General features: G+C 44.0%; 11 protein-coding genes and 2 non-coding genes across 28 annotated transcripts in view; 6 read left to right on the top strand and 7 right to left on the bottom strand.

Moving 5' to 3' along the window:
* The window catches only part of LOC115205228 (GDNF family receptor alpha-4), a 110842-nt gene extending 88358 nt beyond the window's left edge, over window positions 1-22484 (bottom strand). For 4 of the 6 annotated variants that reach the window (XR_003880560.1, XR_003880561.1, XM_029770987.1 and 1 more), the window contains exons 1-7: window positions 22364-22484; window positions 12273-12554; window positions 11270-11347; window positions 10704-11055; window positions 10488-10597; window positions 10089-10223; window positions 9748-9884 (exon numbers count right to left, since the gene is read on the bottom strand). Coding sequence is in view for 4 of the 6 variants with exons in the window: in XM_029770987.1 (XP_029626847.1) it covers window positions 9748-9884; window positions 10089-10223; window positions 10488-10597; window positions 10704-11055; window positions 11270-11347; window positions 12273-12554; window positions 22364-22403 (1134 nt within the window). In the remaining 2 variants the exon portion in view is untranslated. Of the gene's footprint in view, window positions 1-5378; window positions 6749-9112; window positions 9679-9728; window positions 9885-10088; window positions 10224-10487; window positions 10598-10703; window positions 11056-11269; window positions 11348-12272; window positions 12555-22363 lie in introns of those variants that run through there. The other 2 variants (XM_029770984.1, XM_029770986.1) reach the window with 2 other exon arrangements.
* On the bottom strand, window positions 1015-3304 carry LOC115205229 (uncharacterized). Of its 5 annotated transcripts, none has more exons than XM_029770990.1 (3): window positions 2516-3304; window positions 2213-2416; window positions 1015-2176 (listed from the first exon to the last, which is right to left on the bottom strand). In XM_029770990.1, the coding sequence occupies exons 1-3, from the start codon at window positions 2738-2740 to the stop codon at window positions 1727-1729; spliced, it is 879 nt and encodes a 292-aa protein (XP_029626850.1). In that variant the 5' UTR covers window positions 2741-3304; the 3' UTR covers window positions 1015-1726. The 5 variants fall into 5 exon arrangements, with proteins under 5 accessions (XP_029626850.1, XP_029626851.1, XP_029626852.1 ...); XM_029770991.1 differs by having other exon boundaries at window positions 2234-2416; XM_029770992.1 differs by having other exon boundaries at window positions 1015-2275; window positions 2354-2416; window positions 2516-3303.
* A 16360-nt stretch (window positions 22485-38844) lies between the features above and the next one.
* On the bottom strand, window positions 38845-44151 carry hars (histidyl-tRNA synthetase). 2 transcript variants are annotated; one of them, XM_029770981.1, is made up of 14 exons: window positions 43995-44104; window positions 42624-43066; window positions 42443-42532; window positions 42168-42287; window positions 41964-42059; window positions 41664-41789; window positions 41416-41523; window positions 41165-41263; window positions 40897-40990; window positions 40689-40816; window positions 40088-40363; window positions 39847-39963; window positions 39545-39691; window positions 38845-39447 (listed from the first exon to the last, which is right to left on the bottom strand). In XM_029770981.1, the coding sequence occupies exons 2-14, from the start codon at window positions 42732-42734 to the stop codon at window positions 39388-39390; spliced, it is 1572 nt and encodes a 523-aa protein (XP_029626841.1). In that variant the 5' UTR covers window positions 42735-43066; window positions 43995-44104; the 3' UTR covers window positions 38845-39387. The 2 variants fall into 2 exon arrangements, with proteins under 2 accessions (XP_029626841.1, XP_029626842.1); XM_029770982.1 differs by lacking the exon at window positions 42624-43066 and having other exon boundaries at window positions 43995-44151.
* Window positions 44152-44402: 251 nt separating this feature from the next.
* Window positions 44403-44474, top strand: trnaa-ugc (transfer RNA alanine (anticodon UGC)). Its single transcript has one exon. It is a non-coding gene; the product is annotated as a tRNA-Ala (tRNA).
* Window positions 44475-49839: 5365 nt separating this feature from the next.
* LOC115205222 (matrix metalloproteinase-17) lies at window positions 49840-60254 on the top strand. 2 transcript variants are annotated; one of them, XM_029770976.1, is made up of 12 exons: window positions 49840-49946; window positions 54996-55369; window positions 55848-55980; window positions 56092-56245; window positions 56513-56621; window positions 56762-56939; window positions 57356-57532; window positions 57645-57741; window positions 57883-57956; window positions 58212-58361; window positions 58933-59199; window positions 59414-60254. In XM_029770976.1, exons 2-12 carry the CDS (start codon window positions 55205-55207, stop codon window positions 59776-59778), a joined length of 1869 nt encoding a protein of 622 aa, XP_029626836.1. In that variant the 5' UTR covers window positions 49840-49946; window positions 54996-55204; the 3' UTR covers window positions 59779-60254. The 2 variants fall into 2 exon arrangements, with proteins under 2 accessions (XP_029626836.1, XP_029626837.1); XM_029770977.1 differs by lacking the exon at window positions 49840-49946 and adding an exon at window positions 51277-51338.
* A 10771-nt stretch (window positions 60255-71025) lies between these two features.
* On the top strand, window positions 71026-72846 carry LOC115205230 (saxitoxin and tetrodotoxin-binding protein 1). The gene is made up of 6 exons (XM_029770994.1): window positions 71026-71251; window positions 71637-71779; window positions 71900-71967; window positions 72170-72295; window positions 72526-72630; window positions 72721-72846. Exons 1-6 carry the CDS (start codon window positions 71108-71110, stop codon window positions 72756-72758), a joined length of 624 nt encoding a protein of 207 aa, XP_029626854.1. The 5' UTR covers window positions 71026-71107; the 3' UTR covers window positions 72759-72846.
* A 4771-nt stretch (window positions 72847-77617) lies between these two features.
* Window positions 77618-94901, top strand: LOC115205224 (alpha-1,3-mannosyl-glycoprotein 4-beta-N-acetylglucosaminyltransferase B). Of its 2 annotated transcripts, XM_029770979.1 has the most exons (15): window positions 77620-77980; window positions 80308-80469; window positions 80850-80981; window positions 81311-81444; window positions 82433-82479; window positions 82605-82718; window positions 82833-82908; window positions 83058-83172; window positions 83682-83812; window positions 83977-84084; window positions 84177-84370; window positions 85425-85503; window positions 86440-86515; window positions 93354-93466; window positions 94132-94901. In XM_029770979.1, the coding sequence occupies exons 1-15, from the start codon at window positions 77896-77898 to the stop codon at window positions 94147-94149; spliced, it is 1584 nt and encodes a 527-aa protein (XP_029626839.1). In that variant the 5' UTR covers window positions 77620-77895; the 3' UTR covers window positions 94150-94901. The 2 variants fall into 2 exon arrangements, with proteins under 2 accessions (XP_029626840.1, XP_029626839.1); XM_029770980.1 differs by lacking the exons at window positions 93354-93466; window positions 94132-94901 and having other exon boundaries at window positions 77618-77980; window positions 85425-85535.
* Window positions 94902-97028: 2127 nt separating this feature from the next.
* Window positions 97029-109026, bottom strand: LOC115205236 (short coiled-coil protein B). 3 transcript variants are annotated; one of them, XM_029771004.1, is made up of 5 exons: window positions 108876-109026; window positions 101941-102000; window positions 98531-98602; window positions 98339-98419; window positions 97029-98251 (listed from the first exon to the last, which is right to left on the bottom strand). In XM_029771004.1, the coding sequence occupies exons 3-5, from the start codon at window positions 98547-98549 to the stop codon at window positions 98109-98111; spliced, it is 243 nt and encodes an 80-aa protein (XP_029626864.1). In that variant the 5' UTR covers window positions 98550-98602; window positions 101941-102000; window positions 108876-109026; the 3' UTR covers window positions 97029-98108. The 3 variants fall into 3 exon arrangements, with proteins under 3 accessions (XP_029626864.1, XP_029626865.1, XP_029626863.1); XM_029771005.1 differs by lacking the exon at window positions 101941-102000; XM_029771003.1 differs by lacking the exons at window positions 101941-102000; window positions 108876-109026 and adding an exon at window positions 100403-100630.
* Window positions 109027-113013: 3987 nt separating this feature from the next.
* On the bottom strand, window positions 113014-116313 carry rab33ba (RAB33B, member RAS oncogene family a). Its single transcript, XM_029770995.1, has 2 exons — window positions 115789-116313; window positions 113014-115408 (listed from the first exon to the last, which is right to left on the bottom strand). The coding sequence occupies exons 1-2, from the start codon at window positions 116017-116019 to the stop codon at window positions 114914-114916; spliced, it is 726 nt and encodes a 241-aa protein (XP_029626855.1). The 5' UTR covers window positions 116020-116313; the 3' UTR covers window positions 113014-114913.
* A 244-nt stretch (window positions 116314-116557) lies between these two features.
* Window positions 116558-123183, top strand: ugl (ureidoglycolate lyase). Its single transcript, XM_029770978.1, has 15 exons — window positions 116558-116700; window positions 117019-117147; window positions 117306-117524; window positions 117816-117906; window positions 118196-118272; window positions 118669-118779; window positions 118912-118971; window positions 119117-119273; window positions 119566-119764; window positions 121543-121621; window positions 121779-121871; window positions 121981-122053; window positions 122162-122229; window positions 122336-122466; window positions 122649-123183. The coding sequence occupies exons 1-15, from the start codon at window positions 116695-116697 to the stop codon at window positions 122818-122820; spliced, it is 1665 nt and encodes a 554-aa protein (XP_029626838.1). The 5' UTR covers window positions 116558-116694; the 3' UTR covers window positions 122821-123183.
* On the bottom strand, window positions 122998-133707 carry LOC115205216 (N-alpha-acetyltransferase 15, NatA auxiliary subunit). Its single transcript, XM_029770959.1, has 20 exons — window positions 133654-133707; window positions 131789-131873; window positions 131544-131648; window positions 130891-131048; window positions 130642-130776; window positions 130325-130478; window positions 130042-130161; window positions 129771-129866; window positions 129508-129614; window positions 129327-129399; window positions 129078-129247; window positions 128807-128959; window positions 128603-128731; window positions 128265-128478; window positions 125427-125620; window positions 125081-125189; window positions 124884-124982; window positions 124560-124703; window positions 124349-124446; window positions 122998-124191 (listed from the first exon to the last, which is right to left on the bottom strand). The coding sequence occupies exons 1-20, from the start codon at window positions 133705-133707 to the stop codon at window positions 123979-123981; spliced, it is 2610 nt and encodes an 869-aa protein (XP_029626819.1). The 3' UTR covers window positions 122998-123978.
* On the bottom strand, window positions 125262-125395 carry LOC115206903 (small nucleolar RNA SNORA18). The gene has a single exon (XR_003880883.1). It is a non-coding gene; the product is annotated as a small nucleolar RNA SNORA18 (small nucleolar RNA).
* ndufc1 (NADH:ubiquinone oxidoreductase subunit C1) lies at window positions 133271-136159 on the top strand. Of its 2 annotated transcripts, XR_003880563.1 has the most exons (5): window positions 133271-133288; window positions 134581-134692; window positions 135351-135454; window positions 135702-135777; window positions 135986-136159. XR_003880563.1 is itself a non-coding variant. In XM_029771007.1 (4 exons), exons 1-3 carry the CDS (start codon window positions 134647-134649, stop codon window positions 135759-135761), a joined length of 210 nt encoding a protein of 69 aa, XP_029626867.1. In that variant the 5' UTR covers window positions 134581-134646; the 3' UTR covers window positions 135762-135777; window positions 135986-136159. The 2 variants fall into 2 exon arrangements, 1 of the variants encoding a protein (XP_029626867.1); XM_029771007.1 differs by lacking the exon at window positions 133271-133288.
* Window positions 136160-139362: the final 3203 nt, after the last annotated feature.

Genomic DNA, 139362 nt, shown 5'->3' with positions numbered 1-139362 from the left:
TGTGTGCGGTTTAGCTGACAACGTCACCAATGTGGCCGGAAGGCGTGCGCTGTTATGATTCTGAGCCGTCGGATAGCGAGCAACAATGACAAGAAGCTGGCGTGTGGGGAATCATGTGGGACTCGTTTCAGCTACTTGCATCTTGTTATTGATACCACGTCTTGTTTTGAGGTGCTTTGACTGATGTCATGTCTATGCTAAAATGGCAAAAATTCACTCGCTAGCTGACTTACAACTGTAATAATGTATTTGAGAGACAACAAGTGCTCATTGTGCAAATGTATTTATGTTTTCAATAAACATTTGGAGACAAAATATAGTTTACATGTTGTCAACAGCCTAAGCCAACCCTGTCTGTTCTCACACGCCTCGGTTTTGTTGCTAAACAACCAACCCCTCAACGTGACCACAGTGTTCGGTAGTTCTGTAGTCGCTCTTCAATGATTTAATAATGCACTGGAGAATGTACGACTGAGGAGAACTGAGAAAAAGCCGAAATACATCGCAGTGATTTCATTAACCACACACTGACAACGGCCATTAAACCTGATGTAGTGTTTCAATCATCATCCTCATCATCATCACTGCCACTGCTTCAACACGGTATCGCCATGTCGGAACTAGGGCAGAGAATCGGCGCATGGGAAGTTCATCTTCAGGCCTTTTTTTTAATACGTGCTCATTAAATGCAGTCAACTGTTGATAGAGGCACATTGGATAAGTGCCATCTCTGTGTTATTCAAATGCATTTTCTAGACTTGCTCATGTACATGGTCTAGTACATGAGCATTCAACTCTGACCCCACGAGGTCCGCAATACTTCTGCTTTCCTCTTCTACCTGATAATTCATTGCAGTCCCTGGTTGGAGGGGAAGCATGAAAAAAGCAGCGGGGAACTGGCTTTGAGGTCCACATTTGAATTTGAGGGATCTAGTCAGTGCATTCACAACGGTTCCAAGCCACGCCACTTAAGGTCAACTGCACACTGAAGCAGGAAGAGAAAGTAAGAAAACGTAAGATCATATATTTTTTTATTATATTCATGTACACAGTAGAGGTGTGTGTCTGAACTGCAGAGAGAGGAAAAGCACATAACACAACCTGATCAAGAGAACACTGTGCAGGGTGTGTAGAGGAGGGGTCAGAACAGAACCTGTTCTGAGGGGTAGGGGGGGCGAAAGCTGGCCCTCTCCTGTGGTACACAGACATGCTTAAAGGGAGCAGGGTGAAGAGAATCAGTGTATTGGCATCACGGTTTGTTTTCGTACACCAGCAGAACAGTTCAGTGACCCCGAATGGTCTTTCCTGTCACTTTCCATTGTCCAATCGGCACATAGAAGATAGTAGGGGGAAAGTCTCGTAGCCTGACTAGAAAGAGAGATCGGTCCACTCAGCGTTGCAGCGTTCAGGAGAGCGAGAGAGCGAGGGAGAGAAAAAAAAGCGTTTCATCATCATATTGTTGCTGTGCAGAGTAGTCAGGCAGTTCAGTTCTGCCTGCTCATGAATGCGTGTCTCATTTGCAGTCCCAGCGTGCGTCCTCTCCCCCCCTGAATACCCATCAGCCCATTGGGCCAGCTACCTGCAGGAGGCACGGCCCACCGGGCGGAAAAATGCTAAAAAAGGGCTGCTTCACCTCTGGAGGTGCTGGGATAGAAAACATCTGATCATTATTCAGCACCATTTAGCATTATTTGGTGCTACAGCGAACAGAGGCAGAGACAAAGAATCACCACAGACAGACAGACAGACAGACAGACAGACAGACAGACAGACAGACAGACAGACAGACAGACAGACAGACAGACAGACAGACAGACAGACAGACAGACAGACAGACAGACAGACAGACAGTGCTGAGTACAGGCGCAGCAGGAAAACATTGTAACCATTGAGCATCCTCTGACCTGACAAGAGTCATCCCCATGTCCGAGACACGAACGGCCATGTCCGAGACACGAACGGCCATGTCCGAGACACGAACGGCCATGCCCGAGACACGAACGGCCATGCCCGAGACACGAACGGCCATGCCCGAGACACGAACGGCCATGCCCGAGACACGAACGGCCATGTCCGAGACACGAACGGCCATGTCCGAGACACGAACGGCCATGTCCGAGACACGAACGGCCATGTCCGAGACACGAACGGCCATGCCCGAGACACGAACGGCCATGTCCGAGACGGCCATGTCCGAGACACGAACGGCCATGCCCGAGACACGAACGGCCATGCCCGAGACACGAACGGCCATGTCCGAGACACGAACGGCCATGTCCGAGACACGAACAGCCATGTCCGAGACACGAACGGCCATGTCCGAGACGGCCATGTCCGAGACACGAACGGCCATGTCCGAGACACGAACGGCCATGTCCGAGACACGAACGGCCATGTCCGAGACACGAACGGCCATGTCCGAGACACGAACGGCCGTGCCCGAGACACGAACGGCCGTGCCCGAGACACGAACGGCCGTGTCCGAGACACGAACGGCCATGTCCGAGACGGCCATGTCCGAGACGGCCATGTCCGAGACACGAACGGCCATGTCCGAGACACGAACGGCCATGCCCGAGACACGAACGGCCATGTCCGAGACACGAACGGCCATGCCCGAGACACGAACGGCCATGCCCGAGACACGAACGGCCATGCCCGAGACACGAACGGCCATGCCCGAGACACGAACGGCCATGCCCGAGACACGAACGGCCATGTCCGAGACACGAACGGCCATGTCCGAGACACGAACGGCCCCACACTAAGTCATCCCGATGGCCGATATATACACTCAATACAACATGACATTGTTGGTGGTAATTACTGCGTGGATGCATAAATAAATAATGGCGTACACACCTGGCATTGACATTTTAATGAGTATGCAGTACAGTACTATCAATTAAAGATGGGTGATTATTGAAGATGAGAGGTGATTATGAATGTGAAAGCAGGACAGGACATGTATAGAGCATAGAAAACTGGTTGTTCACACACAGAAACACTTCACACAGAAACGCTTCACACAGAAACACTGAGCGTATGCATGAATACAATCAACGAATGCGTGTGTTACAGGTGTGGCGTTAAAGGAGGAGTTTAGGAAGGGTTGAGGTCAAATAAGCCTTTCTGCTTTTGTTTCTTTTGTTATTTGTTTAAACTATCAGAAACTCTAAGGATGCTGTTCTGTCATCCTCCACTGTGTGTCTGGCTGTGGCAGCAGGGCTGTGGCAGCAGAGCTGTGGCAGCAGGGCTGTGGCAGCAGAGCTGTGGCAGCTGAGCTGTGGCAGCAGGGCTGTGGCAGCAGAGCTGTGGCAGCTGAGCTGTGGCAGCAGGGCTGTGGCAGCAGAGCTGTGGCAGCTGAGCTGTGGCAGCAGGGCTGTGGCAGCAGAGCTGTGGCAGCTGAGCTGTGGCAGCAGGGCTGTGGCAGCAGAGCTGTGGCAGCTGAGCTGTGGCAGCAGGGCTGTGGCAGCAGGGCTGTGGCAGCAGGGCTGTGGCAGCAGAGCTGTGGCAGCTGAGCTGTGGCAGCAGGGCTGTGGCAGCAGAGCTGTGGCAGCTGAGCTGTGGCAGCAGGGCTGTGGCAGCAGAGCTGTGGCAGCTGAGCTGTGGCAGCAGGGCTGTGGCAGCAGGGCTGTGGCAGCAGAGCTGTGGCAGCAGAGCTGTGCTACAGTAGAGAGCTGATGCTTTAGGACCTAGGGAGTGTGAAATAGATCAAGAAGGGTAAGCCAAGCTAAAGCACTAATGCTGATATAAGCCTGCAGGCCATGTCAGCTCTCACTCTCTCTTCCTCTCTGTCTCTCATTCTCCCCCTCCGCTTTCCTCCCTTCATCTCTCCCTGTACATGTTTCTTACGGAGTGTGTGTTGTGTGTGTCATTCTAGTTCCTTGTGTGCCTTTCTGTTGGTGTTTTTTCTGGTTTCGGTTTTATTTCACCCTGACTGTCTCTCTGCAGTGAACAGTGTCACTAAGCCATGGTGCTGCTAACATTCCTGTGTCAGGCCAATGATGGATTAAAATGCTCAATTCCACGGCAATCAGACACCATTCAACTAATATTTAACTGAGTGTGTGTGTGTGTGTGTGTGTGTGTGTGTGTGTGTGTGTGTGTTTATGATAGAGCTGTAATACAAGCGAACAAGAACAGTCAAATAATCCCTTCAGCTACCCTCCTACTCTGTGTCAGTTGATTTAACGCATGGCTTCTCGACTTATTTATTTCAGCGATATTGATGTAAATGATTAGTATCCTTTTCTCCTCCCCTTCTCCCTCTCTCAATCTGTCTGTTGGCAGTGGCGAGGTGTCAGCAGACGACAAACGGCCCCAACAACAATTAAAAAATAACAACAGGCCTCGTAAAGACCCCACACAGGCCTGACAGGCACATCAATCTACCACCTATTCTCCTCCCTGCTCTCAATTAACCCCAGAAGGAGATCTGTGAGCGGCTAGCTGACCTTGGCATTAATGATGCTCATGTTCTACGGAATGGAAGCGTAGATCTTCAGGTAAGCATGTTCCCCTTTCCTTTAAAAAATAATGACTGATTGACAGACAATATGTGTAAGGGTCTGTTGTTCAGGTGGACAGTTGGTGTGTGTGTGGGGGGGGTTATAATTTGATATTAGTGCCTGGGGAGTGATGCAAGATGCATACTGCAGACCTACCGCCACAACCCCCCCCCCCCCCACCCCTCCTTTCTTTGTCCACCACCATCTCCAACCCCTCCGGATGGAAGTTAATTTTACACGTTCCCCAGAAATAGAGGAGACAAAAAAAAAACATTAGTGTCAGCAAAAGATTTATAAGACAGAGGAAATATAGGGCCAGCGATTCTCTACGGTATGTTTGCGCTCGAGGGTCTCTCTCTCTCTGTCTGGTTCACTCTTTTTCTCTCCCCCTCTATCGCTCCTCACCAACGATTTTTTCCCCCCCAGAGCTCACCAGAATATAAAGGGCTCAATTCAATCTAACCCGCATTGCAGTATTAACGCAGTAGCTTTTTCCAATGATCAAATTAACTGACAGATTGATCTTGTGTACTGTATAAAAACCCACAACTACTACCAGGGCGACCCCTCTCACAGGTATGCTTTCACTTTTCAGAATTAGAAGTGTTTAGGCACAGGATGAATATTGTGAACATAAAACACTGGTGGGTTTGAATGAATTCCAGCCAAAGAGTTCACACCAGATCATATTATCTCAACTAAAACAAGTAAAAAGTGCAGAGGAAATGGACGATACACCAGAAACTCACTCCCTCTTTATCCCTTGTCTTCTATCGCTCTCTGTTTCTTTCTCTCTCTCTCTCTGTTTCCTTCTCTCTCCCTCTCTGTCTCATTCTCTCTCTCTCTGTGTCTCCTTCTTTCTCTCTCTCTCTCTCTCTCTCTCTCTCTCTGTTTCCTTCTCTCTCCTTCTCTGCCTGCGAGTGTCAACCCCAGATGGGCGTCTACACCTACTGAGAAGATATTAGATTTTTTATTACTCATATTGTTTCAGTTTTTTGATGATGCTGTTTTATTTGTATTTCTGCAGCTGTTTTTTCTCCCAGGCCTGTGCTGAGTCATTTAGACACAGATAGAGCAATAAACCAAAAGTGCTTGCATTATGAACACCTGCTCTTTGCATGACAGACTGACCAGGTGAATCCAGGTGAAAGCAATGATCCCTTATTGATGTCACTTGTTAAATCCACTTCAAACAGTGTAGATGAAGGGGAGGAGACAGGTTAAAGAAGGATTTCTACACCTTGAAACAATAGAGACATGGATTGTGTATGTGTGCCATTCAGAGGGTGAATGGGCAAGACAAAAGATGTAAGTGCCTTTGAACAGGGTATGGTAGTAGGTGCGAGGCGCACCGGTTTGTGCCAAGAACTGCAACGCTGCTGTGTTTTTCATGCTCAACGGTTTCCTATGTATATCAAGAATGGTTCACCACCCAAAGGACATCAAGCCAACTTGATATAACTGTGGGAAGCACAGGAATCAACATGGGCCAGCATCCCTGTGGAACGCTTTCGACACCTTGTAGAGTCCATGCCCCGACGAACTGAGGCTGTTCTGAGGGCAACTAAATATTAGGAAGGTGTTCCTAGTGTTTGGTATACTCAGTGTACATTCCTTCCTAACACTGACTGTAAGCACTTCTCCATCATTGGAGAGTACAGAGCTATGAATGGACAGAGTGAAGCTTGGATATACTAAAGCGCCATCGGACTCATGGTAACCTGTCACATGTCTTCACCAAAGGAGGAAATTACTCACATATCAGATATCAAGTCACTCAGTTTAACCCCCCTCTGTCACTGTGGAGTTGGTTCACCTCTATTTCACAAAAAGTCTCCATCGGGCAAAACCATCACCTGACAGTGGGAGGTGAAGCAATAAAAAGAAAACAGACTGTACAAGACCGTCTCAAAAGGAAGAGAGAAGGAAGGAAGCAATAAACACTAGAGGTCCTTTATCTTCTCTTATTTTCTCCCTCCTCTCTCTCTCTGTGCCTTTCTCAGTCTCTGTGTCTGTGTGCAAGGGCCCCTCCCTCCTTACCCCCAGCTCAGAGAGGCAGACAGTAGCAGAAGGAGCAGCAGCAGGGAGGGAGGGGGGGCTGAGGACAGACGGGGGGACACCCCCCCACCCCCAGAACCCAGATTGGACACCGTGGCCTTCTCAGCATAGAGAGGGATCACGTCAAACTGCCCCCCCTCCTCCTCTTCCTCATCCTCCTCTTCCTCACTCTGCTCCACCTGAGATAGAGAGAGATATATATATATTGTTAGAGGAGAGGAAGAGAGAATGAGATGAGGGATGAGTGAGGAGAAGAGAGGGGGAGAGAGAGAGAGAGAGCGAGAGCGAGAGAGAGAGTGAGAGAGAGAGAGTGAATGGAGCGAGGGATTACAATGTAGAACACTGAGACGAGGGAGAGAGAGCGAGAGCAAAGAGGGGAGAGAGAGAGTGAAGGAGGACGGTGTAGGAGGAAGGATTAGGGGAGAGAGAGGAAAGGAGAGAGAGAGGGATAGACAGATGGGCATGCATAAATTAATACTGATGAAGTTTGATTGATGCACTGCCTCTTGCGAACACCTTCATCTAATCCTCTCAGAGAGAGAGAGATGGGGGAGGGAAGGAGAGAAAGAGAGAGAGAGATTAAGAGATGTAGAAACAGTGAGGGAGAGAGAGAATTGAAGAGAGGGAAAGAGAGGGAAAGAGAGACAGACAGCCAATGAGAGAAAGAGAGGGATAAAAGAGAGAGAGATAAAGGAAAAGAGAGAGAGGGAGAGCGATAGAGAGAGAGAGAGAGAGAGAGAGAGAAAGAGAGAGAGAGAGAAGAGAAAGAGAGTATTGGAGTCCCCTTGGTCTAGCTCGCAGATCAGATAATCTCTAGCTGGGTTGAGCATGCGGGGAGCAGAGGAGACAAAAAGCGCTTCACTGTCACTCTGCTCAATGGACAAGACAGGGTTTAGCAGTCAGCCACCAGCGGTCACTCCTGTGGTCAATGGTCATTCCAGCAACCTGTTGTCACTACATTGGTCAATGGTCAGAGTGCTAGAGGTGTGTACTAGGTTGAACATTCTGTACTTGATGGTTAGCGTTCAGTCAGGTGGTCAGTGTCTAATCGAACGGTCAGTCAGTGGTCAGTCCATCTGTTTGTGGTCAAGCTGGCAGTGGTCAGTCCATCTGTTTGTGGTCAAGCTGGCATTGGTCAGTGCGGGGTCATGCTGGCCTGGAAGTGGTCAGTGCTGGGTGGAGTGGTATTTTACTTTGCTTTATTTGATTGCCAGTTGTGTGATTAGTGTTTGGAGGAGCAATGCATGTTTCTGAGTGATGGTAATTCAGCTAAAGCGGTGGGTCGTTCAAAGTGTTGAGTAATGTTGAATAGTGTTCAGTAATGTAAGGTAGTATTGGGTAGTGTTGAGTAATGTTAGGTGGTATTGGGTAATGTCAAGTTATGTGAGGTAATATTTGGTAATGTTGTGTAGAGTTGAGTATTATTAGGCAGTACTGGGTAATGTCGAGTAATGTTAGGTAGTACTGGGTAATGTTAGGTGGTATTGGATAATGTCAGGTTATGTTAGTTAATATTGTGTAAGGTTCGGTAATGTAGAGTTGAGTAATGTTCGGTAGTATTGAGTAATGTTAAGTAGTATTGGGTAATGTTGACTAATATTAGGTAGTATTGGGTAATGTTGACTAATATTAGGTAGTATTGGGCCATGTTGACTAATATTAGGTAGTATTGGGTAATGTTGACTAATATTAGGTAGTATTGGGCAATGTTGAGTAATGCTAGGTAAATTGGGTAATGTTGACTAATATTAGGTATTATTGGGTAATGTTGAGTAATATTAGGTAGTATTGCTGGTAGGTGGGGTTATATCCTGCCTGTTTGGCCCTGTCCTGGGGTATCGTCGGACGGGGCTACAGTGTCTCCCGACCCCTCCCGTCTCAGCCTCCAGTATTTATGCTGCAGTAGTTTATGTGTCGGGGGGCTAGGGTCAGTCTGTTATATCTGGAGTATTTCTCCTGTCTTATCCAGTGTCCTGTGTGAATTTAAGCATGTTCTCTCTAATTCTCTCTCTCTTTCTCTCTTTCTCTCTTTCTCTCTTTCTCTCTTTCTCTCTCTCTCTCTCTCTCTCTCTCTCTCTCTCTCTCTCTCTGAGGACCTGAGCCCTAGGACCATGCCTCAGGACTACCTGGCCTGATGACTCCTTGATGTCCCCAGTCCACCTGGCCGTGCTGCTGCTCCAGTTTCAACTGTTCTGCCTGCGGCTATGGAACCCAGACCTGCTGTTTTCAACTCTCTAGAGACAGCAGGAGTGATAGAGATACTCTGAATGATCGGCTATGAAAAGCCAACTGACATTTACTCCTGAGGTGCTGACCTGTTGAACCCTCGACAACAACTGTGCTTATTATTATTTGACCCTGCTGGTCATCTATGAACATTTGAACATCTTGGCCATGTTCTCTTATAATCTCCACCTGGCACAGCCGGAAGAGGACTGGCCACCGCTCATAGCCTGGTTCCTCTCTAGGTTTCTTCCTAGGTTCTGGCATTTCTTGGGAATTTTTCCTAGCCACTGTGCTACTACACCTGCATTGCTTGCTATTTGGGGTTTTAGGCTGGATTTCTGTGCAGCACTAAATACATTTGATTGAAATTTGATATTGCGCAATGTTAAGCAATGTTAGGTAGCATTGGGTAATGTCGAGTAATGTTAGGTAGTATTGAGTAATGTTAGGTCATATTAAGTAATGTTAGCTAGTACTGGGTAATGTTGAGTAATGTTAGGTAGTATTGGGTAATGTGGAGTAATGCTAAGTAGTATTGGTTAATGTTGAGTAATATTAGGTAATGTTGAGTAATGTTAGGTAGTATTGGGTATGTTGAGTATTATTATGTACTATTAGGTAATGTTGAGTAATGTTAGATAGTATTTGGTAATGTTGAGTAATGTTAAATAGTATTGGGTAATGTTGAGTAATGTTAGGTAGTATTGGGTAATGTTGAGTAATGTTAGGTATTATTGGGTAATGCTGAGTAATATTTGGTAATGTTGATAAATGTTAGGTAGTATTGGGTAATGTTGAGAAATGTTAATTAGTATTGGGTAATGTTGAGTATTATTACGTAGTATTGGGTAATATTGAGTAATGTTAGGTAGTATTGGGTAATGTTGAGTAATATTTGGTAATGTTGATAAATGTTAGGTAGTATTGGGTAATGTTGAGTAGTAGTACTCACAGCGTTGTTGCTGAGCTCATCCTGGGCGTTGTTGCTGAGCTTGTTCTGCTGGTCCAGGGGGGAGGGGCGAGGGGAAGGGGGAAGAAGGCTCTCCACTGGTCGAGGGGGGGAGCTGCCCATGGTACTTATGGAGTTCTCTGTGAGACGGACAGATAGACACATTACATTCCATATTGTGTGTGTGTGTGCATGTTCACATGCGTGCATGAGAGCGAGTGTAGCTGACCATGTGACAGTTTGATGGACTGAAGTGTCAAGTAGTAAACTAATTGCCTGCCGTATGGAAATTGCATTGATTGGTTAGATGGTTAATTGACAGTTAGGTGGATGTATAGACTCACCCAGACAGGCATTATTGGTGAACATGTTCTGGATCTTCAGGCACTCCTTCCATTGGTTGCCACTGCCCTCACAATTGCACCACAGGGCCACGTCCATAGTGCTGTTGCTAAGGTAGTTGGGGGTCATGATGGTGCCTGGAGGAGGGGGTCAAAGGTTACAGAGGTCAACTCCTACTGCAAAAGGTCAAGTCCTACCGCTGGCCATCTGACGCCCCACTCACCCACCCCTGACATGACCCGATAACACCCTCTTGTCATCTTTATCTAGTGATCCACCCAAATCGATATCCTAGAATACTCTTTATACTCTCCGTCTCTCTCCTCCCTCATCTCACCCCTCTCCATCCTTCCTATATCTGCATCCCTCGTTCTCCTATAGCCTCAGCTCATCTCTCTTACCGATGAGTCCGGCGTAGGATTTGAGGCACACTGTTCCACTATCTCTGAAACAGCCAGATGGGGAATGGCCGGAGGACTGGCAGTTATGCTGGAAATCAGCCAGTCTGGACCTGAGACAGACACAGACACACACACACACACACGTACACATATGAAAATGTGAGCGCTTATAAGACACAAATGTGTTTACGTGTGTGTACATGTTGTGTGTCTGACCTGCAGAGTTGGTCCCTCCTGCAGGAGCTCTGCAGATGCATACAGTTGGGCTGTTCCCCGTCTCTCTCCTGGTAGGAACAGGAAGGGACGATGGTCTTCCTGCGTCTCTCCCCACACAGTTTGTCAGTACAGGGGCAGAACAGCAACCCCAGGCTGTACTCCCCCGGGACGCGCTCCAGGAAGCGCCGCAGCGCCCGGTGGCACTTCTGCCTGTTGCAGTGGTCCGAGCCTGGGACGCGCTTAGTGCAGGCCAGGACGTACTCAGACCTCAGGGACCCGCATTTCTCATACAGACCACAGTCCTGGGCTGCCTTCAGACACGCGTTCTGTCCATCTAGAGGAAGAGAGGAGGCTGAGAGAGAGAGGGGAATGGGCAAGGATAGAGAGGAGGAGAGATATAGAGAGGAAGAGGGGAGCGAGGGAGATAGAAAGAGGAGAGAAAGTAGACATCTGGTCACTTGAGGGCTGTGTAGATGAGTTGATTGATTGGGTTTTCTAATGTATTGATATATTGAACAGGAGTGCCTGAGGGTTTTAATGTAATGGGGGATTGTGTCGTTGGCTACCTGCTGCCACTATGGAGGCCATGTGAGACATTTCCACTGGAGAGTCATCATAGGGAGACGCCTCCAAGTCCTCATAACCTACATGATCACAGAGGAGAACATCACATCACAACCTCATCACAACAACATCGGAGACGACGTCATATCACAACCCAACCCCATGATATCACATCGTAACCTAACCTTGACACGCAGGAGAGATCAACACATAATCTATGCATCCCTAATCGCATCATAATCTCCCAACACCACAGGAGAGAGAATCACAAGATAACGGAACACGCAGGGAAACATCACATTATAACAGGGACTCGAATCAGACAACCACCATTTCATTATATTCACACAGCTTCTGCCAACATCATAATAACACCTACTCTAAAATCTATCATGGATATATTTACCTAATAATAGGCATGTTGTTCCAGATATGAAATAATTACATGGGTATGGGTACAACCTAAATATACATATTTTATTCTGTTCATATGTAAATCCCGGTCATTATTTTTCATAATGACATGGTAGGGGAGAGCACTCTCTCTGTTGTGTTAGAGTAGTGTGTAATTACCATATGCATGGTGACTAACAGGGCATGGGGAATAACTCCATTAGCTGTCATTCAACCTCATCGATGTGCGGACGGAATGACACCCTATTCCCTACGTAGTGCACTACTTTTGACCAGAGCCCATAGGGAATAGGGTGCCCACTATGTAGGGAATAGAGTGCCATTTAGGACGCAGACAGATGAGTGGCCGTGCTCTGACAGTAGTGGCATCACACGGTGGCTGTAGGGACGGGTCACAGAGGACGGCTAAGGGTCCAACCTAGTCGTGGCCAAATGGTGAGTCAAGAACCAGTGGTGCTAGAAGTCTATACTGAATCCTTACTTCTACAAGCTAGTAAACAAACTTAGACATTTCTGTCACACACACACACACACACACACAAACACACACTTTTCCCTTTTTCAAACACGCTCACACGTACACACACTCACTCTGCAGGATCCTGACACTCCAGTAGACTCGAAGGCAGTGCTCCTCTCTGCGTGCGCCGCGCTGACACTTGCAGGCCAACAGGGGGAGGTAGTGCAGGGCGCTCAAGGCCTCCAGGCACTCTATCCTGGCCTTGCTCCCCGGCGGAGCCACCTCCTCCTCGGACACACAGTACCGCAAGGTGCTGTACAGCTCCTTACACTGGGGATCTGCTTCACACCCACTCTCTGCCTCCACACAGTCCATAATGCCCGGGGGGAGGGGCCGCAAGGAGGTGACCACATCTAGAGGGGGGAGACAGAGAGGGGAAGGGGAGGGGAGAATGGTCAGCCATCTCTACATTCAAAGACTCAATCATGAACACTCTTACTGACACTTGTGGCTGCTTCACGTGATGCGTTGTCTCTACCTTCTTGCCCTTTGTCATGTTGTGTTGCTACCATGTTGTTGTCATGTGTTGCTACCATGTTGTGTTGTTGTCTTAGGTCTCTCTTTATGTAGTGTTGTGGTGTCTCTCTTGTCGTGATGTGTGTTTTGTCCATTCTTTTTATTTTTAATCCCAGCCCCCGTCCCCGCAGGAGGCCTTTTGCCTTTTGGTAGGCCGTCATTGTAAATAAGAATTTGTTCTTAAATTACTTGCCTAGTTAAATAAAGGTTAAATAAACAAATTTAAATCACTCTGTGCTACAATGTATTTGTCTTTGGGATGAATGCACTGACACTGAATAGGAAAAGCCAGTACTGTCCTCGTATATATTTAATTTGCTTGGACGTGAAGGAATTTTCATTGAGTGAATCCAAATGTATTGGGATGAGTTATCCATATTGTGTGGAGAAAAGCCAGAGCTTACACAGCACGAGGATTCATATTTGGGAAATACCTCATACTTTACCCCCAAAAATGTTCTGCATTATATTTTTGGCTGCTCTCCACTTTTATTTGTAAACCAAAAGCAAAATGCTCCCTTGGTAAAACTCAACTAAAGCACAGACCTACACACACACACACACACACACACGCCCTGAGAGAGACCCTTTTACGTCTGGCTTATGCTGTGGGGGAGACTGAAGGGCGGAGCCTATCATTACTACAAAACACAACACCACACATCCACAGGAGGGGGTAGAGCAATCTGTCTGTGACACACGCACACTAGATGAATGAAGTGGTTGAGAGAGCAAAAAGAGATTAATATTCAACAGAGCAGCAAATGTAAATCGAATATAATGAGTTTCATGAAATAGACTAGCCGAGACTCTAGGCACAGCATAGATCAACGGGAGAATGCAAATTGACTAAATAAAGTACAGTGAGGTGCATGTACGCTTAAACACCAGAGCACCAACTACAAAAACAAATGACCCATGTCACTTAAAAACCTGGAAGCTCATCAGACTTCCCCGTAAACTAGTCACGCGTTGCCATAGATACACCAGGCAAATCACTCACTGTCACATGACGTCACATTGACCTCATCACCTTTCAAAAGGAGAAGCTGAGAGGGCCAGTATGTATGTGGTTTATAAGACATTATAAATGCTCATACACATGTTTACAGCCAAGTTATAAAGCATTACACCTATAAGGTTTACGTAAAGTGATACCATTTTACTTGTAAATGATCCTGGGACAGTTCTGATGAGTTGTTCATCAGGGATAGGTCACGGATTGGGAGAGCTGGCTCTAGATCAGTGGTTATGGGTGCAGTGCAGTGCTATCCCAGAGTTCAGTTTAAGGAGCAGTGAGGTGTGATGTCATGCAGTCCCCATGGGTACAGCAGAATGGGCATATGACAGAGTTCCAGTGAAGACACACACATACACACCAAATCTCCCAGCCAAGGAGACAAAATCCGTACACACCATCTGTTGGTCCTGTGTTTGAGATTCCAAATCCTAGTTCTCAACAAAACAAACATACGACCCCTAGACTGCCCTAGTCTCTCTCTCTCAATTCAATTCAATTCAATTTAAGGGCTTTATTGGCATGGGAAACGTCTACATTGCCAAAGCATGTGAAATAGATAATAAACAAAAGTGAAATAAACCATAAAAAATGTACAGTAAACATTACACTTACAAAAGTTCCAAAAGAATAAAGACATTTCAAATGTCATATATATATATATATATATATATATATATATATATATATATATATAGTGTTGTAGTTAAAGTACGAAAGGGAAAATAAATAAACATAAATATAGGTTGTATTTACAATGGTGTTGGTTCTTCACTGGTTGCCCTTTTCTTGTGGCAACAGGTCACAAATCTTGCTGCTGTGATGGCACATTGTGGTATTTCACCCAATTGATATGGGAGTTGATCAAAATGTGATTTTTTTAAAATTCTTTGTGGGTCTGTGTAATTTGAGGGAAATATGTGTCTCTATCATGGTCGTACATTTGGCAGGAGGTTAGGAAGTGGAGCTCAGTTTCCACCTCATTTTGTGGGCAGTGTGCACATAGCCTGTCTTCTTTTGAGAGCCAGGTCTGCCTTCGGCGGCCTTTCTCAATATCAAGGCTATGCTCACTGACTCTGTACATAGTCAAAGATTTCCTTAATTTTGGGTCAGTCACAGTGGTCTCTCTCTCTCTCAAACCCCTTGAAACATACGACTAATAAAACTTCAAACATGAAACACCCACACAGACCTTGGCTTTCCCTGTCCCTATCTGAACACACAATCCATATTCCAAACAAAATGTTTTATCAACCCTATCATCACATCTGTACACTATGTATACAGTGCATTTGGAAAGTATTCAGACCCCTTCACTTTTTCCACATTTTGTTACGTTACAGCCTTATTCTAAAATGGATCAAATAATACCCCATGATAACAAAGCAAAAATAGGTTTTTAGAATTGTTTGCAAATGTATTACAAATAAAAAACAGAAATACCTTATTTACATAAGTATTCAGACCCTTTGCTATGAGACTCGAAATTGAGCTCAGGTGTATCCTGTTTCCATTGATCATCCTTGAGCTGTTTCTACAACATGATTGGAGTCCACCTGTGGTAAATTCAATTGATTGGACATGATTTGGAAAGGAACACACCTGTCTATATAAGGTCCCACAGTTGACAGTGCATGTCAGAGCAAAAACCAAGACATGAAGTTGAAGGAATTGTCTGAAGAGCTCCGAGAAAGGATTGTGTCAAGGCACAGATCTGGGGAAGGATACCAACAAATTTCTGAAGGTCCCCAAGAACACAGTGGCCTCCATCATTCTTAAATGGAAGAAGTTTGGAACCACCAAGACTCTTCCTAGAGCTGGCCGCCATGCCAAACTGAGTAATCGGGGGAGAAGGGCCTTGGTCAAGGAGGTGATCAAGAACCCGATGGTCACCCTGACAGAGCTCCAGAGTATCTCTGTGGAGATGGGAGAACCTTACAGAAGGACAACCATCTGTGCAGCACTCCACCTATAAGGCCTTTATTGTAGAGTGGCCAGACGGAAGCCACTCCTCAGTAAAAGGCACATGAAAGGTGGCTTGGTGTTTGCCAAAAGGCACCTAAAGGACTCTCAGACCATAATAAACAAGATTCTCTGGTCTGATGAAACCAAGATTGAACTCTTTGGCCTGAATGCCAAGTGTCACATCTGGAGGAAACCTGGCACCTTCCCTACAGTCAAGCATGGTGGTAGCAGCATCATGCTGTGGGGATTTTTTCAGCTGCAGGGACTGGGAGACTAGTCAGGATTGAGGGAAAGATGAACGGAGCAAAGTACAGGGAGATCCTTCATGAAAACCTGCTCCAGAGCGCTCAGAGCGAAGGTTCACCTTCCAACAGGACAACGACCCTAAGCACCCAGCCAAGACAACACAGGAGTGGCTTTAAGTCTCTGAATGTCCTTGAGTGGCCCAGCCAGCGCCCGGACTTGAACCCGATCGAACATCTCTGGAAAGACCTGAAAATAGCTGTGCAGCGATGCTTCCCATCCAACCTGACAGAACTTGAGAAGATTAAATTAACAGGTGTGCCTTGTTAAAAATAAATTTGTGGAATTTCTTTCCTTCTTAATGCGTTTGAGCCAATCAGTTGTGTTGTAACAAGGTGGAGGGGTATACAGAAGATAGCCCTATTTGGTAAAAGACCAAGTCCATATTATGGCAAGAACAGCTCAAATAGGCAAAGAGAAACAACAGTCCATCATTACTTTAAGAAACAAAGGTCAGTCAATCCGGAAAATGTGAAGAACAAGAACTGTTCTTATAGGCACTTTAGTATTGCCCGCCTAATCTCAGGAGTTGATAGGCTTGAAGTCATAAACAGCGCTGTGCATCAAACAATGCTAAGAGCTGCTGGCAAATGCAGTAAAGTGCTGTTTGAATGAATGCTTACGAGGCTAATGCTGCCTACCACCGCTCAGTCAGACTGCTCTATCAAATATCAAATCATAGACTTAATTATAATATAATAAACACAGAAATACGAGCCTTTGGTCATTAATATGGTCAAATCCGGAAACTATAATTTCGAAAACAAAACCATTATTATTTCAGTGAAATACGGAACCGCTCCGTATTTTATCGAACGGGTGGCATCCCTAAGTCTAAATATTGCTGTTACATTGCACAACCTTCAATGTTATGTCATAATTATGTAAAATTCTGGCAAATTAGTTTGCAACGAGCCAGGCGGCCCAAACTGTTGCATATACCCTGACTCTGCTTGCACTGAACGCAAGAGAAGTGACACAATTTCCCTAGTTAATATTGCCTGCTAACATGAATTTCTTTTAACTAAATATGCTGGTTTAAAAAAAATATACTTCTGTGTATTGATTTTAAGAAAGGCATTGATGTTTATGGTTAGGTACATTTGTGCAACAATTGTGCTTTTTCGCGAATGCGCTTTTGTTAAATCATCACCTGTTTGGCGAAGTTGAAGTAGGCTGTGATTTGATGATAAATTAACAGGCACCGCATTGATTATATGCATCGCAGGACAAGCTAGTTAACCTAGTAATATCATCAACCATGTGTAGTTAACTAGTGATTATGTGAAGATTGATAGTTTTTTATAAGATAAGTTTAATGCTAGCAAGCAACTTACCTTGTCTCCTTGCAGCCACAAGGTCCTTTTGATGCTGCACTCGCGTAACAGGTGGTCAGCCTGCCACGCAGGCCATGCCGATTAATCGGTTGACCTCCAAAAGAAACCACTACTAAAGGACACCAATAAGAAGGAGAGACTTGCAATGGCCAAGAAACACAAGCAATGGACATCAGACAGGTGAAAATGTGTCCTTTGGTCTGGAGTCCAAATTGGAGATTTTTGATTCCAACCGCCGTGTCTTCGTGAGACGCGTTGTAGGTGAACGGATGATCTCCGCATGTGTATTTCCCACCGTAAAGCATGGAGGAGGAGGTGTTATGCTGTGGGGGTGCTTTGATGGTGCCACTGTCTGTGATTTATTAAGAATTCAAGGCATACTTAACCAGCATGGCTACCACAGCATTCTGTAACGATACGCAATTCCATCTGGTTTGGGCTTAGTGGGACTATCATTTGTTTTTCAACAGGACAATGACCCAACACACCTCCAGGCCGTGTAAGAGCTATTTTACCAAGAAGGAGAGTGATGGAGTGCTGCATCAGATGACCTGCCCCGGACCTCAACCAAATTGAGATGGTTTGGGATGAGTCGGACTGCAGAGTGAACAAAAAGCAGCCAAAAAGTGCTCAACATATGTGGGAACTCCTTCAAGACTGTTGGAAAAGCATTCCAGGTGAAGATGGTTGAGAGAATGCCAAGAGTGTTCAAAGCTGTCATCAAGGCAAAGGGTGGCTATTTGAAGAATGTCAAATATAAAATATATTTTGATTTGTTTAACACTTCTTTGGTTACTACACTATTTTGTACTACATGTGTTATTTCATAGTTGTGATGTCTTCGCTATTATTCTACAATGTACAAAATAGTACAAATAAAGATAAACCCTTGAATTAGTAGGTGTTCTAAAACGTTTGACTGGTAGTGTATATACATTTGTAAAAACTTCTAAAAACCTGTTTTTGTTTTGTCATTATGAGGTATTGTGTGGAAATTGATAAGGAAAAAATAAACTTCATCCATTTATTTTCCAATTAAGAACAAATTATTATTTTCAATGACGGCCTAGGAACAGTGGGTTAACTGCCTTGTTCAGGGGCAGAACAACAGATTTGTACCTTGTCAACTCGGGGATTTGAACTTGCAACCTTTCGGTTACTAGCCCAACGCTCTAACCACTAAGGCTGTAATGTAACAAAATGTTGAAAAGTCCAGGGGTCTGAATACTTTCCGAATACACTGTACCTTGTCATTTTTCATGCATGTTCTTTTCTTTCCCTTGCCGTCATCCCTCTTCATGAGGAAATCATAATGGAGTTTACAGTTCCCTCTAGGTTGCTCCAAATGATTTCAATCATTTTCTGATTTGAACGAAACCATTCATACATGTTTTCCCATGGTGGAAGTAGTCAGCAAGTGACTCTTTGGACCTGATTGCCAAAACATTCAGGAGATAGAGGTGCTCAAAGTTGACCCATTTTGCATACCCCCACCATACCTACCATGAGACGTCTCCACCACTGAAAAAGATAAACTGTTTAGTTTGATATCATTTGAAAGCTTAAAAACAGGTTTGTCAAACTATTCTAGGATTTCTTGAAAAAACATTTGAATGAAAAAAAATGTCATTTTTTAAATCTTGAATGTAAATTATCTAAAAACGCGTAAACGGCACTATTTTTTTTTCATTTTCAGAAATGTTGTACTGTAGACCCTATTTTACATAATCTGAGGTGTTTGTGTTGTGCCCAACATTGGTTGAGACACTGCATAGTATTGAATACAGGGTGGGTGTCATTTCAATCATAGAAATGGAACTCATAGAACGGACCTATCCCTTCAGACCCCTGCAATTTAGCTGGTACACCACTGACATTTAAATTGAATTGAAACTTTAACTTCCGACTACTACCAGAAACATGTCCACCGGTCCACCCACTGTTGAAAGTCAACTTGGGAATGTTTATTCTATTATCTATAGTTCTGTGATTTCAATAGGTTTCCTACGGAAGATTGATAGTTTAATTTACAACAATGGATATTCAAATCAACATTCTATGATGTTTGGAACTCCAACCATCCATGTGGTACCATATGAAAGTTGAAATTTCAGTATTATTGTCACGTCCTGACCAGTGAAAAGGGTCATTTGCCATAGTAGAATGGTCAGGGCGTGGCAGGGGGGTTGTTTTGTGTGTTTTGGGGTTTTTTGGTTCTAGGGGAATTTGTTCTAGTTTTCTATTTCTGTTTCGTTTTCCATGTTTGGCCGAGTATGGTTTCCAATCAGAGGCAGGTGTCTTTCGTTGTCTCTGATTGGAAGCCATACTTAGGAAGCCTGTTTTCCTTTGGGTTTTGTGGGTGGTTATTTTCTGTTTAGTTGTTGTTACCTGACGGAACTGTTGGTGGTTTGTTATTTTGTTATTGAAGTGTTTTCATTAAAAGTAAGAATGAGCACTCAACACGCTGCGCCTTGGTCTGTTCACTACGACGCTTGTGACAATTATTCACATTTTAGTACATTATTAGCCAAAATATGACACCCATGCAGTATTCGGGGTGGGGTGGCAGGTAGCCTAGCGGTTAGAGTGTTGGACTAATAACCGAAATGTTAAAGATCAAATCCCTGAGCTGACAAGGTAAAAATATGTTGTTCTGCCCATGAACAAGGCAGTTAACCCACTGTTCCTAGGCTGTCATTGAAAATAAGAATTTGTTCTTAACTGACTTGGCCAGTTAAATAAAGGTAAAATTTAAAAAAAATTCTATATGATAAACTGGGTGGTTCCAGCCTTAAATGCTGATTGGCTGACAGCTGTGGTATGACAACAATTTATTGTTACTGCTCTAATTACAAAGGTAACCAGTTTATAATAGCAATAAGGCACCTCGGGATCTTGTGATATATGGCCAATATACCACGGCTAAGGGTAGGGTCCAGGCACTCTGCGTTGCATCGTGGGTAAGAACAGCTCTTTGCCATGGACTATTTGCATTGTGCCCCCCCCAACCCCTCTTTTACGCTGCTGCTACTCTCTGTTTATCATATATGCATAGTCACTTTAACTATACATTCATGTACATACTACCTCAATTATCCCAACTAGCCGATGCCCCCGCATCTACATCTACATGTACATACTACCTCAATCAGCCTGACTAACCGGTGCCTGTATATTGCCTCAATACTGTTATAGACTCGCTATTGTACATAGCCTCGCCACTGTTTTTTTCACTGTCTTTTTACTGTTTGTACTTATCTATTGTTCAACTAATACCTATTTTTAAATAAAAAATTGCACTGTTGGTTAGGGCCTGTAAGTAAGCATTTCACTGTAAGGTCTACACCTGTTGTATTGGGTGCATGTGACAAATAAACTTTGATTAGATTTGATATTGGCCATATATCATACCCCCTCGGGCCTTATTGCCTAAGTAAGCTGTGTCTCAACCAATGACGGGCTCAACACAAAAACAATTCAGATGACGTAAAATACAATCTGAGCTACAACATATCTGAACATTATTATTTTTTTATTTACACGTTTGTAGATAACTGACTTTAAAGCTTAAAAAAATATTGTTTTTATGAAGATTTTATATTTATTTTTATAAATCATAAAGCAATTTGACAACCCTGTTTCTAAGCTTTCAAATTATATCAAACTGAACCGTTAATCTTTTTCAGTGATGAAAACATGGTATGGTGGGGTATGCAAAATGGGTCAACTTTGAGCACCTCTATCTCCTGAATGTGTTGGTATTCAGGTTCAAAAAGTAACTTTCTGACCACTTCCACCATGGGCAAACATGTATGGAAGGTTCAAATCAAAAGGGGTGCAGTGAGAAAGTGATTAAAATCATATGGAACCTCTTTTTGACCTTTTCCAAAGCGCTGCTGTTCAAACCCCGGCCTCCCGCTATGCGGTAAAATCCCCTCCGACGGAGATATCAGGTGGGCGGGAGTCTAGACCTAACACACTTTGGAACACCTGTCACCAGAGTGTGTGACACGAGATGGGCGCGCGCCCTGGGAGGCTGTCAACACATAGTGCGCGACCCCGCCGTGTGGCGCCCAGTCCCGGTGTCTGTCTCCGCGGCTATTCAAACACACCTGGACGCGCATCTGGCCACAAGCACCTGCGTGCCGATAAGACGTCAACCACGATTCCGCTGTTTGCACACCGGTGTCGGTTGAATGCGCTTCCTCATTGAACAACAACTTTACAATGTATTCTGATGCGCGGTTGGAGGTGAGGTGAATTTGTATTAAGATTTTTTTTAAATCGAAAGAGACCTGTAAACCAAAAAGGTGTTCGCTTTAATCAAAACACGCTCACTCGGGACGAGGGAGAAAAAGACACCGCGCTGATATACGATGCGACCCTTGGGACCCTTGTCGACTAGGCCTACACCAGCACCTCAAACACACAATAATTAACTCGGCTAATAAATAAAACTGTCGATCCGTGGGGGAATTATGCATGCAGCCTATGCCTCAGGCGGCAGCAACTCACAGAGTATCCAAAAATAGTGGTTGTACATGAGATCATCAACCTTTGTCCAAAGTCTGGAATGGAAATGTCTTAAGTATTTTCATTAATCAGATCACAAAGTTTAAATTCAAGTCGTTTCCATTTGTTTCCTAAAGTCTCTAATTTCATCAACTATTCCTGCTGTCATAAAGGTTTTATTAAGAGCAGCCTAGATTCAAGGAATACATTCCTTGCATACATTTACATTTATTTGGAAAATTAGAAGCCATGCCATTGTCAAGCCAAAGCTCACTGAAAACGCGCATTTGAGCCATGAATGTAAAAGGTTAAATCAAAGAATTGGCGCTGTGGGCAATTATCCTTATTACGTCTTCAGACTTTAAATACGATATTAGTAAGGTGTCATGATTGCCTATACAATCATATTGCTAAAAAAGTCATTTTAAGGCTAGTTAATAGGCTAGATATAGCCTGAATGACTGACGACAAAAAATGGATGTAACACCATGGATACCTTCCTGCATCTTACCTTGTATGAAGATGCTGAGCAGTATTCCGAGGAACAACATCTCCGTTATGGGGCGGGAAGAGGCACCGGGACACGGAAAGGGAGATGGAATTTGGACTTTGTGCGTTTGCTCAGCCACGGCTCTATTCGCCCGCACACCGACGCGCGTCACTCCGCTCAACGTTACATCCAGCGGGAGTCACGCTCCACGGTTCTGGGTACGTGTTGCAGGTGTATAGTCCTGTATAACGATTAATTCCTTAGATTACACTGGTCGAGAAGACAGCTAAAATAGTTTGACTGTCACCACCGCCAAAGTGCGCAGCGTGTAGCGCGTGCTCCAATAGACTGAACACAATTAACAAATACTCCCAAATACAGCTGTGGAACATCAGGTTACTCTGCATCCATAGATAGAAAAATGTTCTCTAATTTTGACATTAATGCCATTTCTCTCTCCGCAGTGGCACTAGAGGAGCCCGTCTACATGCTGCCTGAGACGTTGGGAGACCATGAGGATGACAGATGCAGTGCAGTTGGGTTATTAACCGGCGGTCCCTCCTCCTCGCGCTCGTCCGTTCACTGTGCGACAGTGGGTTAAATGCCATACACAGCTGCGTCCTGATGATTGGCTCAGAAGAAGAAGTTCTCAGATGCGGCGACGGGGGACATATAGTAAGGGATGTACCAAGCTATATTAAGTCTGGACATATTCGAGTTTCCTCATAGTTTCAAACTAAAGAGGATTTCATGGACGTTTGTATTTCATGTAGCCTACCGTATTACAACAGCCATGTCTGAATGCAGGTCCCCTCATCCTCGGACTGATGACATGATGCCCTGGTGTGTTTACTCATGTTGGGTCAATGAAACTCTGGTCATCCATGTAAATATTGACCTTTGGACTTTCCTGTCAACACCTCTCACTGTTGTGAAAGATTTTGGCTAGTGCACAGGCTATGCTATCATGGCCCCAGATCTGTCTGTGGCTTGCCAACTCAATTGCTTATTGTCAAGCCAAACGCTCCCTTTATATTGACTGACAAACTTTTCCATTCTGTATATTCTGTTGCTGCCATGCAATGCCATTCTACAGTCTATTCTGTTCTATTCTATTCTATTGAGGGGGTGAGTGTTGAAGTGGATGTGTAGCCTAATGTGCAAGTGGAGAAGAGGCTCGGGGAGGTTTATGGCTGGGCAGCCATAAATAATCATGACAGAAGCGATGAGAGGAAGATCATGAGTCTTTAAATTATTCACGCAATTTCATAATTGGCAAACTCACTGGCTTGAGAACTGTGTAGTTTACGAGCTGGAATCTGCATGCTAATGAAGCCAACCTGTCAGGATGTCACTGATTAAAAGACAATGGAACAAGAAAACAATTGGGATGCTTACAAAAAACATTAGCCGACTGTGTTAGGCCTACTGGTTTCTTGTACAACGATGTTCAGAATATTCAACTTCAAATTTTTAGACCGATGAGAGAGAAACACAACCTATATGACTTATGCTGTTGCTGGTATTCGCAATCCGGTATTCACTGCTTGTTTGCTATTTTCAACCTCAAATTGCCAACAGCAATCATCAGTGGGGTCATTTTAATGTTGACACACACAGACATCCACACGTTATGGCCTTGTCCAGTCAAATGACAGGCCTTTGTGTTGTCACCGCAGAGGTCGTATAACCCTACAGCCTGCTGGGTAATCACCAGGACCGATCCATTCAGCTAATCAGGGAAGAGATCCTGGACAATACTATGACAACACCGTGACAACACAATAGAACAGCTTCATCACCATCTGGCTGGAACTACTGTTCCACCTTCCTTCCTTCTCTCTCTCGTCTCAACTACCTCTCTCCCTCTCTCTATTCTCTCTTCGACCACCCTTACCAAGGTTTCCAAACCGTTTCTCCCATACTCAACCTTCTCTGTTTTCCCCGGTTCTCTCTCACACTAGTCCTGCTAAAACTGCTGTCTACTACAATAATATCATACTGTACACTAATACCATTATCCTAAATCAGACCAGATTTATAGACTTATCTTTTCATTAATGTGCACTATGCCTGTGCGTCAACATCCATTTGAAAAGGGGAAGAGACATGACCCACTGGCACAAACGTCAATTCAACGTCTGTTCCATGTTGGTTCAATGTAATTTTATTGAACTGACGTGGAAACAACGTTGATTCAACCAGTTTGTGCCCAGTAGGGAGGAGAGCAGGGTGAATATCCACACAGGCACGTAATACCCAGATATTGTTACAAAATCTCACAAACAATTTCACACGCAATTTCTCTCACTCGCTCTCCCGTTTTATATTATTTTTAGTTCCACTTGATATGGCAAATGACAAAACAATCAAAGGCAGTGAGACGGTAGTTTACCAGCTCACAGCACCAGGAAGACAAAACAAACAAGACATTCAGTGAAATCTACACGATACAGGGGAAAGTGGATGCTGAAGGCATTCATCTGAAATGTGTCTTCCTCTCTGTGATTGATTGATAGATTTTTTTTTGACAGTTTAAAACGTGACAGGGATCCTATAGACTTATTTCCATTGTGGTCCCCAAATTCCACGGTCCCCCCCAAAAAAATGCCTTTGAATGGGGTATGGTAGTAGGTGCCAGGAGCACTGCAATGCTGCTGGGGTTTTCAAGAGCAACAGTTTCCTATGTGTATCAAGAATGGTCCACCACCCACTGGACATCCAGCCAACTTGACATAACTGTGGGAAGCATTGGAGTCAACATAGGCTGCATCTCTGTGGAACGCTTTCAACACCTTGTAGAGTCCATGCCCCAACGAATTGAGGCTGTTCTGAAGGCAAAAAAATCCTTCCTTAACCTGTCTCCTCCCCTTCATCTACACTGATTGAAGTGGATTTAACAGGTGACATTAATAAGGGATCATAGCTTTCACCTGGATTTACCTGGTCAGTCTATGTAATGGAAAAAGCAGGTGTTCCTAATGTTTTGTACACTCAGTGTATAAAAAGGTGTTCTTACCAGATAGACTCTTAACTTTAAAATGTTACATTTCAGAGTCTCTGGTGTTGTATCAGTGGACATCTCTAAATAAATAAATAAATACAAGTAAATAATTCAATAGGTACCTTGGGGCTGAGTCAATAATAATGGACCAAACCAAGTTGAATTAACTTACCCTTTTCTCTACAGAATGCGCAACCTCCAGATGAGTACGAGGGGGAGTTTCTCACCAGCTTGTTTTGGTTGGTTTGTAGCTTATTCTTTCAATGTTTGGGGCTGCTGGTAAACCATGATGTGCACACATAAAGTTACACTGAACTAGCACACCTGTCAGTCTTTAGGGTCGGCATAGAGCAGGCCGATTTCATATCGTCACTGTACATTTACATCTTAGTCATTTAGCTGACACATATCCAGAGTCACTTACAGTTAGTGCATTCATCTTAAGATAGCTAAGTGGGACAACCACATATCACAGTCATAGTAAGTAAGTATTTTTCCTCAATAAAGTATATATTTTTTGGTGTGTGGGGGGAGGGGGTGTGGTGAGAAGGGTTGCGAGGGGAGGTGTTGTGGGATTATTTAAGATACTCGTTGAAGAGGTTGGGTTTCAGGTGTTTTTTTGGAAGATGGGCAGGGACTCTGCTGTCCTAGCTTCAGGGGGAAGCTGGTTCCACCATTAGGGTGCCAGGACAGAGAAGAGCTTGGACTGGGCTGAGCGGGTGCTGCCCTCCCTTAGGGGTGGGAGGACCAAGAGACCAGAGGTGGTAGAACGGAGTGCTCGGGTTGGGGTGTAGGGTTTGAGCATAGCCTGAAGGTAGGGAAGGGCAGTTCCTCTTGCTGCTCCATAGGCAAGTACCATGATCTTGTATTGGATGCGAGCTATGACTGGAAACCAGTGGAGTGTGTGGAGGAGTGGGGTGACATGGGAGAACTTAGGAACATTGAACACTAGGCAAGCTGCAGCGTTATGGATAAGTTGCAGGGGTTTGATGGCACAAGCGGGGAGCCCAGGCAACAGCGAGTTGCAGTAGTCCAGACGGGAGATGACAAGTGCCTGGATTAGGACCTGCACCACTTCTTGTGTGAGGTAGGGTCGTATGTTGTAGAGCATGAACCTGCAGGAGCGAGTCACTGCTTTGATGTTTGCAGAGAACAACAGGGTGTTATCCAGGGTCACGCCAAGGTTCTTTGCACTCTGGGAGGGTGACACCGTGGAGTTGTCAACTGTAATGGAGAGGTCATTGAGTGGGCAGGCCTTCACCGGGAGGAAGAGCAGCTCCGTCTAGTCGAGGTTGAGATGGTGGGCCGACATCCAAGCTGAGATATCTGCCAGGCACGCAGAGATACGTATCACCACCTGGGTGTCTGAAGGGGGGAAAAAGAAAAGTAGTTGAGTGTCATCTGAATAGCAATGAGGAGAGACCATGTGATGATATGACAGAGCCGAGTGACTTGGTGTATAGAGAGAAAAGGAGAAGTCCTACAACCGAGCCCTGGGAAACACCAGTAGTGAGAGTATGTGGTACAGACACAGAACCTCTCCACGTCACCTGGTAGGGGCGGCCTGTCAGGTAGGATGTAATACAACAGTGTGCAGAGCCTGAGATGCCCAGTCCTGAGAGGGTGGAGAGGAGGATCTGATCGTCGAAGGCAGTGGATAGATCTAGGAGGATGAGAATAGAAGATAGAGATTTAGCTTTGGCAGTGTGGAGAGCCTCCGTGCCACAGAGAAGAGCAGTCTCGATTAAGTGACCCATCTTGAAGCCTGACTGATTAGGGTCAAGAAGATCGTTCTGAGAGAGACAGTGAGAAAGTTGTTCAGAGACAGCATGATCAAGTGTTTTGGAAAGAAAAGAAAGGGATACCGGTCTGTAGTTTTGGATGTCAGAGGAGTCGAGTGTTGGTTTCTTGAGGAGGGGAGCACCTCGGGCCATTTTGAAGTCAGAGGGATGAGTTGATGAGGGAATTGAGGAATGGGAGAAGGTCTCCAGAGATGGTCTGGAGAAGTGAGGAGGGGATGGGGTCGAGTGGGCAAGTTGTCAGCGGCCGGACCTCACTAGTCGCAGCATTTCAACTGGAGAGAGAGGGGGAAAAGAGGTCAAGGCGTAGGGTAGTTCTGTGTGAAAGGGAGGAGAGTAGGGTTGAAGAGGCAGAATCAGGAGAAAGGAGGGCGAAGTATATAGCAGAAAGGAGAGACGATAGGATAGAAGAGGAGAGAGTAGTGGAAGAGAGAGAGCGAAGATTGCAACGGCGCGTGACCATCTGTGTAGGGGCTGAGTGCTTAAGGTTGGAGGAAAGGGGGACAGAAAAAGAAACAAAGTAGTGATCAGAGACCTGGAGGGAGGTTGAAGTGAGATTATTAGGCGAACATCCTCTAGTAAAGATGAGGTCAAGCGTATTGCCTGCTTTGTGAGTGGGAGGGGACTGGGAAAGGGTGACGCCAAAAGAGGCAAGGAGGGGAAAGAGAGAGTTGGAAAGGAATCAAAGGCAGACGTCGGGAGGTTGAAGTCGCCAAGTACGAAGAGCGGTGAGCCACCGTCAGGAAATGAGCTTATCAATGTGTCAAGTAATTGTGGAACTCTTGAAGGGAACCTGGTGGGAAATAGATGACAACAATGTTAAGCTTGAGTGGAGAAGTAAAAGTGAAAGCATGGAATTCAAATGAGGAGATGGGCAGGTGCAAGAGGGAGAAAAGAGAACATTTCCACTTAGGAGAAATGAGTAGCCCTGTGCCACCACTGTGACGACCAGATGCTCTCAGACTATGAGAGAAAACATCGTCAGATGAAGAAGAAGAGAGCATCTGGAGTTGTAGTACCATGTCTCCATAGAAAGAGAAGTGGGCTAAGAATGCTCCCCTGCGGGACCCCACAGCTTATCCCCTTTCCACTAGAAAGTTTACCATTAAATCCACCATTTGGTCTCTACCCGTTAAATAGGATTCAACCAAGTTAATTGTCCTGCTGTTAAAACCAAGGGCTTTTTACTTGTAGAGAATCTGCCTTCTGCAGATCCAGCATTACCATTCCACAGAAATGTCCCCTTTCTCCTGATGAAGTCCGTTAAAACAATAGACGTGTCAGTAGAAAGTCATGCTATTAGCACATTCATAAAGACCTATAGACGAGTTGGTTGTTTTGCAACAAAACCGACACATGCGGAAAACAGATGGGGTTGGCTTAGATTGTTGACAATGTGTAAACAATATTTAATCTCCAATGTTTATTGAAAACATAAATAAATGTGTACAATGAGGACTTGTTGTCTCTCAAATAGATCGTTACAGTTGTTGGCTGTTCCACGCTCTCCGCAGCCGATGTGAGTAAGACCTTTAAACAGGTCAACATTCACAAGGCCGCAGGACCAGATGGATTACCAGGACCTGTACTCCGAGCATGCGCTGATCAACTGGCAAGTGTCTTCACTGACATTTTCAACCTCTCACTGTCTGAGTCTAATACCAACATGTTTCAAGCAAGACCACCATAGTCCCTGTGCCCAAGAACACTAAGATAACCTGCCTAAATGACTACCGAGCCGTAGCAGTCACATCTGTAGCCATGAAGTGCTTTGAAAGGTTGGTCATGGCTCACATCAACACCATTTTCCCAGAAACCCTAAACCCACTCCTATTTGCATACCGCCCCAACAGATCCACAGATGATGCAGTCTCTATTGCACTCCACACTGCCCTTTCCCACCTGGACAAAAGGAGCACCTATGTGAGAATGCTATTCATTGACTACAGCTCAGCGTTCAACACCCTAGTGCCCTCAAAGCTCATCACTAAGCTAAGGACCCTGGGACTAAACACCTCCCTCTGCAACTGAATCCTGGACTTCCTGACTGGCCGCCACCAGGTGGTAAGGGTAGGTAACAACACATCCGCCACGCTGATCCTCAACACGGGAGCCCCTCAGGGGTGCGTGCTCAGTCCCCTCCTATACTCCCTGTTTACTCATGACTGCATGGCCAGGCACGACTCCAACACCATCATTAAGTTTGCCGATGACAAAACAGTGGTAGGCCTGACCACCAACAACGACAAGACAGCCTATAGGGAGGAGGACAGAGACCTGACCATGTGGTGCAAGGACAACAACCTCTCCCTCAACGCAATCAAGACAAATGAGATGATTGTGGACTACAGGAAAAGGAGGATTGAGCATGCCCCCCATTCTCATCGACGAGGCTGTAGTGGAGCAGGTTGAGAGCTTCAAGTTCCTTGGCGTCCATATCACCAACAAATGAACATGGTCCAAGCACACCAAGACAGTAGTTAAGAGGGCGTGACAAAACCTATTCCCCCTCAGGAGACTGAAAAGATTTGGCATTGGTCCTCAGAAGGTTCTACAGCTGCACCATCGAGAGCATCCTGATGGGTTGCATCACTGCCTGGTATGGCAACTGCTTGGCCTCCAACCGCAAGGCACTACAGAGGATAGTGCGTACGGCCCAGTACATCACCAGGGCCAAGCTTCCTGCCATCCAGGACCTCTATAGCAGGCGGTGCCAGAGGAAGGCCCTAAAAATTGTGAAAGACTCCAGCCACCCTAGTCATAGTCTGTTCTCTCTGCTACCGCATGGCAAGCGGTACCGGAGGGCCAAGTCTAGGTCCAAGAGGCTTATAAACAGCTTCTACCCCCTGGGTAGCTGGGTAGCCATTTGATTAGATGTTCAGGAGTCTTGTGGCTTACAAGACTCCTGAACATCTAATCAAATGGCCACCCAGACTATTTGCATTGCCCCCCCCCACGATGCTGCTACTCTCTGTTATTATTTATGCAAAGTCACTTTAACTCTACCTACATGTACATATTACCTCAATTACCGCAACTAACTGGTGGGCAACTAACCGGTGGCCCCGCACATTGACTCTGTACCGGTACCCCATGCCGTCCCTAGGAGGGGTGCGTCACTTGAGTGAGTTGAGTCACTGACGTGGTCTTCCTGTCAGGGTTGACCCCCCCTTTAGATTTGTGCCGTGGGGGAGATCTTCGTGGGCTATACTCGGCCTTGTCTCAGGATAGTAAGTTGGTGATTGAAGATATCCCTCTAGTGGTGTGGGGGCTGTGCTTTGGCAAAGTGGGTGGGGTTATATCCTGCCTGTTTGGCCCTGTCTGGGGGTATCGTCGGACGGGTCCACAGTGTCTCCCGACCCCTCCTGTCTCAGCCTCCAGTATTATGCTGCAATAGTTTGTGTCGGGGGGCTAGGGTCAGTCTTTATATCTGGAGTATTTCTCCTGTCTTATCTGGAGTCCTGTGTGAATTTAAGTATTCTTTCTCTCTCCCTCTCATCTCTGAGGACCTAAGCCCTAGGACCATGCCTCAGGCCTACCTAGCCTGATGACTCCTTGCTGTCCCCAGTCCACCTAGTCGTGCTGCTGCTCCAATTTCAACTGTTCTGCCTGCGGCTATGGAACCCTGACCTGTTCACCGGACGTGCTACCTTGTCCCAGGCCTTCTGTTTTCAACTCTTTAGAGACAGCAGGAGCGGTAGAGATACTCTGAATGATCGGCTATGAAAAGCCAACTGACATTTACTCCTGAGGTGCTGACCTGTTGCACCCTCTAAAACCACTGTGATTATTATTATTTGACCATGCTGGTCATCTATGAACATCTGAACATCTTGGCCATGTTCTGTTATAATCTCCACCCAGCACAGCCAGAAGAGGATTGGCCACCCCTCATAGCCTGGTTCCTCTCTAGGTTTCTTCCTAGGTTCCGGCCTTTCTAGGGAGTTTTTCCTAGCCGTGCTTCTACACCTGCATTGCTTGCTGTTTGGGGTTTTAGGCTGGGTTTCTGTACATCAGCTGATGTAAGAAGGGCTTTATAAATACATTTGATTGATTGATTTCTCCCATTATTCTCTGCAGATCCTCTCAAGCTCTATCAGGTTGGATGGGAAGCATCGCTGTATAGCTATTTTCAAGTATCTCCAGAGGTGTTCGATCGGGTTTAAGTCCGGGATCTGGCTAGGCCACTCAAGGACATTCAGAGACTTGTCCCGAAGCCACTCCTGCATTGTCTTAGCTGTGTACTTAGGGTCGTTGTCCTGTTGTCCCAGTCTGAGGTCCTGAGCGCTCTGGAGCAGGTTTACATCAAGGATCTCTCTGTACTTTGCTCCGTTCATCTTTCCCTTGATCCTGACTAGTCTCCCAGTCCCTGCTGCTGAAAAACATCCCCACAGCATGATGCTACCACCACCATGCTTCACCGTAGGGATGGTGCCAGGTTTCCTCCAGACGTGACGCTTGGCATTCAGGCCAAATCTTGGTCTCAATCAGACCAGAGAATCTTGTTTCTCATGGTCTGGAAGTCCTTTAGGTGCCTTTTTGCAAACTCCAAGCGGGCTATCATGTGTCTTTTACTGAGGAGTGGCTTCCATCTGGCCACTCTACCATAACGGCCTGATTGGTGGAGTGCTGCAGAGACGGTTGTCCTTGTGAATGGTTCTCCCATCTCCACTGTGGAACTCCATCGGTTTCTTGGTCACCTCCCTGACCAGGGCCTTTCTCTCCAAATTGCTCAGTTTGGCCAGGCGGCCAGCTCTAGAAAGAGTCTTGGTGGTTCCAAACTTTTTCCATTTTTAGAATGATGGAAGCCACTGTGTTCTTGGGGACCTTCAATGCTGCAGACATTTGTTGTTACCCTTCCCCAGATCTGTGCCTCGATACAATCCTGTCTCGGAGCTCCACGGACAATTCCTTCGACCTCATGGCTTGGTTTTTGCTCTGACATAAACTGTCAACTGTGGGACCTTGTATAGACAGTGGTGTGTTTTTCTAAATCATGTCCAATCAATTAAATTTACCACGGCTGGACTCCAATCAAATTGTAGAAACATCTCAAAGATGATAAATGGAAACAGGATGCACATGAGCTCAATTTCGAGTCTCGTACCAAAGCGTCTGAATACTTATGTAAATAAGGTATTTCTGTTTTTTATTTGTAATAAATGTACAAAAATTGCTAAAAACATGTTTTCGATTTGTCATTATGGGGTATTGTGTGTAGATTGATGAGGAAAAAATGTATATCATACATTTTAGAATAAGGCTGAAACGTAACAAAATGTGGAAAAAGTTGGCACTGAAGGCACTGTACACAACGACACACCCACAAACACATCAAATGATGCCAGCAGCATACCACCCTGCATCCCCACTGCTGGCTTGTCCTGGCTAAATTTACCAATCTGGCCCTCATACCATCATGGTCACCTAATCATGCCCAGATTCCAATTGGCTCATTCATCACCCCTCCTCTCCCCTGTAACCATTTCCCTGGTCATTGCTGTAAATGAGAATGTGTTCTCAGTCAACTTCCCTGGTGAAATAAATAAACATACAAATGTATGCAAAAAGTTTCCATGTAGGTTTAGTTGAAAATCTCCTTTCTATTACAGTCACACTGGGATGGTCATGTCAAATTAAAGCTCAGTTCTACTGCCTCAACACACGCTGCTCCACACACTTCCTTATTAAACATCTGCTGGTGGCTGTGTTTTAATGTTGTCACAGTACATAGACACGTCTCTCCTGGTGAGTGACTGCTCGGCTCCACGCGTATCACTATCAGGAGCATCAGGGGGCGGGGGTTGGGAGGTAGGGAGGGAGGGAGAGAAGGAGAGCAAACACATCCCTTTGAGAAAGAGCCTCCAGAGCTAATATTGACCAGCACGCTCAACTACACACAGCAATACAAATTAGCTACAGTACTGACCCCTGCACAAAGGACACATGTTATCACCTCGTTGAATTAGGCCCGTCTGCCACTGATCAGCAGTGCCCAGACACACATCTACTGGGAGGGAGGGAGAGAGAGAGAGAGGGAGGGAGAGAGACCGAGAGATTTTTCACAACTGGGAAAGATGGAAACCTAGTCAGTTACACAACTGGATGCATTCAACTGAAATGTGTCTTCCGCATTTCACCCTCTTAATAAGAGAGGTGCGGGGGATGCCTTAAATCGACATCCACGTCATCAGAGCCCAGGGAGCAGTTGTTGTCAGGGGTTAATTGCCTTGCACAAGGGCAGAACGGCAGACTTTTCCACCAGGGATTCAAATCAACAGTGCTTTGCTTACTGGCCCAACTGAGCGACACGCACGCGCGTACACACACGCACGCACGTACATACACGCGCGCACACACACCATAAAAAACATGACAGAACACAGTAAAGCCTACTTTTAAATATAACTGAATCTAGTAATGTGGCTCTATACACAGGTGCCATAAAAACAACACATTTTATTGACCAACAAGTGTCTTCTTTTTCACATTATCTACAGTTATTTTCAAGAAAAACCAACTCCCAAACATACTGCATAAATAAAATGCTGATACATATTCTGATAAATGCTGCCGAGTTCACCGTTTGAAAAATACATGAACAAAGTCCTGAGTAAGAAAAAGCCCTGCTAGCCTTCAGCAATTCAGAAGCCAACATCAAGGTCCTTCTCATAACCAAGCATATACACTGAGTGTACAAAATATTAGGAACACCGTTCGCCCTCAGAACAGCCTCAATTCGTCAGGGCATGGACTCTACAAGGTGTTGAAAGCGTTCCACAGGGATGTTGATTCCAATGCTTCCCACAGTTGTGTCAAGTTGGCTGGATGTCGTTTGGGATGGTAGACCATTCTTGATACACACGGGAAACTGTTGAGCGTGAAAAACCCAGCGGCGTTGCAGTTCTTGACAAACTGGTGCGCCGGGCTCCTAAGACCATACCCCGTTTAATGCACTTCAATATTATTTCTGGCCCATTCACCCTCTGAATGGCACACACATCCATGTCTCAACTGTCTCAAGGTTTAAAAATAATTCTTTAACCTGTCTCCTCCCCTTCATCTACACTGATTGAAGTGGATTTAACAAGTGACATCAATAAGGGATCATAGCTTTCAACTGGATTCACCTGGTCAGTCTATGTCATGGAAAGAGCAGGTATTCCTAAAGTTTTCTACACAGTGTATGCTGCTGATGTCGAAACTCACACACTCAGATTATTAAAGTCTGTTTCAAAGTCTTGAAGACTTGTTGGGAGTTGTGTAACGGCAGATGCAGGGTGACAGGAAACAGATTGACGCTGCCCAGGGCACGCCCTCAGGTTAGACTGGGGAAAGAGATCACTCCCTGTCCCTGATGTTTAGGTGAGAGAGGCGGGGACACAGCTGTGTGTGTGTGTGTGTGTGTGTGTGTGTGTGTGTGTGTGTGTGTGTGTGTGTGTGTGTGTGTGTGTGTGAGAGAGAGTGAGAGAGAGAGCACCCCAAGGCCCTACGGCTCAGAATCTGCTGTCGCTATGCAGCTGACACTTCTTAGCAACAGAGTGACACAGTCTCAGAGATTAATTTGACTCTGTACTGGAGTAGATATTCTGGAAACTTCACCTCTATTTAAAATGTACCTCCTAGTTTTTAAAATGAAGAGATGTAAAAGCTGAAAATTACCCAAAGGCAGCAGCATAAAATAGCAGAAGCCAACTCAGTTTGAAATAATTTTTCAATTACGAAGGCATTATATTTCTTCACCAACACAGTTGCTAACAACGTCACAGTAATAAAACGTACTTTCAATGGGAAGACTGTCCCCTGTGGCTCCCTGCTACTGTCATGTACCATATCTGTCTCCTAACCAAGGCCAATGTGGCAGGCAGCAGTTATGCTACCAATGATGTAACAACTTACAGCACAAAATAATCTAGTTGGTTTTGTATAGACTAATAAACACATTTACTAGTGACACAGTGCCGTGTAACCACTCAATGGCCGTGTGCTGTTGTGTGTAATGGGGGTGTGTGTTCCTTTGCCGCACACGTCAACACTTTATATTGCACAGTCACGGAAAGGCACACAGACACGCACAGGATGGTGTAGAGAGAAGGAAGGAAACCTTCAAACAAGCACACAGGGGGAAACTCATTCATCTATATCCACCTCAGCATCAAGTCCAAAAGCGATGGTCAATAAAAATGTTCAGGACCTTGATGTAAATCTTATTAGCTTGAAACAGGGCTCTTATCTGGCCAGTCTAGATACAGTAATTCACTTTGTTTCATAGAGACACTTCAGATAAAGCACTCTACTGGGAACAGTCTAAGAGGAAACAGTGTCCCCCTCTCTCTCTCTCCAACTTTCCATCTCTCCTTTTTTTGGCAGAGGGAAATTAACAAGCTGCTCCGAAAGCCATTATCAGAAAGCCATAAAAGTCATCCGAAGGTGCAGTGCACCCCTGCAAAGACATGGCCAAACTACTCCACAGTAGTCAATTCTCCAAACACAGTTTACCCACCACCCTCACTGTGTTGTTTTGGATCCAGACAGACAGCCCCTGCTATCACACAGTGGATCACAGAGCAGATTCAAAGCCCATTCTTATTCCCCTCAGCCTCAAATGAACACATCTAATTACCAACGGTAACACACACACACACACACCAGCACCACGACACAGACCACCCACCCGACCCAACCACCCACCCGACCCAACCACCCTCACACGGTTGGTCTTTAAAACATGTTTTATAGGATGTATGTGTTACACACACACAGAGACAGAGACAGAGATAGACAGAGAGACAGAGAGAGAGAAGACCTTGATGTGCAGATGTGAGGGAGAATGGCTAACAGCGGGAATGAAACACTCCTTTTATGCCAGACTCAGAGACGTCCGTAGTGACGCCTGGCTGCGTCACACTACAAAGCAAAACCACCCCAAACAGTCAAGCAATTCTAACCCCGTGTCCCCATTAAACCACGTCCAGCCGCATATACACTACAAAATACTACAACATCCCATACTCCCTCCCTTCAGGTAACCCCATTACATGCCATACAGGTGAGTACCAACACAACTGTTTGGGGGGGAACACCATTGCGCACATGCCACTGGTGTGAAATAGCTAGCTAGTTAGTGTCACTTGCTCTGAGACCTTGGAGTAGTTGTTTCCCTTGCTCTGCAGGGGCGGTGTGTGCAGGGGGTCCCTGGGTCGAGGGAAGGAAGCAATACTGTTATATTGGTGCCGTGACCTGGTTCACTCAGTTGGGCTCTACTCAGCAGCTAGGGTTGCTATAGAGGAGGTGGTCAAAGGGGGGTGGTGAGTGTAACCGGTGTGAAATGGCTAGCTAGTTAGCATCACTTGCTCTGAGACCTTGGAGTAATTGTTTCCCTTGCTCTGCAGGGGACCATGACTTCTGTGGAGCGATAGGTACAGATGCTTCATGGGTGACTGTTGTCGATTTGTGTAGAGGGTCCCTGGTTTGAGCCCTGGTTGAGGGATGAATACAATACTGTTACACACAACCCAGAAACACTGGCAGCGCGCAGACTATGTGTTTGACGATGTGCTGAGAAGCTCAAGATCCTATTGAGAGTTTGATGATGATGACTATAAGTCTACTTACAACAGACCTGGTGAGATGCTGACATCTTGTGAGAGAACAGTGTAGTTGCATCCCTCCAAATAAGGGACCACAGTCATCCTTTTAGAATCCTGTTTCCCTTTATACATTTTTCATTCAAAGATTAAAATGATACAGCTCTGAAATAACGCAGGTTGAAGGACGCACCTGTTAGAAATTCACCTAGGCCTACCTCTCGGACCCGGTGCAGTTAAAATACTTGAGGTTTCTTCTCCAGATGATTTTCAACATTTGTCTTGCTGCAACTGGCCTTTCCGTCACCATGAATGTATTGTCAGTCGCCCTGGCCTTCAAACTTGAGCAACTTTACAACCTTTTGCCCACTCCCCCGACAACATCAGTGACGTAAACGCTTTTTACCTGATGGCTCGGTATATCTCCGTTGTACCTCACTAATCAATAGGAAATAGGAATCTGCAATTGAAGGCTAATGTTACTTTTTCAAGAGTTGGGATGATGGAGGACCGCTCAAGCCAGGTAAACTAAAATTACTTATACCATTATTGTTTTTAAGCATTGTTGATTGACATAACGTGCCATGCACGTGTTTCTGAAGCAGTTCACTAGTTTTGCTGGCATTCGTGTAATATGATGCACGCACACTGGACAATGCTGTGCAATGCCTTTTGCACATGAATGTTTCTTTTTTCACCGAAAACAAGTGCCCATACACTTCAACATCCTTAAATTACTTATTTGTCAGCATCACCCAAAGTGTCTCTGTTTATATTATGAAGGGTGCAAAATGTTTGGAACTTTTTTTCGATTCTCTAGGCCTGTTTGCAAAAGCAGCTAATTGGCTGGTGTATTGGCTAGTCTATTGATCTGCAAGACGCACATGTCTTTCATCAAATAGTGATGGCATTCAGTGTTTTTTTTTGGTGAGCCGGCAGGCCCATTAGGCTCTCAAACGGCTCTTCGTTTTAAACACTTAAATTGAACTAGAACCATCATTTTTAGAACCAATCTCCAATGATCAGAGTACACACCGCTTTCTGTTAGCATCTCGTTTACATTTGAAATGCTCGCATCTTTCCTTTAATCATTTCCCCCCCTCTGCCTGTCCTCTCCCTATTTCTGCAGCCGGTAAGAAGCGCTTCAGACTGGCCATCATTGTGAAGTGGTAGTCCACTGCTAGGCCCAAGCACGACAAGCCTTCCAGACCCCCCACCTCTCCCTGCCGCTAACTCCATGCTGCCCCCGCGTTCTGCCTGGCTGTGGGGGGGCCTCTCCCATGGTGCACGCTGCTCCTGTTTCCACCAGGGGGATGTCTAAGGTGCCTCCTGTGGACGCAGCAGCTCTGCTCCAGGGTGTGTGTGTGAGGTGTACGGGCGGGGTAAGCTCCTCAACGACCTGCAGTACCGCCACATGGGGCCTGACGGGTTCCTGTGCTTCAGCTACCAGGTGTGTGTGTCGGGGCTGGCCACACCCTTCACCGGGATGGTGCAGACTCTGCCCGGCCCCAACCCTGGAGCTATACAGGAGGCTCGCAGAGCTACAGCCCAGCAGGTCCTCAGCGCCCTGTATCACCCTGATCCCTGAGGCACAGAGCCGCTACTCGTACTTCACATTTTAATTGTGAAAATACTTTTTTTGCACTCCTTTATATGTAGTAAATCGTGAGTAGATGCGTGATTTTACTTTTGCCTGTTTCTAATTTGAATAAAACTATTTGTAATAAATGTCAGTTGTTTGGCTGTCTAATATGGAGTTCAGGGTGGTAGGTATTATACATCTGAAATATTCCCCATGGATTCCACAAATGTACATTTGAGGTCTTTTCACAAGGACCGGGTGTAACCCTTGTAGTATTAGGGAATGCTGTTGGTGGTTGGGAGCATCCTGGAGAGGCAGCAAGACTAGGATTACATCTGTCAACAATGAACACTCAACAGTTTGATAGTTCAGCTGAACAAATGTACATTTAGTAAGTATTTACATACTGCATCTTTTCAGGATGCCGCAAAGCACTTAACAGCACTCCCTTTTAGTAAAACACAGGAAGAATTCACAGGGGGTAAATGTTCTATATTGTTTTGGGAATATCCAACACTGCCGACTGTGTAGCATTTGTTTCAGTGATTTATTGCAGGCCAATGTTTTTACTATTGTAATTTGACAGTTTCTAGTTTTAGTTATTCAAGTAGGTTTTCCAAAAACACAACAGGCCACATTAAATTGTAACCTGCTGTTGGATACACCTGTTGTAAATCAATCTCTTAAGGTGGAGGTAAATATCGTTTATTGGTATGCTGATAGGACAGGCATTAGCATTTTTCCTATATAGGCAGATTAACCTTTAGGGATAAGACTAATACAGTGACTATTGCAATGTTATCCATGTCATACTATTGTCTTATGTGCATCAAAGTTCCTCATCATTGAGGGTACGCAGGTGTCTGGGTAGTCGGCATGAAACCACCGCCTTTTGAGACCACTAATATGCAAGGCCTGGACAAGTGAAACTATTGGGCAATCTTCTGCAGTTGAGACTTGATGTCTTGGTTGGCATGTTGAGGGCTTTGGGTGGTCAGCGGTGAGACCTGTGGTAAACAACTTCTTGAGCCAATCGGATGATGAGGCGGGGTGTTGTCAGGCAAAACCACGACTTAGACGTCTGAGGTCCTTCTCTTGATCTCCTCCACTAGTTCGGCTCTGGACACGTCAATCTGAGAAAAAAAACAGAAACGTGGTGTTTTAGTCAAGAGAGTGTGTGTGTGTGTGTGTTTAACTGACAGAGATGCTGTGCGTGTATGAGAATCTCACCTCCTCTCGGCTGTGGACCGTTCGGAGCTTCACCACCCCGTCCTTGAGCTCCTGCTCCCCTATGATCGCCACCAGGGGGATCCCAGAGTCCTCACAGTGCTGCAGCTGGCTCAGCAGCTTGGGGTTCTTCTTATACATCACCTCTGCCTGACAACACACACACAGTTATATAAAAGGTTCCTCTTATGAATAGCCACAGCCCACACTCAGCCGTTTCACCAGTGGAAATCAACTCTACACAGGCACCATCTCTGACTCACTGTGGCATTAATCTCAGATCGAACACACACACACACACATACCTTAATCCCCGCATTCCAGAGTTCAGCGGTCAGTCGGAGTCTCTCCTCCAGAAGGTTTTTCTGTGCCGAGGCCACCATGACTTGAGTCTCTGTGGTTCGCACCTTCTCCGCCGACGCCTGGGGAGCCCGACCCCAACACACCAGTCAGCCACACACAGAGTTTCTCTCTTGACACATTTATGAACAGACCAGCCTGTGGGGAGAACTGGCTGTTTGATAACGCCCCGTCCCCCTTCCTTACCTCAGCCTTCTGCTCCATGATGGAGAAGACCCTCTCGATGCCGATGCTGACCCCCACACACGGCACCTTCCTGCCCTTGGGGTCGAACATGCCCACCAGGCCGTCGTAGCGCCCGCCGCCTGCAACGCTGCCCACGCTCACACCTTCCTCAGCCTTCTCGCCCGCCCCGTTCTGGGTTGCCGCCACTGGGACCGGGCCGGTCTGGGTCAGAATGGCCTCATAAATCACACCTGTGTAGTAATCCAACCCACGGGCCAGACTCAGGTCAAACACCACCTGGGAGAGGGGGAAGAGAGGGAAGAAAAAAAAGGAAAAAAAAGGAGGGAGGGAGGGAGAGGACAGATTAAAAGGAGACAGTAGGAAGGAACACGAGGCGAGGGATTTGGAAAAAAGGACTGCATCCTCAGACTTATTTCAGCTGATCATATCATGACATCTATCTATATAACCCCTGACCCCCCCCCCCCAAAAAAAAACTATTACTGTTCATTGAGAACTAAATGCCTCTACGGAGTAGACTGTTGATGGACAGATTTCTATAAACTCATTACCTGTCATATCACCTTGGTCACCAGATAACCTGTCACCTCTGACCCCTCACCTTGTCTGTAACCTGGAAGAGCTGCAGGTAGCTGAAGAGCTGCTTCATGTCTGTGAGGCCGGCACACGCCTGCTTGCTCTGTGACATCTTAGCATCCTGCAGCAGGCGCTCAGCTAGGTCCATCCCCCCTGGAACACACACCAGTCACAGACAGGGTCAGACCAGGGGAAAGGTCAAAGGTCAGTCTGTGTGTGTGACCTGTCCTCACCCTGCAAGCTGACATACTGTCCGATCTGATCGGCTGCTTCCTCAGACAGACCCTTCTCCTTCACCATTTCACTCCTCACATCCTCCCAAGACATCTGGAGAGAAGAGCAGGGAGCAGCATAGAAAGGGTGGAGAAAATAAGTGAGAAATGTTATATTTAGTGTTACCTATATTTACTTGGTTTGCATATTAAAACATTGTTCATGTTTACCGTTTAGCATTCCATTTCCTTAACCACACAAGGTTTGGGTTGGGTGCAGCGGGTTTACCTTGTCCAGTTTGTCCACTGTGGAGCAGATGGTGCGGAACTTGTCATCCGGAACTCCACACACCGCAAACATTCCGTCTAGAATACGTCTGTCGTTCACCTGCACAGAGAGGATATTACGGTGGGGGGGGGGGGGGGGGGGGGGGGGGAGTTAGGACGAGTATGGCCACACATACAGACCTTTCGTGTATTCCTTGCTTCATATTGCGTCACAGGATGTTTTACCATGGGTGCTGTGTGTCTCTGACCTACCTTGATGCGGAAGTCTCCCAGCTCCAGCTCACTCAGGATCTCGTGGACGATCTTCAGGCACTCGGCGTCTGGGATCATGGGGTCGTACTGGCCTGCAATGTCAAAATCCTGGGGGGCGGAGAAACACACACTTAGCAAGAAAATGGGTCATGCGTATCCACAAACAGTTGGATGTAGCAGAAAGCAAAAATGATTCCAGTGTCATGGCTGATGTGGACGGTCGAACCAGGGTTCGCTCTGACGCTTACACACTGATAGAACTCCCTGTAGCGGCCGCGGGTCATGGCGGGGTTGTCACGGCGATAGACCTTGGCAATGTGGTAGCGCTTGATGTTGGTGACCTTGTTCATGGCCAGGTAACGGGCGAAAGGCACCTGGGAGGGGGTGGGGTCAAGGACTAGTAGACACCTGATTGGCTCCTAACCTTGTTAAAATCCACCAGTCGGTTTGCTTTCGAGGCATGACCATGAAAAACATTGGAAATTAACTGACCAGCTTGCAGGCTAGCCCACTTAGCAATGTACGCATCAGGACTAATACAAGGATACAGTAAGATCATATCTAAGGGACAGCAGCTCTCCTCCTTGGTCCTTCAGGTCGTAGATGAGCTTAGAATCCTCACCATACTTTCCTGTCAACGTTTCCTACAAATTGTCAACATAAGCACAAAATCCTGATTTATTACAAATCCACTGGCTAGTTTCCAACTTTCTATTCATTGTCAACAGTGTGTGTGTGTGTCTCCCACACACCTTCAGCTCAAAGACGGGTGTGTCGATGTTCTCGGCTCCGTGGCGTTTAAAACAGCTGATGATGGTGTTGAAGACTTTCTCTCTGATGGCCATCTGCTTAGGGTTATAGTCCCTGGTTCCCTGAGAGAGATGGAAGGAGAGAAAGAGTGCATAAGCAAGACATCTGCTGATTTGGATTTTCAATAAAAGACAAGTAGTAAACATGTTATGCAGCAAGTTCTCTTCATGATCACCTGCTGCCTGTGAGATGCACTCTCTATGGTGGCAGTATTTACCTTTGCAGTCTTGAGCGTGAATTGGTGTCTGCCTTCATCTCCTCCAAGCTGAGTCTTCAGCTCTAGCAGTTTGGCCACTTCCTCATCAATCTAGGAAAGAAAGACACAAACACAGTTCAATGTTCCTCAGGACCTTGGAACAGATCCTCCCCCATCCCACCCTCCAGAGTCAGTGTCCTACCTGAGACACAGTCATCCCAGTGATGGTGCGTAGAGAGCGGGCACAAAATCCAGACCGACGGCCCACCAACCCCGCACAAAGACGCAGGGACGCCATACCCAGGTTAATCATCCCAGCAGGGGAAAGCAAAACAAAATCAAATGGAAAAAATAAATAAAAATGGCCGTTCAGGAGTGCAGCATCAGAGAAGCAATACAGTCCAATGGCAAAGTTCACCAAGCCATGTTGTCCAATAACCACAGTCCGTGAATGCCAGGTGACGGCAGGGTTATCCAATCCAAATGCAGTATTATCCAGGAATATCCAGTCGGAGTGTTTGGATTCCAAATGGTGACGTGTGAGGTAGAGGAAGTAGATGACGGACGGAGATGAAGGTATGACCCCAGCAGGGTTGTTGGCATCGAGCAGGAAGAACAGGAGAAAAGTGGTGAGCAACCCTATCACTAGGGAGACGGGCGGGCATGACGCATCATCACAACATGGAGGACAAAACATGAGGCAGGGGTCAATCAAACCAACCAGCCTATCACAGCCCAGAATCAAACCAACCGGCCTATCAAAGCCCAGAGACATGGGTGGGGGTGGGACGTCACTGACCCCTGGAATCAGAACTAAAACTACCCCTAGACCAGACAAGCATTGGGCCATGTTCAGTACGCACGGAGGAAACGGTGTGCTTTTAACACCACCCAGAACTACCTCTGGACCAGACAAGCACATGGTCTTGTTCAGGAGGCACAAACCAGGATAATATTTTTTTAAACTGTGTGTCCTACTGAACAAAACCCTGGCCTGGTGCTGGAGGAAGATCTGAAGACTCAGTGAGATCCCGCCCCCTCCTGACTGACTGACTCACACACACACACACACACACACACACACACACAAACAAACACACAAACGTAAATGAAAACGCATACAGATCATCTCTATCCTCACCTGTGTAGTTAGTTAAAGGTGGGGAGAGACTGTCTGGGAAGCTCAACATTCAGCCATTAAAAGGAACCATGAATTTACACAATGAATGACCAGCCCATGCAGTGACATCTATCCTAATGGGATTGCATCAGTTTGGATTGATAACTAGCTTCTACTAGCTGTATAATTTGAAGCACTATTATTAACTAACGTGCATAAGAAAAATAGCATTCATGATTTACTTTGTAATAGCCATGAAACTCCACTTCTAATTGAACTGACTAGATAATTAATCTGACCGTGAGCCGGCAAGGCCCGTATTTTAGCATGAGTAGCCAGCTAACGCTAGCTTCGTTCATGACATATGTAGCACGCGTGTCTGTTCATCCCATCCCCGTCCCGCTATACGTACAACCTTTTGGAACATCGTCGTGCTAGGCGTTGAATACTGACCTGTTCTTTGCTTGCTTTTTCTGCCTTTAGTTTCCGCACGACTTCTCCTTGTGTTTTAATCGCCTCTTGTATCTGTGCTTTGTCGGCCATGGTGTTGCATCTAATGCCAGAGACTAGAAGACTATGCTAACGCTTCCTCAAAGACCGGAAGCCGAGAACCCGAGGATATACCTCCACGTACCGCACGGTGGCAGTAGATTGGTGTTTAACAGAGCGACGCGAGATGTACATGCCAGATACAGTGTAACAATCGTGTTTAGCAGAAAGACATTGAAATGAACAAAGGTTCCGCACAACAGAAAGTTGCAAGTAGTTTCACACTTCTACACTATCAACTTTTTTTGGACTAAATTTGATATCTCAGAATTCACAGTATCTATAGGGTGCATTTCTACGTTGATCTCAGTAGGGGATGTAGCTCAGTGGTAGAGCGCATGCTTTGCATGTATGAGGCCCCGGGTTCAATCCCCGGCATCTCCACTCCTTTTGACCAAGATCTGTTTTCTGGCAACTACTTTACAATCAAATAACAATGCCTATCTCATCAACAACAAAGAATAATATGTAGAGCGTTCATTTATAAGAAGAGCTTTAGTTTTTTTAATGATTTGATGACCACCATGCCCCCAATTTGTTGATGCATTCATTTTTGGGATTTTGTAAAATAATTTGGCAGTATTATTTGTAATCTATGTTCTCAGTGACCCAAGTCAAGTCAAGAAAAACTTAAATATAAATGGCATTGATTTAACTTAATAACATAATTCATTTATTAAGTGATAGAGGATTTGTGAATAAATGTCAACAGACATTCTGACGCTGAATAGTCAGCTTTCTGCAGTGCTCACTGAGAATGCTTTGATGTGAAACTTGATGTACTTTATTGTTTATAATGTCTCTCTGAAGGCATGAACATGCCTGCTAGTGGTTAGGTTACGCTTGTAATGTGTAGTTTGTCGGTAATAGTATACCCCATTTTAGCCTAACACAAACACACACACACACAAACACAGTTTCAAGTTTTAATGTCACATGCACAAGTACAGTGAAATGTCTTTCTTGCAAGATCTAACCCCAACAATGCAGTAATCAATAACAATGTAGAAGTAAAAATAACAAAATATAACAAAAACACAGGAGATATAAAACTAAGAAATGAGAAGAACAGGAATAAGTAAGTAAACATACTATATACAGCTTATCGGGAGGAGGTCAGAGACCTGGCCGTGTGGTGCCAGGACAACAACCTCTCCCTCAATGTGATCAAGACAAAGGAGATGATTGTGGACTACAGGAAAAAGAGGCCTGAGCACGCCCCATTCTCATCGACGGGGATGCAGTGGAGCAGGTTGAGAGCTTCAAGTTCCTTGGTGTCCACATCACCAACAAACTAACATAGTCCAAGCACACCAAGACAGTTGTGAAGAGGGCACGACAAAACCTATTCCCCCTCAGGAGACTGAAAATATTTGGCATGGGTCCTCAGATCCTCAAAAGGTTCTACAGCTGCACCATCGAGAGCATCCTGACGGGTTGCATCACTGCCTGGTATGGCAACTGCTCGGCCTCCGACCGCAAGGCACTACAGTGGGTAGTGCGAACAGCCCAGTACATCACTGGGGCCAAGCTTCCTGCCATCCAGGACCTCTATACCAGGCGGTGTCAGAGGAAGGCCCTACAAATTGTGAAAGACTCCAGCCACCCTAGTCATAGACTGTTCTCTCTGCTACCGCACAGCAAGCAGTACCGGAGCGCCAAGTCTAGGTCCAAGAGGCTTCTACCCAGCCTATTTGCATTGCTCCCCCCTCCCCTCTCCACACCACTGCCACTCTCTGCTGTCATCAAATCAAATCAAATGTATTTATATAGCCATTCGTACATCAGCTGAAATCTCAAAGTGCTATACAGAAACCCAGCCTAAAACCCCAAACAGCAAGCAATGCATGTGAAAGAAGCACGGTGGCTAGGAAAAACTCCCTAGGAAAAACTCCCTAGAAAGGCCAAAAACCTAGGAAGAAACCTAGAGAGGAACCAGGCTATGAGGGGTGGCCAGTCCTCTTCTGGCTGTGCCGGGTGGATATTATAACAGAACATGGTCAAGATGTTAAAATGTTCATAAATTACCAGCATGGTCAAATAATAATAATCATAGTAGTTGTCGAGGGTGCAACAAGCACGTCCGGTGAACAGGTCAGGGTTCCATAGCCGCAGGCAGAACAGTTGAAACTGGAGCAGCAGCATGGCCAGGTGGACTGGGGACAGCAAGGAGTCATCATGCCAGGTAGTCCTGAGGCATGGTCCTAGGGCCTGGTTCCTCTCTAGCATTTCAACTCTAGCATCTAGCAGTCAACTCTAGCATCTAGCAGTCAACTCTAGCATCTAGCAGTCAACTCTAGCATCTAGCAGTCAACTCTAGCACTTCAACTCTAGCATCTAGCAGTCAACTCTAGCATTTCAACTCTAGCATCTAGCAGTCAACTCTAGCATTTCAACTCTAGCATCTAGCAGTCAACTCTAGCACTTCAACTCTAGCATCTAGCAGTCAACTCTAGCATTTCAACTCTAGCATCTAGCAGTCAACTCTAGCATTTCAACTCTAGCATCTAGCAGTCAACTCTAGCATTTCAACTCTAGCATCTAGCAGTCAACTCTAGCATTTCAACTCTAGCATCTAGCAGTCAACTCTAGCATCTAGCAGTCAACTCTAGCATCTAGCAGTCAACTCTAGCATTTCAACTCTAGCATCTAGCAGTCAACTCTAGCATTTCAACTCTAGCATCTAGCAGTCAACTCTAGCATTTCAACTCTAGCATCTAGCAGTCAACTCTAGCATCTAGCAGTCAACTCTAGCATCTAGCAGTCAACTCTAGCATCTAGCAGTCAACTCTAGCATCTAGCAGTCAACTCTAGCATCTGGCAGTTAACTCTAGCATCTGGAAGTCAACTCTAGCATCTGGCAGTCAACTCTAGCATTTCAACTCTAGCAGTCATCTGTGCAACATCAGAGGTTAATGCTTCCCTAACTAGACATCTAGTTAACATGGGAAAGATAGAGGCACAATAGGGACACTGTGGACTACAAAAAATGTACAGACTCCATTCACCCAAGTCATAGACTGTTCTCTCTGCTACCGCACGGCAAGCGGTACGGCAGCGCCAAGTCTTTGGTCCAAAAGGCTCCTTAACAGCTTCTACCCCCCAAGCCATAAGACGGCTGAACAATTAATCAAATGGCCACCCGGTCTATTTACATTCACGGTAAGGTACCTGTTGTATTCGGAGCATGTGACAAATACAATTTGATTTGATTTGAATACCCAGCTAACAGCAGGCCTACAGTCACAGTATGGCTCGGCATTCTCCTCCAAGTGATGTTCCTTATGGAGTTGGCCTCACTTGATGTCAGTTACTGTAAGTCTAATGACAGTTGTCCTAGAGAGGATGCCAGTCTGTTTCAGCACTGAAATGCCTGCCATATTAGTTTTAGTTTAACTAAAGATTATCTACAGTGAAAAATGTAAAATTATCAGATAGTGTCAGTTGATGATCTGGTCATTTCAACAACCTTCCCTGTTCTTGTCATTCGAGCAGACTGGCATCAGGCAATGAACACCCTTCCCACTGGGCACACTGGTTGAATCAAAGTTGTTTCCATGTCAGTTCAGTGAAATGACGTTGAACCAACGTGGAATAGACGTTGAATGGATGTCTGTGCCCAGTGGGTTCCTTCTAGGAGTATGTGACAGGACAATTAACCCAGTAAGAACTCTTCTATCCTTAATGTTGCAGAGTGTAAAAAAAAACAGGACATCTGAAAGATGTCAGTTGTGAGGAACGCCACATGCTGAGTGAACAACAAAGACCCCATGCAATGTAGAGTTCCTAAAAAAGTGGCTCAGTTGCCTAGGGAACCACAAGTTCAGCCACACAATTGGGGCATTCGCAGATTCCCAGACACACAAGCCCATTCACATATTCAAGCCTATACCCCCTTCCCTGCTTCAGGAGTACAAAATACAGCCTCCATGCGTTAACCATCCCCCCCCCCTCCCAGCACATCACCTTTGACCCTGCCCAACCACCACATACATTCATGTGGGTTGGCCCCGTCGTCAAGACAACAGGGGAAACTATTTTCTATTTTCTCCATCTAGTTGGCAGCCAACTATAGATTCAAGGAATTTGAAAATAGTCAATCGTGTTAAACCACAGCTGCGAACAGGTTTTTGATGTCCCAATACCTTGGCATTGAGTATATGAATTGACATATAAAACAACAATTGACACATCAATCCATTTGTTTCAATGTAAGCTATTGGCATTATAGCAAAATGGCATTATACTGGGAAAGATGGGTTAATCTGTGGACATTGGAGGGTTGGAGTTAAGATCTGAGTGAATGGAGGATTGGCTGCTGTGGGTGAAAATCCAGCACTTGAAAGAGGAAATGAGGAATATATGTATAAGTATTTAACTACAGGTACCGTAGTTGTGAGCGAAATAGCTGTAAGTAGCAGTAGAAGCTTACTCCAAATTAGGGTAGGCATTCTAGGGTAGGAGGAAAAAGCCTAGAGAAAAGAAAAATATCACAGAGAAATGGGGTCACTTGGCGAGGTTGTGGTGAGTTGAGGTTCAGCGTGAGGGCTTTAAATGAGAAAAGTGGTGGTGCTAATGTTGCCATTAGGTATTTTATCCCTTTTTTGTCTCTGCTTTGACAGGTCCTGGTTTAAGATTAGGGGCAGATCAGGGGATCCATTTTTTTTGTAAAAACAGGGAGTCCTTAACGTCCTTTTCCAATCAAACCTTTCCCCCGAGAGAGAGAGCATGGAGGAGGAGAAAGAGGGATGTATCTATACTGATGCATCTGGAAAAGCATCAGTTCTCTCTCTCCTTTCTCCCTCTCTCTCTCTGTCGATATAAAGTTTCAACAGGTGGTGATATAGTTATCCTGCATTGTCGCTCAAATCTTATTATTTTTGTCTCTGTATCTCTTTCTGTCTCCTCTGTTTGGGGTGGCAGGTAGCCTAGAGGTTAGAGCGTTGGGCCAGCTAACCGAAGGGTTGCGGAATCAAATCCCTGAGCTGACAATATAAAAATCTGTCGTTCTGCCCCTGAACAAGGCAGTTAACCCACTGTTCCCTGGTAGGCTGTCATTGTAAATAAGACTTTGTTCTTAACTGACTTGCCTAGTTAAATAAAAATTTGGTAATTGGCTTTCTTAGTCAGAATTCTTTCCAGAAGGAGGTCAGTAGAATAAAATAATACCCCTGCAGACAGAAAGAGAGTGGGAGCGAGAGAGAGAGAAATAGAGACAGTTAGCGAGTGAGATCTGTTCAAATCTTTATCTTACATTTTTTAAATCCTTTCGTTAAGAGGATTTAATCAAAATCTTACTAACCTCCCTCCTTACTACACAGAGTCAAACGTGGACACACTCACACACACAGAGACACAAACAAGCACACTATATGTGCTGTCTCACTCTCACTAATTCCACAGAGAGAATCTTTAGTTACACATCAAATGTATTTTTATACGCCGTGCCAAACACGTTTCTGAGCCTAATTGTTTATTTAAAAAACATGGATTAATTGAAAATGTGGTTTTCATATTGAATGTGTTACAGGTTACATACAGTATGCAGTACACATATATATACTGTGTATATATATTACAATTAATTAGGAGTTGGAAAGGATTGATAGCCCATATGTGTGGTTTGAGCGACACACACACAGTGATTTGTTTTAGTGGTAGTATTGAGGAGGCTATTGTGAGAGCTCAGCAACATGGGGGGGGGGGGGGGGGGGGGGGGGGGGGGGGGTATAGAGTTTGAGGGAGGGAAGGCGGAGTGATTGAGTTAGAGGTTGGGAAAGGGACACATCTGTTCAGAGTGAGTGAGAGGAGAGAGCGAGAGACAGAGAGAGTTCGAAGTCAGGGACGAAGAGTAAGGTAAGCTTTGGATAAACTGCACCTTTTATCAATTTTTGTCTAACTGTCAATCATGAGAATCAACTTGTATGCAGTAAAAAGGAATGTTTGCACTTTGTTTCCAGTATTGGTATACAGATGCATTGTAGTAGCTATTAAATATAATATATTATTAATTTGCAGCTCTCTTACAGTATGCTTTTTAGCTAACGCGTTTCTTTGCCATATTGTCTGACAGAGGGTGTTAGAACCATTTGTGCGTGATGAGTGCTTTAGAACGCCAACATGCACTGAACCAGATGGCGGGCCCAAGTCAAGAGTGCGTGTTTGGAACCCAGCATAATTAAAGAATCCCTTCATTAACACCCACTAGCACTTTCATTACTCAACCACCACATGCCACCCTTCACCCATCTTACTGTACACCTTTCTTTCTTTCTTTCTGTAGCCTGCTTCTCTCTCCCCTTTACTCTCTCCTTTTCTCCTTGAAAGGGAGGAGGCACCACTTGTCTTTTATTTCCTCTCTTTCTCCTTCTATCTGTCCCTTGAGAAAAGACCTGAACCCCCATTCCACTTTAATCCCATTACTTTACAACTGTCCTCCATGATCCCTCTATCCTTTCATCCATCCTTCCATCCCTCCCTTTTTGCCCCCCCCTTCTTTAACTAAATGACACGCGCTAATTTAATTAAACCACCACATCCTTCTCAGCCCCCCTTACTCCCACCTCCAGCCCCCCTTACTCCCACCTCCAGCCCACACGCACTTTCCCTCTTTGAACTAAAATCTTATTGTACACACCCTTCCATATCCATACGCCCCTCCCTTATTTACTTCATGCAAATGTTCTTCCATCTCCTGATTAGATATTTCTTGGTTCGTCTCCTATTGAACATGCCTACATGTCCTGACCATCTTCATCGACATTTTCCTTCATCCTTATTTTCAGTATGAATATAATATTGTATCTCTGCATTATATACATATTATTTCAAATGTCTCAATGATAAAGAGGTAGATTTACTCACTTTTATGCTGAGTTAAAACGAGGCTATACAGCAGAGGCGTCAGTTGGGTCGCCATATCCTAGCTAGCTCAAAACCAAAAATGTAAAGTAGGCCAAAAAAATTAAGTAGACTCAAATCATTCCAATCCCGGTTAAAACCTAACAGCTGTTTGGGGTATTCCAAGGCTGGTTTTAGGACCATGTGGAGCGTCGCTCGGAGAGCAGCTGCCAGTTTGCGCCCTTTTCTCTCACTTTTAGAAAGCAGAGACGGTGCCAGTTTCCTTTGCCAGTCCGCGGTTTAGGCAGTGCGCCGATTGCTTTGAATTTAATGTCAGCATTTGAACTCGGCCGTGTAAACCTCGTTGTAATCTGATAGCCAGGGGTTAATTGCATTGGGAATCGGAAGGTGAGGGCGCCCTCCTTTTTGGTGACCTTTGGAAACCAAAAGCTATTTTATTGCTATTAAAATGCTGTGATATCTTTGGGCCTAATTGATATTTAGATTAATTTGCCCAGTAGGCTAGTGCAATTGTTGGTATGAAAAACCCCCACAACTGAACAACTTTCTATTTAGAGCATTTCTCCAAAATACATGTCCTGTTTTTGGCTTCAAAGACAATAACAATTGTAGGCTACGAAACATGTACATTGTCATACAGTGACAGAATGATAATTGAGATCATGCAAATTAATAATGATTTAGTTGTAGGCCTACTTCTTCATCATCCTCTGCCTGCATCCCTAACCCCTACCTGTAGCCTACCTGCCTCTGGTATAATGCATTTCCACCTCTCACTCAATGAAATCACATATTCTTACAGATCAATCTTGCTGGCAAAACGTCATTAAATAGTTTTAAGTTATTTAGTGTGGATGTAGTTTTTTATATTTTTATAATAACCACCCAGATAGTGCAATTACTGCGTAGGCAACGTAATAATATCAGTCAAGCTGGCCCATGGAAAGATGCCGCCCCTTCGTTGCAATCAATATTCCCCGAGCCGCCTTGTTGATACAGAATGTTTCAGTATTCTCCGAGCCGCCTTGTTGATACAATGTCAAAATATTCGCAGAATGTTTCCCTTCTCTGGTGAATAATGCAAAAATGAGCTGGGCGCACACATGAGGAACATTTCTGAATGCAGCGCAACGAGACAATGTTAGTGAGAGGGGCACGAGACAATGACACTGTCATGGTACACTGTAGCCCTATGCGCTGTTCCGCAAGGGTGGCTTCATATAGCCTATGACGTGCTGACTTGGTCAGCACATGTGGATTGCCAATTTACAATTGATCCTACCATTTCTAAAGATTTGCGTGCCAGTTGTGAATTTCACATTTTTATTAACTTGTATTTAATCAGGGAAGCCCAATTGAGGCCAGGGTCTCCTTTTCAATATACGCACTGTAGGCTACCTAACTGTGACCAAAACATTTCTAACGGCCCCACAAACGAAATAATTATATACACTACATATACAAAAGTATATGGACACCCCTTCAAATTAGTGAATTCGGCTATTTCAGCCACACCGTTGCTGACAGGTGTATAAAATCGAGCACACCGCCATGCAATCTCCATAGACAAACATTGGCAATAAACTGGTCGTACTGAAGAGCTCAGTGTCTTTCAACGTGGCACCGTCATAGGATGCCACCTTTCCAACAAGTCAGTTTGTCAAATGTCTACCCTGCTAAAGCTGCCCTTGTCAACTGTAAGTGCTGTTATCGTGAAGTGGAAACGTCTAGGAGCAACAATGGCTCAGCTGCAAAGTGGTAGGCCACACAAGCTCACAGAACGGGACCGCCGAGTGCTGAAGCCCGTAAAAATCGTCTGTCCTCAGTTGCAAAACACTCACTACCAAGTCCCAAACTGCCTCTGGAAGCAACGTCAGCACATAACGGAGCTTCATAAAATGTGTTTCCATGGCCGAGCAGCCGCACACAAACCTAAGAAAACCAATGCGCAATGCCAAGCGTTGGCTGGAGTGGTGTAAAGCTCACCGCCATTGGACTCTGGAGCAGTGAAAACGCGTTCTCTGGAGTGATGAATCGCACTTCACCATTTAGCAGTCCGACGGACAAATCTGGGTTTGGCGGATGCCAGGAAAACACTATCTGCCCAAATGCAGAGTGCCAACTGTAAAGTTTGGTGGAGGAGGAATAATGGTCTGGAGCTGTTTTTCATGGTTCGGGCTAGGGCCCTTAGTTCCAGTGAAGGGAAATCTTAACACTACAGCATACAATGACATTCTAGACGATTCTGTGCTTCCAACGTTGTGGCAAAAGTTTGGGGAAGGCCCTTTCTGCTTCAGAATAACAATGCCCCCGTGCACAAAGTGAGATCCATACAGAAATGGTTTGTCGAGATCAGTGTGGAAGAACTTGACTGGCCTGCACAGAGCCCTGACCTCAACCCAATCGAACACCTCTGGGATGAATTGGAACAATGACTGAGAGCCAGGCCTACTCGACCAACATCAGTGCCCGACCTCACTAATGCTCTTGTGGCTGAATGGAAGCGAGTCCCCGCAGCAATGTTCCAACATCTACTGGAAAGCCTTCCCAGAAGAGTGGAGGCTGTTATAGCTGCAAAGGGGGGACCAACTCCATTTTAATGCCCATGAGCAGGTGTCCACATACTTTTGGTCATGTAGTGTATATTGATATATATACTGTATATATATCCTGAACCAACACATATATCGTTGTTTTGGGGGGTGCGGTTCAAGGAGGGTGATTATTTAAGATTTTATTTTTATATTTATTTCACCTTTATTTAACCACGTAGGCTAGTTGAGAACAAGTTCTCATTTACAATTGCGACCTGGCCAAGATAAAGCAAAGCAGTGCAACACAAACAACAACACAGAGTTACACATGGAATAAACAAACATACAGTCAATAACACAATAGAGAGAAAAAGTCTATATACAGTGTGTGTAAATGAGGTAAGATAAGGGAAGTAAGGCAATAAATAGGCCATAGTGGCAAAATAATTACAATTTAGCAATTAATCACTGGAGTGATAGATGTGCAGAAGATGAATGTGCAAGTAGAGATACTGGGGTGCAAAGAAGCAAAAAAATAATAACAGTATGGGGATGAGGTAGTTGGATGGGCTATTTACAGATGGGCTATGTACAGGTGCAGTGATCTGTGAGCTGCTCTGACAGCTGATGCTTAAAGTTAGTGAGGGTGATATGGGTCTCCAGCTTCAGTGATTTTTGCGATTCGTTCCAGTCATTGGCAGCAGAGAACTGGAAGGAAAGGCGGCCAAAGTAGGAATTGGCTCTGGCGTTGACCAGTGAATTATATCTGCTGGAGTGTGTGCTACGGATGGGTGCTGCTATGGTGACCAGTGAGCTGAGATAAGGCGGGGCTTTACCTATCAAAGACTTATAGATGACCTGGAGCCAGTGGGTTTGGCGACGAATATGAAGCGAGGGCCAGCCAACGAGCATACAGGTCGCAGTGGTGGGTAGTATATGGGGCTTTGGTGACAAAACGGATGGCACTGTGATAGACTGCATCCAATTTGCTGAGTAAAGTGTTGGAGGCTATTTTGTAAATGACATCACCGAAGTCAAGGATCGGCAGGATAGTCCGTTTTACGAGGGTATGTTTGGCAGCATGAGTGAAGGATGCTTTGTTGCAAAAAAAGATACTCTTTGAAGAGGTACGGTTTCCGGTGTTTTCAGAAGATGGGCAGGGACTCTGCTGTCCTAGCTTCAGGTGGAAGCTGGCTCCACCATTGGGGTGCCAGGAAAGAGAAAAGCTTGGACTGGCCTGAGCGGGAGCTGCCCTCCCGTAGTGGTGGGAGGGCCAAGAGACCAGAGGTGGCACAACGGACTGCTCGGGTTGGGGTGTAGGGTTTGAGCATAGCTTGAAGGTAGGCAGGGGCAGTTCTTCTTGCATGTTTGAAATATTTGTGCCATATGGTGCAAAGCCAAGCTTCGTAGTCATTTAAAGCCTTTAACATAAACTGTGTCAATGTTTTCTTTGGCAACAACAGCATAAAACCAACAATGTAAACCGGTGGCTTCTCCCTCCCATTTCCAGAACGTTTGACTGGTTTCACGAGCAGTGGCAAAAAGTTCAGAGAGGTCCTGTCACGGCATACCTTCACTCTTCACCGTCAACCCGACCATGAAGGACGGATGACACCTCGTAGACCTTGACCAGTCGCATGGCTGAACTGACCTGAGGCGATAAATGTTCACTCCAACTTTGTTTCCCGAGTTTGATTGGAATATGTGAACGCCAGCAGGATGAAGGCAGCGGCGTGGGGTTTTCTCCTCCTGTACGTGTGCGAGCGCATGCAAACCGTGTCCATGGCCGGGGTCCAAGGCTCAGCAGTTGCCCCGACGGACACAACAGCTTCCACATGCTCTGCTCCTGTTACCCCCACGGACGACGAGACCACTGGACTGGTGGTGAGGGACAATGCAGAGGCGTATAGGTCTTTCACAAGGAGGTTTTTATTATTCATGCTGAATGGATTATTTATTTCAGCAAGTTGTCATTTACGATGGCCTAGTGAAAATAGTCAAAGTGAATAGAGAAAATAGTGAATATCAAATCCACGAGCAAAGGTGATACATCACATGCCTTGATGAGCAAGCTTAACTGGGCTCACGTGCATATGGTCATGTACCTTCACAGGATTGGTCTATTGAGATATTGAGTTAGACACTTCATTTGAGACACTTTGAAGAGCTGTCGAGTCAACCCCTGCTTTTTACTTATCTGATTTCCACTTAACCTGTGATTTCTCTTTACCCACTCAAAACCACCACCTCTGCTGCTCATGACGTTGTCACATTGTCACAATGAACCCACGACTCGGTAGTTTACAACTGAGTCCTACCTACATGATGCTTCTCAATGCAATACTTCGGTGTCTTGTCCCAGGATTGGCTGACGAGGTATGGCTACCTCCCGCCCTCGGACCCCGCCACTGGACAGCTACAAGCCTGGACAGCTGTCACTCATGCTGTTAGCGCCATGCAAAGGTTTGCAGGCCTAGAGGAGACAGGAGTTGCAGGTGAGAAAATAAAAAAGAGGGTTGGGGAAATTAGGGTGATTGTATCCATCCTCTGTGGTTCTCTCTCTCCTTCTCTTTCTCTCTCTCTCTCTCTCTGTCCTCCTGTCTAAGATGAGGAGACGCTGGCTCTGATGCGAGCCCCGCGATGTTCACTGCCAGACAAAGGGGAGGAGCCCAAACCACTGGCCAATCAGCTCCAGGAGGGGCAGGGCCTGAGGAGAAAGAGGGCTGTGACCACATGGACACGAAGGAACATCAACTGGAGGTTCATTAGACTTCTGCTCATCATCCCTCCAACATACCCTCTTATTCATCAACTTATCACTCGATCGTTAACTTATCCCTCAATTGTCATCCCTACAGCTCTCTCATCCTCCCTAGAACTCCCTAGTAATGCTTCTCTCATTTTCTCTCTCTCTCTCTCTCTCTCTCTCTCTCTCTCTCTCTTTCTCTCTCTCTTTCTCTCTCTCTCTCTCTCTCTCTCTCTCTCCCTCCCTCGCTCTCTTTCTTTCTCTCAAATAAATGTCCCTAGGTTGCGTTCATACCCCACCTCCTCCTCCCTCTCCCGCGAGACGATTCGCTCTCTGGTGTTCTATGCCCTGAGGGTGTGGGCGGAGCCAACCCCGCTGGAGTTCCACGAGGTCAGTCTCTTTCCCTAGACGTTCCTTTTTGTGATAGTTGAATACAAAGATTACCCCTCTTGCACTCTCTTTGTCTCTCTCTCTCTCTCTCTCTCTCTCCCCCCCCCTCTGACCTCACTGCCTGTTTCTCCCGTTGCCAGGTGGGAGGTCCAGAAGGGGCGGATCTGCAGGTGGACTTCCTCCACGGTTTCCATGGGGACGGCTACCCCTTCGATGGTGCAGGAGGAGCTGTTGGCCACGCCTTCTTCCCCTCTGACCTCGCCAGAGCGGGCGGTGTACACCTAGATGCCGAGGAGGAGTGGGTGTTCCGCCAGCCAGGTGAGTGACAGCCAGAAGACCCAGAGACAGCAAAAAGAGCTACTGGGGGTTCAAGAGCCCAATACCAAACCAAACACTAGCCCTTACCCCTAGGAACCAAACACTAGCCCTTACCCCTAGGAACCAAACACTAGCCCTTACCCCTAGGAACTTCCTGTTGATCTGAAAGTTAAAGCAAGTATTTGCGTTACTGTGATAGTTCTGTGCAGCCCTCTGGTAAGCTAGGTAGAATTTATGGTCAATTCTCCACTGTTTAATCGTCCTGAGGTTTACAATAGTAAGGGGTTCAATTTGGAAAATATTATTGACACACATTTGTGGAATATTATGGACACAGACAAGACACTGCTAACATTAACCCCCTAAACTGAAACTCTACACCTCCCCACCTCCCCACAACCATCGCCCCTCCCCAGCCTCTGAGGGAACAGACTTGTTCACCGTGCTGGTGCATGAATTTGGCCACGCCCTGGGTTTGTCCCACTCGTCTGCCAGGCGCTCTGTGATGAGACCTTACTACCAGGGCCCCGTAGGAGACCCTCTAAACTACCGCCTGGGCCCCAACGACCTGGAGCTCATCACCAGGCTCTATGGTCAGTCTGTGTGTGTGTGTGTGTGTGTGTGTGTATTATCACTTGTCCACTTAGTGTGGGTGTGTGTCCTCCTGTTGTTGTACTGAGTTCTGAAAGGAAGGTGTGTTGACAGGTAATAGAAATCAACTCATGGTCACAGACGTTCCTCGGTTGGTTCCTGAACCTCAGCTGCAGCATCGCGACGGACCCGGACACCGACACAGGCACAGGTACTGACACACTACAGACACAGGTACTGACAGGTTAACAAAAGTGGATAAGGGGCAGCCATTCAACCAATACCTATCTCCTCCATCTCTACGTCTCTCCCTCCCTCTCATCCTCTCTGTTGCTCTCTCCTTCTCTTTCAGCCATTCTGTAGACCGCTGTAACACTAGCTTTGATGCAGTAGCCAAGATTAGGGGAGAGACGTTCTTCTTTAAAGGTGAGTGTGGTGTAGGTAGGCTCCCTATTGGTTGGACTATTACCCCTAGCATCCTGTTTTAAACTACGGACATGATCGCCCCCTGGTGGAGGTATCCACAACTGTATTGAACTCTTTGTATTGAACTCCTCTCTCTCACCTCACCTCACATCTCTTTATCTGTATCTGTCCTTCACCCAATACGCCCCTCTCTATTACTACTCTGACTATCCTGCCTTATTCCTCTCTATTCCCCCCCGCCCCCCTCTCTGGCAGGGCTGAGTATTTGGAGGGTCAGTACTGGGGGGCTGGTGTCGGGCCGGGGGGCCTCGGTGAGGAGGCTGTGGGGGGGTCTGCCTCCTAACCTGCCCCCCCTGCAGGCTGTGTTGGAGAGACACTCAGACCACGCCATCATATTCATCGCTGGTAGGTAACCTCTGACTCCAGTCACCCCACAAACAATGATGTTGGAAAATGCTGTGAAATTGTGAAAACTATAAGGCAATTTTTATTGTAAGAGCTGTTTGAAAAAAAACGCCTGAAATTTCTGCCTGTTTTGGTGGGATGGAGTTTTGGCCTGCCTGGTGACATCATCATGTGGTAAATTAGTTAATAGACCAATAAGAAAGACAGTTCCAATACTCTCTACCAATAACAGCTCATTTTCAGTTTTCCCCTCCCCTCTCCCAGACAGTCGTAGCAAAATTCTTGCTTGAGAAATTTCTCTTTGCTATGAAGCTATTTTTGTTTCTTTTTGACCATTTTAATTTAAAACAATCACAGTAATTGTTACCCAGAAATTATCTGATATTGAGATAAAAACGCTGCATTGGACCTTTAACAACAGAGGAGAATTAAGTGTTATTCAACAGACTAAACTATGCTCTTGATTCTAGTTTCTCTCTCCACCCGCAATCATATACCCTTGTGAATTAATTATAAACCAGACACAACCTTGAGGACACTCTTCATTGCCTCTTTCCATTTTGTTTTGTAGATTCCCAGTTTTGGCTGTTCAATGACCTCTCTCTCCAGGAGGGCTACCCCCGCCCCCTCTCAGCTCTGAGGAAATGGGGAGAGACAGAAGGAAAGGGAGGAGGAGAGGAAGAAGAGGTGGAGCAGGGCCTGATGTTGGATCCAAAGGAAGGACCAGTGTGGGGGGAGATTGGAGAGGGGGAAGCCGGAGGAGGAGAGGAAGAGGAGAGTAACACCTGGGCTGACCTTATCAGAGGAGGAGTGAATGGGATTACCACTGAGAGAGACGGTGAGAGAGCGAGGAAGAAATAGAGGGAGAAAGAGAGAAAGTGTATGAGAGAGAAAGTGAGTGAGAGAGAGATGAACGAGAACAGACTGAGATTCTATGAGAGTGACAATATGAAAGATTATATGTGTGAGAGACACCACACGTAATGTACAATACATGTGTGAGTCTGTTTATATCAACATACATTAAGTCCCCTCCTATATCACTTCCTCAGGCTCCGTCTACCTCTTCAAAGGAGATTCCTATTGGAAGTTCCCCTACCCAGGCTCTGCCCCGGAGGCAGGATATCCCCGATCCCTGGCCGCCGATTGGTTGGACTGCCCTCACCCCTCCGCACCTGTCCTAGACGACCTATCGCTCTCTCTTCCTCCCCCTACTGGACGACAGGAGCTCCGCGAGAGAGGGAGAGAAGAGAGGGGAGGCCAGAGGAAGGGCCTGGACAGACGCATGGACATAGACAGAGAGGGACTGCAGAACTGGCCATGCACTTGCTTGAATGGAGCAACAGGAGGCAGCACGAGTGTGACATCGTTCATAAGTGCCCTGCTATTGACTCTCTTCCCACTGATAACTGTGTGATGTTGGGCTACGTCCCAATATTCTACGATGGCCTCCCCCCTCTCACCCCCTTCTATCGCATGGCTACGTCCCATAACTACAATGGCCTACTCCTCTCACCCCCATTCATTCCCTTGGCAAGCCAGAGGTTGTGGCTGCCGTTGTCAATGGTGCTAGGCCCTTTCTCACCTTCCTCTATGACAAAGTTTTCCATTCACCCTTACAATCCATTCTACATACCTACACTTAGGGCTGTGGTATAGGGGTTACGGGTTAGGGTTTAGGGAAAGTTGGGAATTTTGGACACAACCAAGTCCCTCCACACTGAAGGAGGAATGTTTGTCCTGGAAATTGGATATTTCAGCAGAATCTGTCTCTGTCTATCTGTGAAATGTATCCCTTTGCACCTTGTTTTACAGCCAACGCTCAATGATTGTGTAATTTTGGCCAATTTCAGAAAATGTTATCTAACGAAATAAAATTAAACATTGTCTTCAGTGTGCAGATGTCTAATTTATATTTGATACTAAAAGCAATAAAAGTAAGTCAATGTTTGGTTTATAGTTCACCGTCAAAACATGTCTCTTGGGGTGTTGCCCTATAGAGCCCCTGACCAAACCAAACAAACTATAAATAATTGATAGTTGTAGAGTGCCAATGGTTTAATCATGATGTCACTGCACCCTAGAGTTCAACCACATGTTAATTGACCTTGGGGATCAGTAGGAGCCTAGGCCCCACAGGCTGATTTGGGTAACTTCGGTATTGCGTAACATGGGGAGAAACATTCTCTTGAAACACACAAGTCTTACCTCAGTATACATTGAAGGTGTTTCAGCTCATTGACAACCAACGCTTCCTTCTTGCTAAGACTTACTTCTCTGCAGACTCAGTTTATCTTGATTTACACAATGCGTGTCCTCTACGTGGCCCTCCCCTTTCCTCTGTTGTCTGTGGGAACAGCAGCACCGGCCCCAGAGGATTGTGGACATCTGGTCAAAGCGCTTGCACCGGAAGACCAGCATACTGTGAGAACATCACCTACAGTTGAAGTCAGAAGTTTACATACACCCTAGCCAAATACATTTAAACTCAGTTTTTCAAGTTTCCTGACATTTAATCCTAGTAAAAATTCCCTGTCTTAGGTCAGTTAGGATCACCACTTTATTTTAAGAATGTGAAATGTCAGAATAATACTAGAGAGAATGATTTATTTAAGCTTTTATTTCTTTCATCACATTCCCACTGGGTCAGAAGTTTACATACAATCAATTAGTATTTGGTAGCATTGCCTTTAAACTTGGGTCAAACATTTCCAGTAGCCTTCCACAAGCTTCCCACAATAAGTTGGGTGATTTTTGGCCCATTCCTCCTGACAGAGCTGATGTAACGGAGTCAGGTTTGTAGGCCTCCTTACTCACACATGCTTTTTACATTTTGGTCATTTAGCAGATGCTCTTATCCAGAGCAACTTACAGTAGTGAATGCACACATTTCATACATTTTTTCTCCGTACTGGTCCCCTGTGGGAATTGAACCCACAACCCTGGTGTTGCAAACACCATGCGCTACCAACTGAGCTACACAGGACTTCACTTTTTCAGTTTTGCCAACAAATTTTCTATAGGATTGAGGTCAGGGCTTTGTGATGGCCACTCCAACACCTTGACTTTGTTGTCCTTAAAACCTCTTAGCGCATGGATCCCGTTACCGGGATCAAAATCGACAACATCCTGTGAAGCTGAAGTGAGACAAATTCAAATGACAAAATTGTAATATTAAACATTCATGAACATACAAGTGTCCTACATCATTTAAAAGCTTAACTTCTTGTTAATCCAACCGCGTTGTCAGATTTCAAAAAGGCTTTACGGCGAAAGCATACCATGTGATTATCTGAGGACAGCGCCCCACACCAAAATACTTTTCCAAACCAGCACAGGCGTCACAAAAGTAACAAATAGCGATAAAGTAAATCACTTACCTTTGAAGATCTTCCTCTGTTTGCAATCCCAAGGGTCCCAGCTAATGGTCGTTTTGTTCAATAAAGTCCTTCTTTATATCCCATAAATGTCAGTTTAGTTGGTGCACTTGATTCAGTAATCCACTCGTTCAACATGCATACAAACAAATCCAAAAGATTACCAGTAAAGTTCGTCCAAACAAGTGAAATGATGTTTCTAATTAATCCTCAGGCACTCTAATATCTAAATAAACGATGAAATTTAAGACGGAGAATAGTATGTTCAATAGGGAAGATAAATAACGAAGAGCGCGCACCTCATTCACGTGCGCAACAAGACTACATTTCTAATGAGAGACACCTTGGAAAAACTACAACTACTCGCTCATTTTCAAAAAACAAGCCTGAAACTCTTTCTAAAGACTGTTGACATCTAGTGGAAACCATAGGAACTGCAATCTGGGAGCGGTTTATTTGTGTATCCCATAGACAAGCATTGAAATGGACCGTGACCTCAAAAAAACATTTTCCGGATGGATTTTCCTTGGGTTTTTGCCTGCCATATCAGTTCTGTTATACTCACAGACATTATTGTAACAGTTTTGGAAACTTCAGAGTGTTTCCTATCCAATGCTACCAATTATATGCATATCCTAGCTTCTGGGCCTGAGTAACAGGCAGTTTACTTTGGGCACGTCATTCATCCAAACTTCCGAACACTGCCCCCTAGCCCTAAGATGTGTCCTTAAGCCATTTTGCCACAACCTGAGAAGTATGCTTGGGGTCATTGTCCATTTGGAAGACGCATTTGCGACCAAGCTTTAACTACCTGACTGATGTCTTGAGATGTTGCTTCAAAATATCCACATAATTTTCCTTCTCATGATGCCATCTATTTTGTGAAGTGCACCAGTCCCTCCTGCAGCAAAGCACACCCACACCATGATGCTGCCACCCCCATGCTTCGCGGTTGGGATGGTGTTCTTCGGCTTGCAAGCTTCCCCCTTTTTCCTCCAAACATAACAATGGTCATTATGGCCAAACAGTTCTATTTCTGTTTCATAAGACCAGAGGACATTTCTACAAAAAGTACGATCTTTGTCCCCATGTGCAGTTGCAAACCGTAGTCTGGCTTTTTTATGGCGGTTTTGGAGCAGTGGCTTCCTCCTTGCTGAGCGGCCTTTCAGGTTATGTCGATATAGGACTCGTTTTACTGTGGATATAGATACTTTTGCACCTGTTTCTTCCAGCATCTTCACAAGGTCCTTTGCTGTTGTTCTGGGATTGATTTGTACTTTTCGCACCAAAGTACGTTCATCTCTAGGAGACAGAACGCGTCTCCTTCCTGAGTGGTATGACAGCTGCGTGGTCCCATGGTACATGGTCCCATTTTTTCTGAGGTCAAGGGCTGATTTCTTTTGACTTTCCCATGATGTCAAGCAAAGAGGCACTGAGTTTGAAGGTAGGTCTTGAAATACAGCCACAGGCACACCTCTAATTGACTCTAATTATGTCAATTAGCCTATCAGAAGCTTCTAAAGCCATGAAATCCTTTTTGGGAATTTTCCAAGCTGTTTTAAGGCACAGTCTGACCCACTGGAATTGTGATACAGTGAATTATAAGTGAAATAATCTGTCTGTAAACAATTGTTGGAAAAATGACTTGTGTCATGTACAAAGTAGATGTCCTAACTGACTTGCCAAAACTATAGTTTGTTAATAAGAAATTTGTTCAGTGGTTGAAAAACGAGTTTTAATGACTCCAACCTCAGTGTATGTAAACTTCCGACTTCAACTGTATATCTATAGAGTGGGCCTAAGCCATAGTGGTGTTGTGGTATGTTAGAAATAGTGATGATTTCCAATTTGCAAACTGAATCTAAAGGAGTTTAAAGGCATTTGACTCCAACTTATAGACAGTGTTTATAGGCAGAATACAACCTCTGCCCTCAGGCATTATGATCACCATACAAATAGAAATGTATGAAATGAAATGACAGACCAATACATTTCACCACAGATCTTTGGGAAGTGGGTCTTCATCAAGGGTTTCCTGGACCATGAGATGTTCAATGCGATACTGAGAAAGACTAACAGCTCCTGGATTGAATTCTTTCCCAGTTCACACAACAAGATAGTCCTTCTCCTCCAGGGAAACTTGATGTCCGTTTATAGTAACTCTCTATAGCTTGTTTCCAATCCCTTGTGTAATGTATTGTTAGACACAGTGGCTATGTGAAGAGACATTCAGCTCTCAGATAAGCCGATTAAAGTGTATCTATCTAATGATCATCTCATTTTCTTCTGACAATGATGGAAAACGGCTCAACTCCTCTGTCAACATCCTAAACCATATTTCAGATAGAAAAGATGCTGTTAAATTACTCTGAGAGTTACTGTGTGTTTTCTTACATAGAGAATAATGTGACTTCCACGGGACATTTACTGCAAACCTGCCCTGACTGTCTCGTCATGCACAGCAGTAGCACCATATCTGATCTCTCTATATCTTTGGTAGGTGTGTGTGCGCACATGTACTATTGAGACCTCTCTAATGGCTAAATATTACCCAAACATTTACCCAAAACCTTTTGAAAGCCAGGAACCCAAGTCAATCAAGTCATGGAATCAACAAGTTTATTTTCCTCTTTCCAGGGAAGACCAGGACACTGCCAGAGTCAGAGCTGAAGCATTTCTGGAAAGCAGCAGAATGACTCCAGTATCCTCAGCCTGTACAGTATTCATTATTTACCCTAACCTTAACCTACTCAACAACAGGGACACCAGGCAGCATTTAGTATTGATTTCGAAAAGTTGAAAAGTTTGTGCTTCTTTTGAAATGCATCCTCATCCATTAATACAGGCAGACAGGCAGGCAGGCAGGCAGACAGACAGACAGACAGACAGACAGACAGACAGACAGACAGACAGACAGACAGACAGACAGACAGACAGAAAGACAGACAGACAGACAGACAGACAGACAGACAGACAGACAGACAGACAGACAGACAGACAGACAGACAGACAGACAGACAGACAGACAGACAGACAGACAGACAGACAGACAGACAGACAGACAGACAGACAGACAGACAGACAGACAGACAGACAGACAGACAGGAAGACAGTAGTTTGTACACGGTGAGGTTGTTCATTAGAAAATGGGATTCACATTAAGGCCAAATACAAAGCTACATTTCCATGCATAACCTTGTACTATGGCCCATCACCGAAACCAAACACACAGAAGACAACAGCTCTAGGATTGAATAAACACCAAAATGCATTAATCATTATCAAAGCTACCAAAGCATTTCTGAGTTCCTGAACATCGTCACGGTACCCATGGTGGAATCCATAGCCCCAGAGTCACCTCTATTCAACTTAAAGGGGAATAACGGCAAATTTCGAAAATGTGTCTATGTTCCTAAACCTGTCTGACTCGTTGTTGGACTTTCTGTCAAAGTGCGTACCTCTCTCATTCAGGGAGAGCGAGGTAGAGCTAGAGCGCAAGCTACAGTATGTCACAGAGCTATTCAGCCCCCCACTCACTGCAGCGCTAGATAGAACTTTGTGGAATAAGGAAATCTATGAAGAATATCAACATTCTGTCACAGTAGGGGCAGACTGGGACAAGAATTCGGCCTTGGCATTTTATCCACACCAGCCCACATTACAGCGTGTGCCACCAACAGTGGAGGCTGCTGAAGGGTGGACGGCTCATAATAATGGCCAGAGCGGAGCAAATGGAATGACATCAAACACCTGGAAACCATGTGTTTGATGTATTTGATACCATTCCACTGATTCCGCTCCAGTCACTACCACGAGCCCTTTCTCCCCAATTAAGGTGCCACCAAACTCCTGTGGCCGCCAACTCACCCCCATCCCGCACCATGATTATTTTTTTTTAATAGAGATGAATTACATACATCTTTATGTGCACTAACTAGGCTAATTAATTTGGGGTTAAACACCTGAGGAAGTGGAAAAACATGAACTAGATCGCTAACTCTAAATCTACTACCCACTGCTATTAGCCATGTATTCATCCAAGGGTAAATGTAACGTCCTAAAAAAAACGTGGCAGTTGTAGGCTCCTACCCATGAAACCTATAGGCCTATGCCCTCGCAAAGGCTGGTGCGCATTTCACACACGCCGCTCCATATCTCAAAATAGTTGCTATTAAGCTGAATACTGAGAGTTGAGAAATAAAAATTATACCTACAGAAAGCTCAAGTTTCAAGTTTTATTTATGTACAGGATACACACGGTATACACTGTCTAACGAAATGGTTACTTGCAGGTTCCTTCTCGACAATGCAACAACAATAAGAAATAATAAAAGATAAGAATATAAACATAAAGTAAATGGCTCAGTAGAATAGAATAAACATTTTAGCATAATTTAGGAAGGCACAATTTATAGTCCAATATTTACACCTGTATTAGAGAAAGGGGGATTGGTGAGCAATTTTGTAAATCGTGCAGTATTAGTAATACTTAATAAGAGTGTGGTAGCAGCAATTGTGATGTGTGTGTAGCTACAATATATATATGTGTGTGGGTGTGTGTGTGCGTGAGTGGGCGAGTGCATGTGTACTACAGTGTGGAGAGTCAGTTCAAGTGGTCAGTCCAGTTCAAGAGTTCAGCAGTCTGATGGCTTGTAGATAAAAACTGTTTCTGAACCTGTTGGTATCAGACCTCATGCTCCTATATCGTCTGCTCAACTCTCTTTGACAGGGACAAGGGGACGAAGCTTTGAAAGGTGTATTTTTCCCACATTTGCATTTTTAAATATTATAATTGTTTTTCTTCTCACGAGCGCATTGGGGCGAGAAGAGTGGCTTGCTTATTACAGCAGTAGGCTCCAGCGAAACAGGCACAGGGGGCAGGGCACTCACTTTCATTACAGGAATCATAAGGATAGTACACTTTACTGTTTGACCAAATCATGGTTTTAGCCACCCAAAAAATCTGAAGTTTTGAGTGAGGTGACAATGTCGAATGTGTTCTTTCAATGTTTATAAGCACCCTTTCCGTTTCTTACGATCCATGATCTTGGCTGTCTAACTGAAGACAGAGTCGGATTGGGTGTCTTTGCTGATGTTTGACTTTGAATGTGTGTTTGTGTGACATCAGCTGATTTTGACCATCTCTCTCTCTCCTTCCCTCTCTCTCTCTCTACTACACCTGCTGTCTCGACCTCCAAATGCTCGACTATGAAAAGCCAACTGACATTTACTCCAGAGGTGCTGACCTGTTGCACCCTCTATAACCACTGTGATTATTATTTATTATTATTAATCTATGAACGTTTGAACATGTTGAAGAACGATCTGGGCTTAATGGATATGTACTGTTATAATCTCCACCCAGCACATCCAGAAGAGGACTGGCCACCCCTCATTGCCTGGTTCCTCTCTAGGTTTCTTCCTAGGTTCCTGCCTTTCTAGTGAGTTTTCCCTAGCCACCGTGCTTCTACATCTGCATTGCTTGCTGTTTGGGGTTTTAGGCTGGGTTTCTATATAAGCACTTTGTGACACCTGCTGATGTAAAAAGGGCTTTATAAATACATTTGGGGCCAACCGTTGCCCACTGATCAGCTAAAGGCTCGTTATAGATTAGAAAAACACAGAAATTGCCCAAAAATCTTAACAGCCACCATGTCATGTCATGTCACTATTTCATTATTTTTCAACCAGCCCATCCAAGTAAAAATGGTCCACCCCATCTGGCATTTGCCAGAATTGCCAGATGGCCAATCCACCCCTGTGTCACAGCGAAAATACTAAATTCGTGAAGTCCAAGCGATTGTGAGATATGGCAATTAATTTGTGATAAATACATTTGTGATAAATTTGAGTTGTGGGTTCACCATTTACCTGAGATCTCTGCCAAGCAAGGAGGAAAGAGGCTGACTTAATCCTGCCATCCACTTTTATCATGCAACACAACTGGACATAATTTCACCTGCCCATCAACATTGTCCGTCTTCCCTCCCTGACTGTAGGCTACATCCCTCATTGAAAACAAAAACAAAAAAGACAACAAAAAAATATAGAAATGTTTCCAAATGTATACATCCCTCGTTGCATGGTGTGATCAGACATTGCGGCAAAATATACCCACTAAAATGTGAGGGAAAGACTAGTAAATGCAACATAACGGCCACTTCATTGGATGACACATATGGGCTAAACTTTTAATTTATGTAACGAATGTTTCATTAGAATGTAACTTGGCTACATTAGCCAGCTGACAGCGATGTCACATCCTGATATGTTTCACCTGTCCTTGTGCTTGTCTCCACCCCCTCCAGGTGTTTTTTAAAAAGTATTCTTATAGTCTGTTTGCATCAAATACCTTACTCCTTGAAAGTCATGTATTGATGAATGATAACTGCAGTCAACCGCCATATCATGGAATAGCCCAAAGTTTAGAAAGACAAAAGGCTGACTCCTGGAATTATTTTATTTGGATGGTTGACATGACAAAGGTAGATGGATATTTAAGCGATATGGCACGAGGGGGTGTGGTACATGGCCAATATGCCATGGCTAAGGGGTGTACTTAGGCACAATGCATCGCGGAGTCTGATGCATCGCGGAGTGCCTGGACACACCCCTTAGCCGTGGTATATTGGCCATGTACTACAAACCCCAAAGGTGCTTTATTGCTATTATAAACTGGTTACCAATGTAATTAGAGCAGTAAAAATAAATGTATTTTCATACCCGTGGTATACGATCTGATATACCACAGCTGTCAGCCAATCAGCATTCAGCGCTCGAACCACCGAGTTGATCATTTCTTATAAAATATGGGTGAAACTTTGCTTCACTATACAGTTCTCGAGCTCGTTATGTGTGTTGCTTCGCGCATCGGACTCGGGCCTGGGTGGACTCGCGCCAGGTGAAAATCTTAGCCTAATGCGCAATATTATCGAAAATTCAAACAAAATACACCAGCGACATCATTTAGGAGATTAAGGTTGTGAGTGTAACAGTCCCTCTCTCAGCCCCAACCTGGGCTCGAACCAGGGACCCTTGCACACATCAACAACTGACACCCACGAAGCATCGTTACCCATCGCGCCACAAAAGCCGCGGCCCTTGCAATGCAAGGGGAACAACCACTTCATGTCTCAGAGCGAGTGACATCACCACCGCTAACTAACTAGCCATTTCACATCGGTTACATGAGCACAGTTTTTCCGATCAGATCGACAATTATATTCTAGTGTATTCGTGTGGCTACGATGCCATCATTAGAGCACAGCATGTTCTGCTTGGTTTCCAGAGCATTGAAAGAGAGACATGAAATAGGCTACTACGGAGGTCTGATGACATTGGCGAAAATCTGATATCAACTTTGGAGGGGACAATTACATGAAATTTTCTTAAGAGCAATTCCTGAGGGGGACACCAAAAGTAGTGCTGTAACACATAGCCTACATTGTAATATGGTAAATGTATATTGAGGAACCAAAGAAATAAGGTGTTTGCCGTACTCCTAACTAACGGTACCCAAAACTACACAACTAATCACAACAGCAATACCATTGCCTTTAACAAATCTTAGTTCAGTCACCAGTTTAAGTTGAGAGTGGGGGTATCCATGGCATTTTCCAATTATGTTCCTATTTTACAAGTCAAAAAAATTGAGAACCTTTCATAATGTTGCCAAACAAAGACTCAACAAACTTACCTGAGACTCCCTGTCTCTGCCAGTCTGTCCCTGCATATCTGTCCCCAACTCTGCTGTCTGTGTGCCATCTGTTGCCTGCTCTGCCTAATGACATCATTGTGAAACATTTCCATTAGAATTTCATTTCTTTCTTATGAACATTTTATCAACTATTGAGATATTAGGCTACTAGGGTTCTTACTATGCGTTTTGGTGTATTGAAAAATACTCTGATGTCCATCTTTTATTTTTCTGCCATTTTTCTACCTGGCTGGCTGGCTGGCTACACACACAGTGTGTAGGTTATTTACAGTAGGAGAAGGGCTTCTATCATCTTCAATCATTCTATTTGGGCTTCGATCTAAAAGGTAGCTAGCAAATGTGAAACGGATTAAAATGACAAGAGTTGACAGCTGTATGAGTTCACCATTTACACAACATATGCTGCAACCTTTTGTAATTTTAATAGTTTGTTTCATATTGGCTGGCTTCCAACAATAGCTGAATTTGCAAAGCTAGCGAGCACCAATTCAGTTTCAGTGGTGTTTGCTATAATCTTTGCTCCCCGGGTTAAATAAAGGTGAAATAAAATAAATAAATAAATAAAAGTTCACTTGCAATTTCGCTTTTGCAACGAGACCATTAAATATATTTAAGACAATGGTAGAAGAGAGTGTAGTTCTGTTCAGTTTGTATTTCAGTTTATCGCTAACCTTATCACAGGGACTTTGAAGCACTAACTTACATCATCTGCATGCTGATTCCATCTTTGACAACGCCACATAAATGGAATAGGTACTAGCTAGGTTAATAGTTAATATTTGCGCGCTAGCTCTGCATATTCAGCTAGTGTGTGTGCGCGATTGACTGGATTAACCTCACGTCAGTTACGTAGCAAGCTAAGGAACTGGCAGTGGATCAAACCATTGTGAGGCAAAGGGTGGGGGGGTTGCAATCTTTTGAAACTTAAAAAATTATTAATATTATTTAAATTACATAGTTATGTTTCAGTGATATATTGGGGGGGACAAATCATATTTTTCCCAGGATGGGGGGGTCGTGTCCCCCTCGTCCCCTCCGGGATTTCCGCCCCTGTCTGATGATGCGTCTGACAATAGTGAAAGTTGTGTGTTGTGTTGGGTGATGCGCTAAAGTCTGAGGTAGACTAGTTTGAAACCTGCCGGTGTGTTGTGTTTATGAGGAGCCTCCTCGTGTGTGTTGTTGCATGAGCTGGCTGATGTTTCCTCTACAAGCAGAGATCTCAGAAAAGGTAAAACTGTGAAACCGCGACCAAATGTATCACATAAAATGTGTTAGCTATGTCTCACAATGGGGTGTTTTTGCTGTGTCAATGTTTATATCTTTCATACATTTGCATTATTCCACACAATTCTATATGTGGGGGACCTCGTAACCCTGTGACATACTGTAGCTCGCTCTCCCTGCGTAAGAGGTGCGCACTTTGACAGACAGTCCAAGAACAAGTCAGAGGGGTTTAGGAACATAGACACGGTTTAGAAATGTGCCGTTATTCCCCTTTAACGGCACTACCCTGGTCAAAGGTAGTGCTCTATATAGGGAATTTCGGACGCAAACCGGATCACCCTGGGACCCACTCAGGACAAAGTCAAACCACAGGCTGTAGCTATATTAGAGAGTGGTTCTGTGGCTCCGATAAGATTCCAGTTTCCACCATGTGTGTTGAGTACTACTACGGAGTGGCTCTCCTGGCTCTGCTGGCAGTGAGCAGGGTGACCGCGGCACCGACGACTGAGCCACCGACTGAGGAGGACTGTGGTAAACTGGTCAAACCACTCCCTGCCGACAAGTTCAATACGGTGGGTTTCAGGCCTATACTTTTTTTAAGGAGTGGGAATTGATATTTTCTGATTTGATTGAACGCATACTGAGAGAGGATGCAAGGGGAAAGATAGAGGTTGTGTCAAAGGGCAGTAGGAGAGATTCATATCTATGCTGACACTGTAGACATGGATGCCAGAAGCTGCAGCACTCACACTAGACTACCCATGACTCTTGCCATCACTTTGATCTTGCACATTGTTTATAGTCACTTTACTTAAAGCTGGCAGGTATGATGCTGTATTAGTTATTATAAACATCTATGAGCCTTTATGTGTTTATATCAGGCTTATAATATGCGATGTCTATGTAGCAAGTTCTCAACTGAAAAAGTGAATGCCAGTGTAATGTATTTCCCTACAGGTCTTTGGTGAATGGATTCTCATCGAGGCGTTTTCAGATGATGAAGGTTATGCCGAAAAACTGAAAATGGGAAAAAGCTCCAAGGTGGAACTACGAGCAACATCAAGCGACAAGAGTGTGCTTTTCAAACAGGGAAACATGATGTGAGTGGCTCCTTACTCTACTGCGTTGTCATAGGTTTGATGAACACATCTGGACCACCGACAGTTATGAGATATGAGGCAATCTCTGAATCTAATAGGACATATCCTCTTATCTTCCAGTGACGACACCTGTGTTAATTACTCCATAATGAATATGTCCATTGTAGAGAACACCATACAGCGGTTAAGTAAGTCAAATCCGTACTTTTCCCTTTCGAGTGTTAGTGGTGTGTGAGAGCTGAAATACTGTACTGTAGCTAAATATGTAGCTATCCCAGACCAGACGTGAACTGGCTGCTTCAATTCATCCTATGCTAATAGAAGATGATCAAATAGAAATAATGCTGAGAGTGACTTTTTTTTATTTTTTTTTATTTTTTTTACATATAGAGGATAATGGAATTTCCAAGGCACACTTCCTGCAAGCCTGCCCTGACTGTCTCGTCATGCACTTCAGTAACACCATTACAGTAGCAGGAGTGCCCATCCGAATGGTCCGATCTTTCTATATCTTTGGTAGGTGTGTGTGTGTGTGTGTGTGTGTGTGTGTGTGTGTGTGTGTGTGTGTGTGTGTGTGTGTGTGTGTGTGTGTGTGTGTGTGTGTGTGTGTGTGTGTGTGTGTGTTTGTACTTTTGAGTAGGTGGTTGTGTGGGTAAAGTGGGAGTGGGGTGTTTGTGGGTGTCTACCTTTGTCCGAATTTACCCGATTGCTGTGTTTAAAAAGCCATTTTATTTTCCCTTTTCCAGGAAAGACTGGCAAACTGCACGAATCAGAGCTGGAGCCAATCAGAAAACAAGCCGAGTGCCTCAAGTTCCCACAGCCTGCACAGTTCATCTATGATGGCGTTGCAGGTACAATGTCTACAGATGAAATAACGTCGCAACATTGACATTGTGATCCAAATCTAAATCTTTCTTTCCTTCAATGTCTTCTCTCTGCAGAGTTTTGCCCCGAGACAAAGAAGAGTGAGACTAAATAAAACTAAGAGCTGGAATATGGAAAACTGGAGATATAATCATGTTCACAGGAGATATTGTTAGGAGAGAAATAAAACTGACTGAAATATTTTGCTCGTTTTTTTTTTTACTATTAATGGTGAAATCTGCGCTGTTATGGATTGTGTCTCACTCACTCTGCCTCAAACATTGGTATAACTGCCTGTCACTCATTTGACACAAGATCTAGCAGAGAATCAGCCTGTTTGTATTAAGCCTGTGTTTCTTACCAGCTTTCATTCATAACCTATTGACATTTCTATGTTTTTGTCTGTAGTACCTCGCTATATTAAATATCACATCAATTGTGTTGAAAAAGGAACCACACTGGAATAAAAAAAACACGCAGTTCCAAAAATGCCCATTAGGTGGGTTTCAAAACACAGCAGAGTAGGTGAGCAGAGGAGCGTGTCCAATTTGACTGGAGCGTGGAGCGAGCTGGCCTTCTCGCCAGCTCCAATTTCGCTCCAGTAGCGCTCACTTCATGAGCTCAGGGCATGCCCGCCCCAGCATGCATTTGTGGTCTACTTGTGTGCTGCTATAGCCCCTTGCTTTAGCTACTGTCATCTAGTATGCTAAATATTTTCAGAAAGAAATTATAAAACACACAGGTCAAAAATCAAGGTGACTTACCAAGATGAGGAGGACCAAGAGCAAGAGAGGGACTGCGATCATGTAGTGTCCACAACTAAATATTCATTGTGGAATCTGAAAAGACAGGTATCCCGAAAGCATGATGGTGTACTTACTAAGTGCACATGCTAACAGAAAGGAACAATACGGGTAGCTAAGTCTGTCATTGTAGCAAAGTATTTGTAAACTAAAAATCAGGAAAATGTCACACGTCCTGAGTTGTAGACTAGCCAGGGGTTGTCGTCATATGTCACCCTATGTTATGAAGAGATAAGGAAGTGACTGACTGACAGACAGAGAGGACAGACAGACGGAGAGGACAGACAAACAGTAGGTTGTTCACAAGAATATTGGATTTACATTAAGACCAAGTCCAAAGTTAAATGTATGTGCATCCGAGGAGGCTGGTGGCAGGAGCTATAGGAGGACGGGCTCATTGTAATGGCTGGAATGGAATAAATGGAACACATCAAATACATCAAACATATGGAAACCACATGTTTGATTATGTTCTATTTATTCTATTCCAGCCATTACAATGAGCCCACCCTGCTATAGCACCTATAAACCAGCCTCCTCTTGTACTATGACATACAACCAAAACCAAACACACAGCAAAGTAGCTTTGATGATGATTGAGATATTTCATGTTTATTTAATCCTAGAGCTTCAAGAACACTGTCCTTGTGAGTTCAGTTCCTATGGTTGTAGCCTCAGACCCAGGACTTCCTGAAATGGCAATGGTACCTATTTCCTATTACCGGTGGTGTAAAGTATTTAAGTAAAACTACTTTAAAGTACTACTTAAGTAGTTTTTTGGGGTATCTGTACTTTACTATTTATATTGTTTACTACTTTTACTTTTACTCCACTACATTCTTAAAGAAAATAATGTACTTTGTACTCCTTACATTTGCCCTGACACCCAAAAGTACTCGTTACATTGTAAATGCTTAGCAGGACAAGAAAATGGTCTAATTCACGCAATTATCAAGAGAACATCCCTGGTCCACTGCCTCTGATCTGGCAGACTCACTAAACACAAATGCTTTGTTTGTAAATTATGACTGACTGTTGAAGTGTGTCCTTGGCTGTACCTTTTTCCATATTTTGTTACGTTACAGCCTTATTCTAAAATGGATTAAATAAAAAAAAATCCATCCCACAATGACAAAGTAAAAACAAGTTCTTAGAAATGTTTGCACATTTATTAAAATAAAAAAAACAGAAATACCTTATTTACATAAATATTCAGACCCTTTGCTATGAGACTCGAAATTGAGCTCATGTGCATCCTGTTTCCATTGATCCTCCTTGAGATGTTTCTACAACTTGGAGTCCACCTGTGGTAAATTAAATTGATTGGACATGATTTGGAAAGGCACACACCTTTCTACATAAGGTCCCACAGTTGACAGTGCATGTCAGAACAAAAACCAAGACATGAAGTCAAAGGAATTGTCCGTAGAGACAGGAGGCACAGATCTGGGGAAGGGTACCAAAAAATATCTGCAGCATTTGAAGGTCCCCAAGAACACAGTGGCCTCCATCATTCTTAAATGGAAGAAGTTTGGAACCACCTTGACTCTTCCTAGAGCTGGCTGGCAGCCCAAACTCAGCAATCGGGGGAGAAGGGCCTTGATCAGGGAGGTGACCGAGAACCCGATGGTCACTCTGACAGAGCTCTATACAGTTCCTCTGTGGAGATGGGAGAAACTTCCAGAAGGACAACCATCTCTGCAGCACTCCACCAATCAGACCTTTATGGTAGAGTGACCAGACGGAAGCCACTCCTCAGTAAAAGGCACATGACAGCCCGCTTGGAGTTTGCCAAAAAGGCACCAAAAGACTCTCAGACCTTGAGAAAAACCTGGCACCATCCCTACGGTGAAGCATGGTGGTGGCAGCATCATGCTGTGGGAATGTTTTTCAGAGGCAGGGACTGAGAGACTAGTTAGGATCGAGGCAAAGGTGAATTGAGCAAAGTACAGAGAGATCCTTGATGAAAACCTGCTCCAGAGCGTTCAGGACCTCAAACTGGGGTGAAGGTTTACCATCCAAAAGGACAACGACCCTAAGCACACAGCCAAGACAACGCAGGAGTGGCTTTGGGACAAGTCTCTGTTTTTGCTTGCCATTATGGGGTATTGTGTGTTGATTGGTGAGAAAAAAAATCTATTTAATCAATTTTAGAAAAAGGCTGTAACCTAACTGTCAGGTGCGTCGTAAAAGCTAGACCAAGGCGCAGCGGGTATCATTCTCATCTTCTTTATTTATTATAAGAGAACACTTAAACAAAATATAAACGAACGCCAAACAACAGTTCCGTAAGGACACAAGCACTATACGAAAAACAACCACCCACAAAACCCAAAGGAAAACAGGCTGCCTAAGTATGGCTTCCAATCAGAGACAACGAAAGACACCTGCCTCTGATTGGAAACCAGACTCGGCCAAACCTGGAAAACAGAACATAGAAAATGAAAACTAGAACCAAAATCCCCTAGACAAAAAAACACAAAACACAAAACAAACACCCCCTGCCACACCCTGACCAAGTATAATGACAAAAGACCCCTTTACTGGTCAGGACGTGACACTAACAAAATGTGGAAAAAGTCAAGGCATGTGAATACTTTCCGAAGGCAATGTAAGTGCACTACTTTTGATCAGAGGGTCTTGGTCAAAAGTAGTGCACTAAATAAGAACTAGGGTGCAATGGAAAACCCTGGGACACACTCAGGACAAAGTCAAACCACAGGCTGTAGCTAAATTAGAGAGTGGTTCTGTGGCTCCGATAAGGTTCCAGTTTCCACCATGTGTGTTGAGTACTACTACGGAGTGGCTCTCCTGGCTCTGCTGCCAGTGAGCAGGGTAACCGCGGCACCGACGACTGAGCCACCGACTGAGGAGGACTGTGGTAAACTGGTCAAACCACTCCCTGCCGACAAGTTCAATACGGTGGGTTTCAGGCCTATACTTTTTTTAAGGAGTGGGAATTGATATTTTCTGATTTGATTGAATGCATACTGAGAGAGGATGCAAGGGGAAAGATAGAGGTTGTGTCAAAGGGCAGTAGGAGAGATTCATATCTACAGTATGCTAACACTGTAGACATGGGTTCCAGAGGCTGTAGCATCACTGCTAGACTAGCCAGGACACTGGCCGTCACTTAGATCTTGGTAGCTGTCTTGGCACCACAATGCCAGTTCACTTTCCTCCTCCCTATTGGCTGACTCGTCGTTGTTGGTTATCAGGCTTACAACCCGGGTGTCATCCACAAACTTGATGATGGAGTTAGTGTCGTGCAAAGCCACATGGTCATGGGTGAACAGGGAGTACAGCAGAGGGCTGAGAATACACCCATGGGGGCCTCTGTGTTAAGAGTCAGTGTGGAGGAGGTGTTGTTGCCAATCCTCAAAGCCTGTGGTCGGCCCGTCTGGACGTCCAGGATCCAGTTGCAGAGGCTGGTGTCCAGACCCAGGGCTCTGAGCTTGGAAGGAACAATAGCGTTGAATGCTGAACTATAGTCAATGAACAGCATGCTCACATAGGTGTTTCTCTTGTCCAGATGTGTTATGGCTTTGTGAATAGCGATGGAAATGGCATCTTCTGTGGATCTGCTGGAGCGGTGGAAAATTGGAGTTTGTCTGGCATGCTGGCCTTGATTTGGGCAATGACCAGCGTCTGGAAGCACTTAATGATGACCGGGGTGAGTGTGATGGGCAGTAGCCATTTGGGCACATCACCTTGTTTTTCTTGGGCACTGGGATGATGGTAGTCTCCTTGAAGCAGGTGGGGACTACAGCCTGGTACATGGACAGGTTGAAGATGTCCAAGAAGATGCTCGCTAGCTGGTTAGAGCTGGCTGTAACAATGTATTTGAGAGACAGCAAGTGCTCATTGTGCAAATGTATTTCTGTTTTCAATAAACATTTGGAGACAAAATATAGTTTACATATTGTCAACAGCCTAAGCCAACCCTGTCTGTTTTGCCCCATAGTTGCGTCAGTTTTGTTGCTAAACAACCAATCCCTCTATTGACATTTCAAAGTGTTGGTTATTTTCGATAGGACTTCTGTAGAAAAACGAACCACTCTGGAATAAAAATCCGGCAGTTCCAAATATGCCCAGCAGATGGGGTTGAGAACACAACTGAAAGAAGGTGCAGTGTCATCACCTTTCCAAGAAAATGTCACACGTCCTGAGTTAGTAGGCTAGCCAGGGGTTGTCGTTATATGTCAAACTATACGAAGAGATAAGGGAGTGACTTTCAGGCTTTCATCAGTGCACACTGTCTAGGCACGGACTTTCTGACGACTAACCTGGGGCTGCATAGCTTGCAGTGTCATGACAGGAGCAAACGCGAGAATAACCTGAGTGGATTATCACCTGTGGGTTCATTTGAACGCAACGGCAGCGCTGTTTTCGTCATAGACACCCCAAAAAATCAGACGGAATATTTCTATTGACAGTTTCAGAGATGAGATGAGGCTCACCCATGTCAAATTTGGATGTCTTCTGGCTTCTGTTTTTCTCTCTCTAACCTGGTTCACCGCTTATAATGGAAATGGTAAAATGTCGCACGTGTAACACTAGTTATTAGGCTACAAACTTTAAATTAGGCTACAAACTTTCAAAAGGTGAAACGCTTGTGCAGAACTGTTGTATCAGTTTTCTATTGTTTTCGAATGGTAATATTTAAAGATAAATATACTGAACAAAAATATAAACGAAACATGCAACAGTTTCAACGATTTTACTGAGTTACAGTTCATATAAGGAAATCAGTCAATTGAAATAAATTCATTAGGCTCTAATCTATGGATTTAACATGACTGGGCAGGGGCGCAGCCATGGGTGGGCCTGGGAGTGCATAGGCCCACCCACTGAGGAGCCAGGCCCAGCCAATCAGAATGTTTTTCCCCCCAAAAAGGGCTTTATTACAAACAGAAGTACTCCTGCTTCATCAGCTGTCAGGGTAGCAGAGCTCAGACGATCCCACAGGTGAAGAAGCCAGATGTAGAGGTCCTGGGCTGGTGTGGTTACACGTGGTCTTCCGTTGTGAGGCCAATTGGATGTACTGCCAAACTCTCTAAAACAACATGGTAGAGAAATTAACATTACATTCTCTGGCAACATCTCTGGTGGACGGACATTCCTGCAGTCAGCATGCCAATTGCATGCTCCCTCAAAATGTGTCACATATGTGGCATTGTGTTGTGTGACAACACTGCATATTTTAGAGTGGTCTTTTATTGTCCCCAGCACAAGGTGCACCTGTGTAATGATCATGCTGTTTAATCAGCTTCTTGATATGCCACACCTGACAGGCGGGTGGATTATCTTGGCAAGGGATAAATGCTCATTAACAGGAATGTAAACAAATCTGTGCACAGCATTTGAGAGAAATAAGCTTTTTGTGCATATGGAACATTTCTGGGATCTTTTATATCAGCTCATGAAACATGGAACCAACACTTTACATGTTGCGTTTATATTTTTGTTCAGTATATTTGATATATTGATTGATATGCTGAATTGTATACCTACAGTTGAAGTTGGAAGTTTAAATACACCTTTACATTTAAACATTTAAACTCAATTTTTCACAATTCCTGACATTTAATCCTAGTAAAAATTCCCTGTCTTAGGCCAGTTTGGATCACCACTTCATTTTAAGAATGTGAAATGTCAGAATAATAGTAGAGAGAATTATTTATTTCAGCTTTTATTTCTTTCATCACATTCCCAGTGGGTCAGAAGTTTACATACACTCAATAAGTATTTGGTAGCATTGCCTTTAAATTGTTTAACTTGTGTCAAACGTTTCGGGTAGCCTTCCACAAGTTCCCACAATAAGTTGAGTACATTTTGGCCCATTCCTCCTGACAGAACTGGTGTAACTGAGTCAGGTGTGTAGGCCTCCTTGCTCGCACACGCTTTTTCAGTTCTGTCCACAAATGTTCTATAGGTTGAGGTCAGGGCTTTGTGATGGCCACTCCAATACCTTGACTTTTTTGTCCTTAAGCCATTTTACCACAACTTTGGAAGTATGCTTGGGGTAATTGTCCATTTGGAAGACCCATTTGCGACCAAGTTTTAACTTCCTGACTGATGTCTTGAGATGTTGCTTCAAAATATCCACATAATTTTCCTTCCTCGTGATACCATCTATTTTGTGAAGTACACCAGTCCCTCCTGCAACAAAGCACACCCACAACATGATGCTGCCACCCCCGTGCTTCATGGTTGGGATGTTGTTCTTCGGCTTGCAAGCATCCCCCTTTTTCCTCCAAAACATAACGATGGTCATTATGGCCAACAGTTCTATTTTTGTTTCATCAGACCAGAGGACATTTCTCCAAAAAGTACGATAAATGGCCTTTGCTGTTGTTCTTTATACCATGGTACCAGTTTTACATGATGTAATACTTCAATGACCTAAAGACTACTAAAGTGTGAATTCCTTGTTTTCTGGGAAATGTACACACCATTCCACTTGCCCCTTTCCTGCTTTAGGCGTTTAACCCGGCAACGAAAACACCAGGAGTGTCCTTTGAGGAACTATGTAGTATGAATGGGGTTGTCATGGAAATCCCAGAAGTGGAATGGGACTATGGGTGGATTATCTTAATTAATTTTGGGGGGAGGAGTAAGCGTGTGTGTGTTTGTGTGTGTGGTTATTCTACTGTACATGCAGTTTGCTGAGCTATACCTTTTGTTATCCTGCACCCAACTACTCAATACTTCAGAAAATGTGATGTCACGGAAGTTTTTTCAAATCCATGCATTAAACATAGACTTGTAACTGTTATCCACTCTCTAAATGTTTCTATCTCTCCTCCCGACTCTTTCTGTCATGCAACTGTATGTGTGGGTCCGTGTGTGTGTGTGTAGACAAGGGTGAACCCCCCTACGACCCTAAGATGATCCAGCTGTATGACCGTCTGCTGGCTGCAGAGTCCAGGGGGGAGCTGGTGTACAGGGAGCTCAGCAGTCTGCTGACCAGCCTGAGGAACCTCACCACACCGAACAACAACTCCTCCACTAATATCACAGGTGAGGTGACAGAGCCAAGTTATCATCAGTATACATTTAGATCATAGGTGGCTTTCTTTCTTTCTTTCTTTCTTTCTTTCTTTCTTTCTTTCTTTCTTTCTTTCTTTCTTTCTTTCTTTCTTTCTTTCTTTCTTTCTTTCTTTCTTTCTTTCTTTCTTTCTTTCTTTCTTTCTTTCTCTTTCCTTATTTGCATCTCTCTCTCCTCCCAAGTTTGTTTACTTTTATGAAGCCAAGATAAGCCTTTTAAACATTGCCAACAACACTAATCAAATGACCTCTCTCCGCACTCTGTTAAAGTACTGCTGTAATAAAAAAGGATGAAGTGTTTTTTATGTCTGACCGTTCATTGTGTGTTTGGTTTCTGGTGGTGTGGAGTGTAGAAGGACTGATAAAGAGAAGACTCGGTCTGCTTTCCTCCAGACTGACCAATGCCTACCTCTACCTGCCCCACCTACGGGACCACGCAGACAGTCTGAATCCTAACATCGTCCTGGGACAGGGCCGGACTGGAGGTGAAAGACACATCCTTCTGTCTTAATCCCTGTGTGTGTGTGTGTAGAAATGTATTACATGTAAAGATGTGTCTGCGTTAACATGTCCTCTTTGACAAACAGGAGGGGTTGTGTTTTAAAGTGAGAGGCTACACAACCTGGTGTGGATTTCACCCTGTAACCTCTATCCACCCACTTCACCCTCCCTGATCTGTGTGGACTTTATTCCTCCTTCACCAGAACGTCACCTGTGTTATCAATAGCTCTGGAAATTTGAAATATGCAGCAGATAAGGCTATTTACTGTGTTATTTCCTTCCTTCCCTCCCTGTGTGTGTGCGTGTGCGTCAGTGTCCCTGGTATTGGGGATCCCTACAGTGAAGCGTCAGAAGCAGAGCTACTTGGTTAGCACCCTGAACTCCCTCCTCTATGACCTTTCACCTTCTGAACGAGAAGACACCGTCATCATCGTCTTTGTTGCAGAGGTAACTTGCTCACATACCATGATAAAGGCACATGGACACACGTGATAGTCTTTTCCAATCAAACCTCACTTAAAGTCAATAACGATTGGGGCCCCATGAGGTCATTTAGAAGTGTCTTTCTAGATGTTAAGCATAAGAGGCAGTGACTTTGTAGATGGGTAATGTGTGCTCCCGAGTGGCGCAGCGGTCTAAGGCACTGCAATTCGGTGCTAGAAGCGTCACTACAGACCCTGGTTCGATTCCAGGCTGTATCACAACCGGCCGTGATTGGGAGTCCCATAAGGCGGTTCACAAATGGCCCAGCATCATCCAGGTTAGGGTTTGGCCGATGAACGCCATCATTGTAAATAAGAATGTGTTCTTAACTGACTTGCCTAGTTAAATAAAGGTTGAATTAAAATAAAAATGAAATAAATGTGGCTTGAGGTTGGGGCCCCAGACTTTGGCCAGGTCTCTCCCTAGGGTCAAACCGACCTATTATTATTAAAGCAGAAAATGGAGGGATTAGGATGAGAAAAAGAAAGTGATTAGATTCCATCAAAAGACCTGCTAAACCTATTGAATGTGTGACCGTGCCTTTCAGAACCTGAGGTGTGTATGCTTTAACACTAGACTTAAACTACAGAAACTGACGCGCACGTAACGGGAATTTCCTGTTCTTGATTTCAAGACCTAAAGCCGTTTCAGCTCCTAATGTTCAACTGTGATCACTCGCGTAACAACTACCCTGCAACTGCTTAGCATATTTGCTTTCCAACTCAAAGGTTTGCCCAATTGATGGTAACTTTGTGTAGTGGTTGTGTAGTGGTTGTGTGTCTGAGGGTATGAGCACACACAGGAGTCAAGACACAAGACACCTTCAGTATATTGTAGCTCTCATGTTTCATCTATACTGATTCTATTGTAAACGAACACACCCCTCTTAGTAATATGACCTCATGTTTACACTTTCACTGGATTTCCCCTTCTCTCTGTCTCTTTATTTCAGATGGATGCAGAATACGTCAACACCGTAGCAGAACTCATAACGCATAAGTGAGACGTTTTGGTTGTTTGGGATTTTAGTTGGACTGTTTTGGCTGTTTTTTTGTTTGTTGTTAGTCTGTTTCTTCAATGTGTTTTGTAGTTTACCTGTGTTTGCCTGTTGTGTGTGGCTGTAGTTTTCCTCAGGATGTGCACTCAGGCCTGTTGGAGGTAGTGTCCCCTTCTCAGTACTTCTACCCCAACTTCCGCAGACTCAGGGAAACCTTTGGAGACTCCAAGGATAGAGTCAAGTGAGAAACGGACGCATGCACATACAGATGTGTGGTCTTAAAATCATGAAAATAAAAAAGTCTAACACATCATGTATACCTGAAGTAAGTGGTTTGTATTGTGGTTGTTTTCAGATGGCGCACCAAGCAGAACTTGGACTACAGCTACCTGATGCTCTACGCACATGAGAAGGGAACCTATTATGTACAGGTGGGGGTCAGAGTTCAACTTCTCTGATTGGTCAGTCAGTCTGTCTGTGTAACTGTATGTGAGTTGTTCCATTTAAATGTGAATTTAGAAAGTGAATTGAAATCATATTTTTATGAACACATCCTCATTGAAAGAATATGTGTTTGCAGTTGGAAGATGACATTGTGGCTAAGCCTGGTTACTCTCAGGCCATGAAAACATACGTCAGATCACTGGCCTCGGATGACTGGATGTTCCTGGAGTTCTCTCAGCTCGGCTTCATTGGTGAGTCTGTGTGTGTGTGTGTGTGTCTGTGTGTGTGTGTGTGTCTGTGTGTGTGTGTGTGTGTGTGTGTGTGTGTGTGTGTGTGTGTGTGTGTGTGTGTGTGTGTCTGGAAAAGGAGGTTGTAGTTGATCGCTTTTAGATAAACACTTGTTTCTACTGTAGGACAACTGTGGAAACAAAAGCAGGTGAACACATGCAATTTATTTATTACCTTCAGTTCATGAGGTTATTTACTGAGAAAACTCACTCACAGGTGTGGATATGTACCAGTGGAGGCTGCTGGGGGGAGGATGGCTCATAATAATGGCTGGAATGGAGTCACTGGAAACCATATGTTTGATACCATTCCATTTACTCCATTCCAGCAATTATTATGAGCCATCCTCCCCTCATCAGCCTCCACTGGTATGTACAATATACTCATGACTCTTCTTCCTTGTCATAAAGTCATTTTATTTTAATTTGTGGGTTTGTGTGTGGGTTTGTGTGTGTGCTTGTGTCTGCATCAGGCAAGATGTTCCGAGCCCGTGATCTACCAATGATAGCAGAGTTCTTTCTGATGTTCCACAAAGACAAGCCCATTGATTGGCTGTTGGACCACATTCTGTGGGTGAAGGCTTGCAACCCAGAAAAAGATGAGGTGAGTTGTGCTCAGCAAAATAAAGTATTCTGTTCAAGAGAATGAAATGCAAACGATGATCTAATGTAGAGTCCACGCGTCTGACAAACCTGAGTTTGTGAGTGAACAATTCCTTTATTTGATGGAGAGTTGATGGGCTTTTCATCTTGTTTTGTCCTGTCCAGAAAGACTGCAACCTGCAGAAGGGCCTGCTAAAGCTGAGATATAAACCCTCTCTGTTTCAACATGTAGGCCTTCACTCCTCTCTGCCTGGGAAAGTACAGAAACTGAAAGTAAGATTATCTCTCTGGTGTGTTTGTGCAAGATAAACTCAGTTAGTGGCAGTTCTAATTAAAATGTCTCTCTCTCCATTGTGTTTGAGCAGGATAAGGACTTTGGGAAGGTGCCACTGTTTGCTGCCCACAGTAACCCTCCTGCAGAGCTGAGCAGTAGTCTGAAGCACTACCAGCAGCACACTCTGGAGAGGGCCTATGAGGGCCAGGACTTCTTCTGGGGCCTGACCCCTACCGCTGAAGACTTCATCCTGCTCAGCTTCCCGCAGCCACGCACTGTCACCGGGTTAGTGGACACACACACACACCCACACAGTAGCCTACACCAGGCACGTGAACGTGAACACCAGGCACGTGAACGTGAACACCAGGCACGTGAACGTGAACACCAGGCACGTGAACGTGAACACCAGGCACGTGAACGTGAACACCAGGCACGTGAACGTGAACACCAGGCACGTGAACAGATATCGGTAGCCCTTTGTACTCTTGTGAAAAAAGAACCCTTAAAGATTGGTTGTATTTTCTTTCATTAATAACTTTTTATTTTCAGACTTGTTTCTCTATTGTAGCTTTAAATGTAACAAACTGCGTTGGAAATGAATACGATAAATGACTTTGGAGTTGCTAGCATGTGTCTTCTCACGGTCAGGGACAGGATAGGGGCACGTGTAGTTCAACTGTCTGCAGCAGAACAAATTCAAATGAACTAAAGACTAGTAAGCTAGCTGTTTCATCTCACACACACACACACACACACACACACACACACACACACACACACACACACACACACACACACACACACACACACACACACACACACACACACACACACACACACACACACACTTTTATTTGAACTTCAACCACAGGTCACATTTAATAAATGGCCTTCCCGACGCTGACTCCAGTTCCCTCTGTGTGCTTGCCTGTATAAAGGTTGTGGAACAGGACTTTGTCTTCCACTTGTCACACTCCCTCTCACAATGGACTCCAATAGGTCCTGTTTGCCATGCCCTGATGCAAGCAGTTTGCTACACCCGCAATAACATCTGCTAAATATGTGTATGCGATCAATAAAATGTTATTTGATTTAATACCACACTGTGATTAGACACACAGGGAACGTCTCAAAGCAACTAGAATGGAGTTAAAGGCAATTACGAGTTATGAGCAAATACATGGTAGGTATTGAGTGAGTTGACACTTGTTGATCATGGTCATTTATGGCATGAGAGGGATATATGACAGAGGTATATTCTATTTTGACCAGTCAGCCCAACTGTTGCAATTCTACAGTAGGTAATGACTCCTATGATCCAATCTTGTCTCTCAAGGTACCTGTTTCGCAGTGGAAACATTGAGATCAACGGAGACAAGTTTTATAACACCACCGTGGAGGTGCTCCCTAGTGATGTGAGTGCCATGGAAGTCATACTAACTGCAGAGTGAGTGAAGGAGTGAGTGAGTGAGTGAGTGAGTGAGTGAGTGAGTGAGATCTCTGGTGACTGCAGTGTCATGGAGCTGGTCTAAGACACTGATGTGACTCTCAGGTGTCAGGTCCTGGGGACTAAGAAACAAGATGACAGGAAACACCAACCACCACATGCTATTTGCTAACACGCTGATTGCCTGTGTGTGTGTGTGTGTGTGTGTGTGTGTGTGTGTGTGTGTGTGTGTGTGTGTGTGTGTGTGTGTGTGTGTGTGTTTGAGATAAATCAACACAAAATATGATACTTTCACTCCTGTCCGTACTCCGCTACAGTCTTATACAAAGCCAAAAATGAAAGAATCACACAGTGTTCATAATGTCATCAATATAATCGTCAGTGTGTCTTGGTACCTTCAGTAGCTCTGACGTCAATCACTATCAAACGATATGAGCACAATCCCCGACATCTAGTAACTAGTCTGGTGACTTGTGAGTCTCACAAATAGAACACTGGAAATCGTGTGTATTGCAGATGGGAAATCATATAAATATGCTAAGCATTGTGTTAATTACTCTTAAATGAATATGAACTTTATGTATCTTAAACATTCCCATTCTAGTTCTAGTGTTATAGCGAAAGTGTTCCATAGACTTCTGATCATATCGTGGTTGTGTGGCTATTTTAAATTATACTCATTTGAATGACTGTACTCCATAGAACTTCAGTTATCTTATGGTTGTGTTTCGTAGAACTATTCAAATATAGCTCTATTTGTATAGTTCTGTGGAGCAGAACCATCGTCATAGTGCAATGAATATGGACATAGATTTTGCGTTATACAGGTCTGCTGAATGCGATCTGAGATAGTGAAGACATAGGTCCATTGTAACACAGTTTAACATGTGTTTTTCCTCTCCAGAGCTCGGTGAGAGACAGACTGGTGGGTGGCCAGTCTCCTCAATACGAAGGATCTTACGGAGGCTTCATAGTGATTGGTACATGACTTTTAATATTCTTATTCCTGGTCAGGTGATGTGGTCGGGAAAAACTCTGATCTCCTTTTATTGCTAGTGATTTCTCTGTTATCTCTGGCCTTATAGACACAAACACTTGTCAGGGTAAGACGAGCAGGCACACCTCCATCAAGGTGTTGTTCTGTGTCTGGATTATTCGGAATCATAGAAATACAATAACTAGAATAGGTATCGGACTCTACCCTGGTAGTGTCTATGTGGTGGGGGTTGGTTGTCTGTATAACTGTACCTTTGACCCTCATAATGCCTTCTGTGATTGAGGTGCAAATAGAGAGATAAGGAATGACTAAAGCTTTGCTGAATCATAAATCACCTCAAAGGAGAATGGAAACACTAGGCTTTAGAAATCCAGCTAATTGTAACTGTAAATCGCTATATTGGCATTATTGCATCATCGATAGTTGAGTCTTTGAAGCCCTGAATTTACTGAGACCAAAACCTCTGTGTACATTAATGAACATACTTTGCTGGTGTCAAAAACATGATACAAATTTTGAAAGCTGAGAAACAGCCCTTTCAAATGATATGATATACAATAGCACCACATCAATCAAGAAACATCTGTCATTTACACATCTTCCTAATGAAGAACGAGAAAGATTTAGAGCATATTGAGCCTTATTTGTAAGGGTTGAAAATTGGAATAGTAATACCTTTTACTGTGAATGAGATACAGCTGTTTTAGTGAACAGTGGTATTTTTCTAGATTTCTATGGATCTTCCGTGATCAGACACTTATCTGGATAGCATATTAAACACATATATTCACCGAAACATATTACAAATGGCATTTATTCTTACATATGATAAGGAAAGACATACACAAGTAATATATTATCAATAAAACACCTTTATTAAAAGAATATGGTTAGGGGAATACATTGTCTCATTCAAACCTGAAAATAAAGTGCAAGTTGCATTGCTATCATAACCAAAAAATTATACAACAATCTCAGGGATATTGTTTTCCAAATTCAACTGGAATAAAATAAATATGATAATATTAAAGCATATTATAGAGTAGTCTTCCAGTAGATTGAAGTTCACTTAGTCCATAACTGAAATAATAAGATTTATGGAGAGAGCGAGAGAGACGAGGGAGAGGTAAGGAATAGGTAGAAGAGGGGATGGCAGGTGAGGAGAAAGAATGAGAGAGGTACATAGCGCTAATAGTACATAACAATAATACATTCAAAAAAAGGTAACCTTTTCATATTTGATAGTCCATAACTGAAATAATATGCTAATGTAGGCCTGTAAGTAGCAAAGTCACAAAAATGTCCAAACGCCTGAAGGTACCTAGTTCATCTGTACAAACAATAGTACGCAAATATAAACACCATGGGACCACGCAGCCGTCATACCGCTCAGGAAGGAGATGCGTTCTGTCTCCTAGAGATGAATGTACTTTGAGGCGAAAAGTGCAAATCAACCCCAGAACAACAGCAAAGCACCTTGTGAAGATGATGGAGGAAATAGGTACATACGTATCTATATCCGCAGTCAAACGAGTCTTATATCGACATAACCTTAAAGGCCACTCAGCAAGGAGGAAGCCACTGCTCCAAAACCGCCATAAAAAAGCCAGACTACGGTTTGCAAATGCACATGGGGACAAAGATCATACTTTTGGTCGAAATGTCCTCTGGTCTGATGAAACAGAAATAGAACTGTTTGGCCATAATGACCATTGTTATGTTTGGAGGAAAAAGGGGGAGGCTTGCAAGCTGAAGAACACCATCCCAACCATGAAGCACGGGGGTGGCAGCATCATGTTGTGGGGGTGCTTTGCTGCAGGAGGGACTGGTGCACTTCACAAAATAGATGACATCACGAGGAATGAAAATTATGTGGATATATTGAAGCAACATCTCAAGACATCAGTCAGGAAGTTAAAACTTGGTCGCAAATGGGTCTTCCAAATGGACATTGACCCCAAGCATTCTTCCAAAGTTGTGGCAAAATGGCTTAAGGACAACAAAGTCAAGGTATTGGAGTGGCCATCACAAAGCCCTGACCTCAATCCTATAGAAATTTGTGGGCAGAACTGAAAAAGCGCTTGCGAGCAAGGAGGCCCACAAACCTGACTCAGTGACACCAGCTCTGTCAGGAGGAATGGGCCAAAATTCACCCAACTTATTGTGGGAAGCTTGTGGAAGGCTACCCGAAACGTTTGACCCAAGTTAAACAATTTAAAGGCAATGCTACCAAATACTAATTGAGTGTATGTAAACTTCTGACCCACTGGGAATGTGATGAAAGAAATAAAAGCTGAAATAAATCATTCTCTCTACTATTATTCTGACATTTCACATTCTTTAAATGAAGTGGTGATCCAAACTGACCTAAGACAGGGAATTTTTACTAGGATTAAATGTCAGGAAACTTGAAAAACTGAGTTTAAATGTATTTGGCTAAGGTGTATGTAAACTTCCGACTTCAACTGTAGCTATTTTCATTTAGGGTTAGGCTTCAGGCTTAGGCTACATGACTTACTGTATTCAACAGCCAGCAGGCTTAGCTACTATTTTTTGGAATCATATGACACTATCTAGCTAGCTACATTTTACTGGTAAAATAGCAATCCTGCAGCAGACCTCTCTGGCTGGCTAGCTATATATCAAATCACTAGCCAGTTCATTTAACTCTGAATAATGCCTAATGACAAATGTAATTCAAATTGTCCATATGAGCATTTTATGTACAGCTATCAAAGAAAACATTAAAAAGACAAAACAAGGGAAGTGATAAATGATGTAGGCTAGGCAGCTAGCTGACTGTCTACTCGGCTTGTTATCAAAAGTTAATTTCACAGAGACTCATCTTATCAATCGGAATAAATACTCTAAAATGTAAATATTATAATTACCAACATCAAAACAAATTGTATACAGTTTCTTACCTTAGCTGTCAAAGTTGTGAGGAACCTTTCAGGTCCAGTGGAGGCAAGGCAACTCCTGTTGGCAGCATTCACTTTCAGTCCCCAAGGCAAAACTCACAATTTGCTCAACCCTGCCAATGACGCATTGGCATCAGTCATTACTATGGCAATTCAAGATAGTGCTACTCATACCTCTAATAAACTATATTCAAGATCAAAATCTGGCCTTCTAGGCAGAATAGCAAAGAAAAAAAACATATCTCAGACTGGCCGTTAAAAAGAAAAGATTAAGATGGGCAAAAGAACAGACACTGGCCAGAGATATGGCTTTTTCTTTGCTGCCAGTTGAGGACTGGTAAGGCGTCTGTTTCTCAAACTAGACACTCTAATGTACTTGTCCTCTTGCTCAGTTGTGCACCGGGGCCTCCCACTTTCTATTCTGGTTCGAGCCAGTTTGCGCTGTTCTGTGAAGGGAGTAGTACACAGCGTTTTACAAGATCTTCAGTTTCTTGGCAATTTCTCGCATGGAATAGCCTTCATTTCTCAGAACAAGAATAGACTGACGAGTACTTTGTTTCTGGTCATTTTGAGCCTGTAATGGAACCCAGAAATGCTGATGCTCCAGATACTCAACTAGTCTAAAGAAGGCCAGTTTTATTGCTTCTTTTATCAGAACAACAGTTTTCAGCTGTGCTAACATAATTGCAAAAAGGTTTTCTAATGATCAATTAGCCTTTTAAAATTATAAACTTGGATTAGCTAACACAATGTGCCATTGGAACACAGGAGTGATGTTTCAGCTGTTTCCAGCTACAATAGTCATTTACAACATTAACAATGTCGACACTGTATTTTTATCAATTTGCTGTTATTTTAATGGAAAATTTTTTTGCTTTTCTTTAAAAAACAAGGACATTTCTAAGGGACCCCAAACTTTAATGGTAGTGTGTAATATATATATAAGTGTCTGGCCTATATTGAAGTGTCTGGCCTATATCTAAGAGATCTGAGAAAGCCCAGGATATTATCCCCCCCGAAATTGACCCATATTTAACCCCTTTTTTTGGGCACTAGAGTACTTCCATATGTACTATTATTCACTTTTTTAAAACTGCTACCGGGTTACCTTCCGTCTTGTGAGGCTTGTGGGCGTCGTAGAGCAAAACAACTGACATGTACATGTTTGTGAGAGTCTCAGATTTCGATGGCGAGGTCATATTAGTTTGTAGGCCAACCTTTTAGGACGCTACAGACAGAAGCTGACACATTGGCGATACTGACTTCAGACGAAGCCTGTGAAGCTTGTGGGGGTCATAGAGTAAAACACTGACCATATACAGTGAGTTTTCAGACCCCTTGACTTGTTACGTCACAGCCTTATTCTAAAATGTATTAAATAGTTTTTTCCCCCCTCATCAAGCTACACACAATACCCTATAATGACAAAAATGGTGCCAGGTTTCCTCCATACGTGACGCTTGGCATTCAGGCCAAAGAGTTCAATCTTGGTTTCATCAAACCAGAGAATCTTGTTTCTCAGTCCTTTAGATGCCTTTTGGCAAACTCCAAGCGGGCTGTCATGTGGCTTTTACTGAGGAGTGGCTTCCGTCTGGCCACTCTACCATAAAGGCCTGAATGGTGGAGTGCTGCAGAGATGGTGGTTCTCCCATCTCCACAGAGGAACTCTAGAGCTCTGTCAGAGTGACCATCGGGTTCTTGGTCACCTCCCTGACCGAGGCCCTTCTCCCCCGATTGCTCAGTTTGGCTGGCGGGCCAGCTCTAGGAAGAGTCTTGGTGGTTCCAAACTTCTTCCATTTATGAATGATGGAGGCCACTGTGTTCTTGAAGACCTTCAATGCTGCAGAATTGTTTTGGTAGCGTTCTCCAGATCTGTCCCCCGACACAATCCTGTCACGCACAATTCCTTCAACCTCATGGCTTGGTTTTTGCTCTGACATGCACTGTCAACTGTGGGACCTTACATAGACACGTGTGTGCCTTTCCAAATCAGGTCCAAACAATTGAATTTACCACAGGTGGACTCCAATCAAGTTGAAGAAACATCTCAAGGATGATCAATGGAAACAGGATGCACCTGAGCTCAATTTCGAGTCTCGTAGCAAAGGGTCTGAATACTTATGCATTTTTAATACATTTGCAAACATTTCTAAAAACCTGTTTTTGCTTTGTCATGATGGGGTATTGTGTGTAGATTGACAAGGATTTGTATTTTTATTTATTTAATCAATTTTAGAATAAGGCTGTAATGTAACAAAATGTGGAAAAAGTCAAGGGGTCTGAAAACTTTCTAAAGGCACTGTATGTATTCATGAGTCTCACCTTTTGATGTTGGAGTCACATTCGTTTGTGAGAAGACCGATTGTCAGTTTAAACAGATGGATTATGACAGGGATTTTTTATTATTATACTACCGGTAGTTACATTTACACGGGGTTGTGGACATCGACTCTATATTAATTAGCTGGTACACACCTGATATAAGACCCAATTGTTGAAGAGCCAGAAGGAGGGAAAGCTAAGGGAGACAGATATAGAGTTACAAGGAGACCGAGAGCGAGAAGTAGTCTTGGAAATACTAGACCTAGGACGGCAACAGCAATAGGACTGGGATTAATGACGGATTCTCTTGGTGACTTCAAAAAGGGAGAAAAAATGAATAATAACATCCTCTTCAGAAAGACAACTCTCCCAACATATCACTACTTAGACATACCAAAACAACGCGATTCGAAACCAAAGTTTGCAGGCGAAAACCTTTGCAGTGGTTTTAGTGAAGTTGATGCAAACTTGCCACTTGCGAAATGCACTCAATCAAAATAACTTTCACTTGCTTGGTACTATTTTGTGTCCAGGGTATGTTTAAACAAGCTACTGTGTCCTGATGTCCCAACTCCGCCTTTTCCTGTAAAAACTGAAGTTGTATAGTACTGATATGGTACAAGGGCCCTATTCAATCCGCATTGAGCTTTTAAAGCGGGATTGAAATGCAAAGTCAATGTTCCCCTTAATGGCAGAAATCCATCTAGCACGTTGGGGGGGCGATGAAACAACGGAGTCCCATTCGTTTTCAATGAAGGGAAGCGAAGTGGGCGGGGACCGTTGGATGACGCAAACATGGGCGAGGGAGCGTGAACAAGGTGGGGACCAAAGTTGAGGAAAGTGGAACTTTTGTTGCGTACTCCGCGATGTTGCGTTGCTGTTGACTAATCAAAGCTCACTATATAGTTTCCAGCCCCTACTGGATTGGCTGTTGATACCAAGCACTACCTAACCTGCTTGCTAACACCGACATGAGGGCGAAGCTAGCGTGCTAGCCGTATAGAGGATCACTGCTGTAAGTGAGAAGGGTCGTCAATAGTTGCCACAAAGTCATAAACCCCACATATATCTTCAATGTATCTTCTTAAAATGTGATTTAAACTTAACCACACCGCTAACCATATGCCTAACCCTACCCTTAAATTAAGACCAAAAATATGATTTTTTATGATATAGACAATTTTGTGTCTGTGGTAACTAGTGGAAACCAGTGAGAAGGGGAGAGAGAAAGAGAGAGAGAGAGAGAGAGAGAGAGAGAGAGAGAGAGAGAGAGAGAGAGAGAGAGAGAAATTACAGTACCAACACAGCAGAGGAGAACAAAGGATCGGACACACCTTAGCCTTCCATTGATGTCAGAGTCCAATCCATTCATACATAACCAACAGACTTCCTCATAGACAATAGTCTCATATGAAACTCCAATTGTTAAAAGGTTATATCCCACTGTGGGATGTTTTGTACATGACTGGTTATAGAGTCGATTACTGTTATAATAAACTGTATATTCTGCCAGGGGTTTTCAGAATAATGCTACATTCAGGTTACTAATATGTTATTGAATGTTTGTCTTGTTTGTAGGTTCCTTTGTGGATGGGATGGCTGAGGGACAGATAGACGCACAGATGCAGCCCATCTCTGCTTTACGTCTGCTGGTACACAGCGACTCTGACGTGTGGGTTCTGCTCAGTGAGGTGAGCTGTGTGCGCGAATGAGGAAGTGACAGGAATTTAGTGTTTTATTAGTTAGTCAATGATTCTCTAGATTTAAAGGTGTGTCCAAACAGCTTGTAGGTGCTGTGTCCTGAAAGAGGAAGTGGATTTGTTTCACGAGAATGACAAGGGCTCTCTTTAGTCCGTATCGCAGAAGTTCAGCAATAATGGTGTGATTGAAATTTAAAGGCAACATTCCCGCGTTAGGGAAGACTGCATTCATGGTAAACGGTGCAAATGTCAGCTCAATAGGAAATTACCTTTACATTTGTATTGAACAGAGCCCTAATTCACATTCCTACAGAGTTCCCTCTCTTAACTCAGAGGGAACTCTGAACTTATTTACAATAACCATAAGTGTGTCTTGGTACCTTCAGTAGCTCTGGTGTCAATCACGATCAAACGATATGAGAACAATCCCTAACATTCAGTTACAAGTGTGGTGACCATCAAGCCCTGCACAAATGAGTGTTACAAATAGAACACTGGAAATCATGTGTATTACAGAAAGAGAAAACAGCAATATATGCCAAGCATTGTGTTAATTATCTTGACTGATTATGGGGGGCATTAGAGAGAGTGTGTTTCTGTGTAGGATTACAGCGGCTAAGGTTTGGTTAATGCTCATGTTTGTCCCTGTCTGTCAGATATTTATCAAACTTTGATGACGGGAAGAAACAGGAGAAACCTGAGGGCACGCTTTGCCTGTTACACTCCACACCTGGACCAACAGCGACCTCTATTGGACATGGATAGTCAATGCAGTTTCTCTAACCGTCTCACCTGCTACTGAATGGAAGTACACACACACACACACACACTGTGGATGTTTTCTTCGCCCTTCGGATACTTTTTCAACCTATGACTATAATGTGAATCTGGAAGAGACAGTTTCAGTTTGTGTGTTCCTAAATGAGTTTGTCAATCAATTTGAGCATTTCCACGTTTGTGGAAGACTTTATACTGGACACCATCTTTCAGCTGCGGCTTTAGTCTACGTTCTGTAGAGGGAAAACATGACTTAACGTGTACAGGGCTATGTTAGAGTATAACAATGACAATTCAGCGAGAGATGATTTGATTGATACCTCCGCCAGTAATGAGTGCAATGTGTTTGTTTGTGTGTGTGTGTGTGGTGTGTGAGAAAAATATATGGACTGATGCAATGATTGTATGGCTATATTATTGAGGGTTAGTTACATTGTTTGCGCAAGTGTGTGTGAGTTCATGTCTCGGGCCAAAATGTTGTCGATCAGATTCATTCCACAAGTTGGTATTTTGCCATAGGTGCATTTCCCTGGCATTGAACTGCAAGTCTGCTAGTTTTAATGGGGATCAGTCACTCCACATGTAGGTACTATGTGCTGTATATAAAGAAAGAACATGGAGGCATTCTTGATTGTGGATAGCAATTTAACTGCTTGACAAATTCTCTTGATTTTTTCCAACCTTTAACGTATATGTAGCAATGGAGGAGAGGACGGCTCATAATAATGGCTGGAACAGAGTAAATGGAATGGCATTAAACACATGGAAACCATGTTTGATTGTTTGGATACCATTCCATCAACTCCGCTCCAGTCATTACCACGAGCCCATCCTCCCCAATTAAGGTGCCATCAACCTCCTGTGATAAGTATCTATATGATGTTTCATATTTCATAGGTAGAAAATACAGGTTCTCTCTACTCTACAAACTAGATTATAATTGTCTGACTTTACAATATCTACAGATATTATAGTTCATGAGTAAGTAGTATTGTTAGCTCAATTTCTCCCCAAGTTTGGTCTCAAGTTTACTTCAACTTGCAGACAGTCACAGTTAATGTTCCCCAGCATGTGGCACTACTACTGCACAAGTCTTGCAGCTGGGTCAACTCAACAATCACTTCTATTGAGAATATGGGGTTTTGCGTCAATCCTCACCTCCGGATATTAAAACACTTCGTTAGCCGCCGGGAGAATACATTTGTGTATCCTAGGCCGGGAGAGGCAATCGAGGAGAGAAGTAAACTCCTCCGTCCACCTTAAGGTGAGGACCCTGCCTCACACAGGAAGCGGCGCAGGTCCTAATCCAGGCACTTGTCATCTCCCGTCTGGATTACTGCAACTCGCTGTTGGCTGGGCTCCCTGCCTGTGCCATCAAACCCCTACAACTCATCCAGAACGCCGCAGCCCGTCTGGTGTTCAACCTTCCCAAGTTCTCTCACATCACCCCGCTCCTCCGCTCTCTCCACTGGCTTCCAGTTGAAGCTCGCATCCGCTACAAGTCCATGGTGCTTGCCTACGGAGCTGTGAGGGGAACGGCACCTCCGTACCTTCAGGCTCTGATCAGGCCCTACACCCAAAGAAGGGCACTGCGTTCATCCACCTCTGGCCTGCTCGCCTCCCTACCTCTGAGGAAGCACAGTTCCCGCTCAGCCCAGTCAAAACTGTTCGCCGCTCTGGCACCCCAATGGTGGAACAATCTCCCTCACGATGCCAGGACAGCGGAGTCAATCACCACCTTCCGGAGACACCTGAAACCCCACCTCTTTAAGTAATACCTGGGATAGGATAAAGTAATCCTTCTAACCCCCCCCCCCCCGTAAAGGATTTAGATGCACTATTGTAAAGTGTTTGTTCTACTGGATATTATAGGTGAATGCACCAATTTGTAAGTCGCTCTGGATAAGAGCGTCTGCTAAATGACTTAAATGTAAATGTAAATGACAGACTTTGGTCTAATTGAGAATCTCCCAGAGAAATTCAGTTTCTAATTCAATGGATTGACGTGCCACCTTGTCCCGGGCCTGCTGTTTCGACCCTCTCTCTCTACCGCACCTGCTGTCTCTAACTCTGAATGATCTGTTATGAAAAGCCAACTGGCATTTACTCCTGAGGAGCTGACCTGTTGCACCCTCTATAACCGCTGTGATTATTATTTGACCCTGCTGGTCATCTATGAGCATTTGAACACCTTGGCCATGTACTGTTATACTCTCCACCCGGCACAGCCAGAAGACGACTGGCCACCCCTCAGAGCCTGGTTCCACTCTAGGTTTCTTCCTAGGTTCCTGCCTTCCTAGGGAGTTTTTCCTAGCCACCATGCTTCTACATCTGCATTGCTTGCTGTTTGGGGTTTTAGGCTGGGTTTCTGTATAGCACTTTGTGACATCGGCTGACGTAAAAAGGGCTTTAGAAATAAATTTGATCGTTGTGGTCAATACATTTAAGTTCAAACAATCTAGGGATTGGTATGTCAACTGAAAATCAGGCTACCACAGGCCCCAGCAGCACATGACAGATTTTGAAATATAATATTAACTATAAGAACATGTTCCTGATTGTTGAGACACAGAGCCGTGTGTTAGCTGTGGACATACAGTATAATGCCTCGACATGTCAACAGATACATTTACAGCATGACCTCAGTGAGATGCAGAACGCCAAAACTCAAAGTTGGCTGTGCCTCATTTGTCTTTCCGGGCACCCTTAGAGCCCATGTGGAAGCTGGAGATGTGATTTAGAGAGGACTATGTGGAGACTACACCACCACATACACTCAAAGGGAAATCAAACACTTTTATTAAAACAAATGCATTTAAAAAGAACATAATGGTCAAATGTACACAACGGCTACACATCAAGGTTTAGGGTGACTTCCACCGACTGACAAATGCAACGAATCAACTTTCTCTACCATTGATGCACATGCCCCAAATTGTTTATTCAATGACAATTGATTTTAGAAAATACAAGGGCTGAACTCTGTTTTAACATCTTTGTGTTTGATGAAAACTTAGCCAGTGGAGATAATCATTGCAATTGAGCCTAGACCTAAAAGCATAGTCTAATAATATGCCAAACAATATTAAAGCATACAATATTAAAACATGATGACCTTAGGGCTCTATTCAAGCTGTAAAGCTGAAGCATTACAGATTCTGCGATAGAAATGTAAAGGTAATTTCCAATTGAGCCGACATATGCAGCGTTTACCATGAATGAGGTCTCTTCTAAAGCGGGAACATTGCCTTTAAATTTGAATCACGCTGTTAAGATGAACTTCCGCGATGCGGATTGAATAGAGCTCTTAGGGTTGCATAATTCCAGTAACTTTCTCCAAATTCCCTCGGTTTTCCAGAAATCCTGGTTGGAAGATTCCTGCAATTAGAAGTGGATAAGCAGGAAATCTGGGAATCCTCTACCTGGGATTTCTGGAAAACCTGAGACTTTTGGGAAAGTTACCGTCATTTTGCCAGCCTATTTAGACTACTAGGCAATCTGAAATGACAGGGTTCCCTTGTCTCTTCCTCCAGGCGAGGTTGTGTGTAGTAAAAGAAACATATACACCCAGAAATAACATAAAGTCGGATACAACAACTGTGTAACAAATGGCAATAACACTGTAACATAAATATTAAAGTTAAAAAGTAACCCAACGTAAACAATTGAGTTTCACTGTAGAAATCTTAAAGGTGGCGAAGTGAGGGGAGGGTCTAGGGCTATGGATGTCATGACGACAAAGGCAAACTCTACCAGCTGTAGTTCAGGGGGGGTTATTGGGTGGTATTTGGGTTAGGAGGGCTGAAGGTAGAGGGGGGTTGGTTTAGGAGGGCAGTGGCGGTTCTTGTCTGGTCCATTATTTTCGTTTGCTCTTGGTGTCAGTGGTCTGGAACACGCTGGAGGCAGACATAAGGTTCTCGATGTACTGACCCAGAACCTGGTTCTCAGACTTCAACTTCAGGTTCTCCTCCTTCACCGCGTCCACACGCGACGACAGGTCTGACAACAACAATGATTTAAGGAATTGCAACAACTAACATTATTTACCGCTGCTTTCATCTGTCTGCAAACATCCAGCTGTCTCACCTTCTAGAGTGTGCTGAAGCTCCAACACCTGGTTTATAAGCCTAGTCTTTTCTTCCAGCTCAGCCTGATTCTCCATTTCACCTACAACACACACACACAACGCATTTCTATTACAAACATGTCCACAGGAAACAAATGCTGTTGACATTGCACATTTCACAGAAGTATGTGAAGCAAGCCTTAGGCTCTTACCATCCCCGTCGGAGCTCATGGCGAAGTACTCGTCTTCCTTTTTGGAATGCAGGGCTGCGACTTACAGGGTCACTGGAAGGGGACAAACATTTTGAAGGAATAGGATTTTAGGCAAGGGTCAATGGCCCCTGACTGACCTGTTCAACTCTTATGTATACTGAACAAAAATATAAAAACTCAACGATTTCAAAGATTTTACAGTTCATAAGGAAATCAGTCAATTGAAATAAATAAATTGGGCCCTAATCTATGGATTTCACATGACTGGGAATACAGATATGCATCTGTTGGTCACAGGTACCCCAAACATGCTCAATGGGTGACATAGCCTGCATACTCAGACATGAAATAACTGACATTTTCAGCTTTCAGGAATTGTGTACAGATCGTTGAAACATGGGGCCGTGCATTATCATGCTGAAACATGAGGTGATGGCGGCAGATCAATGGCACGACAATGGACCTCAGGATCTCGTCACGCATCTCTGTGCATTCAAATTTACATAAAATGCAATTGTGTTTGTTGGCCATGGCTTATGCCTGCCCATACCATAATAACGCCACCCCCACCATGGGGCACTCTGTTCACAACGTTGACATGAGCAAACCCCTCAATGCCATACACGCGGGTCTGCGGTTGCAATGGCGGTTGGACATAGTGCCAAATTCCCTAAAACAACATTAAAGGCAGTTTATGGTAGAGAAATTAACATTCAATTCTCTGGCAACAGCTCTGGTGGACATTCCTGTAGTCAGCAATGCGAATTGCACACTCCCTCAAAACCTCTGTGGCATTGTGTTGTGTGACAAAACTGGACATTTTAGAGTGGCCTTTTATTGTACCCAGCACAAGGTGCACCTGTGTAATGATCATGCTGTATAATCAGCTTCTTGATATGCCACACCTGTCAGGTGGATGGATTATCTTGGCAAAGGAGAAATGCTCACTAACAGGGATGTAAACAAATTTGTGCGTTTGGAACATTTGAGCTCTTTTATTTCAGCTCATGAAACCAAACATGTTGCATTTAGATTTTTGTTCAGAAAAGTAGAGGTTTGTGACGTAGCGTCTGCCTGTGTAACAATTTTACGATTGACAGACATGCTGTAAATTATTCAATACAATCAATGCAACGGTCTCTACTGGTAGATTTACATTTGTTACCGCTGCTCCATTCAATTTGCAGCCAAGTGGTACACTTCCATTGTGAATAAGTTAGTTGTTGGCTATATTTCATTTCAGCTACTTTAAAAAGGAGCAATCTGGAATTGCTACATCCATTTTTGGACTTCTAAAATTAATGATATAGCTATACCCATTCATTATTGGATAGTCAGTACTTAATCTGATCATTCCTTGCATAGCTCCGTCTGAATAGGAGTGGTTACATTTCTCCAGACCCAGTCCAGCTTTTTAATAAAACAGTGTCGGGGTTCTGCTTTGTTTAAATCGCAATTTCTCTCTTTTTTTTTGATACACTGACTGACAAGATTATCACTCTAACCCTAGTTGAACATAGATTTAGCGTGCTATGTAATTTAACCAGCTAGCTAGCTAACGTTAGCTAAAAATACAAATTGTCTGCCCGCAATCACAACCTAGAAACACTTGTCCACCCAAAATCTAACATTATTATTATACACTTTGACTTACGAATCGGGTAGCCACCGGTAATGTTATAAATTATGTTATTCTACCAGTGTCCAGGCCAAAATATTAGCAGACTGTTTAGCTAATCTTGCTAGCTATGCGGCCAGCTGGCGAAACAAACCCTGACCGGCCTGTCTTATTTGCTACCCAGAACAATACTTTCTACAAAGCCATTAAAACAACACAAGTCGAAATTGACAGAGAATATTAAAATGACTTACCCTCAAAGACAAAAAAAAAACAAATATGCAATGTTGTGCTGAAATGGGAAAACGTTAGAAAAAATGTCAGCAATCCTGCCAGCAGCTGTTCAAGGTAATTTAGGTGTCAAGCCTCTTCGTGAGATGTTCCTCGTGTGTCCGCTAGAGGGGTGTAAGACTGATTGTATCCAGAGCCATAATTTACCTACAGTAGATACTAACGTATTTATGGCATTGATTGTGGACATTATTGCGAGCTCCTTTGAAACAATGCTGCAGCTGGTCAATGACATTGCATTTTGTTGTAGACAGTTAAGACAAGTAAAAGCGTGGTCAAAAGCTTTTTTTTTAAAGATTTCTATTTTATTTTGGAGTTGCACAGGGGTATACCACAAAACAGAAATGCTACCACCATAGCATTTTCTCCATACATTTGATAATATTTATTCCTAATGCTTTTGCATCATAGAAACCATTTGGAGAATGGAGACTATGGATGGTTCTCAGCACAGACAAGCAGAGTAAGTTAATGTAGCTATTCATTACAGATTCTCCAGTACTTTTGTATACTTTTTAGCCAATAGTTCTGAAAATTGCCTACTACGTCACATATGAGTAGATATGTGCACCATGTCATTGCTCTCTCTCTGCTGTGTCCACTGAGCCGTTGGGCCCGCTCTGCAACCTCATTGGAGAACGCTGGACAGGTCTCTTCTAGCTGTCACCTGTGAGAGCAAAATTATGTTAGAATACTGTTATTGCATCAAATGGTTGTTTTATGGCGTAGAATAGGGTTCTTAGAACACTCATCTATGCGTTGTCTCCTGAGTTGGGCCTCTGGGGCTTAATGCTGACAGTGGATTTACCAGGCCTTTGGTGATAAAACCTAAAGACCGCATTCCATAGCATGAGTTGGTGTTTGTTTACTGGGAGGTACCAGGGTTGCGATGGCTCGGGTATGGATAATTATGAGAGGACAAAAGTTGAAGAACATACGCACATCCAGGTACTTTCCGCAGGCGCTGGAGTTGTAGACAAACTCATGGAAAACAGAAAGGAAAACGCAGCACACTGTAGCTCATGCTCCTAGGTTATATTTATTTATAATAACGTTTTGACCCTAAGGTCTTCATCAGGCATCCATATCCCAGGTCGGGGTGGAAGGTCCTATATATAGGGGCAGTACTCAGTTACATCACTTCCTGAAACAACAGGTAAACAATGTATAACAGTTTCACAATATCACAATTCAGTGTATCAAAATATATGATCATACACAGGGAATGTGATCCATATTTACAGTAATATACATAAAAAATAAATCCTAATTGAATATTCTAAATACATTTTGACATAAAAACAGTTTCAAGTCAAACTCCTCATTAAGTCCAAGAGGAGACAGTGTTCAGCCTGTGGATCCAGGATGATTCCCTTTGAAGAAGTTCTCTCTCAATGTTCCCTCCGTGACATCTTGACCATTTCTATTCCAATGTATCTCAGAGAACTAATAGGATGTCCAGCTTGTGCAAAACGAGCAGCAACCTGATTTTTTGTCTCACCTGTCCGTATATTGCTGCGTTGTTCACTGATCCGTGTCTTAAGGCTTCTATGAGTTTTCCCTATGTAAGACAGACCACAAGGATATTTCAACATTTAAATATCATTGGTGGACATGCAGGTAATTAGGCTCTTGATCTTAAATCTTTGTCCTGTGTGTAAATAAGTAGCATTTGTACGTAAAGCTGCATTGACCACATTTGTAATTACCCTCCAGAACCTTGTCCAAAAAAGTTTCCCCCTTTCTCTGGTGGGTAATCAGATTTAACCACAAAATCTAATATCAATATTATTAAAATGGCGCCGATGAAGGCAGACGTTTTACGTGTCCCCAACCGATTGTGTTTTTTGTTCGTTTATTTGCGTTGTTTGTAACTTATTTTGTACATAATGTAGCCGTTATCGTCTCTTATGACTGAAAATAACTTCTGGACATCAGGACTGAGATTACTCACCACTGACTGGCAGAATCCTTTTTTCCCCTTTAAGTTTGGCGATGACAACAGTGGTAGGCCTGATCACCGACAACGACGAGACAGCCTATAGGGAAGAGGTCAGAGACCTGGCCGTGTGGTGCCAGGACAACAACCTCTCCCTCAACGTGATCAAGACAAAGGAGATGATTGTGGACTACAGGAAAAATAGGACCAAGCATGCCCCCCATTCTCATCGACGGGCTGCAGTGGAGCAGGTTGAGAGCTTTAAGTTCCTTGGTGTCCACATCACCAACAAACTAACATGGTCCAAGCACACCAAGACAGTTGTGAAGAGGGCACGACAAAACCTATTCCCCCTCAAGAGACTTGGCATGGGTCCTCAGATCCTCAAAAGGTTCTACAGCTGTACCGTCGAGAGCATCCTGACTGGTTGCAACACTGCCTGGTATTGCAACTGCTCGGCCTCTGACCACAAGGCACTACAGAGGGTACTGCGAACGGCTCAGTACATCACTGGGGCCAAGCTTCCTGCCATCCAGGACCTCTATGCCAGGCGGTGTCAGAGGAAGGCCCTAAAAATTGTCAAAGACTCAAGCCACCCTAGTCATAGACTTCTCTCTGCTACCGCACGGCATGCGGTACCGGAGCGCCAAGTCTAGGTCCAAGAGGCTTCTAAACAGCTTCTACCCCCCAAGCCATAAGACTCCTTAACACCCAATCAAATGGCTACCCAGACTATTTGCATTGCCCCCCCACCCCTCTTTTACACCACTGCTACTCTCTGTTGTTATCACCTATGCATAGTCACTTTAATAACTACCTACATGTACATATTATCCCAACTAACCGGTGCCCCCGCACATTGACTCTGTACCGGTACCCCCCTGTATAGTCTCGCTATTGTAATTTTACTGCTGCTCTTTAATAACTTGTTACTTATTTCTTATCCGTATTTTTTTTTTTAACTAATAATTTTAGAGTTCTTATTGTGCCCGGAATGTTCTCTCAAACTCTGGTGGTCCAGTGACAATGGGCGGCATGACCTTGTGTGTCATTCTCGCCAGTGTCATGACTGTCCTGATCAGGTCAGGTTACAGGAGACCACAATCCTACAGGGTCTCTCTCAACCCCCAACAGAGGATGAGAGATCTAGGGGTATGAGGATGTGGGGGTTTTATGACCCCTCACGCCCATGATAAATCCTAGGACACAGAGAGATTCCTTTGTCCTCGCTATGGAGAACTGGCCTCAGAACATTAAACATGCAATAAATGGACGTTGGAACAATGGTTTCTGTCAGCCACAATGGTGGTCATGACGAGAGATGGAATATGAAAATGTATGTAATTTTTGTTTTATTATTAAAGGTTAACAGATGACGTTATTATGAAAACGTACCTTTAAGAGTTTTCCTAGTATATGCCTGATGTTTATACATTGTACGTTGTGTGGAAAATATCCAAATCAAAGAGAATGTTTTGGTAAAGATGAGATGTGAAGTTAGTGTCTAAAATTGGATTTGAGTAAAATCTAGGCCTTGTCCCTTAACTTGGTACGCCCAGAGAATTGCCCTAAAGGCGGTTACGCCCACTTCTGACCCGAGGGTATAAGACAGATGACTGAAGAATGAACTGTAGACTAAAAGAGACCCCAAGCTGCAGCGAAGGTCTAAATGGTCAACGAACCCCAAAACGCAACACAAAGTTTGAAGACAAAGAAATATTTTTCTACCCAAGCTACGGATGAGTAGCTGTGTCTAAGCGGGTGAATTCAAGCAGAACCACCTAGCCTCCACTCTTCATCGAATCGTGGTATCTACGCTATTTCATTCATACGCTGTGAGCTCTGAGCTACAGAGCTGTCTGTCCTCAGACGACACCACAGAGAAAAGGGAAGAAATCAGACCACCAAGCCAAGAAGGACACTGACATCGTGAGGACAATCCGAGAGATGCCTAAACAAGCCACGCGGGACGCCCCTCTGAGATCTCCAACACGTAATTACATCATTATATTCTGACCCATAAGAGCGGCAGTGCGGGGCAAGGCTAGGTTTAAATAAGCATAGCTGACAAATGAACCCAAATGTATATTTCTCTCGTGTACTTTCTTTGTTTCTCTCTCTTTTAAATCCCCATTTTGGGTAACACGCGCCATAGTGTGTTGGCCCGTTATACTAAGTCCTAATCAATAGCCTAGACTGTGTATGTTTATCATCATTTTAGCTTGCTAGTAAATAAATAATCAACTAAGATTGGTGTGGTAAACTCATTGGTGTTGCCCGGGTTCGTGCAGATTCCTGGATTATGCAACGTTCAGACATGAGACTAGAGGTTGATTAATTTAGCGACTGTTGTAAAATCGATATTCTGATATTCTGAGTTAATTTGGGAAATAGAAACTCAAAACTAATTTTCCCATGGTGCCCCAGGTTAATGAGTTAATAATTGCTTGATTCATTGCTTGATTCATTTAAGCACGCAATTATAAACAGTTAATCATTCGATGAGCAACAGTCGTCACATTAACTAATACAACGTCACGACACCAGCCTCACCCCTTTCGCCAGGTATCCTGAGGAACATGTGCCAACAACACTTCAATCTTATGAACTCAACATTATATTTACACAAGGGTACATGGTTCTGTTCCCATAAGCATTGTCATAGATATCCGTGTAGTCTGCCATATGGCAATGCTAAGTCTCACTTAAAAAAATAAAGGCGATCCGCACACTCTAGGAGCTCAGATGCAAAAATATTTATGTCCAACGTTTCGACAGACAAGCTATGTTCATCTTACCCTGATGAAGACAGCTTGTCTGCCGAAACGTTGGACATAAATATTTTTGCATCTGAGCTTCTAGAGTGTGCGGATCTCCTTTATTTATTTTTTTAAGTGTTCCACTCCGCTAGCCAGCACCTCGCCTAAATATGTGTGCGTTTCTTTCACCTCTTGATAACGCTAAGTCTCACTCATGAAGGCCCGAGGGTAGTTTGTTTACCCATTTGTAAGGCAGAAAACAAAGACACAGCAACCAGCAGGAGGGGTATTTCTGTAGTCATGATTTTGGTAATAACTCCAGGTTGGTTTGCATAACTTCCTTAGGGAAAGTCAAATTACACCCATTGTCCACAAGTATGTTCCTGTATTATGAACAACCCAGAGCTGAGTTTCTAAAACACGCCCACAATATTGAGGGATTGTTTAGGAGGCTAAGTGAAAACAGGTGGATGTCTATTTCTGATAGCAAAAAGGAAAATACAGTAGGGCTATATACATTATCATTCAGTATTGTACAGTATAGAATATGCTACAGTCATTCGGTGTAGTATATTGTCAGAACAACTTGGACAATGTTGGAGGTGACAACTGATGACTTCTCTCCAGTGGTGGTGAAGAAATATAATTTACTGGTGACTGGAGGTGTGTGTGTGTGTGTTTGTTTGTCTGAGGTGGTCACCAAAATCTAAAACAAAACTTTCCGTTTGAAAGAGTACCCCCAAAATTCATAATTTTAGACTTGATGTCCTTTAGATCTGTGCCTGCCCCGCTGCATGCTTTGGTTGCATAGTGATCGACAGGTACCGTGCAGCTCAGTGGGGGTTAGCTAAAGAATAGAGAGCTGAGGTAAGCAGTGGAGTGGTAGATGAAGTACATCACAGCAGTCAAAAGCGACGTGAAGGGTGCAACTGCTGCTTGCAATTCAGGGCATTCCTGCATCTGCAGGAACCCCTATTTACACTTCTATACTATTGGTCCATTTTTAAGCTATGACTTCAGCACATAGGCAGGGGCGCTCCAGTACAGTAGATGTTGTTAATGGACCATAGCGTTGGATGCCCACCGCCGATAAACCCCAAAGAAGAAGAGGCGGGGGCGACAAATGTAGCTAGCTATAGCTAGTACGCACCGGTAGTGTCCTTCAAAAGCTCACGTTTGGTGCGATCCAGTGGGGAAACGGAGAAGATGTTGTCTGTCCCGTTGAGTTTTGATGTAGAGTCATTGCCAGATAAGGTTAATGTAGGAAATGGAAGTTATCCAGTGAGAGCTTATGTTCCTAAAATACTTTGGTGTTTCAGGTGTCAAGTTTATGGGCACGTTGCAGCAGTATGTAGGAGGGAGAGTCCTAGATAGGAGACGAAGGAATGTGTCGTTTTGGTGGAGAAAGTTGTGTGTTAGTTGTGGGGTTGCCCATGGAGCTGGAGATCGGAGGTGTCTGGGGAGAGAAAGGCAGGTTGAGGTTGCTAGGGTCAGAGCTGCACAGAAAGTGTGCTGAGGAAATGGAGAGTGGTAGAGGAAGATGGGACAGAGTGAGGGATCCTGAAAATGTTCCTTTAAGTTGGCAGAGAATATGTGCTTCAGTAAGGCAGGCTTCTTGGAATTCATAGCTATGGTTGTTTAATTGCACGGCAGAAATGGATCGAAAGTCACAGAAGAGATTGTGGTGGCAGCTGCAGATAAATACTTGGTACACAGCATGCGGGTGTGCTACCTAGCAAGCTAGCTAGTTAGCACACGGTATGGCCCCAGCCTCTCGCCAGCTGTGCTAGTGGGAGATGGCGACCGGTGTCCTTGGCCCCCCGCCTGTTGGGTACGGTTTTCTTGGGTGCACAGCAGGTGGGGGCAACATTGTGTGCTAGCTAACTAGCACACTGTGTCGCTAACTATCAAGCTTGCTATTTAGCTAGCAGACGGTGTCGCTTCAGCCTCCCGCCTGCTGTAATATTACTAGCCGGAGGCAGGGCGACCGGTAGACAATGTCCTTGTCGGGCACTGTTTTCCAGCAGTTCTGTAAACTACGGTGAGGGCAGGCGGGAGTGAAGTACACTGTCTACCGGTGTAGCTAGCAAAGAGGCCTCCGGTAGTTTAACCCGGAATTGTGGACACGTGGCACCTGGGACTTTAGTTCTTATGGAAGCCCACTCTTCGGGCGAGTGAGGCAGCAGTAGCGACACAAGAATGGCCCGCTGGACGACACCATGAATTCAAATGCTGTGTTTAAATAAAGTATTAAATTGGATTGTAACGCAAAGGAGTCACGTGCGTCAATACGCATTCTACACTTGTTGACGTGCTTTAAATTTTGTCATGTGCCATACAAAATCAGTGAGACTTCATCAACCATAGGCCAACTCTTTATCATACAATTGTTACTTTTAGAAAATAGATGTTTTATTTATAGTTAGTGTGCTGATACAGTAGCTTAACGTTGTTTTAAGGGAATATCGGAGGCAACGTCTTAATCTGATATGCACGCCCCCACCCTCAACAACCATCCCATTGGTTCCTGCATGAACTCCCCCCATTTTCAAAAATCTTGCCACGCGAAAAGCTAGCTATTCACTGGCGCAAGTGGGAACACTTCAGGCTGAAGAGTAAGTTTCACACATCCCCATACACTAGCACACAGTGTCGCCCTCACCTACTGTGTACCGGAGTCCTCCTATGACTAGCTAGCTAGCACAGTGTCCTTCGCTCATGCCTGCATAACACCTGCCCTCACCGTCGTTAAGAGAACTGCTGGAAAACAGTGACCGCAACAGGTGGGGGCGAAGGACACTGTCTACCGGTTGCCCCCGCCAGCTACTCTGGTACACAGCAGATGGGAGGCGGCACTGCGTGTGTTACAGGTCCCAGTTTTGGGACTGGTGCAGCAGATCATAGTTCCTGTAATACAGGATAAATGATGAAACAGGAGAACGTAGCTTCTCTTTCAAAGGTTCTCTCAATTATCTTATTCAACATTCTCTTAAGTGCAAATCATCTTTTTCTTTCTTTTGTTTTTCTTTAGTGTATTTAATAGTCTCATAAATCCCTGACTTATTACTTCATACACATATCAAACATATACATTTACACCTAAGAAATATTAAACTCCAATCCATTTCACATCCTCAAATTCTTTACATGTTACCCCAAAAACATGAACTCTTAATCACCTGTTTAGGTTAGAATTATGTATTTGACTGTAGCCCACTATAGCCCCATGGGTGACTAAAACATGAAAGCCTTTAAAGACTGGTGTAAGTCATTAGAAGTTACTTTATACCCATGCTCAAAATATATTCACCCAGTGTAAGAAGGGCTAATAGAAAGACAAGACTATTGCAAATTACATTAATGCTAATTATTGGAAAATGATTGAACAAGTTAGCATAGTGCTAACCGAAGCTAGCAACCAACTAACCAGAGCTAGCAAACAGCTAACCGGAACTAGCAACTTTTCTAACATTTACAGTACAACAATTACAAAGTTCTTAAACATCACAGCTACATTACATTCTCTAAACCTTAAGGATAATGTTAGGCGTGTCTTTTTCAATTGGGTTCCCTCTAAATCAAAGGAATGCACCGCCATCATTTCATTTCACAATCGACATGCGTTTTCTGTCTAATACAATTAACGTTACTATGTTATTCAAAACCATTACAATCACTTCAATAGGCAAGTTACAAAACTATATAGTGGTATTCGGTGTATTTTTTCACTTTACTGACCTGTAACACAGGATAAATGATGAAACAGGAGAACATGGCTTTTCTTTCAAAGTGCAGGGTTGCATATAGTCCCAGTGCGAAGGAAACGCGTCTCACTGCCCCCTACTGGACAACAGTAGTATAAATGCATCGCAATGGCAAGACCTTGGAGGACTGACATTTCAGTAAAAGCATTCTTCCCCAATACAATGAAACAATACATAAACAAAATGTAGCCGTACACTTTGTGTGCGTCACACGTGCTAACTAGCAAGTGACACCTAGTGCTAGCTAGCTCGTTAGCTGTGTACCGGAGTCCTTATCTCCTACCTGCTGAACACCTGCCGTCGCTAAAGAATTGCGGAAAATAGTGCCCCACAGGTGGGGCGAAAGACACCGTTGTTGCCATCGCCTTCTCTGTGGGGTTTATCGGCAGTTGGCATCCAATGTTATGGTACCTACTGTACTGGAGCGCCCCCACCTCCCGCCTGTCCTAGCTATAGAAGTGTAAAGAGGGGTTCCTGCAGATGCAGGAATGCCCTGAATTGCAGGCCGCAATTGCATCCTTCTTGCGTGTTGACACAATTCCTAGCTGCTGGCACCTGAGGAATTGAAGAGTTGAACCATAGGGTGCGTGCTTTAATTGTCAGCTTGTCCTAGAAATGTCACTCTGTGATTTGGATCAGAACAGCAAACAAAACAAAGGGTGCATTTATCAAATACAGTGACAATAATCAGCCTGGTCTCATAGACTAGATGTAACATGGAAAATGAAAACCCGAGACACTCAAATTAGTATAATATGCTACCTTTAGTATGGTTACATAATACAGAAGGTTAATTAAGGCAACAACAAAAGTAGGTTGGATGGGTTGGCGTATAAAGTGAACATCTTGCAACCCAAGGTTGCTTGTTTGAATCTCTTCACAGACAATTTTAGCTAATTTGCAACTACTTGGCCACCTAGCTAACATTAGCCACAACTGTTATGTATGGTACGACGTGCTTTACGTCATACTGTACGTTGTTATAGTTTACGACAGTGTGCTGCTTTACGGATGAATGGGTTGTCAGGATGAGTGGCACATGTCATTAAACGACAGAGTGATGTACAATGTGAAACTGTGCAGATGTGCGTTCTTCTACAGCTAGGCTAGATATAACAACAACAAATTGCAATTCGTAACATTTCATACGAATTGTAATTTGTAACATTTCATACGAATTGTATTTTGTAACATATCATACTCAATGAATGATGGACATTCACAAATGTAATACCATACCAAACGTAACATATCGTACTGATTTGAGCATTGTGGACTTTCGTTTACTATGTTATGTCAACCCCTGAGTCCAGGTTGCAATAATGCATGGCTTGTAGACTCCAATGTGTGGTTCTATTGAGCCAATTTGGAGCAATGGAGACTCTTGAACTCCAGTGAACAATTCTAATGAGTGTGTGTGTCCAGTCCCTTTTGATGAGGACGACCAGCTTCACTGGTTCTGTACAGTCACTTTTCCTCCAGCGATCGCTTTGAAGGAAACTTTACACAAGGAGAAAATAATGGGAAGGGCAAGTTCTTCTTTTTCAATGGCAGGCATGACAGAAAAGCATACGCAGTACATTCAAGTGTGAAAAGTCTTAAAAACCCTTCTTTAATCAGTCTCCTCCCCTTCATCTACACTGATTGAAGTGGATTTAACATCAACTTCAGTGACATCACTAAGGGATCACAGCTTTCACCTGGTCAGTCTATGTCATGGAAAGAGCAGGTGTTCCTAATGTTTTGTACACTGTGTACATCATGCATATTTGGACAGTGAAGTACTCCAGCATTTGGGATTTGAGATCAAATGTTTGATATGAGGCGACAGACTGTCACCTTTTATTTGAGGGTATTTTCATACATATCTGTTTTACCATTTAGAAATGAAAGCACTTAATGTATCAGTTTTAACAAGGTAACAAAAGTAGGGCGAATTTACAGATATATCCAACATATTTGCCCAACAAATGACACATTTCCTAAACCACTGAAAAAGGACACATATTTTCAGTTTGGTAAACTGGGACACCATTATTATAGTCCTAATTATTTTATTTATTTAACTAGGCAAGTCAGTTAAGAACAAATTGTTAAGAACAGTGGGTTAATTGCCTTGTTCAGGGGAAGAACGACACATTTTTACCTTGTCAGCTCAGGGATTTGATCCAGCAACCTCTTGCATACTGGCCCAATGCTCTAACCACTAGCTTACCTACAGCCCCAAACTATACCCCAATGATAATTCAATTCACACTGTGGTGTATATTATCATCTTAAAGATTTCAGAAAATGTATAATGTGTTGGATAATGTGTTGGAGCTAATGTGTTGGATAAATGTCGGAAGAGGTTACAGAAGACGGAAATGTAAACGGTGTCCCACTTTTTCTGAATTCACCCTACTATAGTTCTGTTTGGTGCCATTGTACTCTGGAATACACATGTCAATTAATCAGTGGTATTAGAACCAGAGCCCTGCCTTAAGTACAGCGGGTCCCTAATGTAAATTGGATCTCTTCTCTCAATTAGAAAATACTATAAGACTGTCTTACTTTAGCTGCTCCATGTTGTCCCACTTCAGCTACTCCATGCTGTTCTACTTTAGCTGCTCCATGCTTTCCCACTTTAGCTGCTCCATGCTGTATCCACTTTAGCTGCTCCATGTTGTCCCACTTCAGCTACTCCATGCTGTCCCACGTTAGCTACTCCATGCTGTCCCAGTTTAGCTGCTCCATGCTGTCCCACTTTAGCTGCTCCATGTTGTCCCACTTCAGCTACTCCATGCTGTCCCACGTTAGCTACTCCATGCTGTCCAACTTTAGCTGCTCCATGCTGTCCCTCTTTAGCTGTTCCATGTTGTCCTACTTCACACAGAATTCACCCTGTGTTCAAATACATGAAGTTATTAATGTAATTAATTGACCTTTGTTGACAATAGTTGAGTGGTCACAGGGTATTTAAAAACACTTCTTAGCATTTGCACACGAAGGACAACGTCACAGGAGAAGGAAGTACAATGATGGCTATTTGTGTCCGGCAGAGAAGGGGTTAACCTCTACGGGATCGGTGTCCCTCCACCAGGACAGTTGAGCTAACGTGCGCTAATGTGATTAGCATGACGTTGTAAGTAACAAGAACATTTCCCAGGACATAGACATGTCTTATATGGACAGAAAGCTTAAATTCTTGTTAATCTAACTGCACTGTCCAATTTACAGTAGCTATTACAGTGAAAAAAATCGCATTTTATTGTTTGAGGAAAGTGCACAACAAACTTTTCACGGCAACTGGTTTGATACATTCACCTCTGAAGGTAAATAATGTACTTACATACAGTAATCTTGCTCTGATTTGTCATCCTGAGGGTCCCAGAGATAAAATGTAGCATAGTTTTGTTTGATCAAATTAATTCTTAAATTCAAATGTAGGAAATGGGTTCTAAAGTTTCAACCCCTGCTGTTTCTGTTACCGAATGTCATTTTAGGCGAAAATTGGGAAAAAATGGTCCGATCCTTATTAAACCAGCGCAGGGTCGTTGTTCTGGGCATGCTGCAGTTGGCCTGTGTGGCGTTGTGTGCGGGTTCATTGACTTGTTCTTTCATGCAAAAACACCAACCTCAGTGACACTCGAGCACCTCTGTGGACTGGTTTGGTGAACAATATGAGTGTTCTTTCATCTAAACAATTTAAATGATTTGTCAAATATAGAGTACAACACTTGACTTGTTTACTTTTGTGGTGACTCTTTGCTTCCCAAAGGAAAAACACAGTATTGGTAAGTGATCAAGGTGGCATTGGCTTGAGGCTACAATTGTCTGACTGAATGCCAAAGGTGACACAATATTCAATCATCTAATACCATGGTTTGACCCTCGCCAGGTTTATCCTGCCTTAGTGTGCTCCTGTGTTTCCATGGTGATGGTGTCAGGCTAGGCATGCCTAACGTTGACCAATGGCGAGAATGACGAGGTGTTCCACCATCACAACAACCCTGAAGTGGTAATACCCTGACCCTAACAGCTCCCACAAATGATCAACACAACAATAGTTTAACTCGCACTTCTCCCCCATCCCACAGATAAAAGAACATGTCGACCTGAAATGGCATACATTGCGTTGAAATGTTCAGGATGCTTTATTGCAAGGTTACACATAACATTTGTAATGTAATCCATAAACCATTGCAAGGCTTTACTCCCTTGTTTTGTTCCCAGTAGTTCTTTCCTGAAGTGATCAGTCTCGTTAAAATAAACGGTGTCTTTCTCAAACAGATACCTTTGTATCAAATAGCCCAAATAAAATGAACAGAAAAAATTATAATTGATTAACCTGAAATGACAAATTAACTACAGAGCACTAACAGAACACATAAAAAAAATATATATATATTTAAAGCAGTAAAGACCACATGTAAGCAAAACAAGAGTGCAAGGCAATTGATAAAGCCTACCATTTTTTCCCCCTTGCCTAGTTCTATAGACCAAACTAAGGGCAACAGGTCGGAGAGTGAAAATCTTTTAATTGAACTGTATCCTGAGAAAAGGCTATCTAAGCCCACAGTACTTTAGCGCAGCTAATTGTTGTGTTTTCCTAGCCACTGTGCTTCTACACCTGCATTGCTTGCTGTTTGGGGTTTTAGGCTGGGTTTCTGTACAGCTGATGTAAGAGGGGCTTTAGAAATCAATTTGATTGATTGTGTTGACATAATGTGGGTTGGCATCTGTGCTCTAATGGCTAAAAACTGTAATTATACGACAAGACTTCCTGGTAATCTGACATACAGTACATAAACACCAACCGTCTTCATTAGAGGGTAATTATACGACAAGACTTCCTGGTAATCTGACATACAGTACATAAACACCAACCGTCTTCATTAGAGGGTAATTTCACTGGTGGGGTTTCTTTGCAACTGTCCCATGTTCAAAGAAGCAGGTCTATTAGCTAAGGTTCAACGGCAACAATACAGGTAATCAATCTCCTCACCACTACTTTTGACACATTTTACAGGCTTGTTGTAAAGATAAAGATACCCCGGCATCGATAGCAGTTGTCATCATTTCTTTGCCAAAGCAGATTATGAAGGGGGAATGATGACGAGTCTTGCCCCACATTATCACTGAACTCATCAGGCGGAGTGGTTAGTGCAGCATCACGCCGTGCTGCACTCACAGTACTGAACATTTATCTGATGTTATACCACACAATATTTCTCACAAACACACGTAAAACAATGCACCACAGAACCAGCTGTGATCCAAACATACAAAGCAATGGTGACGGTAGTGAAGGCATTTGGGATGACATCATAGGGTAGAAAACATGTTACAGTTAGAAAAGATTTAAGATACATGGTATTTTTTGTATATTGTAATAGTTGTTTTATAGACGTTACTTATGCAAGACATGCTACAGAAGATCATAACTTTGCTTAAGAAAACTGTTGTATGTTGTGGGACTTGCGTAGGGGCACAATTATAAACCCGATGGATGGGTATTTTGGTACAGAAACACCTGAGTGATGTGTACTGATATTGCCTGCTGTATACTATGAGGTGTGTGTGTGTGTAAATTGAATATGTTGTACATCAATCTGGCCAACAGTTTTCTAGCTCAAACACAGTTCAGTGGAACCAGTCAACAAGATTCACTTCAGACAAGTTCCTTTTTATCCTTAGCTTTCCCATGTCGCTGAGATGTTTACCATATGATGACAGTGCTAACACCGTCAGGACTACATCCTAACACAGAACGTGTGTGTGGTAACACACGGTCAAGGTGGAGCACAGGAGGTGAGTGAAATATGTGTGTTGACAAAGACTGAGGGCATCTGAACTCTTGTAATATGATGACATCACCCCATCTCTCAGGTGACCAACCATCCACTTAAATAATAAGAAGGCGCTTAACTGTTGGGGGGGAATCTACCCTGATATTGGAAGTAGAGGAATCTACCCTGATTCCTATATCTCCCCACAACCTTCCTCTCTCGCTCCCCCCGATGCTCTCTCTCAGCACATGCAGGCCCAGCTCGCCTTCTCGCCCTCGACCCTTCCCCTCGTCAGGGTCACCGTGTCCCCCCCGGGTGGCTGGCTCAGTATCAGTGGCTTCTGGGACTTCAGCTTGTGGGCTACCGTCATGAAAATGGCCTCCACGTGATCACTGTTTCCCCGGGTACCATGGCTACCGTCACCATGGCCGTCGCTGCTGGGGTTCTTGGCAGATGTCTCGAACAAGGGCATGGAGTGGGCGTCAGCAAACTGCTGGGCCAAGTCTGTGCCCACCTGGACAGAGTTCTGCAGGTCACACTTGTTCCCAACCAGGATCCTCGGGACTTCCTGTCCCAGGGCGTGCTGCTTACACTCCTCGATCCAGGCCGGGAGGCTGCGGAAGCTGGCGGCACTGGTCACGTCGTACACGAACACCACAGCATGCACGTTGCGGTAGTAGTGCTGCACCATGCTCTTACGGAAACGCTCCTGGCCCGCCGTGTCCCATAGCTGAACCTGGAAGGGAAAAGAGAGGGAGGGGAAAGAGTCAAATAAACACACTCTGAACAGCTTCTTTATTGAATGTTGTCAGTCTCCAAGGAACTGAAATACAGTACCTAGAGAGACCTTATATTCACTGTGAGTTTGCCAGAGGATGAACTGAACTGTAATATGTATGATTCTGCAGAGGGCAGTCAGCGCACCAGACAGATTGCTTTCTCTTCTGCCACTGCCCTTGAGATGATCAAAGACAAGAGACGTTTGAAATTGATGCCACAACAACTCCAATGTGGATGAGGTAGACTGCATTTACATGTCCATTGTTTCCAGGTTGTGCTGTTTTTGGAACAACCCAAACAATAATTTCACTTGTTTTATGTAATCTATCTATTCACCTTGATGTTCTCGCCGTCAATCTCGATAAGTTTCTCCCGAAAGTCCACCCCGATCGTGGCCTCGGTTTTCTCCGGAAACTTGCCCGCACAGAATTGGTAGGTGAGGCAGGTCTTGCCCACACCGGAGTCCCCAATCACGATGATCTTGAAAATCCGCGTCCGTGGTGGCGGAAGATGAGACGAGACAGTGAGCGAACTAGTGAATTCCGTCGACGACTCCACCCTTGCCATATTAATTGGTTATTGATTATCGAGGGTATGCTAGCAAACTACAGTAGCTGCCTAGCTAACGTTAACCCACAGAGCTGTTATGGCTTGCAAAACCGCGCCTCCGCCAATGCTAGCTGGATGGGCTGTCAAAATGAGACAAGCAATCTCGCCCAATACAAATGAAATTGGACATTCGTGACAAATCTGTAACCTCCGAATATAAACATATGACCATGCATTAGTTTTGTACTAACAATCTCAGGTTGCTAGCTTAAGCATCCTTCTAACTCCTTCCCCACATTTGAAGCCACGTACAACGTTGACAGACAACCCAACTCTCGCGAGAGGTAACCAAGAACATGAAAGACGCTATGGATTGGATCAGATTCGACACGAGGGTCGTTGCTTCCAAGTTCAGTCCGCGTCCCAGCTCCACACCTAGCCCAGTCAAAACACTCAAATAACCATTACATGGGAATATCACAGAAGTGAACTACAGTACTAAATCTCTTCCAAATACAATTTGAATCAAATATGAATAGGTATTCAGATGTTTGATAATATCTCGAACGTGTGTCAGCACTTTAAAATCCTGTTAATGTTTCAGAAAGTGGCTTTTAACCTTTACCTAAAACAAACAAGGGTTAGTGGTGCGCCTTACCAAAGTCCACTTCAGTAGTGAAAAAAGGCATCAACATGTCCGTGAGTACTCATTCCCTCCTATTACAATTTGTTAAAATGTTGTAGGTGACAACATTATCTTTATTGTCATGACTGTTTAAAGTTCGCACATTTCCGCTCTGTCCTGCTCGTTTTATTGAAGTTAAGCTGCAGTGCCTTTTTGAGCCATGTTAACTTGTGTTTGTAACATTCTTATCTATAGACAGTCAGTAACCAACTAGACATATTCATGTACAGCGTACAGTACTTCATATAAACTTTCATGTCCCAGTTGATTGATGATTTCTTTGCATAACATGAGGCATGTTATTACACTTGTAATAACTCTATGGCCCACAGGATCCTATAACTATGGAACTAGAGCCCTCTCCCCCAGGGTTGGAGGCTGAGTATCGAACCATCTTTACCGCAGGCTCCCTGGTCTTCCTTCAGGAACTGGTCTCAACATTTGATGAAGAGGTTGACAAGGTTGGTCACAAAGCACTAATACATTGTTCCATACATTGTTCTAAATATATTTGTTTTCTCTAGGCCTACTTGTTGACAAACATAGTGATCAGTGATCATGACAAATATACAGTATATCAACCTTGTCTAATACAGTATGTGTCTTTCTGTCATATAAGATCCTGAGGCTTAGAATCTCCAGGAAGACCCACCTGGACCTGTCAGGTGACCTGCCAGGGTTCTGTGAGGTCACAGCCCCCGTAAGAAGCGACCCTACCTGGAGGGTCCGTCCAGTCCCCCAGAGGCTGCAGAGGAGACATGTGGATGTGGGGGACCTGGCCCCCTGTGACACCCAGCGCTTCATTCAGGCCCTCAGCTCCCCTGCACAGGGCCTACAGGTATACAATGGGGCCTGCAGGTAAAGGATATTCAGGGGTCGGATTTAGCCAATTAGCCTTGTTTGAGACATTGTTGAATGTAACATACAAGTAAAATTGTGGAATGCAGAAACAGCCATGTATGAACCCAGTCTAGAATGTTGCTACAAGGCAAGGGATGTTGGATATAAGGATGCTTTGATATAAAAGTTAAAAGACGTATAAATCAGGTGATTCTGGATCTGTTGGTGGGCAGAGCATTCCAGAAAAGTCATCTTCACTATGTAGACGACTGTTGTTTTTCTCTTGCAGATTGATTTTGATGATGGAAACTGCCCGACGTACCACAACCAGATAAAAGGCATTTATAATGTTTACCGGGCGGTGCATAATCAATTTCCCAGTGAGTTTATATCCACTCTATTACCCATTACTCATGGTTGGCTCAGTCCAGGGCAGGAAGCGTTTTGTTGGCACACATCATCTGAATCTAAACGTATCTAGATACAGTCTATCTTGATTGTTTAACTGGACTTTATAACATCTTATATTTTAATTACAAACCCTGCATTAGTCTACTTTATAACTTTCTACCATGTTTAAGTAGATCTACAGATCAGAATATTGTAGATCTACAGATCAGAATATTGTATTATTAATGTATACGCCCAACTATTACTGTCCTCCAACAGATGCCCCCAAGATATCCCAGGCTCCTGTTCTGATGCTCCGCCCTAGAGCCTGGAACATGGTGGAACACAACATGATGGTATTGAGTTCCAACTTCAACACTCTGATGTCCAAATTCATCTCAATACCTCACTTTACATGCATACAACGTCTGGATTGGCTGAAAGTGTAGAGCCATCCATATGATCATGTTATGTCTACAACCATCATCAGGGGTGCATCTTTGGTTTTAGAAGTGGGGGAGGACATTTTATATATATATGTGTGTGTATATATAAAAACAGAAAAACACTCAGAAAAGCCTACCCGATCGCTCGGAAGCATCCGCATGGTCTTAAAGCACACCGTTGCCCCTTTTGTATCACATTCCAATGACATGCCCCCCCCCATTCCCAGTGAAAGTTGACCCCTGACCATCACCTTATTTTTGTGTGGATGATATTTCAGCAGCGCTGATGCATTTGTGTGTATGCAGGTTAAAGGCAAAGAGGTGCCAGGGCCGCTGTGTGACTTCGGCTTCCTCATGTTCCACTGTGGCAAGCTGTTGTTTGACAGCGCGAGTGGGCCATTTTTCTACCTCTCCAAAGTAAGGCTATGGTAGATAGCTGTGCTGTTATTGGCTGTTAGAATAGCAAATAGGTTTGACACGATCTGGTATAAAAAAAAAACTCTCCACTACTCTCTCTCTCTTTTCCTCACCACCATCGCTGCATGTTAGGTCGAGAGCTACCTGGAGGCGAGACTTTGGAACAACATATTCCTCTGGACAGAGCAGAAGGTTTGTAGAATGCCAACATGGTAAAGGTGTGAAACGCTTTAGAACAGCATGCTTGCTATTTGATTGCTTCTCTGATATACAGTAAATTACTGATCATAAGTAACATTGAATGCAAGTGTGTGTGTGTGTGTGTTGTATCCTCTAGCTGGGCCTGCCTGTGGGCAGCATAAAGGCAACCGTGCTGATAGAGAACGTGCTGTCAGCATTTGAGATGGAGGAGATTCTGTATGAGCTTAAGGATCACTCCGCTGGACTCAACTGTGGGATCTGGGATTACTCCGCCTCCTTTGTCAACAAGTTCGGTGAGTGACTTCAATCACTCAGTCATATCCTGTCTTTTCCATGGAAACTAAGGGTTTTTATGGGTCTACAAAATGTATCTGTTCTGGCAATGTTGGAGAAGACAGCTTTCAACTTTCAACCATGTTGTTTTTTGGATTGGGACTATTCTGGCCCAAACAGCTCAGTTTAACCTTATTATAAAACTGAATGCAGCAACTGTCTAAACATGGGTAATCCCTGGGTATATCTTGATACATCACTGGACTACTAGTTTACAAAAGGTCATCTAATGGTCATATTATTGTCTGCCAGGTCACCGAGGGGCCTTCCTGCTCCCTGACCGCAGTAAGTATGTCAACATGGAGAAGCTGTTCTTGCGGAGCTACATGGACCTGCTGGTCCAGACATGTCACCGTAGAGGAGCACTGGCTACTGGGGGTATGGCAGCCCTGCTGCTGCCTCAGGACAGGGACAGTGCCCCCTATAGAGCAGCCTTGGCCAACGTCACCAGGCAAGGACCTATTCTACACAGTCATCTATACGTCATCTGATATATCTACTTAAAGTACAGTACCAGTCAAAGGTTTGGGCACACCTACTCCTTCCATAGGTTTTCTTTATTTTTACTATTTTCTACATTGTAGAATAATAGTGAAATCATCAAAACAATTAAATAACACAAATGGAATAATGTAGTAACCAAAAAAAGTGTTAAACATATCAAAATATATATATTCTTCAAAGTAGCCACCCTTTGCCTTGATGACAGCTTTGCACACTCTTGGCATTCTCTCAACCATCTTCATGAGGTAGCCACCTGGAATGCATTTCAATTAACAGGTGTGCCTTGTTAAAAGTTAATTTGTGGAATTTCTTTCTTTCTTAATGTGTTTGAGCCAATCAGTTGTGTTGTGACAAGGTAGGGGTGGTATACAGAAGATAGCACTATTTGGTAAAATACCAAGTCCATATTATGGCAAGAACAGCTAAAATAAGCAAAGAGAAACGACAGTCCATCATTACTTTAAGACATGAAGGTCTGTCAATCTGGAAAATTTCAATGACTTTGAAAGTTTCTTCAAGTGCAGTCGCAAAAACCATCAAGCGCTATGATGAAACTGGCTCTTATGAGGACTGCCACAGGTAAGGAAGACCCAGAGTTACCTCTGCTGCAGAGGATAAGTTAGTTACCAGCCTCAGAAATCGGCAATTAACTGCACCTCAGAAATGGCAGCCCAAATAAATTCTTCACAGAGTTCAAGTAACGGACACATCTCAACATCAACTGTTCAGAGACTGCGTGAATCAGGCCTTCATGGTCAAATTGCTGCAAAGAACCACTACTAAAGGACACCAATAAAAAGAAGAGACTTGCTTGGGCCAAGAAACACGAGCAATGGACATTAGACCGGTGGAAATCTGTCCTTTGGTCTGATGAGTCCAAATTGTAGATTTTTGGTTCCAACCGCCTTGTCTTTGTGAGACGCAGAGAAGGTGAACGGATGATCTCCGCGTGTGTGGTTCCCACCGTGAAGCATGGATGAGGAGGTGGGGGGGGGTGCTTTTCTGTTGACACTTTCAGTGATTTATTTAGAATTCAAGGTACACTTAACCAGCATGGCTACCACATTATTCTGCAGCGATAGCCATCCCATCTAGTTTGCGCTTAGTAGGATTATCAGTTGTTTTTCAACAGGACAATGACCCAACACACCTCCAGGCTGTGTAAGGGTTATTTCACCAAGAAGGAGAGTGATGGAGTGCTGCATCAGATGACCTGACCCCCACAATCACCTGACCTCAACCGAATTGAGATGGTTTGGGATGAGTTGGACTGCAGAGTGAAGGAAAAGCAGCCAACAAGTACTCAGCATATGTGGGAACTCCTTCAAGGCTGTTGGAAAAGCATTCCAGGTGAAACTGGTTGAGAGAATGCCAAGAGTGTGCAAAGGGTGGCATCAATGCAAAGGGTGGCTACTTTGAAGAGTATAAAATATACTTTTTTGGTTACTACATGATTCCAAATGTTTTTTTCATACTTTTGATGTCTTCACTATTATTCTGCAAGGTTGAAAATAGTAAAAATAAAGAAAAACCCTTGAATGAGTAGGCGTGTCCTAACTTTTGACTGGTACTGTATCAATTTATTGCTTATTTGATCCTGATCTGTCCTGTGTTTTTGGTCATGTTACACAACAGCAGTGACGACTGATTGCTCGATTATGATTTCACTGGGCTCCAATTGCACCATTCAGCTCTAAATTTGTTTCTCCCTTTCTCATATTTCAGACTTAAGTTACTGGAGATCAAAGCTGGTGTTGATGGCTTCATGGTGTATGATCTGGGCTTGATAGAGCCCATGCAGAAAGTAAGTCCTTGATGTAGGAATTGTTGAGCTATACCTTTCAAGGAACTGTTATCTTCTCAGTAAGCATTTCACTGTAAGTCTACACCTGTTGTTTACAAAGGTGACAAATAATATTGGATTTGTCACTCTCCCCACCTTTGTGTCATTCTCTTCTCAGCTCTTCCAGCTGCATTCTCAGGGTGACAACCAGATGCACCAGCTTAGAGATGACCTCACGGTTACCCCCGACGACCTGCTCTGTATGCCAGCGGTCAGTTACTCAATAACGTTGTGCTAATGTATATTTATACTACACTATGCATCTCTCTGGAATACCATTCCACGTCTTGTGTACTGAACTGCTCTAAACGTTCTTCTAGGGTGGAGTAACCCTGTACGGCTTGAAGTATAACATCGCTGTAGGAATCCTGTTCATAGATGCTTGGCTCAAAGGTGAGAATTCAAGAGTATGCATCATAATGAACCAGCGTCCTTAATGGAGGTTTGGGATGGATATGTGATTGAGTAATGTTGATGTAATGCGCCATGGGTCTCCCCTAGGCAAAGGTCACTTCTTCTACAGGGGACAGGTGGAGGATTCTGCAACTGCAGAAATCTCCAGATCCCAGGTAGGTTCACTTTAGTTTAGGTTATCCTGTGCCGCACTTCCCATTGCAAAAACGTGAGAGTTCAGGGTCCATTTCATGAGATGTCTGTGTGGTGTTTTGTGTTCAGGTGTGGCAGTGGATCCGCCATCAGACACTGCTGGAGGATGATAGCAGGGTGGTGACCCGGGGTCTGGTCACAAAGCTGACCCAGGAGGTCATGGGGGAGCTGAAGGTTGTCACACGCTGTCACACTGTCAGGTAGGAGTAGGATAAGAGCACAAGGTTGCCAAGATAACTCAGAATTCAAACATTCTGCGTTTCTAGAAGTTTCTTTTGTCTCTGCACTCCTCCCTCTCCTTTGAGCCTCCAATTCTTCCACCCTTCTAGGACTTTCTTCTGCTGTTCACTCCTGACTCTTCCTCTTCCCCCCCCCCCCCCAGGGAGGAACAGAGGTTGTTGACAGCTGCAGCCATGTTCCTGGAGGTTGTCCAGAAGAGAGATTTCCCAGAGTTCCTCACCACCTACCTCAACTTGGACCACACCTTCCTCAGCTCTCAAGCCAAAAGGCATGAGGGTGGGGTAGTAGGGGACGTGCCCAGACCGAAACTCTGAAAGCCCTGTCCAACGTAGCATGGTATTTACACCCCTCATAGTACCTACGGTGAGCATGTGAGGCAGCGTGAGCGAGTGTTCCTCTTCAAGACCCTTCAAATAATTTTGTTTCTTGACAATCCTTGACAAATGGCAATCCTTGAATAAAATACAAACTTCTGCAGGAAAAATGCCATCAGGAAATAGCTTTTTATTCAACTTTAGTTATTGATAACTCCTCGTTGTGTTAGGAGTGGTCTGTGTGCAGAACTCAGTATGATTGACAAACGCCTTTTTCAAAATAAAATAAGATGGATTGGTAACATTGGATGAGCCTATAACATTTGACCAATAAACAGAAATAAAACCCCAAAACAAACCCCAGTAACTGTAGAGTGTCAGTGTGTTTTTGCTTTATCAGGAAGTGGTTTCATGGGACTTTCACATGGGTAAAACTAGGAAGGAAAATACAGAGCGGAAAAGGAAAACAGAAATCTGCACATTTGTCAGTCATACAGCACTCCAGGTGAGCATTGAGCTCTGTGTCTCTGCATTCAGATCAGTCGTGTCCTGTTCCCTCCTGGAGGCCACGCCGGGACCTCTACCGCTGCACAACCTTGTGGCCGAGCAGAGGACTGCTTGAGCTCAGTAGCTGATTCACCGAGTGCATCGCCGCTACGCCTCCCCTGGGAAACAAGTGATGTCTCCTTTTAAAAAGTTCCACCTTTTCATTTTTGGCACATGCCAGCTCACAGGTAGATACCACAATCCTCCATCACCACCACTACAATTTATATTCTTTCAATTTTTGCAAACGTTTTAAATTCTTTGTTTTTAATATATAAATTACCTTTAAAAACGTGAGAAGCAGATGCACATACAGGAGAAACACAGGCGTGAAAACACAGGAGTAAAAACCTGACTTAACGGCAGCCACCCTAACACTTTTCTTATACAGTTTTATTTTGTTCAGTTAAAGAAGAGATGTCAACAGGGTTAAAAAAAAAAAAAAAATTGTAAAATGCGCATTTGTTTTTCCCTCCTCTTCGCAGCTCTCTCAGTCCAGGTCAGTGCACTGCAGGGGGCATTCACAAAACAAACAACCGTAGCTGGGGTGTTGTTGTCAGACTAGCGGCTGGCAGCTTGTACGCTCCTCCCCTCCCATCCCTCGCTCCCCTCTCACATGTCGTTGGCCATGTCGTCGTGCTCGCCTGCTGACAGGTCTCCATTGGCGCTGATGGTGGAGGTGGTGTTGTCCTCGTACCCGGGGGGCATGAAGGCCAAGGTGTGGGGGTACAGCTTGTTACACGCGGCGCGGTACGCCTCCGCTGCCTTCTGCTGCCCATCGCCCAGATTGCCCTCACGCAGCGCCTCCAGCACATCTGTGCAGATCTGACAGGAAAGATAAGATGTCTTAGACTTGGGTCACACAGACAATTGACATTATTCCTTGCCTTTCTCCCTAATGTTGTTCGGGTGTGGGACTACTGTGCCAAAGGTACTTGATACATTTAAATATAAAAATGTTGTGCAGTGAGTAAGCACTCACCGTGATGCTTCTCCCTGTGAGGGACTCATCCAGCGCTGTAGCCAGCTCAGAGGCCATCTTGTCAGAGGACGGGTCCAGATAGAACATCATCTTAGCAGCTGCAGGGGGGACAACGTGGAACTTTTCAGTTACAAGTTGACATAGTGTGTGTGTAGTTATGGTTAAGTCTCATGTGGCATAATTGTACTGTTGAGTCAGTGCGTGTACGTACCAGCCACGCGGTGTGGTATAGAGTTGGAGTGTTGGCTCAGGTAGTTCTTGTTAAAGTTCTGGGGGTTGCTCTCCCCAAACAGCCGTGAGATCTCCTGCTTCAAAACAGTCCGCACAGCCTCCGGTAGGTCCTTACTGTCAGACACTGAGGAAGACACACAGAATCAGAACGTGGTAGAGATATTTGTACCAGAACACAATCAACTATTCCGGCAACAAATGGTTCAGAGACAGATGGATGTGAAGGTATCTTAAATCCATAGAGTTTGGATAATGACATGGCCCAACAGCCTGGCCAAATGACAGAAGCCCTACTAAACTGTACCTCCTTTGAAGAAGCGCACTAGACACTGGTGCAGCCAGGGGTGAGAGGGCTCCATGGAGAACGCTCTCTTCACGGACTGCAACATCAGCAGGTACTTCTCTACGAGAGGGAAAGCAACAGATCTGTTTAAGTTTTTTTTTACAAAAGTACCAGATTCTTCTCGTGTCAGAACGTCAATCAGCTTCTCGTTCCTTTACCTTTCCTGAAGTAGATCTCGAAGGCCAGGAGGTGAGTCTCAATCTTGTTCTTCACCAGGTTTTTCAGGGGGGTTAAAAACTTCACTGCCTCCTCTAGTGGGTTCTCCACCTACAGGGGAAGAAAACAATATCATGGGTCTTATCCCCAAAAAAACTGTTCAGTCTCCTTAGTGTAATTTCACAATGTTCTGCAGTGATATCCCACAGGGCTAATGGCAGTAGCCATGAGGGTAAAGCGAAACCACAGGTTTGTTCTTTGAGGCATTTCCAACGACTAGGGCTCACTGTGAGGAGTCTGTCGGGATAGGCCTCAGTCATTCCTTCATCTTTTACAGGCCACACGCACCTTGGCCAGTTTGTCTGGTATGAGCTCCTCCTTTGGTCCTCCAATCTCCTCGTCGTCGTCTTCTTTCTTCTTCTTCTGGTTCTTCAGCTGCTTCTCCTTCTCGGCGTTCTTCTTCTCCTCTTCTAGTTGGGCTTTCTTCTGGGCTCGTCTCTGCTTGTTCCTCAGCTTCTTTAGCTCCTTGTCATTCAGGTTCTCTGTGGGACACGCACAGGGACAGACGGGACAGTGTCACTTCTCTCAAACACTGGGATCATTTACAAATCAAGACACTACACCAATGTTCCCTCAAAGCTGCGCGTGGGCGCACAGTAGCCCGAGACTGCCTCGCAGAAGAAATATCAGCATACAGAGAGAAGCAAGAGATTTGAGTGATGTTCACTTTCTAGAGCAGTGGTCACCAACCGGTCGATTGAGATCAACTAGTCGATCTCCAAGGCATTCCTAATCTATCGTAAAAAAAAAAAAAACGATAAAGCCTTTTTAAAAATGTTTTATCTCCGGCTGTTGGCGTTAAGTGCACCAGATTCAGCTGCCCTGCGTGCCGGAAATCAAGTGCACTATTGGCCAGCAGTAGGCCTATCGGATGGCTCAGATTACAGTGTCTGCAGTAACGTAGCAGGCATAAAAGAAAGCTATAGCAAAGTTGATACTGAGATTTCTGAACATTTAAAACCATGACTACAGTAATGACTAGAGTGAGACTCAACTAATACAGCAGAGATGCTGTGAGATTTCTGAACATTTAAAACCATGACCAGAGACTCAACCAATGCAGTAAAGAGATGCTGTGAGATTTCTCAACATTTAAAACCATGACTAGAGAGACTGTCAATGAATACAGCAAAGAGATGCTGTTTTTATGAGAGTTCTTACTCAGCACTGTCAACACTTTTATAAGCCATTAAATCCAAGTTCATCCTATTTCCACACAGCGCTACAACAAGCACTGCAGCAGTAAATAAAGAGTAGGAAAGTGCATCTCTAGGCTTGCTTTAGTATTAGCGACTTGGGTCTTTTTTAATATAGAGGAACATTTTACATTCTCTGTTCATAGGAGTAACATGAATTTGTGCATGAGGCGCGATTCGAGTTTCGCCATCAGCTGGTCAGTGTCAGTGGAGGAAAGGGAGAGCTGAGGGATGTTGAGAGGCGGACCCTTAGTCGGCTGCTCTCTTCCTCCACTGAGACTGACCATCAGATGCAGACGCCATCAGCCCGGTAAAATGAAAATAAAAATCCAACTATTTAAATGCATGCTCAATCAGCAGTGTCTCACAAATAATACAACGGATCTATTACCAGTGTGATCATATAGCCTACCTCAAAATGTTTCATGTAATTTAAAAAAAATGGCCCGACCAACAATGCATTGGCAGGCCAATTGCTGTGATAATGTATTGGGCCTATAACTTACTGCACAAACCTCATTGTTAATGTTGCATAGGCTTATGTTTTTCAAGTCGTGGTAAAGAAAATGTGAGCGGTAGATCTCTGCTTGCATTTTGACTCAGTGATCGTGACTCAGAAAAGGTTGGTGACCACTGTTCTACAGGTTTCCCTGTTAACACCAACGTTTCGCTTTACTGTGGCAATTGTGATCAAATCAAAACAAGAGGTTGTTGTAGGCAGACCGCATTCGAGTAGGATTCTATTGCATTGACGCACTACTCAGCCCGTACTCTACATAGACCAGTGCAGCATAAACAGAGGTACAGTAGGCCTATACGCAAATAGACCATTGCCATATATGGATCATTGCCATTTACCTTGAACTGGACTGTGTTACCAGCATGAGCGGTTGTGAATAGATTAGCTTGTTTTGCGATCAAAGCGAGAGCTGCATGTAGCCATGTGTGCACATTTTGTTCATATCCTTTGCTAGTTCGAGTCATTTGCTGACTTCAAATTATCTATAACTGGGCTATAAGTGAGGGATTGCTTCTTACAAGAGCACAAAAAAAGTGTACATTTCTAGACATCTGTGAAAAGCAAGTCATGTAAAGAGCTTTTTTTTCCTCTTAAAGGGGCAGTGTTTTATTTTGTGACAGGATTTGTAAAAAAAATAAATAATAATAAGTTACCTTTATTTACAGTGATGGCCTACCGGGAAACAGTGGTTAACTGCCTTGTTCAGTAGCAGAACAACAGATTTTTACCTTGTCAGCTCGGGAATTCGATCCAGAAACCTTTCGGTTACAGGCCCAACACTCTAACCACTAGGCTACCTGCCGGATTTAATAAGCTAAGTAGCCAATAGGCAGAGGGTAGCTTAATGTGTCTGATTCTCTGGAATAATGGTATGGGAATAAAACACATTTTATTTTGGAAAGTGGTTTCTTGCATCAAACATTTTCAGTCACCTCCTTGTCTGAAAGACAAATGGATAAACAAATGTAAATTAATGTCAAGCCCTGTATGTTTTTTTCAAGCCTCATGGAATTTAGGCCTACATTGAACTCCACACATTGGCTGCCACTGTAGGCTGAATGAGAGAACAGTTATTTCCATGTTAAAATGTTATGAGATTTATTTTCTCCATCTTTTTTTAATGGTAGGTCTACATTATGATCAAATAGCCACAGTAGCCTACTTGACCAATTAAAACTAACTTAAAGCGGGCACAGTCTGTGTTCACAGTAAACGCACACTGGAAGTTGCACAGAATCTTCACAAAGTTCAAGTTTGTGCTCAGCAGACCTGAAATTTGCTCAGTGCCAAAAAACATTAGAGGGAACTTTGCACTACACCAAACCAAAAACCAGTGTGTAAAACATCAAATGAGCGATATCAAACAAGCATCAGTTTGGGGTCTTGCACAGACTCACACACAACACGTACCGGCGTCGGCCTGGTGTTCCTTATTGTCGTCGGTGAGTGGGTTGTCGTGCAGGCCGAGGTAGATCTGAATGGCGGTGCGGGCAGCTTTGTAGTAGAAGGGGTGCATGCGCAGCACGTCCTCCAGCTTGAGCAGGTCCACATAGGATCGCAGCGTCATTTTCCTCATGCAGTACGTGTGGAAGTCGAACTGGTCGTCTGTGATCTCCACAAAATGCTAATGGGACACAGATGGTTATGATGAGGCAATCCAACCACTGAGCAGACCTGTACTAGCACTGGGCCATCTATACAGGTTTAACCCTCGTCAGTGAACCTGCCCCCCCAGTTAAAAAACGTACCCTCTCGATCTCGTGGCACTTCTTGAGCGCATCTCCAAACTTGTTCATGGACTTGTAGGCCAGAGCACATTCTGTCTGGTACCACATACACTGCATCTCATTCAGATTCTCTACCGCTGACGCACCCTCCTGAAACACAGATACCCACAGTTAACACCACACACACAAAGGGTTTTAAGGCAACACACACAAACACTGACTGACCCTTGTGAACTTGGAGCACATCTCTTCTGCCTCTTTGACCAGGCCGGCCTTCAACATGTACTTGGCACACTTTGAGTTGATGAAGCGGTCAGCAGTGTCCAGAGCCTGGGCCTCATCCATCCACCTGGCTGCTTCCTTTATGTTACCTGCATGCTAGAGAGACAAAGATGGGATGAGAGAGAGCGAGTGTTACACTGTAAATCTTCACTATAATGACATGTCTAGAAAATGTGTGCCTTGACAAACAATTCTACGGCTGTATGTGGGCTACCTTGTATATTTTGGCCTTGATGAGGAACAGTTCTATGAGCGTGGGTGTGCTCTCGATAGCTGTGTTGATGTAGTCCAGGGCTAGCGTCTGCTGGCCCACGTGGTCAAAGTGCTGAGCCAGGAAATACTGGACCCACAGCAGAGTGGTGGGGGGCTCCTCCTTACCGTCATCTAATACACACACACCATAAGAGATTCTAATACGGTTCCTATTAGATTTCATAAAACATGAAAATCTGATCGCACTCACCACTTTGATTGAACTTTCTACAGCTTTTCAAACACGTCTCGTATCCAACCACTAATTCTTCAATGATGGACAACTACACGGAGAGGAACAAGCAAACACAAGATCACCCTGACATCTCAGTCCAGGCATGTTACTTCAGTGACTTGCTGGAGCCTATGGAATGGCAGTGGTTCTCCCTCACCTTCTCCTTGTCGTGATACAGGGACTTCAGAGTGGTGAAGACGGGCGGACAGCCTTTACTGAAGTTCATCCTCAGATAGCAGTCCAGACATTCACGGAACTTCTCACCTGAAAAGAAAACAAGTGAATAGAGCTCCTCAACACCCCATCCTCCGGTGTTCCACAGACCACGTTTCAACGTACTCTATCAGCCGTCGTCTTGAAAGGCCATTATACCATGGATGATTACACAGTAATAGTAGTGGTAATGGCTTATATATGTACCTGTTAGGAAGGTGAGAGGCAGCCTCCGGGGAACAAGTCCTTTGGGATATTTCACCCACGCCTCCTCATAGAGCTTCTGCCTCTCCTCTATGCAAGCTGGGAACACAAGAAGCCAACAGTCAGAGCATGCCATTCATAGGCAGATTCAAATCTGGTCAGAGAATCTACCAAACACATAAGTCAATGTAGTGAGAGGACTCATGCTAAAGAATGGACCAGAGAGAGGGTCCAGTGGGAATGGGGTGGGTAGCAGTGAGGGTTCAAAGGATACCTGGTTTCAGTGCTTTCTCCAGACCCTGGTAGTAGGCCCAGTTCTCAGGGTTCCTCTCTTGGAGTTGGCGGTAGACCTCAGTGGCCTCCTCCGAGCGGTCTAGCTGCAGCAGCAGCTCTCCTGAACGATAAATAGGTTCACATGAATCACATTTTATACATTGATCTACAAACAGAACCCTACACCCTCACAAACATTAGGATTCAAACACTCAATACACACATGAATACTTTCACATGCACTTTCACTGTCCCCCCCTTCTCTCGCTCTCTCACATACACACCTCGTGTCTCCTCCACGGCAAGCTTGTCACAGATCTGTTTCTCATAGGTGGTGAGGTGCTCCAGTGCTTCCTTGAACAGCCCCGCCTCCCTGAGCACCTGGTTCTGGTACAGCAGCAGCTCACTGTACTCATAGTCCACTTTGTCTGGTGACGTCTGAAACACAGCACCACATTTACTGACACAGGCAGTGACCAATCGGGTGTACTGATCCAGGCAGGGTGACCAATCAGAATAATTTATACAGATGGGTGATACAGGAACTCTACAGAGCACCCAATGAGAATTATTCGACTCAAAACACAGAGGTCAAGCTCACCTGTTGCGTTTTGCGAAACTCTTCAACGATCTTGGCGGCCATCTCAAAGTCCTCCAGCAGGTGGTAGGCCACGGCGTATCCGATCCATGAGGCTCTCTGCGCGGGACGCAGCTGCAGGAGCTGGTAGCGGGTCTCCTGCAGAGAGAGAGAGAGAGAGAGAGCATAACAGAATAATTATTACACACAGCAGGAGCTAATACTTATGAGTGGAGACATGTGTGCACACACAGTCCGTCTCTGGGTCCTCACCCTGTAGCCCTCCAGGTCTCTCATCTGGATTTGGAGAAGTGAAAGGTCCCTCAGGATCTGCAGGTTGTCCTTGTCCCACTTCAGAGCATTGCGGTAGCACTTGATGGCCTCGTCGTACTTCTTATCCGACCGCTGCAGCAGACCGTACACATGCCAGCCTGGGAGAGCAAAGGTTAAGGCGGCAAAACAACAGACTACACACACACACTAAACCAGGGGTAGGCCGTCATTGTAAATAAGATTTTGTTCTTAACTGACGTGCCTAATTGAAAGGTAAAAATAAATATATACAAACCTCAGAAATATAATCCCTCGCTAAAACAACCCATTTGGAGGACTACTAAAAGCACATGACTAAATGTCAAGGCAACAAAGAAAACTAATACTCATGGTGACAAATGAAAACATTGAACCCTGTGTTAATGCAACCAAGCCTATACTATTAGATGTCACAGTAACAGTCAGAGCCAATCTAGCGCGCTCCCATTCCATGTCTGGATTATGTGCCGTAGACATGGCGCAGTAAGGGCTTGTGGGATGGAGTCAAAAGTGTGGGCTTATTATGATGTCGAGCTTTTGGTGAATGTCTTCCCGCCTCCGACTAGGAGGTTCATATGAACCCTCACCTCATTAGCCCTAGTATAAAAGGATACAGACATGGCTCTTGAGGTCGTTGCGCAGGCCTCGTCTCACCAGCTCGTACGCATCCTCCTTCTTCCCCAGACAGTTCAGGGTCAGTCCCTTCATCGCCAGCGTCTCTGAGGGACAGATGAGAGAGAAGAGGAACTAGTGTCAGTCACAGCCAAAAAAACTTAATTAGGCCAAGAAATTAATTACCAACACTGATGGTCCGACCACCGAAAGATAAGTGAGTAGTGGCTGTTGAAGCAGGCCTCACCTCCATGCTCTGCGAACTTTGGGTTGGAGAGGATCTGTTTGCAGAACTTGAGTCCATTTCTGTACTGCTTGTGCTCATAGCATCTCTGCAACAGGGGAGAGGTGTTGTCATCAAGGTTTTTGCAAAGCCTGTTCTTAGAGTTCAGATCTGATGAATCACCCAAATACATAGTTACAAATAACACCTTTGGGTAGGTTGTCTGGTGATACTATCCTGCCAGCAAGCAGGGACAGTAGCTCACCACAACCTAATACAGTAAGTAGTATCTTGATTGATTGGGTTTGAAAAAACATCTAGCTTTGTGTGAATGTGTGGTCAGATGGGTGATGAGATGCAGTGATTAGAGAACCAGTCAGACGTAGATTCCTATCTGCCTGGGTCAGCACAGTGTGGCCTAGCACCTCAGTGATCAGCCTGCCAATTCCCCGCATAACGCTAATACCCGGGAATCCACACTGGCATAGGGAGAAGGCAGGGGCTCCAAGGAAACTGAGGAGCGTTCAACACAGCAACTAAAACAAACATTTTCAGAATGTTGTACAGAACGTTAGAGGCTCTGAGTGGAAACAGACAATTCACATTATGCAAAACATACTTGTGGTAAGCATTTACAACCAGGCCACCACCTTGAGAGCTCTCCTCAAACAGCATTGGCAAATTAATACTATTATATTTGCAGAGTAAAGTAATGCAAGGAACTAAGATAAAGAAATGTTTGCTTTGCATCAGAGTGGATTTTTTTGTTGTTGCAGAGAACCAACTCTGTAGAAATATATTCAGTAATGTACTTTCCTCAATTTACATAATTGCTCAAAAATATATGAGTATACTTATGAAAAAACATATGTTGGCAACTAATCTGACAGTTTATACCCAACACTGTAGGTGTGGCTTACTTGAATTTGCAGGCCTAGAGAAATGCCGAGCTAATGACACAACCTAACTAAGCCAATACCCCCAACATTGTTAAACACTATGTCCAGAAATAGGAAATGGTTGTGTGAATGGTGCTCAATATTCAGCAAAGTAGACTAAACGTGTGTACTTTAGCTGGCATGATAGGAAGCTAATTGTTTATAATTAGTTCCCATATGATATGTGGTTAAGCAAAATGTGAGTGACAGCTAGCTGGCTGGGTAGCTAGGTTGTGTTAGCTAACTGCAATCTGTGGTAAAGGATTGCAATACTTAACATACCGCTGTTTGCAGTAATATCTTAGGGACAACACTGCACATACGTTGTGCATGTTAAATGTAACGCCTATCTAGCTTCATAGCTAGTTATAGTTACTCTTGTTGCTAAAATGCTGAGTAATGATGAAGTACCTGTGCGGTTGGATGTAGAATGATCTTGCAGCGAGCTAGCTTCCTACGTTAGCCAAACTTATCTAGCCGTAGCTAGCAAGCTAACTAACGTTCCTTGCCAATCATGTTTTGGAGCAAAGTCATGCGTTTATTTTTGAACCACCCCGCTACAACAAACTGATACAACAGATAACAAGTTAGTGAGTTTACTCGCTTGTTAGACATGTTTCATGGTAACTAGCTAGTTAGTAAACGGTGTAAAACTGAAACCGCTAACTAACAAGCTAATGATGACAATCAGGCCATTTCGAGTGCCTCGCGACATACTAGCCCACGAGTTAGCTAGCTATAACGTTACAATCGTTGAGAGGGTGATGGAAGGAACAACACATGTCAACTAACGATACAACATGAATGCATGCTGTTTTATTTCAAATCGAATCAACGCTAGCTAGCTACTTGTAATGTATAGAGTAGCTACTGTAACGTGCGCAAGTTAGCTAGCTTGCTATATTTAGCACGTTAGCTAGCGTAACTAGCTAGCGGCAGCTAGGCACTTACCAATATTCTCTTGAATAGAGCGTTCTCCTTCGGCGGTAGAGTAATTGAGGGCATTCTGTAAACTGGCTACTCTTCTGTAGCTTCGCACATGAATCAGAATCGAAGCTTCCTCTCTCTCTCCCCTCTCGGTCTCTTCGAGTCAAAGCTCCCGGAATTGTCTCGCTCTCTTTCGGGCTCTTCTTCCTCACGTGGTGACAGCCAAGGCCCCCTTCAGACCAAAATGGCCGCCTTCTCCTCCGGGTCAAGCTGCTCTCTGGGTCTGTGTGCGTGCTGCTGTACGGTGCAAAATTGTCAAACTGAAAAGTTACAAATGTAATCAATCAATCAAAGACAATTATGGAAGGGGACGTGTTATAAACTATAGTGCATCACTTCGGTTCTGCAATAGACGTGATGTAAAATATATTTTTCTCTGTTCTCATAACTCCAACCTTAGGTTCTCCAGAGCTAGCTACATGGTACTGTGCCCAGCCCCAGACAGAAATAATAATACAAAATATATGAATTAGATAAGATTACAGTCCATTTCCGTAGCCATTAGCCATCATTGCAGCATTGTCATCACTGTTATGTGGTTTGCATTTTGACGTAAAAACATGACATATAGAAGTTGATATGTTATTGCAGGGTAGCCTACTGGTTAGAATGTTGAACTAGTAACCGAAAGGTTGCAAGTTCGAATCCCTGAGCTGACAAGGTACAAAGCTGTCGTTCTGCCCCTGAACAAGGCAGTTAACCCACTGTTCCTCGGCCGTCATTGAAAATAAGAATTTGTTCTTAACTGACTTGCCTAGTTTAAAAAAAGCTAAATGGTTCAAGTGTGTACTTTATTTGAGAAACACTGAGACTTTCATCTCTAAATAAAATCATCCCTCTTTTTTCAATCTATTATTCAGTTTTCATTTCAAATTCTACTCCATTCGACAGGGCACATAGTCGATCACAGCTCGTCACGAACCGATTTCGGATGAGGGAACAAATCCTGTGGCTAAAATGACACCTTATCGTTTGTTATTACGGGCAGCAAGCGTCAGCAAGAGTAAGTAAAGTAAAAGGAAACAGATGTATAAATTGTGTAATAATCCTTTATACATATATATATTAAAAAAAACGTTAACCTTGCGAGAAGACTGGCTGTCGGGTTGTTTTGAGGCCTGACCTTAGCTTAGCTAGCTAACATTAGCCAATGTCAATAGCTAACGTTATTTTAGCAAGGTTAGCGTAACTGTCTTGACTAAGTGAAGTACTAAGTTATATGGCAACATTGATAGCCATTCAAATTTTAATAACATTGCAATTGACATGAAAACACAAAGTAGCTGTATTCAAATGATTGATATAGCTATCTAGGTATAGTAGCTAAGTGACGTTAGCTTACTAGTAGTCTACGAGTTAGTTAGGTATTATTAGCTACCTGGGATGTAATCATTAGTCCAAACACAGGATTTTCATGCACGATAATTACCTCATGAATGATTGTTTTATGGAGACAAATCTGTCAACCTAGTATTGGTGTAGTCTACAATACTGTATGCACAATTTGTGACTAACTTGTCACTTGTGGGATCTCTATTGGGAGTCAGCAAGAACAGACTCATACAGTAACAACTGAAGCATTACAACCCCACAAGTCTTTCTGTTGAATTGCCAGTCAGTCAAATACTGATTATTAATCTCATTGCCCTTTTATCTTGCAGTTGGGAGTCGGTCTGCGTTCACCGCAGCAAAGCCAGATCACACCAACCCCAACTGGCTGCGTGTGGGCCTAGCGTTCGGGACGTCCGCTTTCCTCTGGGGCCTGGTAATGACGGCTCACCTCCTCTATTGGGGGTTACACACATTAAACTGCATGACTGTGTGCCCTTTGGCACCAAATTCATTCCCAGGATCAAAACATAAGATTACTTAGTTAGCCTACTGATATTTGTAAACTTCTCCCCTGATTTCCTTTCACAATACTGTAGAACATTGTTTGGATTTTTGAATGCAGTCCAGGATGAATGCCAAACTATAGAGGCTGGTTGAATGGTTATTTTTCTCATCTGCAGCTCTTCAAACAGCACAGCACTGATGTGCATGAGTACAAAGTGAGGAATGGCCTGAAATGAACCGCTATGACAACATGTGAGTCTTACCCTCTTCAAGTCTCCCTCAGTTTAGTCATTTCAAAGGTAATGCATGTGGGACTTTCAAGAATAAGGATGTTGTGCTGTTCCAACTCTTGTAAAAATGTCTGCCGTTTGAATTCAGATTGTTGTTCTTTCGATTATTATATTACAAAAGAAAAACATGACAGCCTAATGTTTTTGTGATTCATTATTATTCTTTGCAGGACTATTTCGTGGATCCATCTGGGGGATCTGAAGATGTCTTCACCCTTTTTTTTTTTTTCTTCTGTATTTTGTTTTAATGATCCCATGTCCTGGGCATAATATCTAGTTCTATGTGTAATAAAGAGATGACTGTATTTAAATGTCTCCTTTTATATAAACCCATATTTTAATAATTTGGTGGGTGCTTATTTGTCCCATTTCACACGTGTGTGTATTAATTTGCATTTGTGAATTGGAAATGTGTTTTTTGCATATCCCACTCTCCCTGATACACAATCGAAGAGGGGGGGTCAAGGTCTGCCATTCAATATTTTCCCTTATACCACAATATTTTTAAGATATAGTACATACCAATACACAGGTACTGTTGATTGGGAAAGTATTCAGACCCCTCAACTTTTTCCACATTTTATGTTACAGCCTTGTTCTAAAATTGATTAAATAGTTTTTTTCCCCCTCATCAATCTACACACTACCCCATAATGACAAAGAAAAAAAGTTTTTTAGAAATAGCACATTTTCATAAGTATTCAGACCCTTTACACAGTACCTTGTTGAAGCACCTTTGGCAGCAATTACAGCCTCAAGTCTTCTTGAGTATGATGCTACAAGTGTGGCACACGTATTTGGGGAGCTTCTCCCATTCTTCTCTGCAGATCCTCTTAAGCTCTGTCAGATTGGATGGGGAGCATTGCTGCAGTTATTTTCATGTCTCCAGAGATGTTCAACCACTGGCTGGATACCAATTTATTTTTATTTTATTTAACTCAGAAAGTCAGTTAAGAACAAATTCTTATTTTCAATGATGGCCTAGGAACAGTGGGTTAACTGCCTTGTTCAGGGGCAGAACAACAGATTTGACCTTGTCAGCTCGTGGATTTGATCTTGCAACCTTTCAGTTACTAGTCCAACACTCTAACCACTAGGCTACCTGTCACCTCTGGCTGGATACCAATACACAGAGACGTATACCATCAGGGTGATCATTGAAATACAGTAAATAGATGCTTTATTGATATGGTGCTCTGGATAAGAGCGTCTGCCAAATGACTAAAATGTAGATGGCTACTCTGTAAAGCCTGCTGTATTCATGGTGCGGATGCTTGCATGCATGTGTCTCACATCCGTAGACTGTGTCTAGGCCGGTGGGCAAAGTACTTAAGTAAAAATACTTTGAAGTACTACTTAAGTCGTTTTTTGGAGTATCTGTACTTTACTATTTAAATTTTGGAAAACTACTTCACCACATTCCTAAAGAAAATATTGAACTTTTTACTCCATACATTTTCCCTGACACACAAAGTGCTCATTACATTTTGAATGCTTAACAGGACAGGAAAATTGTCAAATTCACGCACTTATCAAGAGAACATGTGGTCATCCCTACTGCCTCTGCCCTGGCGGACTCAGTAAACACAAATGCATCTTTTGTAAATAATGTCTTGAGTGTTGGAGTGTGCCCCTGACTCTACGTAAATTTTAAAATCAAGAAAATGTTGCCGTCTGCTTTGCTTAATATAAGGAATTTTTCATTATTTCTACTTTTACTTTTGATACTTAAGTATATTTTAGCAATCACATTTACTTTTGATACTATGGGGGTACCACAGGGTTCAATTCTTGGGCTGACTCTTTTCTCTGTATATATCAATGTTGTCGCTCTTGCTGTGGGTGATTCCCTGATCCACCTCTACGCAGACGACACCATTCTGTATACATCTGGCCCTTCTTTGGACACTGTGTTAACTAACCTCCAAACGAGCTTCGATGCCATACAACACTCCTTCCGTGGCCTCCAATTGCTCTTAAATGCTAGTAAAACCAAATTCATGCTTTTCAACCATTCGCTGCCCGCACCCGCCCGCCCGACTAGCATCACTACCCTGGACGGTTCTGACCTAGAATATGTGGACAACTACAAATACCTAGGTGTCTGGCTAGACTGTAAACTCTCCTTCCAGACTCATATTAAACATCTCCAATCCAAAATCAAATCTAGAATCGGCTTTCTATTTCACAACAAAGCCTCCTTCACTCACGCCGCAAAACTTACCCTAGTAAAACTGACTATCCTACCGATCCTCGACTTCGGCGATGTCATCTGCAAAATAGCTTCCAATACTCTACTCAGCAAACTGGATGCAGTCTATCACAGTGCCATCCGTTTTGTTACCAAAGCCCCTTATACTATCCACCACTGCAACCTGTATGCTCTAGTCGGCTGGCCCTCGCTACCTATTCGTCACCAGACCCACTGGCTCCAGGTCATCTATAAGTCTATGCTAGGTAAAGCTCCGCCTTATCTCAGCTCACTGGTCACGATAACAACACCCACCCGTAGCACGCGCTCCAGCAAATATATCTCACTGGTCATCCCCAAAGCCAACACCTTTGGCTGCCTTTCCTTCCAGTTCTCTGCTGACAGTGACTGGAACGAATTGCAAAAATCGCTGAAGCTGGAGACTTATATTTCCCTCACTAACTTTAAACATCAGTTATCTGAGCAGCTAACAGATCGCTACAGCTGTACATAGTCCATCTGTAAATAGCCCACCCAATCTACCTACCTCATCCCCATATTGTTTTTATTTACTTTTCTACTCTTTTGCACACCAGTATCTCTACTTGCACATCATCTGCTCATTTAGCACTCCAGTGTTAATCTGCTCAATTGTAATTACTTCGCTACTATGGCCTATTTATTGCCTACCTCCTCATGCCATTTGCACACACTGCATATAGACTTTCTTTTTTTTCTATTGTGTTTTTGACTGTACGCTTGTTTATTCCATGTGTAAATCTGTGTTGTTGTTTGTGTCGCACTGCTTTGCTTTATCTTGGCCAGGTCGCAGTTGTAAATGAGAACTTTTTCTCAACTAGCTTACCTGGTTAAATAAAGGTGAAAAAAAGTATATTAAGTATATTTAAAACCAAATACTTTTAGGATTTTACTCAAGTAGTATTTTACTGGCTGACTTTCACTTTTACTTGAGTAACTTTCTATTAAGGTATCTGACAATTGGGTACTTTTTCCACCACTGGTCTAGGCACCTCTAGTTCAGACACTTGCCAGATAACGATGTGGAGGGAGAGCAAAGCCAGTCCCCATACCTCCCTGTTGTAAACAGATCTTCAGCATTGCATCATTCGTTAATTTGATTACAGAAAATGCTAGCTAATGTTGTGTTCTCCAGTGGCACTGCAGATATTTGTCCCTTATATTATGGAACTCTACTGTGTGTCTGATAGCCAGGACATGATGACTTGCTGCCTTGCCAATAAAACTAATTTGTAAAATTGTGGTCAATTTTGACAGTCAACACCTGAGTTTTCCCCCCTCATGTCAAGATATAATCTCATAGGCTATGACAATGAC

Source organism: Salmo trutta, chromosome 13 (genome assembly GCF_901001165.1).
Source record: "Salmo trutta chromosome 13, fSalTru1.1, whole genome shotgun sequence".
In the NCBI taxonomy this organism is placed as follows: Eukaryota; Metazoa; Chordata; class Actinopteri; order Salmoniformes; family Salmonidae; genus Salmo; species Salmo trutta.
The sequence above is the reverse complement of the archived record's forward strand: the minus strand, read 5'-3'. Positions and strand labels throughout refer to the sequence as shown.

Coding starts and splice junctions, on each gene's coding strand:
- LOC115205229 (XM_029770989.1), bottom strand. CDS start 2,740: ATGGCCGTTCGTGTCTCGGACATGGCCGTTCGTGTCTCGGGCATGGCC. Junction 2,417..2,515: donor CGGACATGGCCGTCTCGGAC/ATGGCCGTCTCG, acceptor CGTGTCTCGGAC/ATGGCCGTTCGTGTCTCGGA.
- hars (XM_029770981.1), bottom strand. CDS start 42,734: ATGATTAACCTGGGTATGGCGTCCCTGCGTCTTTGTGCGGGGTTGGTG. Junction 40,991..41,164: donor CAGTGGACAAACTGGACAAG/GTAAACCCGCTG, acceptor TCTTCTCTCCAG/ATGTCTTGGGAGGATGTGAG. Junction 39,692..39,846: donor TCTGGAATGCGGGGATTAAG/GTATGTGTGTGT, acceptor GTGTGTTGTCAG/GCAGAGGTGATGTATAAGAA.
- LOC115205222 (XM_029770976.1), top strand. CDS start 55,205: ATGAAGGCAGCGGCGTGGGGTTTTCTCCTCCTGTACGTGTGCGAGCGC. Junction 56,622..56,761: donor CCCCGCTGGAGTTCCACGAG/GTCAGTCTCTTT, acceptor TCCCGTTGCCAG/GTGGGAGGTCCAGAAGGGGC. Junction 57,742..57,882: donor GGACACCGACACAGGCACAG/GTACTGACACAC, acceptor CTTCTCTTTCAG/CCATTCTGTAGACCGCTGTA.
- LOC115205230 (XM_029770994.1), top strand. CDS start 71,108: ATGTGTGTTGAGTACTACTACGGAGTGGCTCTCCTGGCTCTGCTGGCA. Junction 71,252..71,636: donor CTGCCGACAAGTTCAATACG/GTGGGTTTCAGG, acceptor ATTTCCCTACAG/GTCTTTGGTGAATGGATTCT. Junction 72,296..72,525: donor CCGATCTTTCTATATCTTTG/GTAGGTGTGTGT, acceptor TCCCTTTTCCAG/GAAAGACTGGCAAACTGCAC.
- LOC115205224 (XM_029770979.1), top strand. CDS start 77,896: ATGAGGCTCACCCATGTCAAATTTGGATGTCTTCTGGCTTCTGTTTTT. Junction 80,470..80,849: donor CTCCTCCACTAATATCACAG/GTGAGGTGACAG, acceptor TGTGGAGTGTAG/AAGGACTGATAAAGAGAAGA. Junction 83,173..83,681: donor CTCTCAGCTCGGCTTCATTG/GTGAGTCTGTGT, acceptor TGTCTGCATCAG/GCAAGATGTTCCGAGCCCGT.
- LOC115205236 (XM_029771004.1), bottom strand. Junction 98,252..98,338: donor GCTTCAGCACACTCTAGAAG/GTGAGACAGCTG, acceptor TGTTGTTGTCAG/ACCTGTCGTCGCGTGTGGAC.
- rab33ba (XM_029770995.1), bottom strand. CDS start 116,019: ATGGCAAGGGTGGAGTCGTCGACGGAATTCACTAGTTCGCTCACTGTC. Junction 115,409..115,788: donor TTGACGGCGAGAACATCAAG/GTGAATAGATAG, acceptor TTTCCCTTCCAG/GTTCAGCTATGGGACACGGC.
- ugl (XM_029770978.1), top strand. Junction 121,622..121,778: donor TGATAGAGCCCATGCAGAAA/GTAAGTCCTTGA, acceptor TTCTCTTCTCAG/CTCTTCCAGCTGCATTCTCA. Junction 122,467..122,648: donor ACACGCTGTCACACTGTCAG/GTAGGAGTAGGA, acceptor CCCCCCCCCCAG/GGAGGAACAGAGGTTGTTGA.
- LOC115205216 (XM_029770959.1), bottom strand. CDS start 133,707: ATGCCCTCAATTACTCTACCGCCGAAGGAGAACGCTCTATTCAAGAGA. Junction 131,049..131,543: donor CGACCTCAAGAGCCATGTCT/GTATCCTTTTAT, acceptor TTGCTCTCCCAG/GCTGGCATGTGTACGGTCTG. Junction 124,983..125,080: donor CGAGATCTACTTCAGGAAAG/GTAAAGGAACGA, acceptor TCCCTCTCGTAG/AGAAGTACCTGCTGATGTTG.
- ndufc1 (XM_029771007.1), top strand. CDS start 134,647: ATGACACCTTATCGTTTGTTATTACGGGCAGCAAGCGTCAGCAAGA. Junction 134,693..135,350: donor GGCAGCAAGCGTCAGCAAGA/GTAAGTAAAGTA, acceptor TTTATCTTGCAG/TTGGGAGTCGGTCTGCGTTC. Junction 135,455..135,701: donor CCGCTTTCCTCTGGGGCCTG/GTAATGACGGCT, acceptor TCTCATCTGCAG/CTCTTCAAACAGCACAGCAC.